General features: G+C 47.4%; 4 protein-coding genes, 2 long non-coding RNA genes and 1 other non-coding gene across 26 annotated transcripts in view; 4 read left to right on the top strand and 3 right to left on the bottom strand.

The window, feature by feature from the left end:
* The window catches only part of Cnnm4 (cyclin M4), a 37,180-nt gene extending 36,601 nt beyond the window's left edge, over positions 1-579 (bottom strand). Inside the window, exon 1 of the mRNA NM_033570.2 lies at positions 1-579. This exon is cut by the window's left edge and continues 910 nt beyond it. Within this exon, the coding sequence (NP_291048.2) occupies positions 1-483 (483 nt within the window). The 5' untranslated portion in view covers positions 484-579.
* Gm33454 (predicted gene, 33454) lies at positions 407-8,964 on the top strand. Its single transcript, NR_168706.1, has 3 exons — positions 407-714; positions 3,642-3,817; positions 6,568-8,964. It is a non-coding gene; the product is annotated as a predicted gene, 33454 (long non-coding RNA).
* A 338-nt stretch (positions 8,965-9,302) lies between these two features.
* On the bottom strand, positions 9,303-10,198 carry Gm33401. Its single transcript, XR_373316.2, has 3 exons — positions 10,046-10,198; positions 9,790-9,854; positions 9,303-9,529 (listed from the first exon to the last, which is right to left on the bottom strand). It is a non-coding gene; the product is annotated as a predicted gene, 33401 (long non-coding RNA).
* Positions 10,199-26,904: 16,706 nt separating this feature from the next.
* On the top strand, positions 26,905-53,276 carry Lman2l (lectin, mannose-binding 2-like). Of its 6 annotated transcripts, none has more exons than XM_017319753.2 (9): positions 26,905-27,126; positions 28,567-28,656; positions 32,450-32,567; positions 33,344-33,426; positions 42,721-42,753; positions 43,715-43,876; positions 43,960-44,074; positions 47,219-47,338; positions 47,673-53,276. In XM_017319753.2, the coding sequence occupies exons 3-9, from the start codon at positions 32,558-32,560 to the stop codon at positions 47,813-47,815; spliced, it is 666 nt and encodes a 221-aa protein (XP_017175242.1). In that variant the 5' UTR covers positions 26,905-27,126; positions 28,567-28,656; positions 32,450-32,557; the 3' UTR covers positions 47,816-53,276. The 6 variants fall into 6 exon arrangements, with proteins under 6 accessions (XP_017175242.1, NP_001297446.1, XP_006495917.1 ...); NM_001310517.1 differs by having other exon boundaries at positions 28,567-28,685; positions 47,673-48,990; XM_006495854.4 differs by lacking the exon at positions 28,567-28,656.
* Fer1l5 (fer-1-like 5 (C. elegans)) lies at positions 50,066-99,993 on the bottom strand. 8 transcript variants are annotated; one of them, NM_001277076.2, is made up of 53 exons: positions 99,801-99,986; positions 98,438-98,490; positions 97,569-97,660; positions 96,896-97,004; positions 95,393-95,447; positions 94,212-94,321; positions 93,661-93,789; positions 92,636-92,698; positions 91,762-91,812; positions 89,361-89,391; positions 86,976-87,091; positions 86,618-86,738; positions 86,033-86,085; positions 84,927-84,995; positions 83,547-83,590; positions 83,377-83,459; positions 83,191-83,285; positions 81,520-81,648; positions 79,696-79,873; positions 70,698-70,822; positions 69,579-69,679; positions 68,782-68,959; positions 68,549-68,704; positions 67,294-67,422; positions 65,504-65,667; positions 65,133-65,247; positions 64,191-64,293; positions 63,506-63,681; positions 63,233-63,403; positions 62,902-63,034; positions 62,719-62,796; positions 61,133-61,314; positions 60,786-60,947; positions 60,510-60,614; positions 59,473-59,619; positions 59,235-59,397; positions 59,061-59,086; positions 57,350-57,400; positions 57,139-57,243; positions 56,466-56,585; positions 55,548-55,709; positions 55,212-55,303; positions 54,641-54,811; positions 54,304-54,452; positions 53,935-54,074; positions 52,408-52,496; positions 52,102-52,197; positions 51,793-51,934; positions 51,480-51,579; positions 51,213-51,403; positions 50,940-51,049; positions 50,548-50,695; positions 50,066-50,437 (listed from the first exon to the last, which is right to left on the bottom strand). In NM_001277076.2, exons 1-53 carry the CDS (start codon positions 99,883-99,885, stop codon positions 50,267-50,269), a joined length of 6,117 nt encoding a protein of 2,038 aa, NP_001264005.1. In that variant the 5' UTR covers positions 99,886-99,986; the 3' UTR covers positions 50,066-50,266. The 8 variants fall into 8 exon arrangements, with proteins under 8 accessions (NP_001264005.1, XP_030108982.1, XP_030109073.1 ...); XM_030253122.1 differs by lacking the exon at positions 67,294-67,422 and having other exon boundaries at positions 50,069-52,496; positions 99,801-99,993; XM_006495604.2 differs by lacking the exons at positions 50,066-50,437; positions 50,548-50,695; positions 50,940-51,049; ... (11 more) ...; positions 57,139-57,243; positions 59,235-59,397 and having other exon boundaries at positions 57,349-57,400; positions 99,801-99,993.
* Positions 99,994-102,982: 2,989 nt separating this feature from the next.
* On the top strand, positions 102,983-136,446 carry Kansl3 (KAT8 regulatory NSL complex subunit 3). 8 transcript variants are annotated; one of them, XM_006495902.3, is made up of 22 exons: positions 102,983-103,071; positions 104,142-104,407; positions 106,524-106,694; positions 113,716-113,806; positions 113,951-114,136; positions 117,396-117,527; positions 117,962-118,078; positions 118,303-118,404; positions 118,511-118,582; positions 120,176-120,250; positions 120,386-120,543; positions 122,711-122,774; positions 123,158-123,358; positions 123,495-123,651; positions 124,882-124,959; positions 126,147-126,338; positions 126,710-126,791; positions 127,130-127,260; positions 127,997-128,106; positions 128,281-128,503; positions 128,792-128,925; positions 130,967-134,180. In XM_006495902.3, exons 2-22 carry the CDS (start codon positions 104,193-104,195, stop codon positions 130,979-130,981), a joined length of 2,706 nt encoding a protein of 901 aa, XP_006495965.1. In that variant the 5' UTR covers positions 102,983-103,071; positions 104,142-104,192; the 3' UTR covers positions 130,982-134,180. The 8 variants fall into 8 exon arrangements, with proteins under 8 accessions (XP_006495965.1, NP_001297442.1, NP_766240.1 ...); NM_001310513.1 differs by lacking the exon at positions 130,967-134,180 and adding an exon at positions 134,525-136,446 and having other exon boundaries at positions 102,995-103,071; XM_017320240.2 differs by lacking the exon at positions 130,967-134,180 and adding an exon at positions 134,525-136,446 and having other exon boundaries at positions 103,001-103,071; positions 106,544-106,694.
* On the top strand, positions 123,418-123,494 carry Mir6898 (microRNA 6898). Its single transcript, NR_105863.1, has one exon. It is a non-coding gene; the product is annotated as a microRNA 6898 (primary transcript).
* Positions 136,447-140,113: the final 3,667 nt, after the last annotated feature.

Here is a 140,113-nt window from a genome sequence, read left to right as displayed (position 1 = left end):
CGTCCATCTGGTCCAGGGCCCGTCGGCCCGGGGCCGGGTGCACAGCGCGTACAGCTTCATGTTCTCGCTCCTCCGCAGGAACTTGGTAATCACCACTAGCATCCCCGACGTGTTCCCGCGGCTCACGTTGACCAGCCGCTGGACCACTAAGTCCTTGGTGAGCTCCAGGCAGTTGGTGGAGTTGTGGACCGCCTCGGCGTCGTCCACCTCGGTGAAGGAGATCAGGTTGCTGGAGATATCGCCCAGGCTGTGGCCATAGAGCCTCAAGTTCACCGTGCTGCCCTCGGACACGAAGATGATGCCATCCGGGTTCATCCCGCACGACTTGTTGCAGCTCGCTAGCCTCATGCCTAGGATCACGCTCTGCTGGGGGCTGCTCTGGCCGCTGGCCGCCCGCGTCCATAGCAGCAGCAGCGCAGCCAGGAGGAGGCGCCCTCGGGCCGGCCAGCCGTCCCGCCGCCCGCCCCCGCCCCCCGGCGCCATGTTGCTCCGGCCCCGCCGCTGCCCGCGCCCCGCCGCGCGCCTCACTCGGCGCCTCCGCTCCTGCCCTCCTGCCGCTCCGCTGCCGCCGCGCCAACTGCCCCAGCCGAGGACCTGACGTCAGACCGCGCCCCGCCCGCCCCGCCCCGCCGCCCCACGCCCCTTATTTGCATGCGATGTCCCGCCCCTACCCACGGCTCGCGCGCCCGGCTTAAGGAGGTCTGCGCCCTTAAGGTAGAACGGCGCGGGGCGAGCGCGGGAGCCCGCAGCGGGGGTGCGCCCAGCCAAGCTTCCGCGCGGCACCGGGCTTCTCCCGCGCTCCTCCTTAGGGAGCCCGGCTCCCAAGCCCCACGCGCTCGGTTGCTTCCGGGTCCCCTGCACTCTGTCGCTCCGTTCTGGGGCGGGTGGTGCTTCTCCGCGGGCACAGCGAGAAAAATGCATTTCCTGGTTTAGAAAAAGAAAAGGGAACCTGAGGGTTCAGGCTGGCGTTACAGCCTCCTTACTTCTGGGATTTTCGTTGACCTTGACCCAATGCCAGAAATAGGTTGTCACTGCCCCCGAAGTCCCCCAGCCCACTCCTCGGTTCTGTCTAGACCCCTAAGGTGCTGAGGGACCAGGCTCTGACCTAGGTTTTTCACCTGTCATTTCTATTTAGGGATGAGTTTTCATTGAACATGTACTCTTGTTTCATACTCTAACGATACGGCAATGAACAAGCCAAAATTCTTGCACATCTTTAGTTTACAGCCTATCATCAGAAAAATGGCAGTAAACAAGACAAGCCATACGGGGGCAGGAGGGGGAGCGCAATAAGCAAGTAAACACACACAGGAACACTAAGTGTTTTACTTCTTACAGATGCAAATTTTGAACCTAGGCACAAAATCCTAGGCCTTTCAGATCTTCACCGTTAATCCTAGTCCCTGTCTGTAAATGGCGGTAAGAATGACTGGTTTTTTTTTTTTTGTTTTGTTTTTGTTTTTTGTTTTTTGTTTGTTTTTTTTTTTTTTTTTTTTTGAGACAAGGTCTTACATAGCCCGATATGGCTTTGAACTCTTCAAATCTGAGGCTGACCTTGAACTCCCGATCCTATGTCCATTACCTCCCAAGTGCAGGGTTTACAGATATGCACCACCATGCCTGGATTGATTTTATTGTTTAGTTATGGTTTTAGTTTTTAATTTGACGGCAGGAAGAGTGATAACACAGCATCACCTGGCTAAGCACGTGAGAACAACTGGCTTACACACCGAATATGACATAACAACTCTCTGTGAATAGTCTTTGCCTGTGTAGTAATAGTTGTTGCTGCCTGCTCTTTCAGGACCATACCCTTAACCCCAAATTGTGGTGACTGGCCAGCTGAGGCAGCTGCTTGTGGAAATGAACTGAGGGGTGGGGCTGCTGTTCTAGCCTTGAGATCACTGCTTCCTGGTCAGCCCCACTTGGATGTCATCCGGCAGCTATGAACTCAGTGTGTGGGGATGACCACAGCTATCCACCCACAGCTGTCCACCCTGTGAAGGGCAGGACACGGATGACAAACATCCTTACCTCAGTTGCAAGAGCTATACTAAGCACAAGGCCTGGGTTGACCCCTGGGTCTCCCAGCAGGGCTTCTCCTGGCCCTAGAGACACAGTCCTTCTCTATGTCTCTGTACAAACCCCTGTGTTTATTTTTACTTTGGTACACAGCCTGCCAATTAAGGCAACAATCAATACCAGCAGCAAAAATCCAAACATAATGGAACACTCATGCAGTGTTGTGGGGGAGGCTGGGTAGCAGAGGCTGACTTAATGCTCTGGCATTGTGCTGGTGGGTTCTGTAAACAGCCAGCTGGAGGAAGTTCCTTGTGAGGAGGTGCCTCACCTTACACACACACACACACACACACACACACACACACACACACACACAGAGTGAGGCCAGAAGACCAGCTTTTTAGTGAACAGTACCCTCAGGAGTTGGGCAATTGCCCCCTCCCTGTCTTTGACAACCCAGAAGAGCCGCCCGGATTGTTTGACAGCAACCCCAGGTCCCTGGAAGCGCCTATCAGGCCTCATCATCATTCCAGAGGCTATTTTCATTTTGCCCTTTTCGGGTCTGTATTTACTCGTGCTCTATAGGTAGGCACTCAATCTAAGCGACAGAAGCCAACAAAGGAAAGAAAAATAAGTGTTTGAGCCACTTGGCTTGGAAGTCGAAGGGAAGGAGCAGGGAGAGAAAAGCAAGACAGAACAATGGTTGCTAGATAGGAACAGAAACGGGGTCTGTTAAAGTCAAGTTAACTCACAGTTGGATTCCCAAAGGAGAATAAGAATAGACTCCTTGAAGTAAGTGAAATTCAGGGCTGGAGAGATGGCTCAGTGGTTAAGAGCATCTGTTGCTCTTGCAGGAGACCCACAGGAGACAAGCTCAGTTTTCAGCACCCACATGGTGACTTATAACAGTCTGTAACTCCAGTTCCAGAGGATCCAATACCTTCTGTCCTCTGAGGGAACCGGATACACACATGCTATGCATACACACATGCTATGCATACACACATGCTATGCATAAACACATGCGGACAAAACCTTCATACACATAGGTAAACAATAGTTAATAAACAGTGGTAATGGTAATGTAAGAGGTATTGGAGGACGTCAGACTTGTGGCTCAGGGGCTGTGGTTGTCATCCTGCCCCTCTAGGTAGGGTATCTATCTGCCATACTTTCTCATTAAGTAATATTAAGAAAGAATCTAGGCAACCTGGATGGGCACACAGCTCACAGCAGCTAGGCTGTGCGAACAGAGAAACGTCCGTTTTGGAGGACAGGGAAAGGCACCAGTCTTCTCTCTCTCTCTCTCTCTCTCTCTCTCTCTCTCTCTCTCTGTGCCAAGTCCTTACTCATCTGAGTTGCCTCCTTTTGCAAGTAAGGGGTCTGAGTAAAGGTTCTCTTTAGGTGATGAGTGATTGACACTCTCCAGTCATGAGGTCCTTGGTCCTGAATGGCCCTGTCTGAGTGTAGTACAGGGCAGTATGTCTACCTCTCCCACTGTCTTCTTAAGAGGGTTCACTCCTTGTCTTGTCCCTGGTACCATGTTAATACTGGGGTCTGAATCGGCAAACGAGGATCTAACTCTTCCAAGCTAGGTTCTTAGTCTCTTCACCTTCTAGGTTCCCAAGATGGAGGAGCTGTGGGCAAAGAAGCAGCCTTTCTGTTCATGCCCAGAGCCTAAGCCCTGCCCTGAACCCACACTGGAAGTCTGTTGGGGCTTGTGTGGGCCCTGGAGTGGATAGTCTGGCTGTGGACTGTGGATGCATTTATCAGGGGATGGTGCAAGCCATCATCGGTATGTATAGCCCAGCCTGTGCACTTAGCCCTCACATAAGCCTACATATGTTATTTGGACATGTCCAAGCCATTTGCATTGTCCCACGAGGACAGGGAGAAGTGAATCTTCTTCCCTGTACAGGAGTACAAAAATAGGCCAAAAATTAGCCAGCTCAAGTCCCAACTCAAAGCATCCCAGCAAGGGTGGGCGTGGGGACCTCATTGTAGAAAATGTCAAGAGTAAAGTAAATGATGCTAAAACATCAGGTGGGAGGGGCCAGACCGAGGAGTGTCTCAGGCAGGAATGCCAAGCCTCAATTGGGTAAGTAGGCTTCAAAGGTCCCTGGGGCACCTGGCGTGGTACTCTCCTTGGGAGCGGAACCACAGAAAGATGGACGCCCCTGTGTTGGTCAGAGTTTTGCAGCAGTACTGGAGGATGTCGCCTGCCGAAGGCCCATGAGGCCTTGGGTTCTGTGTGCCGTGTGCGATGATGTTCAGGTCTTCGCAGGTTATAGCAAGAATTCAATAGATGTGTTTGGTGACCACATGAGACAAATGCTTTTTTGAGAGAACACGCCCTTACTCCTTGCTTGGGGCGGGGGGGGGGAGACTCTATTTGTATATACAGTCAAAGTATTTTGACCACATCTACTCCCCCTGGACCTCTAACCTACAACTTCATCCCCCGCCCCTTTCCTAAGCCACTGAGTCTGATTGGTGCTGCTCATACAGAGTGTGGGGCGGAGCTCCATGGGCAGGCAACCAGAGGCTGCACTCACAAAGAGCATTTACTGTTGCTTCCCTGCCAGCCAGCTATCAATAGCTTCTCATCTAGGGCTGGAGGATTTTAGGAGCCTGTCCCTCTATCTATTCTGAAAACTTGATTGGCTCCATCTAGGGCGGTGACCACAACCACTCTTAGTTGCTCTTAGTTCTTGTGAGTGTAGTGGCCATGGCTTGCCCAGAAAACAGCTCTGCTCTCTGCCCTCCGCTCTTCATTCCTTTTCTGGCCACTGCTCTTCTGAGATGTCCTCTGAACCTTGATGGTGCTTATGGAGGAGAGAGGTGTTAGTATAGATGTCCGATTCAGGGCCAAACATTCAGATATGCTCACTGTCAGCATTTTGACTACTTAGGTCCCCTTGCAAAAAGAAGCATCTCCAACCAAAGGGGAGAGCAGCACAAATCCATGACTATACATATAAATATTTAAAAGGCAGTTTGGCAACATGGTCATTTAGCAAAACAATAATAGCAGGTTCCTCCCCAGATGCCTTCATTTACTTTTTTTTTTTTTCTTTTTAAAATCACTGTGTGTCTCCATCGACCCCTGGCCACACAGATCTCCCTTTTCTCCAGAGCGAGATCCATAGAATGATGGGGAAGGAGAGAGAAGCTGAGAGAAAGGTCATGTAGGACTGAACAAGATCCCATCTGGGCACTTTGGCCTCTGTGGGGAAGAGAGAAAGGAAGCCAGAGGCAGTGATGCTGGGTAGAGGTAAACTGGAACAGTCTTCACAGAACAAAGGGGTCAGAACTTGGAAGTCTTAGAAAATCAGGAAGAAGGCCGGGCGTGGTGGCGCACGCCTTTAATCCCAGCACTTGGGAGGCAGAGGCAGGCAAATTTCTGAGTTCGAGGCCAGCGTGGTCTACAGAGTGAGTTCCAGGACAGCCAGGACTATATAGAGAAATCCTGTCTCGAAAAACCAAAAAGAAGAAGAAGAAGAAGAAGAAGAAGAAGAAGAAGAAGAAGAAGAAGAAGAAGAAGAAGATGAAGAAACAAAGAAAGAAAGGAAGGAAGGAAGAAAATCAGGAAGAGAGAAGACTACCTACTATTCAGTATCCAGGAGACCCCCAAATTCTGCTTGTCCAGAACCCCTGTGAAGGGCACCAGGTTACGTGGATCCAAGGGTCTCCACAGACCCCAGCTGGGATTCATCACTTCCCACTTCTGTCCCCAACCACATACACACTGGAATACCCACTGTTCCCAAGTCTGGCTACCCAAGCAAGACTGTTTTCTTCTGCCTCTGAAAACACACAAAGATTGTCTGTCTGTCCCTTTCTTTTGATTCTTTGGGCTAGAGATCAAAGCTAAAGTCTTTTACTTGTGTGGCAGATGTGTTCTAGCATTGAGCTACATCCCTAGCTCTGTATACGCCCTTGAAGCAAGTCCTAGGTAAGACTGTGATCTAATTGTCACCTGTCCAACAGGTTGTCTTTTTATTTGTTTGTGGCAGGGTCTTGCTGTGTTGTAATCCAGGCTGGCCTTGAACTCAGTGTCCTCCCTATTAAGCTCTTGAGAGCTGGCATTGCAGGCATGTGCCAACACACCCACCTCTTCAAGGTGAACACACAGGGCTTCGTACACATAAAGAAATGCTCTACCACTGAGCTATGTCCCTAGCCCTGACCTTTTTGTATTGTAAGGGATTAGCTAGGGATCACTAGAGAAAACGGAAGACCAAGATAACAAATGGTAAATATTTACAAAGGAGTACAAGCAAAGTGCCTGGGATCACTGGCTCCTAGCACCTGACTACCGTCTGACCCTTTCCCGAATTTGAAGCAGGTCAATGGGTTAACTCACTCCTGGCACTGGCAAGTCTGTTTCCCACTATCTGTTTGTCTGTCTTACCTCATGCTTCTTATCCCAAATAATTAGCAGACAGGGCCAGCCTTACCTGAAAAGTATAGCAGAAAATACAAAGGATGTCACCTTGTAGGGCCTCCTGATCAGCGATCAGTAATCTCTCTTTCGGTTTACAGGAAGCAGAACGTCTGAATGACCCGGGACCCCGAGATTCTAGGATGTAGAAGAGCATGGAATCACTGCAAGGCAGCCAGTGCTGCAGTTTCATAATGGATTGCTTTGCCTAGCATATGCCAGGCCCTGGGTTCAATCTCCAGCATGGTGAAAAAGAAAGAAAATTGTCAAGAGAAGTATTATGAAGATGTGTGGTCCTTCCAGTGCTACCTGGCTTTGGCTAAAATTAAATAGAAAGAAACTCCACAAACTCTCATGCTTTTGCAACCCTTTGGCAAGGCAGAGGCAGGGTCTCTCAAACAAGCACACTATAGCCAGCTTCCTCTGGGGGATCGATCCCCTGTTTCTACCTTTTGAGTCTGGAATTACTACATTTATTGGATGCTCACCATACATGAGGCATCTCCTTAGTCTTTTAAAAAGACTTTTAAGTTGGTCATGGTGATGTGTGGGGTAAAAATGGCGTCCTGCATCCGCTCGGGGCGAGGGCCAATAGGCGAGGTGGACGTGGGAAGTTTGACTGCGCCAACCCCAGGCTGCCACATGAATGTGAGAAGCCAAGGAATCCCACACTGAGGGCGAGGAAGGCGCAGTCTGGTGTCCCTGCGGAAGTTGGGCTCCAACTCTCGGGCACCACAGATACCTCTGGGGGCAACAGAAGAGCCAGTTCTGGGGTCCCTGGGTCTGCTCGGAGGCCAGGGACAACAGGTTCTTGCTCTCGGACATCCCAGATGCCGCTGTATGTCGAGGAAGAACTGAGAACGGGTTGGATGCTGGCAGTTGTGCCTGCAGCGCAGAGAGGTCTCCTGGTGGGAGGTTACATGTGTGGCTCATTAGCGGAAGACCTGCTCCATTGCTCCAGCACAGCCGGTCCAGATGAGCAGAGATGGTCCATGGTTTTAAGGCGTTTATTGTAGAAAGGCAGAGAGGGGGAGAGAATAGGGAGGTAGAGGCTGGCCATGGCCACGTGGAGGGGTTGGGAGCGGGAAGGGAAGGTGGAGAGAGGGGGAATAAGGGAGCAAGAGAGTAAGAGGTAAGAGAGTAAGGAGGGGGCAAGCAGCTCCTTTTATAGTGGGCTGGGGCTACCTGGCTGTTGCCAGGTAACTGTGGGGGTGGAGTCCTGACAGAATACCAGGACCTTGGGGCATTGCCTACATGACTGATGTCCACACACCTTTCTGCAGGGGGCTGGGGGAGGCTGTAGTTGTGACAGGAGCCAGGGACCCAGGAGGCATGGCCAAACTCCTATGGTCCCCATGAAGGCGGAACTCACCACCCACCAGGTCTCTGGGGTTCCAGGCCTATGCTTGACCAGGACCAGGCTGGTATGGCAGTGTACATGGTTAATCCTGGCACTCATCAGACAGAAGCAGGTAGATCTCTGAGTTGAGGTCAGCCTGGTGTCTATGTTATATACGGGAGTTTCAAGCCAAACAAGAACTAAATAGTTACACCTGGGAGCTGGCCATGGTTGCAAGAATTGTCTGTGAGCAGGGCGTGGTGGCACACGCCTTTAATCCCAGCACTCGGGAGGCAGAGGCAGGCGGATTTCTGAGTTCGAGGCCATCCTGGTCTACAAAGTGAGTTCCAAGACAGCCAGGGCTATACAGAGAAACCCTGTCTCGAAAACCAAAAAAAAAAGAGTTGCCTGTGAACCAGCCCCAAGGGTGTGAGAGCAGCCATTGCCAGCTTCAGCTCTGAGTGAGCTAGCAGGGCAGAACTGGAGAGCTCACCCTGGTGGTGTGGGTTCGGGAGAGCCAGCAGGCTGACCAGCTCGGCCACCACCCAGGCCCAGATCCACGGCTTTGATTTGGCCCAGCCCAACATCTATTTACCCCAGCTATGAACTGCTGAGGTTTGGGGAGGGTTTGGGACTGCAGATCCAAAGCTACAGGACCTCCATGACACAGGGCAACAACAGGACATCCAAGAGGGGTCCCAGCGAGGATCAAGTATTAATAGTGTAGCAGAAGCCAGAGGTCTCGAAGCAGCCCAATGATGCATTGCAATGGACACATGCAAGTAAAGAAGTATGGACAAAAGGGTGCACTGTGGGACACACTGTGACACACCACAGCTTCCACAAGGAGATTTTTTTTCTTTTGGGAGGTTTGCAAGGGTGGGGGTGGATAGGAAGGGATGGGGAGATGAGTGGGATTGGGGTACATGATGTGAAATTCACGAAGAACCAATAAAAAGTTAAAATAAAAACATAGGGGGCAGAAGAGATGGCCCAGTGGTTAAGAGTGTGTACCGCTGTTACAGAGAACAAGAGTTGGGTTCCCAGGACCCACGATGGTTGCTAATAATTGCCTGTCACTCCAGCTCCAGGGAATCTCATGTTCTTTTTTGGGCTTCACATACATACATAATTAAATAAAAAGTCTTAAAAAAACTAACTTAACTTTGTGTTGATATGTGTATGCTATGTATGTGTGCTGTGTGTCTATGGTATGTGTGTGCTGTGTGTGTATATGTGTATGTGTATATATGTGTGTATGTGTGTATATGTGTGTGGTATGTATGTGTGTGTTATATGTGTTTGTATATGTGTGTGTGTGTGTGCTGTGGACATACTGTGTGTATATGTGAATATATATATATATATGTGTGTGTGTGTGTGTGTGTGTATAGGTGTATATGTGTGTGTGTGTATGTGTGTGTATATGTGTGTGCATATATATGTGTATAGGTGTATATGTGTGCATATGTGTGTGTATGGTATACATGTTTGCTATGTGTGTATATGTGTGTGTGTGTGGTCTGTGTGTATATGTTACATGTGTACTTTGATTTTCCTGTCGCTCTGTTTCTTGAGTGACAGGCTTCATTACCTAACAGAAGAATCCCACTTCTCAGGTTCCACGCTGGAGTCAGGAAAGGGCTGTACGGAACACAAAAGCTCGGAGCTCCTTAGCTGTTGAGCTGGAGCAGTGGTTCACCTCCCAGGGTCTTTTCTTCTCCCTTTGGATGGGAACCAAGAGCCTCAGAAAGGGCTAAATGAGCCAGCAGCCCCAAGTCACTTCCCAGACCAGGACTTCAGTGTGGCATTTCATTTGTGTATTCAGTCAGGCATTTTCATATGTTTTACTGCATTTTAAAACTGAAAAACAGAATTTTCCTGAAGCAAGGACAAAAAGCATGAAGTATATAACGTACAGACTGCTTGCCCCCACCCCCACCCCCCCAGGCAGCTCCTCTTCCGGTTAGTGTTTCTCCACTACCTGCCTTCTTCGATTTCTTCTCAACTCTGGGACAGAGACCATTTTTCACTCGATTGAGAGAGCCTCTAAGATGAAGCAAAACAAAACAAAATAAAAAAGAAGCACAAAACACTGTTTAGCAACATGTCCAGGTCTAGTAGGTAGAGATACACACGGGACACAAGACAGAGACAGGGAAAGGCCAGGGTGACAGCTGTTGGGGTGCTGAGGTGGGGCACAAGCCAGATGATGAGGACAAGGGGGTCAAACCACTCACAGAACCACTCCTGGTGTTCAGAAGCCGCTAGAGATCACCACTTTCAGCACAGCTGGTCACCATGCCAACTGGTCCCAGCACTGTCCTTATGACAGCTTAGGCGTCTGTAGAGTGGGTTGGACCTCCTCTAAAGAGGCAGCAGTGCCAGTGCCAGAGACTAGGGCAGGGGAGGAGGAAGTGTTCAGTCAGTGGCTTTAGATATAAAACTACAAGACTGTTTCCTGAGACTATATTTAACTCCTTGCTCTCTCTCTGTTTCTCTCTCTGTCTCTCTCTCTGTCTCTGTCTCTCTCTTTGTGTGTGTGTGAGCACTTGCAAGTATACTGGAGTCAGGAAAGCTAGTGTCCTCTAAGCCCCTAGAGCTGGAGTTTGAGGCAGCTGTAAGCCAACAGATGTGGTGCTGGACCTAACTCAGGCCCTCTGCTTGAGCTGCACGTGCTCTAACCGCTGAGCCATCTCTCCAGCCCGCATTGCATTTTTAAAGATTTACTTATTTTATGTGTATGCGTTTTGCCTGCATGTACATATGCTGAACCACTTGCAAGCCTGGGGTCCACGGAGGTAACAGGAGGGTTTTAGATCCCTTGAAACTGGAGTCATAAATGGTTGTGAGCCACTTTGTGGGTGCTGGCAACTGAGCCCAGGTCCTATGCAAGAGCAGCAAGTGTTCTTATCCACCGAGCCAGCTCTCTGGCCCTGGTATTTTATTTCCTAAGAGAGAGAAGGAGAGAGAGAAAAACATCTGATTCTGACCTAGACAAATTGGTTTTTTTTCTTCCTGTTCTATTCTGTTTCATTTTACTTGGTTTCTCTATGTAGCCTTGGCTGTCCTGGAACTCACTGAGTAGATTAAGCTGGCCTTCAACTCAGAGATCCACCTGCCCCTGTCTCCCAGGTGTTAGGATTAAAGGTGTATGCAACAACCACCGGGCTTAAATTGATTTCCTGACCAACCTACAACAAACACAATACTGGTCTCACATGTTGCTGTAAGCATCCTATCGGAACTGCCCTTGGAGGGTTAGAATCTTCTATTAGTTCTTCTTCATTAGTGGTCACACTCATGGTGTGCAGGATCGTTCTTGTGCCACCTTTGACACAATCGAGAGTCATCTTAGAGAAGGGAACCTCAATTGAGAAAATGCCCCTGAAAGATCCAGCTGTAGGGCATTTTCTTAATTAGTGATTGATGTAAGAGGGTCCTGCTCATCATGCATGGTGATCCTGGGTTCTATAGGAAAGCAGGCCGAGCAAGCCATGAGGAGCAAGCCAGTAAGCAGCATCCCTCCATGGCTTCTGCAGCAGCAACTGCCTCTAGGCTCCTGCCTGGCTTGAATTCCTATCCTGACTTCCTTTGATGATGATTTGTGATGTGGAAGTATAAGCCATTTGAACCCTTTCCTCCCCAGGTACCTTTTGGTCATGGTGTTTCACCACAGTAATAGTAACCCTGAGATGCACAGCAACGCCACAATCCACATGTGGCAATCTATCACCTTGGGCAAATCAATAAGGCAAGTTCTGATTGTGTCCCTGCCCCACTCAGAAATCAGAACATGAGATCTTCAGTCCCAGGTGTCCAGATTTCAAGTTTATCTAAATGCTTGCCACCACAAAAGCTCCTTGGAGAGCCTGCAGTGAGTGGCTGGGATTGCTGAGCCTATAGGGCTTTTACACTAGAGCATTGAATTAGATCCACTTTCTATCCTAATTGAAATTCTTGGCTGTACAGTCCTTCCTGGGGCTATGGTTTGGGTGCGTCTCCTTGAATTCATGTGCTGGCAATTCAATCCTCAAAGTCTTGTGTCGGTGCCGCCTGGGAGTGGAGACTTGGAGAACGAATTTGGATTAGGTAAAGTCACTAGAAGGAGGGCATCATGGCTTGGCAAGAAGAAGAGAGGACCTGGCTGTCTACCACGTTGTGATGCAGCACACAGTTTCCACAGTCTCTTGGCTTTTGCAGACACCAGAACCATGAGTCCAGTGAACCTGTCTTCCTTGTAAATTAACCGGTCTCAAGGGTTTTGCTATAGGAACAAGTGAGCCAAGGTTTTAGTCAGTGTGTGTGTATGTGTGTGTGTGTGTGTGTGTGTGTGTGGTGTTGCGTGGAAAGGAACATAGACTCCCCCTCCCTGCCTCTTTTCCAGGCCCTAAAGTCTCCAGTTTGGGGATCTTTTAGGGACAGGAAGAGAAGGTGAGTAATTATTTATTTTTACTTATCTTCCACCATGTAACTCTTCTCCCTCACTCCACTTTTTAGCTGTCACTGCTTCGGTAGAAAAACTTGTGTCCAGATTTTGGGTTATTGTTTCCCTTGCTGTCTTGGGACAAGATCTTACTATGTAGTCCTGACAGGCCTGGAACTCACTATGTAACCCAGGCTGGCCTTGAATTTGGGATCATCCTCTGCTTCCTGAGTGCTGGGATCACAGGTGGGCCCAGGCTGGGCAGATCATGGATTCTTCAAATGCAGTTATTTACATTTGTGTGCATATAAGCCTATGCCAGGCATGGTGCATATATAGAAGTCAAAGGACAAGTTGCTAGAGTCAGTTCTCTCCTTCCGCCATGTGGGTCTTAAGGATGGAAATCAGGTCAGCAGGCTTGGTGGCTGTCTTAGGGTTTTACAGCTGTGAACAGACACCATGACTAAGGCAACTCTTATAAGGACAACATTTGATTGGGGCTGGCTTACAGGTTCAGAGGTTCAGTCCATTATCATCAAGGAAGGAACATGAGAGCCTCCAGGCAGACATAGTACAGGAGGAGCTGAGAGTTCTACATTTTCATTTGAAGGCTGCTAGCAGAATACTGGCTTCCATGCAGCTAAGATGAGGGTCTTAAAGCCTATACCCACAGGGACACACCTACTCCAACAAGATCACACCTACTTCAACAAGACCACACCCACTCCAACAAGGCCACACCTCCTACTAGTGCCACTCCAAGCACATATATACAAATCACCACAGTGGCAAACATTTTTTGCCTACTCGGCCATCTTGCCAGCCTTGAACATGGATTGGTATTGTGGCAGGCTCAGCTCAGTCCTGTCACATGCCTACTGCCAACTTTGCCTTTCAGTGACTCTTGCGTTGTACAGGGATTTTCTTGGAGTGGAAATGCTCCTCCCTTGCAGGATGAGGGAGGCTCATTAAGACTCAGGAACTGAACTAAAATTCCAAGTCTCAAGATGCCCTGGAATGGGGCTGGCGAGATGGCTCAGTGGGTAAGAGCACTGACTGTTCTTCTGAAGGTCCTGAGTTCAAATCCCAGCAACCACTATGGGTGGCTCAAAACCACCTGTAGTGAGATCTGACGCTCTCTTCTGGTTTGTCTGAAAACATCTAAAGTGTACTTATTTATAATAATAATTACATCTTTGTTCTGCCTGAGCAAGCAGGACCGATCTGAGCGGGATTGACTGGAGCGATCAGAGGTCCTAAATTCAATTCCCAACAACCACTTGAAGGCTCACAACCATCTGCAATCTATACAGCTACAGTGTACTCATACACATAAAATATATAAATAAATCAGCTACAGTGTGCTCATATACATAAAATTTAAAAAAAAGATGTCCTGAAACAGGATTCCCAAAGACCTTCCCCAAGGTTTTGATGCAAGAGTGCCAGTTGCCAGGGAGAGGAGACTCTCTGCACCCTGCTGAGCTGCCTGCTTTTGCAAGCCTTGAGGGAGAAAATAAGGATGCAGCCTCTCTGAGTTATCACCCTTGCTGGAGTGGGCTTCTCAGGGATGACACTGCCTCCACGGCATCTGTGCTTCTACAAATGATCCATCACCCATCTCCTCATAAGTACACCCTGCAAACCCACTGGCTCTCAGAGCTAGGTTTGGATGGATCGCTTCTTTGGTTTGTGACCAGTGCTCTATCTGGAATGAACAGACAGATGCTGGTTCCTGTTTACCCAGGAAAAGCCGTATAACGTGTTGGCACGCAAGCATCCTTTTTGGACTAGTCTCCCTATGGTTACAGTATAGACCATCCATCACCAACCTCCCTCTTTACTCCAAGTCTTTCTCCACTTCCCATCCTCCTGCTATGGTGGTACCAGGGTAGAGCAGAGCGTTAAGTTCTCTGCCTAAGGAGGGAGTCTATGGTGGCAGGAAGCTCTCTCTCTCTCTCTCTCTCTCTCTCTCTCTTTCTCTCTCTCTTTCTTGGATCATCCCACCACTTGACTGTGAGAAGTATGTTAGTTATTTTTTGCTACATAACATATCCCCTCCCTGCCCCCCTCCAAGCTGAGTGGCTCAAAACAGTAAACATTTACTAAGCCATAATTCCCAAGCCACAGGAATTAAGGACTCGTTTATCTGGGTGGTTCTGGCTCACACGCTGTACTCTGTGTTGTCTGGGACTGCAGTCATCTGAATGCTTGATCAGGAGCTGAGAAATCCACTCCCCAGTTCCTATCCGTGGCCATTGGCAGGGGGCTGTAGGTTTGTGTTATCTGGGGCTACTCACAGCATGGTAACCGGCTTTCCCCAGAATAAGTAAATCAAGGAAGTGGGGGGAGGGGCCTGGACGAGGTGCATTTTTGTGACCTCGACTTACAAAGCTACAAACCACCTCTTATTTCCTGTGAAATTCCTAGTCTATTGGTCATACAGGCAGACTCTGATATTCCATATAAAGACTGTAAATCTGAAAACAGCCATGAGGAGTCTGGCTCTCACGGGACTTACCCTTTACTGAATGCCATGGTTTAAGTCTTTCTGTTTGACTGATTGGGTTTCCGCTTACTTTTCTGAGACAGGGTCTCCCTAAGCTGGGCTATCCGGAAACTCACTATGTAGGCCAGACTGCCCTCAAACTCACAGGGATCCTCCTGCCTCTGCTTTCCGAATGCTGGGACTAAAGGCAGGCCAACACCACCTCTGGGCTCACATTTTGAATTTGGTGGTACCATTGTAACGGCTCTGGGGCCTTTACGAGGTGGAACCTGCCTGGTGGCAGTCAGTCACGAAGGCCGGCCTTTGAAGAAGGTTCTATCAGACTCTGGTTCCAGCTTCCTGTCTGCACCCTGCGCATAGCAGCCAGCCCACATTTCTGCTGCGGTGCCTTCCCCATCATGATGGACAGAGACAGATCCTTCCTCCATTAAACTGTCAGATACTCTGCCACAGCAATGGAAAAGTAACCAAGGACCAACCCTCCTGGGAGTCTTCCCCCTGGGATTCTAGTAGCTTCCTTTTAAAGGCTGGAAACGTGGCTTTACTAGACCAACTGTTCTCTGCTTAGGGGCTCAATAGACAGAGAAGCCTAGAACCACCAGTACTCCCCCTGGTAGTGTCTCCTTTGTCTTCTTTCTGTGCTGAGGACTGAATCTAGAGGACTGCATCACAGGGAAGCAGCCTAGCACCTTGCTAGTCCAGTTCTTTTCTTACGTAAAAAATTTGTTGTTGTTGTTGTTGTTGTATGTATGTTGTATGTATGTTGTTGTATGTATGATGTATGTCTATGGTGTCTGTGCACACATATATGTAGTGGGGGGTGGGGCAGAAGAGGACACTAGCTGTCCTGCTTTATCTCCCCCTGCCTTACTTCTTGAGACAGGGTCTTTCACTGTACCTAGCTAGCTAGGCTGACAACCAGCAGGCCCCAGTAAGCAGTCCTCCAATGTCCACTCCTCCACAGCACCAGGTTACAGGCATGCACGGCCACTGATGGCTTTTAATAGAGATGCTGGAAGTTTTAAGTTAGGTCCTCATGTTTGTATAGCAAGCACTCTTACCTACTGAGACATCTCCCCAACCTTCATCATCATCATCACCACCACCACCATCATCTTGAGATAGGGTCTCTTCAGCTGGGAACCCCCTATGTAGCTAGGGGCTGGTCTCCAATTCATAACCATTCTACCTCAGCCTTCCAAGTGCTGAGACTCCAAATCCCCACCACCACCATGTGTACTACCACACTCAGCTCTTCCCATAGTTCTCCTTCTATAGGACAACTCTATTTTTCCAGTTGCCATAGCAAAATCTCCTGGGCTTATGCTTCCCTGTTCTCTTCCTATCACATCTCTGTCTGTCTCGTCAACAAACCACACTGGCTATCCATTGAAAGTCCGGTCATCACATCCCATCCCAGGACCTTTGGAGGACACCGAAATCCACGGATGTGTATTCTCCTAGATCCTCTCCTCACCCTTCTCTTCTCTGAAGCTCTGGTATCAAACAGAGCCTCCTGCATGCTACAAAAGTATCCCACTATTGAGTCAATGTGTCCAACCCCCTCCTCACTGACCATAAAGCATCTCTGAAATATTTGACATCTAACATGGTGTCAATTCTGTGTTAACAGCTGTATATGGGATGGTCACAAGATAAGTCTGTACACACGTAGTTCAGATGCTATGTATATATTTACCCATATTAAGGATTGCATCTAGTGCCTCCTACCTACCAAGCAAGTGCTCCTCCATTGAACTCTAACCCCAGGGCCACCCTGCCCATCTTACCCCTTTTTACTAGCCCAGATTGGTTTGAAATTGCCTGCTGGTGGCCCAGGCAAACCTTGAACTTGCAACCATCCTGTCTTAGCAAATGGGATTACAGGTCTGTGCCGCCATGGCCAGATGCAGGAAATTTTTTTATTCTAAATTTTATTTTATGTGTGTGGCTGTTTTGCCGGCGTGTGTCATGTGCACCAGAAAGGCCAGAAGGAGGTGTTAAAACCCCTGAAACTAGAGTTGCTGACCGTTGTGAGCAGCCTTGCAAGTGTTGGGAATAGAACCTGGTTCCCTTGAAAAGCAGACTCTGTGTGTGTGTGTGTGTGTGTATTCATGTGTGTATGTGTGTGCACATATATGTATATATATATATATATATATGTGTGTGTGTGTGTGTGTGTGTGTGTATGTGTGTGCATATGTGTATGCACATGTGTGTGTCTGGGTATGTGCATGTACCATGGCACATGCACAGAAATTAGAGGACAACCTTTGGACTCAGCTCTTTCCTTTCACCGTGTGGGTCTTGGGGCTCAAGCTCGGGTGTGTAGGCGAGGTGGTGAGCACCTTATCCTGCCCCTTAGAAGAAAAGTTTTAAACTATTTTTACCAGGTGTGGTAGTTCAGGCCTATAATCCCCGCACTCAGAAATCTGAGGCAATAGGATTGTGTGGGTAAGTCCATCCTGGGGTACACAGTGAGACCTTAAGGAGCTAGCCTGGGACACAGTGAGACTTTACAGGGCTAGCCTGTGATATAAAACAGACCATCTGTGTAAAGTCCAGACACCTGGGGCTGATAATATAGCTTTGGTAGAATTCTTGCTTAGTCTGCATGAGTCCCTTGGTTCACTCTACAGTGCCACAATAAATAAATGGATAAACAAACAAAGAAGTATATAAAATCCAGCCAGTGGGTTGGAGAGGTGGCTCTGTGTTAAGGACACTTGCTGCTTTTGCAGGGGGCTTGAGTTCAGTTCTTAGGACCCACCTGGTGGTTTGTAACTGTCTCTAATTTTGGTTCCAGGGGACCTGGCTCCCTCTTCTGGCCTCCACAGGCACTGCACACACATGCTGCTCTCACACGCAGGCAAAACACATAAAATAAATAAAAGCCAACTAGATTTCACTACTTGTCTATCATCACCTGCCCAGCCACCTCCGTTTCTCCTTCAGATTGCCACCTGTCTCCCATCTGGCCTCTCTGCTTCCATCCGGTTCCCCTACAATCTTTTTTTTTTTTTTTTTAAATCCACATCCAGAGTGATCCTTTAAAAACAACTTAGATCAGTTTCCTCTGATCAAAATCTCTGATCGGAAGCTCTCTATTTCTTTTGAAGTCATAGCCAAAGACTTGGCACTGACCTACAGTTTGTGGTTTGGTGTGAAGCCTGTTCCGGGGAGACAAGAGTTCTTAGCAGAGGAGTGATGGTTCTTAGGGAGGGGTGTGATAGAACCTAAAACTTTGGAAGAATATTGTTGACAGGCTGTTAGGTGAGTGTGAGAGGGAGACATCCAGCTGATGGCAAGATGGCTCCGTGAATAAAGATGATTGCTGCCATGCCTAACAGCCTGAGTTCAATCCTGAGGATCTACATGGAAGAAGGAGAACAGATTGTCACAAGTTGGTCTTGACCACACACACACACACACACACACACCATGACACACATATGGCACCCAATAAGTAAATAAGTGTAATAAAGATTTTACAAGACGCTGTATTGTGATGCATGCCTGTAAACTCAGCACTTGGGAGACAGGCCAGATGATTAAGGGCTTGAAGTTAGCTTTGACCACATAACAACACTGTCTAAAAAAACCAAAGATATGTCTGCATGCATACAAACAAACACACACATATGCGTGCATGTGTGTGTGTGTGTGTGTGTGTGTGTGTGTGTATGTATGTGTATCCCATGTACAGGATATTAATATTGATTAACAGTGTTTTTAAAGCCACGTATGATCTGGGCATGATGCTGTAACCCCTGCAGTCAGGAGGCAGAAGCAGGGGAATCTATGGGTTCAAGGCCAGCCTAGTCTACAAAGCATGATCCAGGCCAGCTAGGGCTTCATCATAAGACTTTCTTTCATAAAACCAAACCCAACCATAGGAAACCAAAGTCCTGCTTATCAAGTTTTGTGCCTGAGGCACTCAGCCTTCTCTCCATAACTCACATCAGTGTGGATGGTAATTCTGTGATGTGAAGTCTTTGTGATATACTCATTTTGAAAAATTAGGCGCCAAAAACCTTAAATACCTTGCTGAAGGCCAGCACAGCACAGGGCTGAGATCCAAACCTGGTCATCCCCAGCATTCCAAGGAGTCATTTGCACCAAGAAAGGTTGAAACTAAAGGACGTATACATTTTCAAGATAGAAGATAGAAATCTTTATCTAAGAAACAGCTATGGGTTAGGGATACAACTCAGTGGTAGGCTGTGGGTTTAGCAAGGCAACCACCCTTGGCACAAAACAACAATAAAGAAGATACTGGGAGCCAGGTGCTGGTGGCTCATGCCCTTAATCCCAGTACTTGGGAGGCAGAGGCAGACAGATCTACAGAGTGAGTTCCAGGACAGCCAGGGCTACACAGAGAAACCCTGTCTCAAACAACAAACAAACAAACAAACAAATAAACAAAGCAAGCTTCCAGGGGTGTTCCTTATGTAAGTCTGGCACTAAGGCAGAAGGATAGGTTTGAGGGCAGCCTGGACTACCTAGTGAGATAGTTGTGTGTGTGTGTGTGTGTGTGTGTGTGTGTGTGTGTGTATGTGTGTGTGTGTTTTATTCTGTTGTGAAATAGGAGCTTACTGTGTAGGTCTCTCCTTTTCCCTCTCCCTCTCCCTCTCCCTCTCCCTCTCCCTCTCCCTCTCCCTCTCCACCCCCATGTGTCTGTGTGCCTCTCTCTGAGTGCATATGTATGTACGCATGTATGTATGTCCATTTGTCTCTGTGTTTGTTTCTCTCTCTCTGTGTATGAATGTGCTTACAGAGGTCAAAATTTTGTTTGTTTTGAGATAGTCTTATTATGTAGCACTGGCTGACCTGAAACTTACTATGTAGACCAGGCTGGCCTTGAGCCTACTACTCCTTAATGCTAGGATTACAGGTATCCACCACCATGATGAGCCTAGTCTTCAATTTTCAGTCTAAAGGATTTGGACCTAGGTTAGCATCCAGGGTTCCAGGCTGGTTTCCTAGACGTGATCATGGCTTCCACTTGTCCCAAAGAGTCTGCTTTCTTTTGTCAGTCCTGTGTGTGTGTGTGTGTGTGTGTGTGTGTGTGTGTGTGTGTGTAATAGCAAAGCTGGCCTTCCACATAGGGAAATTCCCCCTGCATGCTGCAATTATAGGTATGTGGTACCCTATTTGGGTCTCCCAAGTTCTTTCTTTTAAAAGAACCAGAGTCACTTTCCCAGAATACATTTCACAAGTGTGTAGGGCCATGTGTGGTAGCACAGGTCTGGAATCCTAGCACTAAGGATGCTAAGGCTGTAGGATTTCAAGTTCAGGAATGAGCAGCTCAAGCTGGAGTGTAGGCTTAGATTTCTTTCAAACCTACTTTAATAAGTGTCCTCAAACCATTCAACCCCCCATTTAGCACATTGTGCAAAAAAAGGGAGAAAAGTGGTAAACAAGACCTATTTAGAAGTAGTTCTTTGGGGGAGATTACAATCTCCGTTTGTCAGAATATCAGTGGTCCAGTTTAGTATTGTCAGGATACCAACCATCCAGTTCAAAAGTGTCACCAAACACAAAACAGCAATGGCGGCACTCTCCAACAGAACTCCCCAGACCTCTGTTGAATGGGCTCAGCAGGAGTGACCAGGCTCAGCCAGAATGCTAGTTCTCTGCCATGCCTCTCTGACTGAAGCGAAGATTGGGGAAGACTCGAGAGCCATGAAGAGCTGCGGAGCTATCACGCACCCCATCCTTGTCTGTCGAGCCCTACTTATACTCTCTGCAAACAGCAAGTGCCCTCCCATGGGTCTTGCCTCAGCCAAACACCATGTGAGTCTGCATCACACGACACAACCAGAAACGGCTACTTCACTGGACACCCACCCAGGCCACAGGTTGAGACCCTTAAAACCAACTCCCAATGATCTGTGGCTTATCCATAGATTAGAGCAGCTCTTATCAGCCATCTGAAAAGCGTCTATTTGCAGTAGATGGTAATCAACACAGAGACTCATAACTGGCCAAGATGTGGAGAGATGAAAAGACTTCAGAATGATCAGTCCTACATGGAACGCATGTACCACACACAGTTCTCTACTGGAGGCTGAGGCATCATCTCAGAAGATGGGGTGGGTGGGAAGTAGGTAAGAGCAGAGCCAGAATCAGTGATGGCTACAATGGACAGTGTTTTCTAGGGACAGCAGAACAGCTGTGACTATGAACTCACAGCAGTTAATAGCCACGTGAACGAATCCAGTGCAAGCTAGAGCCAAACCAAATCTCAGTGGGGAGAAGGGAGGTAGACAGACATGAGGCCTTACCCCTAGCTGGGTATCCATCAGGAACTGACCCTGGTGGGAGGGTAGCAAAATTTCTCTCAATTAATTTAAATATTAATACAACAAGAAGTCTGTGATTGGACAGGGAAAAGGGAGGCCGAGCTAAGAGTTTTCAGAGCCAGAGAGAGAGGACAGAGGAAGAAGGAAGATGGAGGAAGAGCAAGATGATCCAGATTCTGAGTAGCTTTAAATAGTCACAGGTAGCTATGACTATCTTATAAAGGATGGATAATTACAGGACAATTTGTCTTATCTCAGTGGGCAGTTTATATCAATATCAATTGGCTTTGAGTTCATTGTGTGGGCATTTTGTGGGGTGAGAATTTACTGATATAAATCTGACTTATAAATTCCAAGCCTCTAGAGTTTTGATTTTACCAAGTTACTGGGATTTGGGACTACTGACCACAGGGGGTGGATGGCTGGGAAGGCGAGCAGAATCTGCCGTGATAGAACTGCAATCAATCGGTTGCTGCTGGGCAAGCCTAGAGACAGAGTTGGTGAGACCACCGGGGCAGTGAGTAGCTGGGCAAGACCACTGGGGCAGTGAGTATAGCTCAGGACAGTACCACTTTATTAATATTTCCCGCATCAGGAGAGGGAGAGTCAGTTTTTCAAGAAAACTGTCCCGGCTAGGTTGACCATGCTTGTGTGGAAGGTCACACATCTCTGCATATATGGGGGCACCTCAAACAGCACATAATGTGGGAAAGAGAGAGACAAGGTTGGTTGGGCAGAAAAGGGAAGTGGATCTAGAAGGAACTGGAGCTGTTGGATATGGTCAACATTCATTGAATGAGATTCTCAAAGAAATAATTTTTAAAAAAAGAAAAATAAGTTTAAAAAGAAAATAAAAGAGTTAGTAGGCTAGCCATAACAAAATCTCATGTAGCTATAAATTTAATCAAATTCTACTTTTTAAAAAAAGATTTCTTTATTTTATTTATGTAACTACACTGAGGCTGTCTTCAGACACACCAGAAGAGGGCATCAGAACCCATTGCAGATGGTTGTGAGCCACCATGTGATTGCTGGGAATTGAACTCAGGACCATCTAGAAGAGCAGTCAGTGCTCTTGACCACTGAGCCATCTCTCCAGGCCCCAAGTCCTCCCTTTAATGGTGGTTCTTAAACACTTTAACTTCCCTGCTAGCCCACCACTACCCAACAAAGGCATGAAAAAAGAAAGGATACAGGGGAAGTGGACCTGTTTAGAAAGGTTCTTTGAAGCAACTCCTGTCTGTGTTCAGTTCACAGGTCAGCAATGGCAGCTCGATCCACTCGCAAACACTTCATGGATACACCAGCAGTCCAGTTTGGTAGAGTCAGGATAGCAGCAGTGGTGGCACGACTTAGCAGAGACAGCCAGGCTGAGTCAGCAGGGACCAGGAGGAAAGCCAGAAGTTCTCAGGTGTGCCTCTCTCAGGGAAGTGAAGATCAGCAGGACCCACAAGCTAGCTAGCTAGCTCTACCAGCAAGCCAAGCTCAGCCTCCATCACTGTCCATAGGTTTTTTTTTTTATACACAATCAATATCACTTGTCCTCCACGGGTCTTTGCCCCAGCAATGGGTCTGTCTCAGCTGACACCATTCTGCCAGTCAGCCTGAATCCACAGAAGTGGCAAGAAACTGCAGCACACCACTGTAAGATTTTTGGTGTGTTTCTCTCTAGGGAGTCCAGACAAATGTAGCTCAACTACCCAATGTAAGGCAGACCAATACATGCATCATTAGAATCCTTCATCATGTGTCCTTTCATGTGCTGGCTTTAGCAGAACATTTTTTTTTCTTATGTCTGCTTCAGTTAAACATTCCTTTATGAGTCTGCATTAGCCTTTCACCTGTGTCCACTTCAGCTAAATGTTCTTTCACGTATTTGCCCCAGCAAAACACCATTCAACCAACTTTTCAAAGAACCCTTAAGTTTCAACTTCACGTACCCTTATAGAAGTCTCTGAAATCTCACATACTCTCTATGTGTAGATACATAAAGTCTTTATCTCATGCTTTCAGCAATACAGCTTGTGGTAATCTTCTTACATCCATCTTACCCACCGAGAACAAGAAAGATGAAATACATTTCTTGAGTGCATACAGCAGAGCTCTGTCTCAGAGAGAGAGAGAGAGAGAACTGGAGAGAGAGAGAGAACTGGAGAGATGGCTCAATAGTTAAAAGTGCTTGTTGTTTGTTCTTTCCAGATGACCTTGGTTCAATTCTCAGGACCTGAATGGTGGATCACACAACTACATCCAGGAAAACACCCATACACATAAAATAAATAAGCCTTTTTTTAATTATTATTTTTTTATTTATTTTATGTACGTGAGTACACTGTCGATATCTTCAGACACACCAGAAGAGGGCATTGGATCCCCGTTACAGATGGTTGTGAGTTACCATGTGGTTGCTGGGAATTGAACTCAGGATCTCTGGAAGAGCAGTCAGTGCTCTTAACCGCGGAGTCATCTCTCCAGCCCTAAATAAATCTTTAAGAACTTTCTGGGCATAATGACACATGCCTGTAATCCTGGCAGTCAAGAGGATGAAGGCAGAGGGTGTCTCAAATTGAGGCCAGCCTTGGCTACAAGTTAACTTCTAAGACCCTGTCCCATAATTTTTTCTAATTAAAAAAGAAAAACTAACTAAGAGTCAGGTGTGGTGGTATATACCTATAATCCCTCAACTAGAGGTGAAAGGAGAGCTGGATTCCAGGCCAACTTGGGCTGTGTTGCAAAACTGTCCCTGGTAGGGATGAGCTACATCCTTACATTTATTTATTTATTTATTTATTTATTTACTTACTTACTTATTTCTTTATAGACAGTTCTGACTGTCCTGAAACTCAGTATACAGACCCAGATGTCTATCTGTATACCTGAACCATGCTGTCCCAGAACTCAGAGATCTGCCTACCTCTGCCTCCTTAGTGCTGACTGGTTGGTACACACCTTTGAACTCAGCACAAAGGAGGCAGAGGTAGGCAGATCACTGTGAGGATGTAGCTTAGTGGTAGAGGACTTGTCTAGCATGCACAAGGCCCTGGATTCAGTTTTCAGCACACACACACACACACACACACACACACACACACACACACACGATGGAGAGGAGAATGAAGATGATGAGGAAGAGAAAGGGAGAGGAAGGATTGTTGCTCAATGTTAGAGAATTTGTCAAACATGCTTGAGACTCTGCACTAGTTAAACAAACAAACAAACAAACAAACAAACAAACCAGAAGAAAACCACCACCCAGGGTTCATGACTTCATTGCTTCATTGAGTCAAAGACAAACTCATAGAAATCAAAGTCCTGATGACCACATCGAATATCTGTGGTGGCTTCATGAAGAGGCCCAGTAATTCCACCTTGCCCGTCCATCTGTCTTGTTCCTTCATCAGTTTACAGTAAGCAACAAACATTCATGTTACTTTGCCTGTGATGTATGGTGTACTTAGACATGGAGAGCTGGAGCCAGGTCTCGTGGTTCACACATAGAATCCCAGCACCTGGGAGGCTGAGGCAGGAGGATTAGGAGACCCACTTAGGCTACACGGTGAGTTCACTGCCAGCCAGGGCTACACGAGACCCTATGAAAGGAGAGGGGGGTAGGGAGCATAGGTTGGTGATATAGTCCTTGCCTGACATGCTTGAAATCCTTGATTTGATTTCCCTATATGACAAAACAATGAAGAAATAGACAGGGCTGGGGATGTAGCCTGATGGCAGAACATTTCCCTAGCATGTGCAAGGTTTGGGTTTAACCCTTAGCAGCACAAGGAATGGGGGAAAACCAAGGTAGAGGGGCTAGCCAAACAACAGATAAAAGTCTTCAAAGGTTACATTTTATTATTTAAGCACAACAAAAACAATCTACTTAACAGAGAAATATAGTGGAAATAACTCTTTAAAGCCAATAGAATCCTTACTCTGTACTGGTGACAGGGGTTGGGGGTGTGGAAGTGGGTGGGGTTTGGTATACGAAATAAATAAGAAAGGCCTGTGAGCTGCATTCCTGGATAGGAGAACATGCTTAATATGTTAGTTGAGTTATGTAATTCCGGTGACACCCATTTTAATGGACATGTGTACAGACTGATCTGATCGGTTCCTATGGGGTTTGGGTGGCCAAACTAGGGTGACTGGAAGTTACTCTATGGCCACTGTGGGTCCTAAATGGTTTTGTGGTAAGTGAATGGCAAAGAGATTAACTGCAGTTCCTAAAGTCTTGTCACCATTTATCTGTCTCGAGATAGGGTTGTAAAAGATCGGTAGCTTTGTCAGCTTTCAAGAGTTGATCTTCTCTGAGGCAAGCTCACATCTTGTTTCTCTGTAAAATTTACTCATGTTTGGAAGAGAGTTAGCTTTGACTGTGTCTATTGGGAAGATGTAGACACAAGTCTGATAAGTCCATTGTAGCTATCTATGGACCAGAGTCAGAGCTCAGCAATGCACACACGGTCGGGTCTGAGTGGGGTCGAGGGAGGCCTCCAGGAGGAAGTAGGTAAGAGGAAGCTAGTTTTCTGAAAGAAGTGAGCAATCAGGCAGGAAGCTGGAACTTGGTGAAATATGAACTCTGGGGTGTAGTACAACCAATTTAAGTTTATCCCTGACCAGCTTACAAGTAAGTGAGACTCAGACTATGGTTATTTTATTTGGCTTTGACAGTTTCTAGGGGTAACCCCTAATCTACTCTTCTAACTGCTGGCCTGGCTACCTCCCCAGTGGTACAGCCTAAGTACTTGGCTGCTTCTTCTGGCCATGGACTCATAGTCCATCTCGTCTCCTGGAGGCTTCCTCCCCTTCTTTCGTTCTTCCTCTTCTCCCCTGGTTTCTCTTCCTTCTGCTCTCTTCTCCACCCTCAACTAAGTAACTTAAAACCCACCTACCTCTAATCCCTCCCTCCAGTAATTGGCTGTAGTCAATTCTATTTAACCAATCATTTTAAATCAAGGAACAAGGTTTGCACAATAAAAGCATGTAACCCTGAAAATTCACACAGAATTTAGCATACACTTAATTTCTATAAATATCATCATGTGATGTTGGTTGATTGTGCTCGTCAACCCAGCATGTAACCCAGGCTGCCCTTTACACATTTTACAGTTTGCCAGATGTTTGTTTCTTTGGTTTGGTTTGCCTGTTTGAGACAGTTTGCCAGATGTTTGTTTCTTTGGTTTGGTTTGCCTGTTTGAGACAAGGTTTCTCTGTGTAGCCTTGGCTATTCTAGAACTTGCTCTGTAGACCAGGCTTGCCTCAAACTCAGAGATCCAAATACCGTTGCCTCCAAGCATTGGGATACAATCCGTGCACCACCACCACCCTGGAACCAGTCGTTTCATTCTAATGAATTACTTAGGTCACTCCCTAACTCACTGTGTTGACTTTGAACTCCTCACCTTCCTGCCTCAGTCTCCAGAGTGCTGGGATGACCTAATGCCTTCCCACATCGTAAGTCAAGTTCTTTACCAACACAGCTAGTCTTCAGTTCCTTCCACTCATTTTAGTCACGGATTTGTCTATTTTTCTTTTTACTTCTATGCCCTCTTGGCTGTTAGCTTGGCGGCCAGGTAGGTACAAATGGCAGTGACAATCGGGAAAAAAAAATGTTTTATCGCTTTAAATTTACTATAGAATGCAGAAACAAACTAAGAATCTCTATTACTAGCAGGCCTGGTGAAGCCTGGGACAAAAGCAGAGAAGGGAGTCTGGACATTCGGCAACGCCCCTTGCCTGGGTTGGCAAGGCAACTGCTACTAGTCAGCCAATCGGTGGGATACTCACCTGCGGGGGAGGGAACTCTCCAGGAGCCAATGGGAGATCGGGCCGATGGTTCCGCAGGCCAATGGGTTGGGCCACGGGGCGGGCTTTTTGATGAAGGGCCGGCGGTGGGAAAGATGGCGGCGGCTTCGAGACCCTCCTGGTGGCAGCGGTGGCGGCGGCGCGCGTGGGCTCGGGACGGGGCCAAGCTTTTGCTCTTTCTCCTTCTGTTGGGGTCTGGGCCGGGGCCGCGGCATGTCAGGGCGGGTCAAGCGGTGGAGTACTTGAAACGGGAGCACTCGCTGTCGAAGCCCTACCAGGGTGAGGCGCCCGGGGCGAGGTGGTCGTGCAGGGAGGGCTTGGGGACCGAGTCGGGACTGAGCTCGAGGACGCAGTCCCCGGCGGGAGGGGGCGCCCCGAGGATCTCCGCTCCTTTGAAGAGCCACAGGTCCGAAGGACAAGGGTCCGCCCCCCACCCCCGCCCCTTTCCGAGCGCTAGAAGTTTCTAGTAGGTCTAGGTAGGGCTCTCAGCTGTCACTAGTGTCAGGCTCGAAGGAAGAGGTGTTTGGAGTTGGACAGAAATATGAGGAGAGAGAACTGAGATAAATGAGGGATGGTTGAGGACCATTAGCGATGAGCCGGTGTCGGGATAGAGTGGTGGCTGCTCTGGATAGAAAGCAAGAACCCGGGTAGAACTCGGTCGGACTGAGGAAGGAGAGGGGGAAAAAAGTCTGTTTGCTGGTTAGAACACCTGCTCCTTCCTTCCCAGGCCGCGAGCCCTGATGATGAAAGAGGCTGGTTAGCATTGCTCTCTTCAGGGATTTCTAGATCTCTAAGCACAGCTCAGTGTCAGAAAATTGACACAGGTGTCTACAAAGAAGAGAAATTAATGCTGTTAGAGCTTAATACAAGTTTGTTTTTCTCGCAGAGCTGTGGATAGGGGGTGCAGGAAACACAAATTTAAACTGCAGAAAGCAGTTTGAATTTTTGTTACTAAGATGTCATTTCTGTTACTAAGATGTCATTATTTTACTGGTTGGTTGTAGTACCTCCTTAGTGTTGGTCCCTGCTGATACTATGGGTTAGTCTGGTTTTTCACCCTGGGGGTACTTATACTTAGTCTAAGGGATTTGGGGATAATCAGCTACACTTGAAAGATTGATTTTATTTTATTTTTTAAATTTTATTTATTTATTTATTTATTTATTTATTTTGTTTTTCGAGACAGGGTTTCTCTGTGTAGCCTTGGCTGTCCTGGAACTCACTCTGTAGACCAGGCTGGCCTCGAACTCAGAAATCCGCTTGCCTCTGCCTCCCAAATGCTGGGATTAAAGGTGTGTGCCATCACTGCCCGGCCTGAAAGATTGATTTTAAAAGAATATGTTTAAGCTCATAGGCTTTTGAGAATATATCTCTTTTAATATAAATGACAAAATTTTTGTCCTTTCATAGTGCTAAAGTTCACCCACACATACAGATCTCAACTACTGTTACTGTGCCATGTGTAAATGACAGCTCTGTGGTGGGTTGGATTCTTCAGCTGAAGAATTTAGCTGAAGGAAGTTTGGTGAGATGTCAGGTACCTGTGGTCCAGGAGCCTGAGACAGAATATTGAGACTCACATTCAAAAAGAAAAAGAAAAACATTAATTCATGTATTCATTAATAATACTAAAGGAAAAATAATGGCTCCAGTCTTTGTAGGATCTGGCTTTGTGAACCAATTGATGAAGACTATGGGCTGATTCTCCCCTCCCCATAGGTGTGGGAACAAGCAGTTCTTCGCTATGGAACCTGATGGGCAACGCCATGGTGATGACACAGTACATCCGCCTCACTCCAGATATGCAAAGTAAACAGGGTGCCTTGTGGAACCGGGTGGTAAGAGGCTTCCTGTGTTAGGACCCTCAGTGTCCTAAAAATGCTCAGAGTGACTTTGACATGACTTCGTTGTACTGTCTTTTCCCAGTGTTCATCTTCTAAAGATAGTAAAAGTCTTTAGAGAGCTGGAGAGATGGCTCAGTAGTTAAGAGCACTGTCTGCTCTTCCAGAGGACCTGAGTTCAATTCCCAGTACCCACATGGCAGTTCACAACTGTCTATAACTCAGGCATTCAGCTCCCTCACACAACACACATGCAGGCAGAACACCAATGCACATAAAGTTAAAAATAAATACATCATTAAAAAGAAACTAAAAGTCTTTAGTTTATAGATAATGGTGAACTTCATAATACAGGAGTCAGATATTTCTCTATTGCCCTGTTAGAACAAATAACTCATTTTCTCACTAACTTAGAGCAATTCATTTTCTCTGTAACCTGACATACCACACTTTGGGATTTAGTAGCTTAAGTCTTATTTAATTACTTTGTTAAACAGAAAACTTTTGGCTTTTTGCTGTTATTGTATGTTTGTTTCTTTAGCATGTAACCCAGGTTGTCCTTGAACCTGATACTAGCCCAGGCTACCCCCAAACCTAAGATCCTTCTGCCTCAACCTCTGTACTCTGGATATGGTGCTGTGTATCTGTAGTTCAAATTACTTGGGGGGAGGGAGTAAGGTAGAGGAACCAGTTAAGCCCAGAAATTGAGTCGCAGCCTGGGCAACATGTGGGGCAGTGTTGCTTGATACTTATGTAAATATAACAAAACTCCCAGAAGTGTGTTTATCCCAGACGTAATCCTAGTGGCCTCTCTGTGTCAGTCAAGAGTTTGTTTCTGCTTCAGTATGAAAGTCACTTTGAGCCATTATAGACATTTTGCTTGTCCTCTGGACCCCCTCTAGCTACCTCTTTTTCCTGGAGGTGTGGTGGCAGGAGAGAGCACCTGGGGCTGCTGCGCTGTGGCCGTGCACAGCCAGGTCACCGTCAGGGATGACTTTGGCATCCTTGGTGTTTGGACTCCTTACACCTTCATGGTTTTTCTCATTAGCTGTAGATGCTCCAAGCGGATCTCATAGGAGAGAACTGTTTCTATCCACGTGTTGTAAAGGAGCAGAGGGGCGGGAGCCATCTACACAGGCCGACCTCGAAACCTAGGCTGTAGTACTGAGCCCCGTGTGGGTCGTGGTAGAAGATGTAAGAATCAGTTGATGCACCGATCTAAGTTCAGCTTGAAGAGCCCTGGGCAGATCTCCTGTAATACCTGCTTGACTGACTTACCCATCTGAGTTGTCAGAATATAGCCAGACAGTGGGCATGAAAAGACTTTGTGTAAAGTTTGCTACGGTGGGTATGGAAATAGAGGCTGTTCTCAGACCTGCTCTCAGTTTCACCGATGGGTTCTTGTGGGTTATTGAATTATACAAGGCTTAATACCTTAATATAAGAGTCTCTGGCACCTATATTCTCAACAGAATGAACCAAGGAACTATTTTAAGATACATAGTTTGAGCAAGTGGCTCTCAGGTGTGACTGTCCACTAGAGCTAATGTGTGGGTTCTACCCCAGGATGTTGATTTAATTAGAGTAGGGCACAATTTGGTCATTGGGTTTCCTCTTTTCTTTTCCTTTCTTTCTCTTTCTTTCTTTCTTGGGAGCAATTTGGTCATCATATTTTCCTTTCTTTTTTTTGTTCTTGGTTCTTTTGCAACAGGCTTTCTTCCTGTAGCCATGGCTGTCCTAGAACTCGTTCTGTAGAGACCAGGCTGGCCTTAAATTTAGAGATCTGCCTGCCCCTGCCTCCCTAGTGCTGATATTAAACACGTGAGCCATCCCCACCGATTCAGCTACTGGGATTTCAAACATGCATCGAAGTTTCAGAGCCACTCTTAAAAATCACCATGATCAAAACTGCATTGTGATACCCAAGGCCAAGAATTAGCTACAGCTACCTGCTTATTCATCGTGGGCTTCTCTGGTCCTGCCCTTTTTGCAGGGCCATTGTACTACCTGCTGGCTACAGGACAGCTTTCTGCTTGTCCTGAAAGCTAAATGTCACAGCAGAGAGATAACTCAACAGAGAAGACAGAATAGAGCAGATTGTTGGAGACACCAGGGCTCCCTGCAGAGTAGGAACGCATCCACCCCCTCACTGTGGCTCTGTACTCCTAACACTAGTTCTTTTGGATGATGGCCCAGAAATTAAAAACGAAAAACCGAACATGATGAAGCACTGTGTTGCTCAAGGCCCAGAACAATCTACTTGGAAAGCCTTTGGCAGAACCCAGCCAAACCCAGCTGAACCCTTCCCTTCTTTCTTCACAGCAGATTTTAACTAGAAGTCTCCCGAGACCAAATACTGCACTCAACCTGGTTTCTCCTGGAGACATGACAGCTGTGTCTCGCACTTAGCCAGCCTCACCCCGCATCCCTTTCTTTCTTCCTTCCTTCCTTCCTTCCTTCCTTCCTTTCTTTCTTTCTTTCTTTCTTTCTTTCTTTTGTTGTTGTTTTTTTTTTTGGTTTTGTTTTTTTGTTTTTCGAGACAGGGTTTCTCTGTGTAGCCTTGGCTGTCCTGGAACTCACTTTGTAGACCAGGCTGGCCTCGAACTCAGAAATCCACCTGCCTCTGCCTCCCGAGTGCTGGGACTGAAGGCGTGCGCCTCCACTCCCGGCCCCCGCCTCCCTTTTTATGAGGTTTTGGCACACAATTACAAAACTCAGAAGGAGATAGCATCTGCCTCTGGCACATTTATGCTTCCTAGCCATGGGCACAAAGGTTTGGGGGACGGTAACTTAACTCTACTATCTGTTCTCTTGGGAACTCAGGCTTGCCCCTCAGCTTGGCTGAATTCCAGCTTTAGCTAATTAGAGCTCTTCAATAACATCTTCTAATTATCCCTGGAAACCTCTGTGTGGGACTTAGCTTTTTTTTATTTTTTATTTTTTTAAGTGAATGAGGTTTTGACTTTTCTTGGAAGCCCCACTTTTTAGAGTCTTTTTGTTAGAAGAATAACTTTTTTAAAACTTTATTTATTTATTTATCCATTTATTATATGTAAGTACTCTGTAGCTGTCTTCAGACAGCTAGAAGAGGTCGTCAGATCTCATTACGGATGGTTGTGAGCCACCATGTGGTTGCTGGGATTTGAACTCAGGACCTTTGGAAGAGCAGTCAGTGCTCTTAACTGTTGAGCCATCTTTCCAGCCCTCAGAAGAATAATTTTAAGTTGTAAACAAGTATTAAGTCAATCTTCTTTATCCAGTTGCGCTTCTAGGTAGATGGAGGATCATGGCAAATTTCTGTGACTTTTCCAGCTTTAGTGTACTCTCCTGTTTCTGCTGGAAGATGTGAAGATAGCCACGTGGTTTGTCCGTCTCTTATACAGAGTTCCTTAAACAGTCTATTTAGGTTTTTGTTGTTGTTGTTTTAAAGATTTGTTTATTTATATGAGTACATTGTAGCTGTCTTCAGATACACCAATAGAGGGCATTGGATCCCATTACAGATAGTTGTGAGCCACCATGTGGTTGCTGGGAATTAAACTCAGGACTTCTGGAAGAGCAGTCAGTGCTCTTAACCGCTGAGCCATCTCTCCAGCCTGTCTGTTTAGTTTTTTGACAGAAGTACTTTCCAAGTCTTATATTTCATTTTAACTTGTAGTCTGTTAGCAAAGCTGTTTTCCGAGTCTGTAGATGGCTTGTGAGGGCTTTATGGGTGCCTGGTTTCATGCTCCTGTCTTACGCCGTTGTCTTCCTCACCTTAGCCATGTTTCCTGAAAGACTGGGAACTGCAGGTGCACTTCAAGATTCACGGCCAAGGGAAGAAGAATCTGCACGGAGACGGCTTGGCAATCTGGTACACAAAGGACCGAATGCAGCCAGGTATTAGGGATCCTGGGTTGCTTCTACATGGGTGTAGCAGGCCTGTTTATTCCTGTGCCCTCTTTTTGGGACGGGCCCTTCCTTCTAGTTTTCCCTCTCCCTTGATGCCTGTGAATGAATATTAACCTACTGTAGAATGGGGTCTGAGTCCTAAGCAGTCTGAACTTAGCTCATCCTCAGATGAGTCCTTGCTTGTTGGTTCCTCCTGTGTTTTCCTGTGAAGCCTGGCCACTGACTGACTGAATGCACTCTCTCCTGAATACTGGAGGCTGGTGTGCTAGTTTCTTCTGATACACACTTACGATCTCAGCATGCACGAGCCAAGAGAGACTTCTCTTGTTGTTCTTGCTGCTGTTGGAGCTGGTGCTCCAAATGGATGGCAGGCTGAACCTGATTTGACCTGGTCTCTTGCAACAAGAAGTAGAACTTGGGAATTCAGTTCTCTCTTGGGGGCATAATCGTCACCAAGTGTTTGTGAAGCAGAATTCTGTAGGTAGGGGAGCCTTAGCAACCCGTTTGAAATAGGGTGTTACTATAGTACAAACAAGGTTACAGTGGCCTTCCCTCTTTTCCTGCCTTTAGCAGCAAACTTCTACAGCTGTTCATGGGCCCGGGTGTAGGTCATACACTTTGCTGGGTGCTTTTATGTGTGTGTGCTCATCTTCAGAAATACCTGGTGCCATTTGAATATCACCCTGTCCTCTGCCATGAAAGATCTCTCCTTTTGTCCATTCTTGGCTGTATGTCGTTGTTCATCATCTGTTCTCTCTCTCTAGGGCCTGTGTTTGGAAACATGGACAAATTTGTGGGGCTGGGAGTGTTTGTAGACACCTATCCCAATGAGGAGAAGCAGCACGAGGTAATGGCGAGTGTCAGAGCTTAGGGCAGCTGTACTGATCACAGCTCTCCCCCAGGAGCAGAGCAGAGGAGAGAGCGGGAGAGACAGGGAAGGTCCATTGTTGACTTCAAAAGATAGTGCCCTCGGCAGCTCTCTTCTCTTCTCTGTCTCTGTCTCTGTCTCTGTCTCTCTGTCTCTCTTTCTCTCTCTCTCTTTCTCTCTCTCTCTCTCTCTTTTTCTTTCTTTTCCTGGAGGGAACTGCCTGTGATCCCAGCAGTCATTAAGGAATAGCTGTTAGTCACACTAGGTGCTCTCCTATAGTGCCAGCAGGGTTCTCATTCATTTCTATAAGGCAGCTTCTGGAATTGAGGCCAAAGCAAGAGGAAAGATGGGTGCTCCAGACTTTAACCATCACTGTGGACTCTCTCCTGCCACTTGCCCTCCGTTTCCAGCATCTTTATCTTCTCTGGCAGCAGTTTTCATCACTTACAAGAAAGGGTTAAGTAAATAGAAGTTGATGAGACTGCTGCACTTATTTATAATAATAAGGTCTCGCTATGTAACCCAAGCTGGCCTGGAGTTACCTGAGATCTTTATCCTCAGCTTTCTGAGTCCTGGGATTACAAATGGGGCCACCATACCTGACTCAGATCTAAGCATCTTGGTGGAACCTAGTGTCTGGACTGTGCAGAGACATTAAGTACCTCTGAGGGTTCTTCAGGACTTGCTTATACTGGCCCAGGACTGTATCCTTCTGTGGCACTGCTGTGAGACGGTAGAGAACTGCTGACAAGCTGTTCATGGATCCCCTTCAGAAGGCAGGGTTGGGAGTGGGGATGGAGAGTACTTACTCCCCCCAAAGATGTACCAAGAACACATGTAAAACGTGGCGGTGACTATGGTGTGTACCACACTCAGGTGTAACGGTCAGAAGTTCCCAAGGTCACTTTAGAGGAGCTGGAAAGGGAGACCTGGGTTAGATGACTAACCTTCTGTTGTGGGTCAGTTAGAACTGTGTTTCCATTTCCTCTCGGCTCCTTGTTGTTCCAGGCCCATCAAACCCTTGCTAGATGCAAGACCAGCATCATCTCTGTGCTCTGTAGAATGGAGATTGCTGGAGACTCCGGGACTCTTTAGAGGATACAGTAGACCCATCTGTCCTTGAAGGGACAGCAGTAGTGGTGGCTGCAGAGCTTTCCTCCAGAGCAAGACATTTACATTGAGGTTTGCAAGATAAGGAGCCAGTGGTCCATGATGAGGGAGAGCGTGTACTAAGGCATTCTGGGAGGGGACAGTGAGGATAAGGAAGTAGAGAGCTTCAGATAGAAAGGCAGGCAGGCTCTGCACCGCATGAGCTTCACTGTTTCTGTTCCTTCTCTTCCCTCTTAGGCACACTAGTCACAGTGAGTCTATGTGCCCCAGTGGTTGTTAGTTGGGCTGTTAGGCCATTCACAGTGTTACTCCTCTTTCCCTGTGAATGAACAGAGTAGAGAAGCTGTGGTGTTCAAGGTAGCAGTGTTTGTCGGGTCTCCCTGTCCTGAAGCTCACCATCGTGGTGCTAGACCTCCAGCCATCCACTGCTTTCCTGCCCATTGATTTCTTTCTTGAGAGAAGAGAGGTGTTTTCATATGTGTGATTTCAGTTCTTTGAGCTTCTGTTCAGTCCAGAGAATGTAGAAAATTGTCGTCTTCTCCATACCCAACCAACTGGGGCTGTCTCAGAGGATAAAATCAAATGTATGTTCTCAGTGGTGTGGTTTACTTTGCTTACTCACACAAGGGTGCAGGCATTGGTCCAAGTTTATTATTTACTTGTAGCACTCTTTGTTGCAACTGTTACCATCCTTGCCCTATGAGTAAGACTCTGAAGAGCAGAAGAAAGTCTGCAGAACTTACTTGGTCACATAGGTCATAGATCTGACTCCAGAATCTCTGCCTCTGCGATTTTGGCTTCTTAGATTTGGTAACAAAAGCAGAAATGACAAAAAGAAGCACAGGGAAACTGGTCTTCACCGAAGGAGGAACCTGGGGCTGGAGGGACGGCTCAGCGGTTAGAAGCACCAGGCCTTCTTGTAGAGCTTCAGTTCCCAGTACCCACATGGTGGCTCATAACTGTCCATAACTCTACTTCTGACTTCTCCGTGCCCTCTTCTGACATCTGTTGGTGTGCATGTGCTGCACAGACATGCATGCAGGAAAAACACACAGACACCGAAAATAAATGTCCTTTTTTCTTTTTTGGTTTTTCAAGACAGGGTTTCTATGTGTAGCCCTGGCTGTCCTGGAACTTGCTTTTTAGATTGTGTTGGCTTCCAACTCAGAGATCTGCCTGCCTCTGCCTCTCAAGCGCTGAGATTAAAGGCGTGCACCACTGTGCTCAGCTCTCAAAATAGTTTTTAAAAGTAATAACTTATGTGCTTCAAAGCACACTGTCAGGAGTAGGGCTGGTGGTGTAGCTCAGAAGAGTATTTGCCATATGCGTGCAAGACCCTGGATTCAGGCCCCAGCACTGAGAGCATACCTAGAAAGTGGAATCACCTGTAGGATGGAGGAAAATAAGTGCAAATCTTACTAGAGAGCCATTGCTGGAATATATAAAGAACTGTCATACAAAGAACTACTACAACTTAATAAAAAGACAAGCTAATAAAATAATAGGCAAATGATCTGAGTAGATTTTATCTGAAGAAGATAAATGGATGGCCAGTAAACATGAACTGATGCCCTCCGTCATCAACTTAGAGAGACACAGATGAGACCACAGTAAGATCCCCACAGCCACCAGAATTTGAGTGCAGAGATGTGGGCGTCATTTGGAACCTACAGATACTTGTGGGGATGTAAAATGATACAGCTGGAAAGCGGGCTAAAGATAGAGATTCTCTAATCTGGTGAATCCCCTTGCGTGTGTGTAGCCAAGAGAAATAATAGTATCTACGAAAAGGCTTGTGCACAGATGGTCATAGCAGTCAAAACGCTGATAACACCTTGTGTCCATCAGCTGGAATATTCGGTGATAAAATAAGTATTGCTATGGGTCACAAGAGTCTTGCATATCATGTGAGCTCTTTCCTGTGAAATATGGTCAGATCTACAGAGACAAGGTAGAGAGAGTTGTCCAGAGCTGGGGCTCTCAAGTAGGAAGGGTGAGAGTGACTGCCAGTGGGCATGGAGTTATGGAGTGGTTAAAAATGTTCTGACGTTATGATAATCATCACCTTAATTAGCACTTACCTGAACCCACTATGGGTGGGTCAAGTGTTCCATGGATGATGTCTCTGTGTCACTGTTGATTTAGATGTGGTTGAAAGATGAGTCCATAGCCCTTTGACCCGAGGAACCCATCCAACTGAAGATCATATTTCTTTCTCCTGTGAACCCAGATGTCGGTGAACACTTCAGAGAACTTGGTAGCACCCTTGGAGCACAGATGTCTTTGTTCAGTTGAAACCAGAGTCTAGTGGCAAGAGACTTCCTGGAATGACAACACAGAAGAGCAAAGCTGTTGGCAGGCTGGGCTGTCTTTTTGTCTGTGACGTGTTTGAGCCTCACACATGGGAGGGAGAGGCAGCCAGGAGTGAGATTAGCAGCTCCCCAGTCTGCCTTGATCAGGCTAGCCTGGATATCGTAGTCTAGGTAGTCCCCATATTTTTACATATATATATGTATACACACACACACACACACATATATATACATATACACACACACACATACACACATATATATATTCTCCTCCTTTTAACTGGAAGAAAATGAACACTAATGTCTTCAAAACACATTTCAAGCTGAGGAAATAGTGATACAACTCATGCCCAGAAAGTGGAGAACTCAGTCCCTAACACCTCCCCACCTAACCCCCACCCCCCACACTAATAATACCACAGACCTGCAAGCACACACGTATGCATACCTTGGGTTCCCTTAGTCCTTCTCTTGATAAACTAATTTTACTTGGTCTTTTTTGACCCATGGAATCTCCCCTGCTCCTCTCTCTTTTTTTTTTTTTTTGAGACAGGGTTTCTCCGTGCAGCCCTGGCTGTCCTGGAATTTGCTCTGTAGACCAGGCTGGCCTCTAACGTAGAGATCCATCTGCCTCTGCCTTCTGAGGCTTGTGCTACCACCATCTATGGAAATCTTTTTCAAAGGAACTCTGACTTCTTAAGTTTTCATGTTTTAACGCTTAGATGTGACACCTTTTTTTTTTTAAAGTTTCTTAGATGATGATGCTCAAGTATATAAGCATTGTTTAGGGGCCTGGAAGTACCCCTTTTTCCACAGCCTTTGAGGAGCTGAGAGCTGAGGTCAGAGTCACCTTGTAGGAGGCCAATGGGGTTTGGTGCTGACAGAGTCGTGTGTCTTAGCTTTATTGCCTGCTCTGAGGAGTATAGATTCTGCTTAGATACTCGGGTTTCCTTTCTGTTCCTGCATGAAAGACTAGCTGAAGAGCATTGTAGGGCCAGTGGCATTGAGGACTCATGTGCACAGCTCAAGAGGAGGCTGCCTCCTAGCAGCACCTAGTAGAGAAGTCATTTGTTCTGTTGCTACAGAAAATCCAGAGCGGGGAAGAAGGCAAATCTGTATAGGCATCTTTTTACAAATGAAAAGGTCGCATCATATAGCAGCTGTCTAAAGACATAGTTATGAAGCTGGGAGTTTAAGATCTGATGGATGTCAGATCCAGATAAATCATTATTTTGATAAAAGTTTCAAATTTATAGATTGTTAATCTGTTAGAGAGTTCTAGAATATACCCTACTGATACTACCCAGGCTGGTATCAAACTTCTGGTCCTAGGTATTGTTCCTGCCTCAGCCTCTTGAGTAGCTGGGATTATAGTCATGTACCACTTTGCCCCCAGCCTGTGTCCTTTATATGCCCCGGGCATGCACACACTTGCTCACACGTGAGCATTTTCTTCTCAACTAGCTAAGAGTAATTGTTGAACTTTGCCTCCTTAACCCCAAATGCACTGTGTTTTTCCTAAAACAGCAAGAACTATTCCTAGCATAATGGTCAAAAAACAGAGGAGTTAAAAATGCTGAGCTCACTGCTACTAGTCTTCAGCTCCACGTGGGTATCCTTAATGCTCCTTGATGTGCTTTTAGCAGAAGAAAACCCAAGGAACATACATTCTCTCTCTCTCACTTATTTTGTGTATGGGGTAGAGTGCATGCATGTAGAGGTCAGAGGACAACTTGCTAGAGTTGGTTCTCTCCTTCCACCCTCTGGGTCCCAGGGCTCAAACTGGTTGTCAGGCTTGGCAGCAAGGCCCTTTCCCCATTGAGCCATCTCGCTGCCCTCTCTTAGTCTTTAATTTGGAGCCACTTTGCAGTCTGTCTTTGTGCTTTAGAGTTCCTGCTTAGGTATGCTCTTTACATACCTGACTTTTCCTTTAAAAAAAAGTATGCTTTAAACTTCGGCTTATTTAAAATAGGCAGGGTCTTACTTTGTATCCTGGTCTGTAACTGTAGCAGTCCTGGGAGCATAGGTATCCACTATACTTGCTGAGACTTCCTTTATGATGACAGATAGACTGGTCATACACTGTGACTCAGTCAGGGCTCTGGAGCGAACCACTTGGTCTCAGACCTTAAGTACATTCCTGAATACCAGTGTTTTCTCTCATGAGATTTCTTGCCTGTGAAGTGAGGACACTGGCTCACAGGTGGCTCGACTGTTAAAGGTACCTGTCACCAAGTGAGTTTGATCTCCAGGACCCAAAAGGTGAAAGGAGAGAACCGGCTCCCTCAAGCTGTCCCCTGACCTCTCCCTGCTAAATAAGTAAACGAAGTGAGTTAGCAAGGAAGATGGTGGTGCTGGCTCGCAGGCCTGAGAGCACTGAAGGCATGTCCCCTTAATGACTGCTGCTACTTACCCCCTAGGTGGATGCCAGCGTGGCAGTAGCTGCTGTGCGGCTCCTCTTCCCACCCCTTTCTTCACATCTAGCGTTAGGCACAGCTTGGCAGTTTGTAGCAGGCTTAGGTTGGGAATCACTGCCCCAGAAGAGGGGCTCCCTTGTGCTAGTTGGTGAACTCAGGAGCGCTGGGACAAGAGGGATTCCCGGCCAAGATTCTGAACAGAGAAGTGACTTTTCCCAGGTGCTAAGTGTAGTCAAGTGTGTTTTATTTTAGGAAGTTATATAGTTCTTAACCTTTTGGTGTTACGGTATTAAAAATGACCTTTTCATTGTATTTTAATATATTTAAAATGCATTTAAAAAAAAAAAAAAGGAACAGATTGCACCTATTAATTCCCAAATGTTTCTAGACATTTTTCTGGTCTGTGTCAGCCAAGGAAATTATTCTCCTGAATCATGCATGTTTGGCTTTGAACAATATATAATGTAAAAATTCATTAATGCAGCTATTAATTGACTGGATTTTTGTTGACGTCCTCCTGAATGCCAGTCATGGTGCCAAGTGGTCCACCCTTCTCATCTACCCATAGTTAATCCCGTGAACTCTACACCTCACTCACGTATCCCAATAAGGATATGACGTAGAGGTCGCACAGCGCGAAGGCATGCAGCTGCAGGTAGTGTAGGATGATGAGGACGCAGCCTCGGCTTCCAGAGACCCTCTGTGCTCCTGTCTGTTAGGCATCAACCCATCAAACCTGTAGAATTTTAAAATCCACAACTCCAGAAGTTCATGAGAATCTTTTTTGGTGGGAGAGACAGGGTGCTGATGCTAGGCCGGAGTTTACTATGTAACCAAGTATCGCAAGGATGGCTGTGGACTTACAGGCATGTGCAGTCATGCTGTTTTTGTTTTTGTTTTTGTTTTTGTTTTTTGAGACAGGATTTCTCTGTATGGCCCTGACTGTCCTGGAACTCACTTTTTAGACCAGGCTGGCTCCGAACTCAGAAATCTGCCTGCCTCTGCCTCCTAAGTGCTGGGATTAAAGGCGTGCGCCACCATACCCGACCATGCTCAGTTTTATGTGGAGCTGAGCATCTAACCCAAGGCCATGTGCATGCCAGGCAAGCATCCTACCATGTAAGTTACACTCCAGCTCCCTTACCACCATATATATCTATCTTCTTTCTTTCTCTCTCTCTCTCTCTCTCTCTCTCTCTCTCTCTCTCTCTCTGAGGCCAAGTGAAAGAAGTTGATTTAGTAAGAAAAGGGAGGAAACACCCAAGAGTGGGAGGGGTCCATGGAAGAATTCTGAGTATCTTGTTAATGAGTGAATGTTGCTGAGGGTCATTTAAAAAACTATGGCTTCAGCTTGGTGGTGCACGCCTTTAATCCCAGCACTCGGGAGGCAGAGGCAGGCGGATTTCTGAGTTCGAGGCCAGCCTGGTCTACGAAGTGAGTTCCAGGACAGCCAGGGCTACACAGAGAAACCCTGTCTCAAAAAAACAAAACAAAACAAAACAAAACAGAACAAAAACTATGGCTCCAGTGGTGCAAGGTTTGGAAACTTTTTACAGGCGGGAATTCCTTATTTTGGGGGCTCTGAATTGGGAATGAAATGCCCACCTTGCCGTAGTGTTAGTTGATGAAGCCACAGATGGTAGGTTCTGGTGTTTAATTCTGATGGCATGTCTCAGTCTTCCTGGGGCTGAAGATGTAGCTCAGTCAGAGTGTTTCCATAGCACACAGGAAACCCCAGATTTGACCCCTAGCATGTCATGGACCTGGTAGTGGCAGAAACTTCCCAGCACTGGGGAAGTGCAGTAGAGAAACTCAGTCATCCTGGGATACACAGAGTCTGGTGACAGCCAGGTCTACATAAATGTCTCAGAAAAACAAAACCAAGGATGAACCCCTGAGCCCCATTCTAGATTGTTGGGAAATTCCGTGACTGGGGTATGCTTATGTACACAGATGAAAGGCTTCTCCAGGGTGACTTGGGCTGAGCTTTCCCCATGGCTTTGGCTGGGTGATTAGATGTCTCACTAGCCTTAGGAAGAGTTGGGTACCCTTGCCTAAGGATTGCTGTCCCAGGCATTCTAAAATTCTAAGTGAATTTTGTGATTAGAAGTGATAAATAAAGCAAATCTGGGGTCATCAGAGCACCTTAGGGCATTTTTTTAATCCCTTCCTTTCCTTAATTGTTCACTGAAGTTACAAGCTTTCTCAGAATTCATTTCTGAGAATTACTTAATAACACGCTGGCAATTACCTTGTCCTAAATGGCAGTTGCATAAGGGTAATGTTATGGTGGCTTAATCATCCGCTGATGGACTACATACTCCTCTGGGTCCCATCGCAGCACATACGTTATGCTGGGGTTCACAACATCTGGGGGCTCCCTACCTCAGTACCCTGGTCCCTGAGGCTGATGTGCTCTGCCTTGCCTCGCACCAGTCTCTCCTTACATCAGACTGTGTGCTGGACTCCCTCTGACTGCCTGGGCCCTGCCCTGAGCACAGTCCTCTCACCGTCTGCTAGCGCCTCCTTTTTCACCAGAGCAGTTAGCTGGACCCCAGCATTTCACACAGTCCTGACTCAGCACGGTTGGCTTTCCTAAGGAGGAGAGGGCTGCATGCTTTGGGACCCTCCCCCTTAGGATCTGGGCTGAACTGAGCGTGTGGCTTCCTCTCAGAGTTGAGAGCTGTGGAGATTTGCTGAGGCAAAGCTGAAGTGCCTCAAGCCCAATGACTTTCTAATCTTGTGCTGCCGCGCTCCCACGGAGCTTCACCCTGCCCCCATGTTGTAGGTCAGTGACAACAGTTATTTGGGATCTATGTCCATGAGGCTCAATTAGAGGGCAAATGATCCCTTTGGATTAGAGTTAATTTTATGGTCTCATACAGTAGGGTTTTTTGTCTTCTGGGCAAGAGCTGTATCCTGAGACCTGAGCAGTATAAGACATCTCAAACTTGGAAGAGTTCATTTTTTTGTTGTTTTTGTTTTTGTTTGGTCTCTTTTTCCCCTGTGCTATAGACATACAGTGGTCTAGGAGACTTAACCCAGCTGTGTTTGGGTAGTGCAAGATGGTTTGTTTCACAAAGCTGCTAAAAACCCCAGGTCTCTTCCATGGGGTAGAGAAGAGAGGCCTTTGAAGTAGGCTCCTTTGAGAGTCTGATAGCCAGACAGTCTCACAGTGGTGGTGTGCGGCACCTGCAGGCACTTTGCATATACTGTGAGAGCTTCAAGAGCTTGCTGGGAGCCCTTTGTGGACCTTAAATTTCTTTTTTTTTTTTTTTTTTTTTGGACCTTAAATTTCTGTTTGAGGATTTTAGTTGCTAACTCATCCGACACAGCAGGGTCCTAGCTCTCTCCCAAGGCTGTCTCTTTCTGACTTGGTCTCCTGTGTTCTGTGTCCTGTCTTGTTTTTGTAATAACCCACTGGACCCGCTCAGGCCCAGAAGAGGCGCTATTCTCCAGGAGTCCAGGTATCAGTCGGTCAGCTCTTGACCCGCCATGCTCGTCCCTTAGTCTCACCATCCACCTGACATTTCTTGCTGCTTAGAGTCTGTTGTCTCAGGAGTTCCGAGTCTCTGGTCTTGACTGCATTTCCACCTTGCATGTTGACTGTCTGGAACAGTGTGGAGCTTGTCCAAGGAGCGCATGCCTCGTCTTCCCTCCCCTTCATCACTCTGCCCCTCTGCAGTGACTTGCACTGGGATCATTCTGGAATGGCTAGCTCACCAGTTTTGAGGAGGAGTTTGCTTGTATAGCTCCACTGGAGAGAAGGCAACTAAGTAGTGGGAACCCAAGTAGGTGACGTGGGACCTTGCTCTCTCACTGTTGGTGCCCGTGGGGGCGTTACGTGTGGGTGGGCTGAAAGTCTTGACTAGGAACAGTGGTTGTGGCTAGAGAAGCCCCCAGAGCCTGTCCCAGCAGTGCTTTCTGGATTCATTTAGTATCAAATACTGGTAGGATTTTAGGGTCAGAAAGGAGCTATCCAGACTGGAAGGAATCCCTGACCACTCAAAACAGGTATTTTTGAGAATGCCTGCTGTGTGCCAAACACTTCACTTGGGCAGAGGATAGAGCTGAAGTGGAGACCTGGGAGATGGTTTTCCTTTTCAAGCGGCAGCTGGAGAGAAAGGTGCCTATCCACGAGGAGGAGACGCTTGGTGTGCAGTACCAAACAGTGATTGCTGGGAGGAGTGGAGTGACCCCCAGCCTCTTGCAGGGCCACTTCAGGTCTACCCTGGGTCTGCAGAGTTCCTAACATCCAGTGTGGAGCCCATGCTCCCTGAGTCCATGCCCCCGTGCATGCTCATCTGTATGTGAGTCCTGCTGGGGTGGGCTGCTTGAGATGAGGCAGGGGGCTCAGTTCCTCTCACTGTGGTGCAGACATGGCTGAGAGTCTTCCTTCCTGTCTGTTTTTCCCTCCCTGTGTTCCAGCGGGTATTCCCCTACATCTCAGCCATGGTGAACAACGGCTCCCTCAGCTATGATCACGAGCGGGATGGGCGGCCTACAGAGCTGGGTGGCTGCACAGCCATTGTCCGAAATATCCGTTATGACACCTTCCTCGTGATTCGCTATGTCAAGAGGCATCTGACGGTGAGTCCTGTCTTAGAGCAGCTGGTGGTCTGCACTGCCTCTGCTCCTGTGGCCTGACTTTGATACTCTTTGTCTTATTCCAGATAATGATGGATATTGATGGCAAACATGAGTGGAGGGACTGCATTGAGATGCCCGGGGTCCGGCTCCCCCGGGGCTATTACTTCGGCACTTCCTCCATTACTGGGGATCTCTCTGGTACTGTACTGCTCCTTCTCTCTGTGCCTCAGTTGACCCCTTTGGTCAGGACCCCAGGCTTAGTGAGGCCCCCTCAAAGGACAGCTAGATAGCTATGGGAAGCCACTCAGATGGTTTCAGAATGTTGCACATTCTTGTCTAGATCTGTAAAAGTTCCAATCCAGGCTCCTTTGGGACAGTTGCAGCCAGGAGCTACCTAAGCATTGAGTGTGTGTGCCTTGTCTGGGCAGCTCTTCTGGCCTGTGCCTCTTGCCTGTACTTACTGCTGTGCCCCACCATCCCCTCCTAACCAACCCCAGTCTCTCTCCCTCTTTGTTCAGACATTTGAATGAAGCTTGCGGACAAGTTTGCTAACCATCTGCCTCCTCCTGAGCTGCACTTGGTACTGTAAATGTCTACTGTGCCATCTGCATGCTGTAGAGAGCCTTGCCCGGGCTCTCTTCTGACCAGCAGCGTCTGCCTCCTGTGCACAGTGCGCTGTCTCTGCCTTTCTTTGACCGGTCTGCAGTTCATCTCATCAGCACTGGGGTTCCTACCTTCCTTGGTTGACATGCCAATGCCATACTTAGTTTTGGCCTGGGCAGCCAATTCTTAAAAATATCTATAAACTTCTAACCTATAGAAGTATATAGTTTTATTGTCATTAATGTTGACTTTTTGTTTGTTGGTTTCTTTGCATCTTGGTTTTGAGACAGTCTTGCTTTGTACCCAGACCTGACCTAGTGATGTGGCCTGCCTCAACCTTGTCCTTGCTGGAATTATAGGCGTATACCACCACATCCAGCATAATTGCTTTTTTTTTTCCTTTAAATTCAAGGACTTGTTGCTCTCATCTGTTCCAGGCTCTGATGTCCTCACACTGTAGAACATTGCCTAGGGTTAGTTCTGAAAGAAGGAAGGACAAAGGCAAGAGGAAGGAAAAGGTGGAGGCCAAGGCAGGCGGGTCTCTGAGTTTGAGGCCAGCATGGTCTATATAATGAGTTCCAGGACAGCCTGGGCTATATAGACCTGCCTAAAGGAAGGAAAAAAAAGAGAGATGAGCTGAGTACCTAACAGTTCCAGGCCAGAGTGAACTACGGGGTGACACCTGTCTCAAAAAAGAAATGAAGGAAAGAAAGGGAAGGTCAGTTTTCTGCATAGCTTCTTTGATGTTTTGTTTCTTTGCTTTACTTTGTTTTGTGATAGGGTATATGTAGCCCAGGCTGGCCTAGAACTTGCTGTGTAGCCAAGGCTAGCATTGAACCTCAGGTTCTTTCTGCCTCGGCCTCCCACATGCTGAGATTACATGCATGATACTATGCCTGGCCTGCCCTTGCTTTTTATCCTGTCCTGTAGTTTAACCTTAGTTCCAACAGCACAAACATTTTCAAGACAAAGGTGAAGTGAAGACTGTAGCAGAACACGGAGCTGTGGATGTGCCCTGATAACAAAAATCAGAAATCTAGGCCTCTGCAAACAGCTAGCCTCGAAGGAAATAAGTCCGTCCCCGCCGAAGGGAGCAGAGCTTCATCAAGAGTTAGCCGATTCTACATCTGTGGCAAGAAGCTTTGCAAGCCTATAAGTCAGAAAAGCCCGAAGGCCATTCAGTCTCAGCACTCAGGAGACGGGGCGGGGGATCTGTGAGTTCTAGAACAACAAGGGCTACATAAGAAGACCCCGTCTCAAACAAAAGTTTAAAAAGCCCAAACCCAACTGAACAAGAACATAAACTTTAAAAAAGAGAAATTGGGCAGAGTGACTCTTGCCTATAATTCCAGCATTAACAAGACAGACTAGAAAGTCACAGGTTTGAGGCCAGCAGTCTGTGCTACCTAGTGAGAACCTGCCTCATAAAACCAATTAAAGAAGGAGAGACGTAGGCCTGGATATGGTACCCAGCACATGGAATGCCAGTACTCAGAAGGTTGGAGCAGGAGGATCATCAGTTCAAAGCCAACCTGTGCTGCACTGTAAAACTGTGTGTTACATATTTGTACTTACACACTAGAGGACGAGAACTCGGGATCTCCTGTCTAGTAGCATTGGGAAGATCAGCTCAGAATTCCAGGGAGCTACAAAGACATAGAGTGGGGAAGCACAGCATCTTCCGTGCATGTCGTCTCGGCCTGACTGACCACGATCCATTAACCAGATGCTATGTACATGTGTGTGTACGTGCACATGTGTGCTCATGCTCTACCATGAGGAAGCTGCAGTGTGCTGTATCCCCTCTCACTACTAAAAGATCTTAATGTGTGATAGGGGTTTAATTATCTCTCAGTTTCTAAGGTTTTAGATGTTTATTTGCAAACATGTTGTATGTACATGTGTGTGCAGGTGCCTGCATAGGTCAGAAGAGGATGTCAAATCCCCTGGAGAGTGAGCTACAGATGTTTCCGAGTCATGTGATATATGCTGGGAACTGAACTCTGGTCCTCAGCAAACGTTCTTAACCACTGAGCCATCTATCTCCCTAGCTCTAATTATTTTCAGTATTACATAAGTAATGCATAGTTACCAGTAAAATACATAGAGTATATCCAATTCCTTATTCTTTTAGATGAGAAAAGTACGAAGCTTTAATGAAAGTTTGGTTTTTGCTGCTGCTGCTGCTGCTTTTGAGATTGCTGTATCACCTTGGCTGGCCTGAGTCTGGCCTGTGTTTAAGTTAGCCTTGAATTTATACCAGTTTTCCTGTCTCTGTCGCTCAAGTGCTAGAATTACAGGCATGTGCCACCACACTTGGCTTTTTTCTTTTTCAATTAAGTGCTGATATCTCAGGCATGCACCATCACAGGGTCTCACGTGACACTTGCACCGACATATGTCATTTCCTTAGCTCATACTCACTGTCCCTGTCCCCTGTCTCCTTGCTGTCCTGCAGCTCTTCCCTCCCCCGGATTGTCCTCCCTTTGCATTTTTTGTCTTGTGTACTTAAGTCTGCATTCCGCATAGGAGAGAAAGCATGCTGTATTTGTGCCCCCACTACCACGCCTTGCTTCCACCTCCTTTCTCCTGTTAGTCTCCATGCTCCCCTGAAAAGTCGTCTTCCTGTCACTGCTGTCAGTCAAGAGAGAGGCTTGTATCAGAGGCTTGAAGCAAGATGCAAACTCCAGAAGCCCTTGTTGAGGGCAATGGAGTAATCCTCCGTTCTCCCTCCTTTAGATAACCATGATGTCATTTCCCTCAAGTTGTTTGAGCTGACTGGAGTGAGGACCCCAGAAGAAGAAAAGCTACATCGAGATGTATTCCTGCCCTCGGTGGACAATCTGAAGCTGCCAGAGAGTGAGTGTGGGATTCTGAGAAATGGCCCGTGCTTAGAGAGGAGGTTGCAGTGTCCGTGGAGTCTGGGGTGACTGGTACCCGCAGCTCTCAGGCCCTTCTGAGCTCCTGTGAGGCACAAGGAATGCCTGTACTACCTTCCCATCTGTCCTGTTACAGGCAAAGCATCAGCAACAGCAGGCGGGCGGCTGCTTCATTTTTTAATAGAGCCACCTAGAATGGGGGAGGTCGGGGATCTGGTTCCTCAGAAGTGGGTGTCAGAGACTGGGGCCTGGACACCCTGTTGGCCCACTGTAGGGTAGGCTCTGTATTCCTCACTGTTGTTTTACTTCCTCAGTGACAGTGCCACCAACGCCCCTGAGTGGCCTGGCTCTCTTCCTTATTGTCTTCTTCTCCTTGGTGTTTTCCGTATTTGCCATTGTCATCGGGATCATACTCTACAACAAATGGCAAGACCAGAGCCGGAAACGCTTCTACTGAGCCCGCTGCCATCAGTCCCTCTACGGTGTTTACCATAAGGTGTGGGTCTGAGCATACAGCCTAGCGAGTCGGCCCATTGTTCAGGGACTGTGTTCTGTCACTGGAGATTTGAATGCTAGGAGCCTGCATCCTCATGGTCATCCACGGGAACATCTCACTGGCCCAGGATACCACCACAGGGCCGAGCAGCTGTGGCATGCCTTTCCCTGGAGTCCTTCCATTTCCGAGTACAGAGACATGGAGAAATACCTGCTGTGATGCCTAAATTACACAATTGGGCAGATAGCCTAAGTGTGGACTGGACACAGTAGGCCTTCCATTGCATTTTAGAATTCCCAAATAGGAAACCAGAACCGGTACACTCTGGAGACCCACTTACTGGTCTTTGCTTTGCCCATGCCTCTTTCTACTTCAGGAGCTCCTTGGCAATCTGGATGGAGACTTCTCCCTCACCCGCCTGTCTCCCTCCACTCACCGTCCTCTTTATATGCATCCTTAGCTAGGAAAGAAGTTTGCCGCTCTCATTAGCTGGACCTGGGGCTTCCTGCAGCCTCTCATTGCTTCAGCCTCTTCTCTGCTGGGTGGATCCTGTTTCTGACTGTGGCTGTGTCTTCTGCTTTCCTCATCAAAGGAAACCTTCAGGCCTTTGGATGGTTTGGCTAAAAGTTGTTACAACTCAAGAGAAGCTTGGAGGAGTTGACAGATGCTGTGAGGTTAACTCTGGAATCATCCAGGTCCAGGTGTGCCTCAGAGAGCAGTGTTGGCTGCGTCTGGACCTGCTGGAGCCTGCTTAGTCGCATGTGTTGTGTTTGTCCTGATTCTGCTCTGAGTGTTGGAAGTGATAAGCAGCTTTCTTCTTACTCCCTGGACTTGGACATGGCCCCAAGATGCTTGGCCTCTTACTAAGAAGAAACAGTTGGTAATCTGTTACACATCTCTGAGAGTGAAAGCCCTTCATCCTCTGTGCCTGGAAAAGTTGTGGTCCTGGAGCAGCAGCACAGCTTGAGTGCCCTTGTGTGTCACCTATTACACTGCCTTATTCCACAAGGGCCACATGCTGCTCACCTATCTTCTCTGTGGTTAAATTGGTCACAGGCTAGTCTCCCTGGAGGGCCTGGCACAGTTCTCTGTAGCCCGAGGAAAAGGCTTCATAAAGTAGCTGATGGAACCACTCATGAGTTCTGGCTCAGTGGCCTTCTTGTAGTGTGGGCTTGGTTGGGGGCTCCAGCCTTTTTCCTGAGCCTCAGGTGTGTCTGCTGTCATCCTGCCCCTCCTGGATGGTTGGGAAAACCCTCACCCATCCCTTACCCCATCCGTCCATAGACGAGGAGGAAGGTCACCCTAGCTGCAGGTGAGAGTTCATCTCAGCCCCCTGTCTATGGGAGTCTGTGTTGTCCTTACGCAGGAGAAAAAAAGATGGGGTGCAGGAAGCCTTACACCTTCCCTCAGTAGCATAACAGCTTAAGGGGAACCAGGGAACAAGCTGGAATATAGGTTGGCTCTAGTATTAGGAGTGCTGAAAAGTAATCGTAGTTTTGTCTGCTTTGAGTTTATCTCAAAGGTAGATTGAGTGGGTCCCATGGTAGAGGATCTAAGTGGTCTGTTGAGATGACTCTCACTGCCACGGGACTGAAAGGATTTGCCCACAGGAAGAGTGAGAGAGTGAGTCAGGTTAGCCTAACTCCTGCTCATGAGCACCTTGATGCTTTGAAAGAGACCAGAAGAGAGGCTCTGCAGTCCTCATGTAGCCTGGGAACTAGTCTTTTCCCTTTTGAAAAATGTGTACAAGAAAGCCACCCATGCACACACCTTTAATCCCAGCACTCAGAGGCAAAGGCCAGTGGGTCTCTGAGTTCAAGGCCAGCCTGGTCTATGGAGCAAGTTCCAGGACAGACAGAACTATACAGAGAAACCCTATCTTGAAAAATTGAAAACAAAAAACCAAGCCAATTAAAAACAAACCCTACCCATCCAGCATCCTGCATCCTGCCCCAGCTCTGGTTTTATTATTGTTGCAGAAGCAAATGTTTTCCATGCTGAGTAAGGCTGGAGGTGGTGCCTGTCCTGGTGCGGCTCTTGTGCCCTCACACTTGAGTGGAAGCTGTGGCCTCGATGTATGGCACACGGTTACCCTTCCCCTGCCAAGGACTAGATAGGGTGATTAAATATGGCATCGCTTCCCAAGTCTCACAGAGATGCCATTTTCAGCCTTTCACATTGTCTTCCATCCCAACCCCCAAGTCTTAGGTTGGCTCTGTTAGAAAAATGAATTTATTTCAATAGAAAATTACAGCTCTGCTCTTCTTGTCAGAAGTGATCTCTAAACATGTATGAGTCAGAGTGTGCACAGCTTCTTTGATGTGCCCTAGAAGACTCAAACAAGATCTGCCAGGAAGCCCGAGGCACAGGGTACTTGGCAGGTGGGAGAAAGGAAGGCCAGATCACGGAGCCTCATGGAGCTGGAGCCTCTGGGAAGACATGGCTTGCGTGATATGTTGAGCCCTCCATGGTGAGAATGGAAGAGTTGATATTGCTGGTGTTCACCGTACCGATGAGATTGACTATTTTAATGGGAGAAGACAGCCGGAGTTGAGGTTTGATCCAGTTCATAGCGAAATAGCTCTAGAGAAAAGAGACATCAGAGTAGTCTAAAGTAGCAACTTAAATGTGCTCTGAGAGCTAATGCAAGAGTGGCCAGTGCCATTGTCCCTTCCCCATGGGTTAGCACTCACCGGAGCAGAATAGACGAAGTTGAGCAGTATAAACCCTATAACCAGTGTCACCACTAAGCATATGATTTTGGAGCGGTAGCGTTTGCAGACAGCATAGCAGAAGTTTTTAATAGGTGACTGGTACCACAGTAAGAAGGAATCATTTCGCCTGCCCGTGACAGGGACAGAGAGCAAGAGCAATCTTCAGGTCAAGATCCAGAGCAAAGGGCTTCCCTTTTTTTGACAGGTTGGGAGTCCCTTACACTCAACCTCAGGTCTTATTTTCTGATGTCAACTAAACCAGGTAGGAGGAAGTAGCTGTCCCTCTCCACACAGAGGCCCACCAGCCACCACCACCCTGTACCAAGTAGGAAAAAGCTGGGCTTTGCACCACCGCCCTCCAGGGCCCTTACTCAGGAGGATGAAGCATAGGGAACTGGTTGGGTTCGGACTGGCCTCGGCCGGCTGGCCTGATTAGAGCTTCTCTCTCTGATAGCATCTCAAGAGTCATCTTGACTTTACCCTAGGAATACCAAAGGACAGAGCAGGGGCTGCCGTGTCAGACAGAGGGCAAGGTCGTCTCAGGACCACTTCCCTACCACCACAAAGGAAAAGAGGTTTGGCTGCAGCCCCCCAGAAGTTTGCTAGAGAGGTCCTATTCACTAAACACATTCCCCAGCCCCTACCGACAAACGCCACTTGTCACCATCTAGGACCTGACAAGGCCACCATCCAGTTACATTGGTCTTCTTAAAGAGAGAGATACGCTTCTGTGGGGTGAAAGGCCATTTGGAGTCAGTCTCCATCATCTTGAGGGAACATTGCTTGATGTTCTGAGCCGGAAGGGGCATGTCTGATAAATCCAGCTCCAAGACCCCTGAGGCCAGAGAAAGGCTGTTGTCAGCAAAAGGAGTTCCTCATCCCATGTCACAAACCCTACATCAGGACCTCACCTAAGAAGTCATCTGGGGAAAAGAAGTCATTGTCCCAAATCTGGATCATGAGCCGGGCTGGAAACTTCGTTGATGTGGGATCCAGGCTCCATATGTAGTCCTGGAGGATAGCAGAAGGCTGTTAGTGGCCTGCTGCTTGGATATTTTTCTCAGATACCTACTTGTCCTCTAGTGACAGACTATCAAGGAAGAAGAGTTCTGCCTGAGGACATGACCTAACATCCTGGAACAGCTTGCAGGTCTCTGAAAGGAGGGGGTAATCTCTTGGAGCCTAGGCCTCTTTCCCTCTTTCTCCTCCCCACCCCTTCCTTACCTTCTGACTTTGGACACATGCACGCTCCGTTGTCAGATAGTCCATGGTAAAGATGAACCTCCAGTTGAAGGTGGCCTCCCCAGTCAAGGAGTGGTAGTGGACATCTGTCTTCTGAGTATCCTCCTCTAGCCCAAAGAGCCACCTGGGGACAGAGTCCTTTTACCTTGGGTTCCTGTGTGTGGTCCTCATCCCCCAGACAGGCGCAAGTGGTGATGGAGGTGTTCCCCTTAGGACTAGGAGGCTCTAGCAGGGTAACAGAACCAGGGAGCTAGGTGGCCCTCTGGAGCCCTCCTCCCCTGCCTGCCTTACCCTTTCACGTAGATATCGCTCATTTTCTCTTTACTGAAGGTCTCTTGGACCAGGTCCACTTCAGCTGTGCTCCAGATGATACAACGCAGTTGGTACCTGCAGCCACTGTGCTCTGAGGCTAGGGTGAGAACCCACCCCACAGCCACAAACAGCCTTGCCTGCCCACAGAGCCTGGACTTGGGCAATAAAGCTCGTTCTAATCTCAATTGAGAGTTTCTACTCCCTGGGCTTGTAGGCAGCGGCACCCTGCACCCCGGGGGCTGAGCTGGAGCTCCACGCTCAGGAGCTGAGCTTTAGCGTACTCACCGTTTAGGCTTCCTGGGGCTGATGTTGACTTGCGGCCCAGGAGGCCCCAGCATCTTGGGGAAGATATCCACCCACATTTGTATTTTTCCCTAGAGTCAGAATGGATTTGCTGGTTGGGGGTTGCTGGTCTCTTTGGACTTGGATGGCATGAGGATGTGACACATAGGTTGGACTACCACCCAGGGGCAGGGCTTAGAGGTGACAAGTGACAAGTGTCACCTCCTGGGAGGTGACAGTGACCACCTGCCAGCTCCTTTAACTTTTGCCTGGGAAGGCAAGTGAGTAGGGATGAAGGATCTGGCTCAGAGAGTCCAAGTGGCCATTGAGCTCTCACTTATGGCTGGGTAGGGGGCGAGGAGGTCGTGCTAGATGGCCTGTTGGTAGGATCCATGCTGGGGCTGGGCCTCTTGTACTCACAGCATGGAAGCCCTAAGTAAGAGGAAACTAGATAGGAAGGTCCTATGTGTTGTGTGGCCACAGCCTAAGGATATTAAGCCAGCCACAAAGTAGTTGAGAGATACAGACAGACAGACAGACAGACAGGCAATATGAGAATTAGTGGTGTAAATGGTAAAAGGAGGAAGGGAAAGGGTGGCTGTGATGGTTTGTAAATGCTCGGCCCAGAGAATGGCACTATTAGGAGGTGTGGCCTTGTTGGAGTAGGTGTGTCACTGTGGGAGTGGGCTTTAAGACCCTTGTCCTAGCTACCTAGAAGTCAGTCTTCCACTAGCAGCCTTCAGATGAAGATGTAGAACTCTCAGCTCCTCCTGCACTATGCCTGCCTGGATGCTGCCCTGCTCCCACCTGGATGATAATGGACTGAACCTCTGACCCTGTAAGCCAGCTCCAATTAAATGTTGTCCTTTATAAGACTTGCCTTGGTCATGGTGTCTGCTCACAGCAGTAAGACTCTAAGACAGTGACACCCCCAGCCTTGGGAAACAGGTAAATAAATATGTTCTGCCGGTCAAACCACCTGACCTTTGATTTTTCGAAGTTGACCCGTTTGAGAACGTCAGTTTAACAAGGATGGTTATTTTAAATTTTTCTCAGCAGAAGACTTCATGAATATGAAAAATTTATAGATGATGAAGCCATCTTGATAGTTGGACAGTGAGGGATAATTAAGATGCTCTTGAGGGGAGGCCCTGTGTCCCCAGGTTCCTTGCCATAGAAAAGAGAGCGTGCAGTTAAGTGGCCAGAACTGTGGTTTGTGTATCTGTGCCCTCTGATCTATGATACCACCTTCCTACACCCAGGAGAGCAAAACAGTGGCACTGTTGGTTTTCTAGGACAGCCGAGGGCTTCCCACAACGTTGTGAGGCCCATCCAGGTGTGAAGTTCTTACCACTGGAGCATCTTTCCTACTAACATGCAAAATGTATTTGCCTCCTGTCTGTGTATGTAAGTGAGCCGTTTGCCTGCCCTCGCCTCTCACTGTGGACTGTGTCCTGGGTGGATGGATACCCACATCTCCTGGTCCAGTCCAGTTCATAGGAGGCAGGAACAGCCTTTCCAGTCACATACCTGGTCAATACCAGGCTGGCTGTTACTGTGCAGTGTGCGAGTCTCTACATGCTCAGGAACCAGTCCCTGGGTGTTCAGGATGTACAGTGCCAGGCGCTCCTTCTTAGGCCCCAAATGCTTGTAGGTAGGGGGTGCGGACTCTGGATTTGAAATAGGATCATGAAGTCATTAGCATTCCCATCTGAGCACCTTTCCCAGCCCTGCCAGAATGCTTGGCTACAGTCTCCTTCTATGAAAAGAAAGGGGAAAATTGGAAAGACGCTACCCAAGGGCAAATTCTCCTCACCTGCCCTCCTCTCTCCCTCTGCCCAGGTCCTTACTGGTTCCCTGAGGCTACACCTGTGCTGTCTGGAAGTGTGCTGGGCTCACCAAAGCTCTGCAACTTGAACGTTTCCCCATTGTAGTAAAGTGAATCTCCCTCAAGGTCAAATACAGGTGGAGGCAGCCCTTTCTGTTTGGCATATCGGTACAGAAGGTAGCTCGGGGTCATCTGATCCCTCCACTTAAAGGGCCCTGACCTGTGGGAGTATGCAAGAGGAACAGAAGGGAAGGAACAGGTCCTTCCCACCTGGGTCGAGCTGCAGGTGAGGGAGCTGGAAGCGTGGGCAGAGAGGCAGGTCTAGCCCAGTTCCCAGCTATGTCTCCGGAAGCCGTGGGCTCACACCTCCCCTCACCCAGCTTGCTTGCTGAGTGGGTCCACACTCACTTGCAGTAGGATTTAGAGAGCCCACAACGGGCCCCAAAGCCAGACAGAAGTCGGTTCTCAAGGTCAATGACAGTACTTCCAATCTCATCATCAGCAGTAATGAGGTCAAAGTCAAACAGCTGGATCTCCAGGTCCTTCTCCAGCGGGATGTTACAGGTGAGCTCATACATCCTAGAGAAAAGGCATTGCAAAATGGCTGTGGACACGGACTCTCTGTCTCACTGGTGGGCTGGCGTCTCAGCCTGAGTGTCCCTACTCCAGCTCTTCCTTCCTTCCCAGTGAATGTGGCCTTTGTCCACCCAGCATCTCGTTTCCCTGAATCCTTTAACATGGCTGAAAGTTAACTTCAAAGTAAGATGGCCGGGCTATGGAGGCCTGAGTGAGCGTCTTTCTTTTGGGAAAAGGCGGCGGCGGTGGATCATCCACTTATCGAGCCCCTGAGATCCGGTGAGATGCTGCTTACAGGGACCTTGGAGGCTCTGAAGGAATGACTCTGCCTGCTGGAGCTGCCCTCCAGTACAGCCTGGAGGACTAGAAAGAAGGCTGTGGGTGACTGGGGACGGTGGCTCACATGCCAAAGATGGGATCCAGAGTGTTGGGGTAGTATGAGTCCCGGCTGCCAAGCTTTGTCTGTCCCAGTTTCAGGATCACATAAGGGTCACACTGGGAAGGAAGGAAGGAAGAGGAGAATCAGTCAGAGTTGGCCAGAGAGGGTGGGGGCATGGGAGCAGGGAGGTTATGGACCCACGGGGGTGCCTGTGTGGGTGTAAACAGCCTGAGACGCTGCATCACCATGACTTGGGCATGTGGTAAGGGCCACTGGTGACAGATGGGACCTTTTTTTGTTTTTTGTCTTTTTTTGGGGGGGGGGCTGTGGTTTTTGTTTGTTTGTTTGTTTGTTTTTTACCAGGCCATTGTAGTCCTGTGGCTGCAGGTTGATGGCTCGTATCAGGTACACCCGTACCAAACACATCTGAGGGAAGTCCTCTATCTCGGGCCAAGCCGAGAACTGACGTGGGGGTTTAGGGGCCTCTGGGTCCTCCGGAAAGGGGTAGATGCGGAAGAGGCCCTGGGGGTGAGAAGGTGTTGGTAGTGCACTAGCCTAACTTTGTAAAAATGTCCCCCAACCCCAGCTGCCTGGGTATAACTGGGGGGGGGGGGTTGGGCTAAGGGTGAGCAGCAGGAGTCTTCAGGCAGGGACCATTGAGTTTAAAGGGGGGCATTGGGCAAAGCACTCAAAGCTACTTGGTGTTCCAGACTATGCTGATGTCAACTCTGCACACCCATCCCTTCAAATTTGAACATGTTTGTGTCTTTAGGGGACCAGCATGAGCCAGAGCTGGGAGTCTGAAGGTCTTGCCTTTCCCAGTCCCTGCCTGCATAGACCCATCCATGTTGCCATCCCTGCCTGCATAGACCCATCCGTGTTGCCATCCCTGCCTGCATAGACCCATCCGTGTTGCCATCCCTGCCTGCATAGACCCATCCATGTTGCCGTCCCTGCCTGCATAGACCGATCCGTGTTGCCATCCCTGCCTGCATAGACCCATCTGTGTTGCCGTCCCTGCCTGCATAGACCCATCTGTGTTGCCGTCCCTGCCTGCATAGACCCACCCATGTTGCTGTCCCTGCCTGCATAGACCCATCCATGTTGCTGTCCCTGCCTGCATAGACCCATCTGTGTTGCTGCTGTACTTCTGGAGCTGTTTCTCAGGCTCCTGCTCATCATCCTCAGGGGTGTGCAGAGCCAGGGCTTTTATTAGAGACTTTGGGGACAAACAGATGGGCTACAGAGGGACAGGCAGCCAAACTAGCGTAGACACACCTTGAATTCCCCTACCACGGGACTGTCCACCTTGGGCTTCTCTTGGTAAAGTTTGAAGGTCTGGCAAAAGTCCTGCAGGCCCTTGAAGGTCAGAACGGCCTCCAACTCACAGTCATATACCTGTAGGGGTGTATGCAGGACCTGGGCTGCTGAGGAACCATTTGGGGAATCAAGAGATGAAGAGACTACCAGAAGCCAAGCCTTTCCCTGAGAGTTTGCCCTGTCAGCAGCCCTACTGTCTGCTTCAGATGGAGCAGTTCTTAAAAGGGTGCCTGGTATTCTTAGGGGACAATGTAGAAAGTCTCCCTTCTTTGGTGACAGATGGGCTACAGAGAGACAGGTAGCCAAGCTGGTATAGACACACCTTGAATAATTCCCCTACCACAGGGCTGTCCACCTTGAGCTTCTCCTGGTAAAGTTGGAAGGTCTGGGTGAGAGCTTGTCTCACAGGGTTCCTGCTCTAAGCTGAATGTGGTTGGTATATGGCTGCAGTTCTAGCACTCAGGAGGTAGAGGCAGGAGGCTCAGGAGCTCAAGGTCATCTACACCTACCAAGAAAGCTGGAGACCTGCTTACGCTCCACAGGGTCTTATTTCAGACAAGGCAAAACCAAAGCGTTCTGCCATTTGGTGGTCCCCTGACAAATTCTACCCCTTTCCCAGTACCCTCCAAACCTTTAGGGTGTGGTAGCTTTTGTGGTTGTAGTTCAAGGACTTGTCTGCATCTCCTGTGGCCCAGAATAGCTTGCTCCACCAGTCCACCTCCTCTTCATAGACCTCCTAACGGAGAAGAAGCCTTTGTTGGCTCTCAGGCAGGGCTAGAGCCCACCCACCTCCCTGAACTGATTGGGGTTGTCCCTGCTTCCTGGGTCTGAGTCTGCTTTACCTCGTCTTTGCTGGAATCGAACCAGAACTTCTTGTAGACAAAGTCTAGGAACTGAAAAGTAAGGAAGGTTAGAGAAGAATGGGAGCAGCGTGCTGAGCAGGCTCATCCTGACCCCATGGCCTTTACATAGGCTTTTCAGTTCAGATAGGATGGGAGGGGTGAAGGAGAGGGACTGTGCTTCCTAGCGTTCCTTGTCCATCCGTATGGACAGGACTCAAAAGTGAACCTCACACTCTATCTGAACCTGAGGAGGCAGAATCTTTGTGTGTGTGTGTGTGTGTGTGTGTGTGTGTGTGTGTGTGAGAGAGAGAGAGAGAGAGAGAGAGAGAGAGAGAGAGAGAGAGAGAGACTCACCATGTGCCTAGGCTGTGATCCTCCTGCCTCAGCCTCTCCAGTGCTGGGATTACAGGCCTAACTACTATGGCCCTCCCAGCAAAATCAACCTTCCCTCCCTTCTGTATCTTGTGCTAGGAATGGGACTCAGGGTCTGTTCATGCTAGGCAAACAACCTGTCACTCAAGGTACATCTCTAGCCCTTGTCATTTTGAGACAGTGTCTTGCTTATGTAGGTCAGTCTATCTTGGACCTGCAAGCTTGCTGTTCCATCTTTCTGAGTGCTGGGATTATAAGCATGTAGCTATGCCTGGCAGCATCTGCTTGCGATGAAGGCATTTAGGGACTGTACTAAAATGTGTTGCTCTTGCCTGAGAGCTTTAATCATGATGCATTGGGGTAGAGGGACTTGGGACAAAATCTTAATGACTGGCAACCATATCGGGATCCTTCAGGAGCCAGGGCCTCAGGTAAGGAGGTCTTAGTCCACACAGTGCTTGTGTGTTAGTTTTCTTGGTGCTGTGATCAAATACCTGACAAGAAGCAATTCACTGGAAGAAGGGATTATCCTGGCTCATAGCTTAGGACATCATGGTGAGGAGGAGATGGGCCGGGGGCTGAGATAGCTGGTCTCGTTGCATGTGGATTTGGGAAGCAGTGACGAGAACCATTGCTCAGCTCTCTCCTTTTGATTTCACGTAGGGCTCCAACCCACAGGATGCTGCTGCCCAGATTCACTGTGGGTCCTCACCTCCATTACCCCCATCTAGATAACCCTCTTGTCTCCTGGGTGATTTTAGATTATCAAGTTGACAGTCACTGTTAGCCACCACAGACTTCGGAGCATGAGAGTCTAAATTCTTGAGTCTTTGTAAAAATGGCAGTATAGGTTAACAATCCCGGTGCTGGAGAGGTGAAGATAGAAGAGTCCCTTGGGCTGGCTGGCCAGCCTAGCTTGATTAGCAATTTCTAGGCAAGAAACCCTTGTTTCAAAAAGCAAGGCACACACACACACACACACACCACATGTATCCCCCATACACACAGAAGAATACACAATAATAAACAAAAGCAGAGGTGAGCTGGATGAATACCTGTAATCCCAGCAGCTGGGAGGAGGCAAGAAGATTGGGAGTTCAAGGTCATTCTCTACTACAGAGCAAGTTCAAGACCAGCCATGTATACAAGTGACCCTGTCTCAGAGCTGCCTCCTAGCACCGCCCCCTCAGGTGAGTCTCACATGCAGACTTGACGGAGGACCAAGCCCTTAGCCTTCTCCTGAATAGTTAAGCCTCCTCATAGGAATGTTTAATAGACACAGGGACAAGGTCGTTCACGTAAAAGGTATGGAAGAAGGTAGCCTGGGACTCTTACTCACAGTATCAGGCTTCTTCACAGACAGAGCTGTGGAGAGAACATAGTCATGAGGCTCAGAAAGGGAGAAGCCAAGGCAGAGGGGCGCAAACCCCGCAGAGGAGCCAGGGTCCCACCCTACGCCTATTGAGGGCTTCCTGGAGAAGAGAAGAGACAAGGCCAGGTGAAAGAGCCCTACTTGGCAGCTTTACAGTTGTGTAGTTCAGAGACCACGGGTCACAGAAATAGGGCTGGAGGAAGTCGATGTTGGCCTGACCGACCACAATCTGCTGGCCATATTCCTGGTTGTCCACCACTTTCACCACCAGGGGCTGTGCATGGGTCTCCTCCAGAGGCATGAACTACAAGCCCAAAGAGGGGCACGTGAGGCCCCTCAAGAGGAGGAGACTGTCCAGCCCCTGCCCAGGGCCTCTTACCACCGTGAAGAAGAAGGTGGACGTAGGGAAGTTGGGGTTCTCCTGGAAGTTGCTGATGGGTTCTGTCTTCAGGGACTCACCCCCACATTCCAGCAGGAGCTGGGGGTAACGCACCTTCGTCATGTTCCGAAGGCCCCAGGCCATGATCTGTCAGAACCAGGGCAAGGGGCAGACAACACCTTAGTCAGGGTGTGTGTGTGTATGTATGTAGGGGAGTGGGGGAGAATCAAACTGGCCTGGAAGTGCCATGCAGCAGGAAGCATGCCAAGGTTAGGAATGAGGCAGTGTCAGACTAGAATCTGAAGCTTCCCCAGGCCGCTCTGCCCTGTGAGGTCAGGCTGGTTCTCAAGACCTGGCCTCCGAGCTGGTGAGTGGCAGGCAAACCTGCTCACGGCTGGCTTGCTGGCTCCAGACAGTTCTCAGACTTTGAGGTCCTGAGGCTGGCTGCCTCTCGAGCCCATAGAAGCAGATGGAGCTCAGAGTTTTCAGAGTCCATATCTCCATTTAACTTACTGCTGACTTGTGTCCCACACAGCTCCATGACCAACCAGGGACCTGGCCCACTGGAATTTCTCTCTCAACCGATAAAGGAATTTCTATACTCTTCACAAGACCCTTCTTGGGGACTGAATGGGGATCAACCACACTGTCTGGTCTTAAGGAGTCACTAGTTCCTGGACTACTTGACCGTTATCTGCCAATTGGAACAGGGCACAGAATAACCAATGTGGAGACTTCCATTTGGCCTCAAGCAGGGATGGGTTAAATTGTGGTCTGTTACTTCATCTCTGATTACTCTGTCTGCAGTCTGTCATCTCTGAGCCTCCATTTCTTCCCCAGGAAGTCAGTCCCTGATACACAGTACAAGATGGTCCCAGTTCTCCTGCTTGCTGCCTGCCTTGCCATATTGTCTAAGCCTCTGCCCTGGATTCTCTTCTCAGAATCTTAGGCTTCAAACTTTGGGCCAGGTTGTCAGAAAAATCTCCCCAGGAGCTGCAAGCTGCTCTCCCTGCCCACCTCTCCCCATCCGCACACACCTCAATGGCCATCATTTTCATGGTAGGCTGAATGTTCTTGGGCAACAAGTAAATCCCATCCTTACAGGGGATGCTTAGGATAGGCGGGTGTAGCTCTTTCAGCTTCTGGAGGGCAGAAGAGGGAAAGCGGAACATGAGGCCCCGAGGGCTGGTGCCATTGCTCCTACCCCCACCCAACATGTTGCAGAATAGAACCCATGGGTTGGAGGAGGAGGTGACTTAAGGGGGAGGTTGGCTAGGTTGACAGCATGGAATCCATCCTGAGCCCATCTGTACCTGTGTCTCTAGGATCAGCTCACAGGATGCCAAGATCTCACCCTCTTCCTCTCCCAACTCTCTTACAAGGGGGTGCCATCTCAGCGGGGTAAAGACCCAGTCTTGGAGGCCCAGCCAGACGACTGGGGGCCACATGCTCCGTCCCCACAAGATCTTGTTTCCCTAGAAGTGAAGGGAGTTCATAGAATGTAGGCAACCAACCAGGCTACCAGCATGGACTTCTGAGGGGGGTGCAGTTATATGTATGCATGGCCTCTGAACACCAGCCTCACTAGATACTCCAACACTTCTATCCTGAAGCAAGGCTGAGGGGTAGGTCGTCTTCCCTTAAGCCCAGTCCACTGTACCCGTGAGTCATGTTGCCACAGTTCCAGCACCACAAGTGGGGGGTTCTCTCTGGTATCTTTGGGGTCTTCAAACAGCAGAAGGTGCTGGAAGATGATCGACTGGGACCAGGTCGGAGCTGCAGAGCTTCGCAGGGTCTGGGTGCACAAGCTGTGGTTCAGGAAGACCACTTGGATGAAAGGCTCTAATTCATGGAGGGAGGGCAGGATGTCACAGCTCCAAACTGCCAAATGAGGTTCTCCTCTGCTCTGCAGGGGCAGCCGTTAGACCGAGGAGACCCAGGACAGGCAGCCCCCGCAGCTGTGAGCCCTTCTAGAATGCAGGCACTGCAGATCCTGTGCATGCCCCACAGAATAGGGGAAGAACCTTTGCTTCCATCCATGGGAATGCCGTGCCCCCTGCAGTTACAGCCTGGCTTTCACAGAGACCGAGGAGGTCTAGGGATAAGCTTTCTCCTTACTGACCATCCATAGCAGCAGTGACTGTCCTTTGATATAGCTGGTGATGCTCAATGGACACAGATCTCCACAAACATCCTGGATCCCTGTCAGCCATTGCTTATCTTCTATAAACAATGCCATTAACAGGACACAGGAGGAGTAATCTGCTTGCCTCCTAAATGGTTCTGTGGTTCTTCCTTACTTGGGACCTCCTTTCTTTCCCTCATCTACAAAGCCTCAAGTGATGCGGTTCCCCAGCATGTCTGTCTGTCTGTCTGCCTTTTTATTGTGTGTGCATTTGTATTTTGCCTGCATATGTCTGTGGGAAGGTATTGGATCCCCTAGTACTGGAGTTACAGACCGTTGTGAGCGGCCATTTCAGTGCTGAGAATTGAACCCAGGGCCTCTGGAAGAGCAACCAGTGCTCTTAACCACGGAACTCTCTCTCTCTAGCTCAGCGTATCGCTCTCCTTCACATCCCACACTTCACCCTTCTTCTGGTCTCTGCCAGACAAGTTCCTCCCTCTTGTAGGCCTACTAAGTGGTCCCAGCTAAGGGACTGAGTTCCCTAACTCCCCCCTCCAACTTTCACAGTATTGAGGTCATGTCTGGGTTCGTAGTCTTTGTTTGGGGGGGGTCTTTCCCCCCAAACAGTCATTTGTGCTGGCTGGTGTTACTTCAGTTTGACACAAGCTAGAGTGAGTGGAGAGGAGAGAGCCTCAATGAGAGAGACATTGCCTACATAAGACCAGGCTGTAGACAAGCTTGTTGGCCATTTGTTTAATTAGTGATTGATGGGGGAAGGTCAAACCTATTGTGGGTGCTGCCATCCCTGGGCTGGTGGTCCTGGGTTCTAGCCAGTAAGCAACACTTTTCTATGACCTCTGTATCAGCTCTTGCCTCTAGGTTCCTGGCCTGTCTGAGTTCCTGCCCTCATGGCTTTTGATGATGAGCTGTTATATGGAAAGTGTGAAAGAAATTAACCCTTTCCTTTCCAAGTTGCTTTTGGTCATGGTGTTTCATCCCAGAGCAACCCTAACTAAGACACGTTTCCATCTTTGCCACATGCTCATCACAGTCTTATGTGGGTATGTCACCAGGCCCTGGGGAATAGCAGGCAGGGCTGAATGGTAAAGGGGCATTCCTACCCTGAAAGGTCAGGATCTGGTTGTACATCAGATTCCGGGCCTGGTAGATATAGCAGAAGAGCTGGTAGTAGTGAGGCTCTGGGTAAAGAGAAGTCTCATTCGGTACCTGTCCCCAGCCTCCTCAGACGCTCCTCCCTCCTCCAATAGAGGAGGAGACTCAGTAGCCGCCCAGGCCAGGCTTACTGTTGAGGATGTAGTAAATGAAAGGCGTGGTGGGGATCCGGGGATCCTCTGGGGTGTGCCTCAAGTCCTTCCAGGGTTGCCACGACCTCGTCTTCTCCATCTCCTTCCTAGGTTGGTCTTTCTGCTCCACTGCCTGTGGCCAGAAAGGGGCCCCAAGTAAGTTCTCCGGCCTTCCGGACTCCTCTCCAGGCCCTAGCCATCCACAACCCCTTTACGGATGGCCCCTGCCAAACCTGAAGGGGTGGGGCCCGGTCAGCCAGGGTCAGAGATGCGTGTTCCTGATCTCCTTGGATATGGAGTCATAAATGTCACCCAATCCGGGAAGCCTTACCAAGGATCCCTCCAGGAGGAATATGGAAGCTACACCCCTGTCCTTGTTGGGCGCCAGCTGTCGGTGCCAGCAGCGGCGACGGAAGCGGCTTGTGGGCTGAGGGTCCAGGTGAAACCTGGAGTCGAACGTGCCATACTCCCAGCCTTCCTTTCCTTCCTCAGAGAGGTCTTGCTGCAGGGAAGAACGCAGGGTCTCAGAATCACGCTCCTGTCCCTGCTTCGCAAGTCACCCCTGCCTGTGTCCCAACCAGGACCCTCGCCCCAAATGTCTTACCATCTGCAGGAAGGAGAGGGTCTCCTGCTCCTGACTCCGCTCCTGGCCCAGCTCCTTGTGGTTTCGAAAGCGCACGCGCACCCACCGTCGCCGGCGGCATGAGTGGTAAGTCTTTTCCACCGAGTTCCAGATCTGGGGCAGGCCGGAAGGTGGGATCCCCACGCCATACTCCCAGCCTGCAGGAGCAGCATCGTGACTTCTGAGTCCACTTGAACCTGCAGACTTGGGGAGCTTTGACAGGCCTGAGAAAAGGGCCCTAGAAAGACAGGTCCTGGGGACAGAGGAGTCCTCATGTCCAGGAAAATGTGCTCAGATTCTATGATATAGACTGCCTGGGGCCAGCTGCAGCAATTGTTTGTGTCTAGGGCCCAGGCCTCAAGATTTTCAATCCACTGCTCTGTCCCCAGAGCCACTTTGAGTAAACTGGGGCTCTACAACTAAATCCATGTTCACATGCATTCACCCACCAGGTTTGCTCTGGGTCAGGCCTTGGGGGTGCCTGCTGCATCTCAACACTAGGGTCTATATCTGTGGAATAGATAGACTCTCTTCCCTAGAGTCTGGGAACGCCAGAAATTCAGACACATCCTGCCTGAGGGCTTGGCCACTCAGAGGCTTCTAGAAGAACCAGACTTAAATGCTTCAGGGTCCCAGGCCTTCATGGCTGACTTGTCGGGAGACTGACCTTCACTGTCGACTGCGTGGTTGAGCTTCACAATCCAATTCTTCTTAAAGTGCCAGCCTTGGGGACACTTCACGTTCTCCAGGGCTTCCACAGGCTGTCCATTCTGTAGGGATGTTGAGGATGGAGGAGGGACACGTGAGCTAGATGAAACTTGCTTTCGCTCATTTCCACACACAGGCCTATCATTGACTCTCCAGGCCAGAAAATCTTGCTCCTTCTGTGGCCACCATGGCTCTGTCCTTGTTGCATTGAGGGTTGGTTTGACTTGCATGGTTCTACTCAGTGCAGTGATCTGCAACCTCCATTAAAATGAAACAACATTCGAAGGCTAGTTCCTATATCATGGTACCATCTTTCCTGTGCTCAAGAGTGATTGAGAGGACAGAATATTTCTGTCGTGATAAAGTCTGCGTGTGAGCGCGTGTGCATGTGGAGGTGGGTGCTGGGTGCACACACATGCTCGTGCATGTGGGAGTTGGTCAGAAGCCCATCCACCTTAGTTTTTGAGAAATTGTCTTCTACTGGGATCTGGGGCTCTGCCAGTTAAGTTAAGCTGTCTGACCAGCAAGCCCTAGGGGTCCTACCTATGTCTGCCTCTCCGCTGCTAGGATAAGTATATACCACCATGCCTGTCTTTCTATGTGGATGCAACTCAGGTTCAAACTCCTGGGTTCAAGCGCCCTAGCCTTCTGCCTATCTCCCAGAGCAGTAGCATGACAGGCAGGCACCACAGTGCCTAGTTCTTTCTGTCATCCTACTTAAGCTCACCATCCTTGAAGACAACCCCTTCATTGGTGCTGAAAAACTTATCTGGGAGTCCCACGGCTTATCTAGACCAGAGCTCAGACGTAGCTCTTGCTGCTAAGCCATCCCAATTGCTGAGTCTTCCCATCTGGTCCTTGCCTTGCCCCGTGTACCCTATGGCAGGATGGGGATGCTTACCACGTCCGTGTTGGGGATAGCTGCAGGCACCCAGGCACCTGTGGCGTTGCGAAGCTGGTTCTCATACACCTCTTCCAGCACCTGGCTCTTGTTGATGTCTATGTCCAGGAGGAGTCTGGGCAGCAGTGATACCCCAAGTTCCCAGGGCTGTCTGAACTCCCAGGGTCAGCTCTGCTAACTAAACACCCCTATGTGACATCCCATCTCCCTTGAGCAAAGCCGAGCCTAGCATACAGACAGGGTATTGGGCAGGGCTGATGGTCTATGTATTCCCACGCACAGCGACCAAAACACTGGCTTGGGGCCCATTCTAAGTTCCCGCTGACTAGCCCATGTAGGTGAGACATGGTCAGGGCTTGAACCCTCCTTACCTCCTCTGAGGCTCTACTACCCAGTCGTCCTTCCAATGCCATCCCGGGGGAGCCTTGAAGTCTGTCTTGGGGAGAGCCTTGCGTCCCATGACATCGGAGAAGTTGGGGCAGTGGTATAGCCCTTGTTGTCCCCAGTCATCTCTGGTCTTGGCCTGATTCTCATACTGGGGGAGGGGAATGCCAGTCAATGCCACCAACCTCCCAGCATTGGGGATGTTGAGACTCTTGATCCCCAACCTTTAGAAATGTAGTAGCCAGGTCAGATGGTGCCATATCTCTACTGAATCTAGGAGACTGAGGCTCAGCAGTCAACACTCTCCGGTACTGCTCAAGTATCAGATAAGTTTACCTGCATCTTCAATGTGACCTGCCTACTCCCTAGTCACTGCAGACATGAGAGATCCATTCCTGCTACACGCATCCTTCTGTGCTACCCAGATCTTTTCTTCTACAGCTTCCCTCCATACCCTCTACCTCTGCCTTAGGCGGGACTGGTTAGACACAGCTATCCCTTCCCAACCTCAGACAATTAGTTCCAGAATGTCCCTGTGTACCACAACCTATGCTCTAGTCCCTTACGTTTTAAAATGGCCTAGCATCTGTGTATAACATACACTTTAAGTCACTTGTACACGGTATAAGACCTAATCCAATGTCAGCACTATGTCAGCAGCTGTTCTAGAGTATTGTTAAGGTCACAATGACAAGGAAATAGGTATATTCATGTTTGGTATATGTGGTGGTTTGAATATGCTTGGCCCAGCAACTGGCACTATTTGGAGGTATGCCCTTGTTAGAGTACGTGTAGCCTTGTTGGAGTAAGTGTGTCACTGTGGGTGTGGGCTTTGAGACCCGCATCCTAGATGTCTGGAAGCCAGTCTTCTCCAAGAGAGCTTCAGATGAAGATGTAGAACTCTCAGCTCTGCCTGTACCATGCCTGCCTGGATGCTGCTATGCTCCTGCCTTGATGATAATGGACTGAACCTCTGAACTTGTAAGCCAGCCCCAGTTAAACATCCTTATAAGAGCTGCCTAGGTTATGGTATCTGTTCACAGCAGTAAAACTCTGAGACAGTATAGATGCGGCCATCACAGGCTTAACTGTATTTTTAAGCCATGGCTGGTTCAGTAATATAGACACTGTGGACATAGGGAGCTGACTGTGCTATGATATATTATCAACGCATGCAACTTAAAAACAAAACAATGTTTTAAATGCATTTTTTGTGTGTGAAATAGCTCTAGTTGGCCTGGTACTTCTCATGTAGCCCAGGCCAATCATGAACTCCTGCCTAAACCTCCAAGTGCTGAGAATACATACAGATACCAACCAACTATAAAAAAATAAACCCCAAAAACAAAAACAAACAAAACAACAACAACAACCCCTTATAATTCCATAACTTAAAAGGCCTGTGTTGTGGAATCCTGTCTTTCAGACATGACACAACTACTGTTGTCCTGAAATCTGGTCAGCTGTGACTACCTATGGGAAACTAGCAAGAATGCAGGCTGTTACTTTTTGGAAAATACATGAGCAGCTTACAAGGCTCATGGCCATCTCTCCTCCCTGTGTGTGTGTGTGTGTGTGTGTGTGTGTGTGTGTGTGTGTGTGTGTGTGTGTGTGTACAGGATACCCTTTGTCACATTTGGGTCTGATATATTGTCTCTCTACCCTCCCTTCCTGAACTGCATGTCCCATTGCTCTTCCTGCTCTTCCCTGCCTTGTCTCTGATTTGGCTCCTTTTCCCCCTGCCCCCCCCCCATTACCCCGATATCTGTCCACTCACCGTCTCTGCATACACCACCATGGAGCCCTGCTGGAGCAGCTTCAGATTCTTGCTGTATTTGACATTGCCAAGCCACATACAGACCCGGAGGGAGGCTGGGAATGTGTCCTGTCCTTCACCTTCTGGGTACTGAGCCAGAGGCAGATCAGTCCCATGGGGGTGCCATAGGAGGTAGTGTCACTCCCCAGTCCCCGGGGGAGACAGGGGTGTGGGTGAGGGAGAGGCTGAGGGAAGGGCTACGAGTTGCTTTGCCGGAATGGGCCACATCCACCCTTCTGACCAAGTCCTGGGAGCAGGGGCCCTCACATCAAACTGTGTGCTGGAGTCAGGAGTGCAATAGGACAAAGCTCTGTGCTGATTGCCAGCACTGAAAGGTGACTGAGTTCTGCCCTGGTGGTCATAGAGGGAGACATCAGGCAAAGAGAAAAGGGAGGGCTGCCCAAGGTGAGTGAGGCTGCCTGGGAAGCCCAAGGAAGGTGACGATGGTAGCTTTGGTGACACTAGCTACCATCTACTGCCTACAGCTTCGTCACCATGCTCCAGCACTTTGCTAAGTACCCCAGGCCTCATACCCCAGTGAGGGTGTCACCAAGCCCATGGGCCTTAGGAACACGCTGAGGCCAGGATTCATTCAGGCCCTGGACAAAGACAGGGCCTTTGCATGATGGTAGAAAGAACAGAGAGCGGGCATATTTGGGATCTGGGAGGCCCAGGGTGGCTTGTTTGTTGAAGACTGATACAGGTGTCTATGGCAGGCCAGGCATGCTGGATTTTCCCTGAGAAGCAATAGGAGCCATGAAGGGGCTATGAGGACCCTTGTCCTCTCCAAGAGAGAAGGGGGATCCATCAGGCTTGTGTTATAGCTTGCTTCTGATCTGAGGAGCCAGTATAAAATCTTACACTCATAGAATGTTCTGGAAGTCACCCAGTTGTGGTTTGCAGGAGAGATGACAAAGTATTGGACCAAGTATAGGCATGGGAGTGGTGAAGGGGGTGGGGGATTTGAGGAGCACTTACCACAGATGTGGGCTAGGCAGTAGCTCACATGCAGAAAAGTGTAGCCCCCTCCCTACCTCTGGGGACTGTGTGAGCTCAGTTCTACTTAATACAGAAGCAGGGAAAGAACACGTGGACCATATCCTCAGGGGCTCTGGGTGGGCATGGGGTCCCCACAATGGCTTTCTTGGAATCCCAGGGGTTCTGTCTGGGGTATTTGGGAACCACGTCTTCCCTGGAAGACACCCCTTTCCCCCACCTGTAAGAGGATGTTCTGAATCTTCCCACAGAACTTGCCAGAGCTCAGGGGTCCTGCTGGGGAGAACAGGACAGTGTGGGCAGGAACCCGAGCATAGGCCACTCGCTGCTGCCTGGACATCAACCAGATCAGCACATCTGGGAGGCTCTCCTGGGGCTGCCAAGATGGGAGAGCATCAGGACCTGGGGGCCGGTTCTGGGCCTCCCTGTCCAGCCAGTGTAGCCAGTGCCTACCTCAGGGATCACAGCGTTGAGACGGTGCAACCACTCCTTGGCCGTGCCCACCATGTTCACCGGCTTGGCTTCCTTGGCCATTTGTGCTAGTTGCTGCAGAAGCTGGCTGCGAAGCTGCCATTTATTCCTGTCCAAGCTGTTAGCTCTGGGCTGATCAGTCATACAAGGCAGAGGGCGCCTGTAGCCAGGACAGGTTAGGAAGAAGATATGTGTACTGTGGTCCTGCTGCAGGCCAATATTCCCTTTCTAGTCTGTAGCTTCTACCAGATCCGTGGCTGTCCTGACCTGGGGGGGAGAGATGCTTAGCTTTCTCCCTAGGAAGCTAGCTTACCATGGGCCTGACTTAGGCTCTCACTCTGCCCCGTTCCCCTCTTGAAGCCCTGTAGTGTGCTAGGTTGTGGGTAGATGTTTTGCAAGGAAGAGGCTAACCAAACCATTGGGGGTGTGGAGGCCTGGCACAGAGAGGCTTCCCAGTGAGCTTGAAACAGCTCGCTGGATATGATGAACAATGGCAAGAGGTGAGGTGTGATAATGGTGTGGGTTGTTCTAGGCAGTGGAGATCTGCCTGTGTGCTACGGACATGGAACACGGCCATGGAGCCACGTTCTGAACTGGAGTTCAGGGATATTCTACATGGGCAGGGAAGGCAGCTGTGTGTGGGTTCTAGCTGGGGGAGATCTGGGGAGTGTTCCTGTGGGGTAAGAGTCCATTGGGTGCTACGCAGAGCCTCCAGTTTCTAGTTTGAGGCTCACCCAGCTCAGCCTAAGCCAGCCCCAGCCAGGGTACTCAGTTCCTACCGGCAGTCCTCCTGCAGCTCCTTCAGCAGTTTCTCCCACTGTTGGAGCAGAGCTGGATCCCTGGGATTCCGTATGGATTTCAGGATGTCCAGGTTGGTTTTCTGCCCATTGAGAGAAAGGGAGAGAACTGGCCTCAGCCTGGAGCTCTCTGGGAGAACTGACAGGCCTGTAACCTGGTGACTTCAATTCCAGACTGCGGTGCACCCTAGCAAATGTAGGACACCCTTTCTTCCCTACTTCTTGTACCCAACAGAGGAAATGGGTGGTAGGAGATGTGCAGATGCCCATCTGTAAACAGGAAGATATGCTCTTTGACAAGAACCATCGTGTTGACAGTCTCCACCAAAGTGGCTGTCTGGGTTAAGGTGGCAGCAGTCATTGTCGTCCTGGCAATACCTGCAATGATGGTCCCAATGATTGTAGCTGTAATACTAAAATCCTTCTTCCCCTGGTGTAGGGGTTGTAACGTGTGGGGCAATACTAAGAGGCTGTCTGATCTATCATGTATAGCCACTTATGTATGATGGGAGAAATTGTCATACTAATACTTATTTTGTTTAAGTGTCTCACACAGTATATTTCCAGGCAAAGCTCCATAAACAAGGTGACCCTACCTAGCCTCTCTGATTTTCGTGGTACTTCTATGGCCCTAGTTCCTCTCATGACTTCAAAACTGGCACATCACTGTGACTTTATACATATTATTAGCTTTGTGCTTCCATCCTCAAAACTGCCTATGAATTTTTCAAAACCCTACTGCCCTGTCACCTCCTAATTGTTCTCTTTACCCTCTCAATCCCCGTCTCTCTGATCCTAAATCTCTTGGTTCCTGTATTTCCATGGCAACCTAATTGCACTGCACAGTAACTGCATCTCTGCATTTCCATGGCAACCCTAGTTGCACTGAATAGTAACTGTATCTCTAATTTCTGCAGCCAGTGAGAACAAAATTTGTTTATTCATTGTCGTGTCTTCGGTGTCCAGTGCTGTATCTGGCACACTTCTCAATGATGTGGGATCCCAATGCTGTATACAAGTGAGGGGCGTGACTGGCTTCCTAGTACTGTGATGTACATTCCTTGGCCTCCCATCTACCCCAGCTCTCTCCTGCACTCTTACCAGGCGATCCCGGGTGATGTGGAGGAGGTTGAGGCAGTTCATTCGGAAGCCAACATCCTCCCAGTTGGAGGTCACAGCCACCACAGGCTTCGTGTTGTACCAGGGCACATAATGGTAGGTAGTGCCTAAGTCACAGAGACACAGGATGGAGGGGGTGGGATATCTGAGGAACCAATAGAGGGTTCTAATCACTGTCTCCTCCTAAAGGATTGTTCTGGTGTGATCTTGGTTCTCAAGGATCTGCTAACCATGTCAAGTGGGCCTTCAAGCCCAAGCCCGGAGTGGGCAGTTGTACATGGCTGGTTCCCCCGGGTATACACTGTGTTCAGAGTATCGTGTGGCTTTTCAAAGCCCTGGGTTTACAGGTAGAAAATCAGGTTGGTGCTGATGTTTGTGCTGGGAAGAAGCCAAGATAGCCTGCAGAATGCTTTTTCTGCAATTCCCTGCTGTGTTGGCCTCAAAGAAACAAAAATCAAAAGTGTTCAAAATGTCTAAGCATCAGAAAACCTGGTAGGCCAATACTCTAACCTTGAAAAAGTTGAGCATCTTTTGTAACTTCTGGACATGGAAATATGACAGAAAGCTGGGACCTACCCAGTGAGGACAGTTTAACAGGACACCCTATCTCCTGTTTATCCTGAACAATACATTGAGGTTCTAACCCTGCTGCCTCAATATACCATCTAATGTGGAAATGGGATCACGGATGATATAATTAGTTGACATGAGGTCATTCATTGAGGGGCAAGATGGGTCCTTAAACCAATGTGGCTGGGAGGCAGACAGAAAGATAGTGTCCCTGTGAAGACCCTGGATTATCAGGAGAAATCAAGGGATTGCTACAGGAGAATAGAATGACTTATCTGCCAGATGAAGAACACCAAGGATTGCCCTTAGCATCCTCTCAGAGAACCAACTCTGACTTCCTCACCTCCAGCTTCCACCTTCCTATTATCTCCTTGTTATTATTGTTTTGTTTTTGAGACAGGGTTTCTCTGTGAAAACCTGACTGTCTTGGAACTCACTCTGTAGACTAGGCTGTCCTCAAACACAGAGAACTGTTGTCTGCCTCTGCTTCCTGACTGCTAGGATTAAAAGTGTGCGCCACCATAGCCTCCTATTGTCTTAGTTTAAACTTTTAAAAATAACATTCTTGGTTTTTTTTCTTGTGTTTGCGTGGTTTGTGTATATGAGTGCAGGCCTTCGCATGTGTGAAGGTGAAGGTTGGAGGACCACTCTCAGGAGTCAGCTCTCTTCTTCCACCATGTAGGGGCTGGGATTTGATCTCAGATCATCAGGCTTTCACAATGATCACTTCTGCCCACCGAGCCGTCTCCCCACTCCAGAGTCGCCCTTTTAAGCCACCCAGTTTCTTGGGCAAGGTAATGTCATACCTAGAATGAAATGTGGATACCCCCAAAACCTCTGCTCTCAGGGTCGGGATGAATAAGAGATGGCCCATCACCCACAAGGGGACAGTGAGAACACTTGCTTGTCTCTACTATGGCTCTAGGTGGAGGGGACACATAACTTAGCATCCTGAGACATGCTATTGCTGAAGTCTGAAGGATGCCAAAGGAGCGGGTTAGAACTGGCTCCTTGGCAGTGGCCAGGTCCCTGGAGTAAGGAGCAGGCAGATTTCCCTGGAGAATGAAATTTGAGCCAGACCTCAAAGAATTCCCACAACATGGAGAGAAAATTAGCAGTTTAAAAACAACACTCACGTTCCCTAACCCAGCAATTCCAGCTCTGCTGTAAATACCCTACAGGGAAGCGAATACAGCCCGACTAGGGGTTGTGCAGAGAAGGCTTGCATAGCAGCTGTAACTGGAATGGGCAGAGGTTGGAAAAGGCTGAAGTGCCATCCGCTATAGAAGAGATAAACAAGTTATGGTAATCGGCCATCCCTTAGGTCTGCTGAGGAACTGGTTTAAGATACCCCGTGTTACCAAAACTCAGACGATCAAGTCCCTTATATAAAACACATAGCGTTTGCATAGGATCTACCCTCATGTCCCCTCTATTCGTATAATCTACAGAGTATTTATTATTACCTCAAGTGAGGCAGAGTCTATGCAAATAGCTACTACTCTGCTATAGGGCATTCTTTAGAGGACAGTGACAAGAAGAACATGTTCAGCATAGATGCAGGGGTGTGTGTGTGTGTGTGTGTGTGTGTGTGTGTGTGTGTGTGTGTGTGTGTGTTATGTGCAAGTGTGGTCTATGTAGAGTAAGTCTGAGAATGATGCTTGTTACACAGTATGGGGAGATCAGAGGATTGTGTCAAACGTGACTGTCGAATGCCTTCTTTTACTTTCTGCCTGTTCTTTTGAGGCAAGGACTCTCCTAAAACCTGGAGTTTGGTCTTGTTAATTATTTTATTGTGTTTGTCTCTGTATCACATTTGTGTCTGATTCATGCAGGGGCCAGAAGAGAGCATCTAGTCCCCTGAAATTGAAGTTATAGATGGTTGTGAGCCACCATGTGGGTGCTGGGAATCTAACCCAAGGTCCTCAGGAAGACAGAACATCCAATGCTCTTAACTACTGAGCCATCTCTTCAGCCCCCTGGAGCTCAGATTACTTGGCTGGGTGGCAACCAACATGGCCCAACGATCCTTCTGTCTCCACTCCAACCTGGTTATAGGCTTCTTACAGGGGAACTATAATATGAATTCCAATCCTGAGGCTTGCACAGCAAGCCCCCCCCAAATGCCGAACCATCTCTCCAGTTCTTGTTTTGGTACTTTTCAATTTCTTTGTCTCAGGTAATACTTCTTATGTATACATTATATTTATACATCGTATGCATACATTGTAATATTTCTCATGTATACATTGCTGGTTCTATCTATCTATCTGTCTGTCTGTCTGTCTATCTATCTATCTATCTATCTATCTATCTATCTATCCATCCATCCATCCATCCATCTTCAATCTACAGAATCTCTCTATGTATCCCTGGCTGTCCCCAAACTCTCTATGTAGACTAGGTTGGACGCAAACAATTCACCTGAATTGTCTGCCTCTGGAGTGCTGGGACCAAAGGCCTGCACTACCATACCTGGTTCGTTTTAGTATTTTTGATGCCTGGTTAGTTAAATCTGGCTGTCCATGCTTACACATGGCTGACTATATTCACACAATGGCATACTAAGTACATAGAAGTGCAAGTAAGAAAGCTACAGCCATATCCAAGTGTATGTTGTTCTGTGGCTACATTTCACAAACTGATGAAGAAGGCAGAGCTTTTCAAAAAGAATATGGGTGATGGTGACACATGTTCTTTAATATAGAAGGATGATATGGGACTTAGGAGTGCAGTGGCCCTCGGTGGATAGCAGTAAGAGGCACGGGCTTCTGGGATGTCCGTGTCCCACTTTGCCATCTGAGTGCTATTGTTTGGTGTGTTTGCCCCAGGATTAGTCACTGAGCTGTGTGCCTTGGTTTGTGTGGTTTTCCATGAGTATGTTATTCTTGAATCAAATCTTTACTTAAAAAAATTGAAAAATCGTGCAGCTCTGCTGAGCAGGATAGTGGAGGAAGTCACGCTGTCCTTCCGTCCCAGGGGGTATGGCTGGTGTTGAGCCTGTGCCGACTATGAGTCGTTATTAATTGTAAAAATATACTTTGCCATTAGTATCATGTGCACAGAGAAAAACAGTGAGGACAAAAAGGGCAAAGCCAGCATAGCATGTGTGATGTGTAGTGCGTATGGCGCAGTGAGGGTGGTGCCTCGCATGCGGCGGTAGAATGTGACGCTGAGAAGAACAAGTAGGAGAAAGGAGGCACTGGTGGGCCAGTAGGAAAGATCTAGAAGTTTCCAGGTGTAACCTGGAGAGAGCCCAGTATGAAAGATATGGACAAGAGACTTAAAAATAGGAGGAGTGGGGGGTGGGTGGAGGGATGTAGAGTGGGCTATAAAAGAGCAGATTACTTCCAGAAGGAAACAGAAGAGAAAACTAGAAAGAATGATTCCCCTTTAAAATGTCAGGGATGGCTGGGAGACACCCGTTTTCGACTCAGGGCTTCATAATCAATAAAGAGGTCCACGACTTAGGTTCTGAGTAGGAGCCCAGGATCCAAGATAGCGACTTTCTTCTTCCATTCTTGGAGAACTTCCAAATGCAACAAGGCAGAAAATAAGTCCTTTTCCAGCAAGCAGAGAGACAGGGATAACCTATAGACTCAAAATATACACGAGGACTGCCAAAAGCAACCCTGCTTCCACGGAAGCACTGAGGAGCAAAGACAGCAGAAAGCAGGGGCCACAGCAGGAAACAAGGCTTGCTGAGAGGAGCTTGCTGAGAGGAGGCTGAAGATTGACCTCAGAAATCCACTCCCCGAGGAAACAAGGATGAAATGCGAGCTCAGCAAACAGCCAAGAGAAAACAAAAACAATGGAGAAAGACAACTCTGGGAAGCCCCAAAGTGACATTTAAACCTTGTAGACAATTCACTGAGGCACAAAAACTTCTCAAGTGACCAAAATGAAATGAAAATACAAAATCAAAAAGTGAGTGGGGGTGGGGAGGGGGGGCTGTGTGAGGAGGGGTCTGGGAGGAGGGGGGCTGTGATCGGGATGGAAAGTGAATAAACACAAGTAAATTAGGGGGCTGGAGAGATGGTTCAGCGGCTAAGAACACTGACTGCTCTTCCAGAGGTCCTGAGTTCAATTCCCACCAACCACATGGTGGCTCACAACCATCTGTAATGGGACCTGATGCCCTCTTCTGGTGTGTCTGAGGACAGCAACAGTGTACTCACATACATGAAATAAATAAATAAATAAATCTTAAAAAAATAAGTAAATTAATGGGGTAAAGGGGACCAGGGAGAAAATGATAACTAGAAGACAACCAAGAGGGAACTGGGAACCCCATCTATGAGAGCCCCAGTAGAAAGTAAAGCTCAGAAGAGTTCTTTATCTTAGAACATAAAGTCAGTCAGTTAGGGGAAGGATGGCGCTGTTAACAAACAGCAGGTGAACACCACAAAATATGCGGATTGATTCAAAGTGAGTCATAGAACTAAATACACAACCTGTCCCATAACATTTTTGAAGGAAAAAAAGTAAGAGAAAAAATTTCATATCCTAAGATAAGGCCAAGTTCTTGAGATATGACACCATGGGGGGAAATTTGTATTTGACCTAACTTTGAAAAATTGGTACTTCAAAAGATAAAGAGGGGGGCCGGGAGGTGGTGGAGCACGCCTTTAATCTCAGCACTTGGGAGGCAGAGGCAGGTAGATTTTTGTGAGGTTCGAGGCTAGCCAGGACTACACAGAGAAAGCCTGTCTCCAAAACTAACAAAAACCCAAAACATACAAACAGACAGACAATGGGGGCTTGGGGGATGGCCCTGCTCTTCCTGGCTCCATTCCATGTCCCCATGTCAGATGGCTCTCAACAGCCAGAAGCTCCTACTACAGGGGACCTGATGCTCCCTTCTAAATTCATAGTCACTTGAACCCATAGACACAGTCACATTAAAAAAGACAAAACGAAACAAAACAAAACACCCTCCAAAAACCTTAAAAGGGGGAGGAGATAGAATAGACATTTTAGAAAGAGACTACATCACATGGCTAATTGATCTTTATAGGTAAGGTGCCAAAGTAATTCAATGCAGAAATCAAATGTTTCTTAGCAAATAATGTTGAGTTGGCTGTCTATATAGAAACAACGAATTTCAACCCCTCCCTCACACAACACATAAAAACTAAGTCAGGACCGGTGGTAAGGATGCTTTGCACCAAGCCTAACGATTGAGTGATTGAGTTCAGATTCTGGATAGTGAAGGGGAGAACCAATTCCCCAAAGCTGTCCTCTGCTCTCCACACACATGCGTGCAGACTGTGGCACACTGCCCTTCCTCCCCCCTTGCAGTGTGCCATCCTGGCACCTGGCTTAGGCAGGAGGATCTTGAGTTCAAGGTCATCCCCCCCTTCACTAAAGAAAGACAGGTGGGGCTGGGGTGTAGCGTCTAGGAGTGAACCAACTCCACCTACCATTCAAGAAGCCCTAGGTTTGGCCATCAGTGTCACATAAAGCGGGTCTTATGGCACATGAATGTGAATCTAGCAGTTAGAAAGTAAAGTAAGATCAGAAGATGGCCTAGTCGGCCATCAGTGGAAAGAGAGGCCCATTGGTCGTGCAAACTTTATATGGCTCAGTACAGGGGGAAGTGGGAGTGGGTGGGTGGGGGAGTGGGTGGGGGAGTGTGTGGGGGACTTTTGGGATAGCATTGGAAATGTAAATGAAATAAACACCCAATAAAATAGAAGAAGAAGAAGAAGAAGAAGAAGAAGAAGAAGAAGAAGAAGAAGAAGAAGAAGAAGAAGAAGAAGAAAGAAGGAGAAGGAGAAGGAGAAGGAGAAGGAGAAGGAGAAGGAGAAGGAGAAGGAGAAGGAGAAGGAGAAGGAGAAGGAGAAGGAGAAGGAGAAGGAGAAGGAGAAGAAGAAGAAGAAGAAGAAGAAGAAGAAGAAGAAGAAGAAGAAGAAGAAGAAGAAGAAGAAGAAGAAGAAGAAAGTAGAGTAAAGAAGATCAGAAATTCAAGGCCATTCTCAGTTACATCGTGAGTTTGGGGCCAGCCTGGGCTACTAGAGACCTGTCTGTCTCAAACAACAAAACAGAAAGGGAGTGGCTAATCTATATTTTAAAGTGAGTGATAAGCACACGATGCACAGATCTGACAAAAGATTTAATGTATAAACCAAGAAGAAAGATACAGCCAAGTGAGTATATCCTGGAGGAGATGGAGGGGGATAGGGTAAGATGATGTATAAACACAGATACCCAACCTTCGTTTATGATGAGAAAGAGCACGTTACGCTCATGTGAAATTGTTTTTCACATCCAATAGCATGGCAAAATCAAATCCCTGGCAGCATCAAGTACTGGTGAGAACAGAGAGCAAAACGAATTCTCATCCCATGCTGTTGGGAGTGTAATTTGGTATAATCGCTTCTGCTCTGAGACTCCCTCCCACCCCACCCCTAGGTATATAATTTAGAGGAACCCCCGTCCTTGTGACCAGGAGACATGTATGAGAATGCTTACAATGAAGTTATTATACCAACCAGCTTATCTATATACACTATATAATTTGTGGTCTGATCACACAGTGGGATGCATTCAGGAATGGAAATAAAATGTAGCTACCCAGGGTCAAGCCATGCTGGGCATAAGGCATAAGGCAGGTATACGTGTATGGATGGAGTCCTGTCACATATGTCACATGCAACAGCAGAAGAGCATGCTGCTCCTGGGTTCCACATACAGAGGATCAAAGCAAAAAAGAAAGCCAAAGGTTGATGAGCCTAAGAGAAGGGGTCGTGGTTATTTCTTGACCTTTTAAGGCTCTGGCTGCCATCTACATATTAACCAGATGATAAATTTGTGAGATGTCACTTTACCCTTCCATAAGCCACACACATGCACCTTTGGATACTTTTTGCATACAGATTTCTCACTATAAAAACAGCAGAACTTGCCGGGCAGTGGTGGCACACATCTTTAATCCCGGCACTTGGGAGGCAGAGGCAGGCAGATTTCTGAGTTTGAGGCCAGCCTGGTCTACAGAGTGAGTTCCAGGACAGCCAGGGCTACACAGAGAAACTCTGTCTCAAAAAACCAAAACCAACCAACCAACCAAACAAACAAACAAACAAAATAAGCCAAAAAAATAGCAGAACTTACTTTGTTAAATGGAAGAAGCCAGCTGGTCAGAAAGGACCATATGTCAGACTCGGAAAATGTATGGAGACTTAAAGTAGATTAGTGGCTGTCTACAGCCATGGAGGTGAGAGAGCTAGGAGGAGGGCTAATGGGCCTAGGGTTTCTTTGGGGAGAGAGGAAAGCAGTCTAAAACGGGCTGTGGTGATGGTTGCATAACTGTGAAAATCCTAAAATCCATGCGATTGTATGCTTTGAAAGGGCAAATTATATGTTATGGGAGTTATATCTCAACAGAGCTTTTATTTAACAGTGTAGGTAGGGAAGTGGGGCCCACAGAAAGCATCCTGACGTGTGCTGAGATGGTGAAGCTGGCAAAGGGGAGGGGAAACTAGTCAAGAGCTTTCGAATGTTAACATGAACCCACATCACCTGGGGGCCCCAACAGTGTGCTGGGCTCTATTTGTAGATTCTTTTGCTATTTATAGGTCTGGAGTGGGGTTTAAATCTGCCTTTTTAACATGCTGATGCTGTTGGCCCAGGGACTATAGTGAACAGATAAGGTTTCTGATTAGTTCACAATGGATGAGGGGATGGGTGGATGGGTGGATGGATGAATGGGGTGTCTGGGAGAGTAGACAGCTGAAAGTTGAATGGCTCAATACACGGATTGGGGCCTGGAAAGATGGCTCCCTGGATAAGGGCTTGCTGCACACCTATGCAGACCCGAGTTCTAATACCATGTGTGTGAAAAGCAGGTTGTGGCCGTGTGGGGCTGTAGTGCCCATGGTGCAGACAGGAGGCCTCACCCCAGGTCCCATAAGAGACAGAGTGAGATGGACTGACAGAACAGGACATTCAACATCCTCCTTTGGCCTCTGAATGCACACATAAGCTCATACACGGACACAGACACCACATGCAGAAATAAGCTAAGCAGAGCAGTGGGTGAAGAGCAGAGAGACCAGTAGATAATCGGATGGCTGGTGGCTTTCTGTTCTTGAGGTCACCACCCCCTAGCTATGAACGGTTTGGCAGGTGACTTCACCACCCTGAATGGTGTCACCAAGTGACCAGATGTGTTCATGCCTGTCAATCTAGTACTTTGCAGCCTGAGGCAGGGGGACCATGAGATTAAGGCCAGCCTGGACTGCATAATGATACCCTACTTAAAAACAACTGAGAATATTCAAGAATGTTCTATGAGTCAATTCCCTTGGGAGAGTCACACATACACACACACACACACACACACACACACACACACACACACACACACACACGTGGACTGTCCCAGTTTCTGCTTGAATCTGACAGTTACCGTCGTATATCACCGGGCTGTACTGTGTGGTGGACACAAGAGGCTTGTAGTTTGGATCCGTCTTGTTTCCATAGTGGCCCATGCTGACCTCGAATTGAATCAGGTCCTTAAATTTGGGCATCATGGTACAGGAGAGAAAGATGACGCACAGCCCATACTTTTGGCGGTAATATTGCATCTAAAACAATAACCACAAACATGGGCATCTTCAGTACATACAGGATGAGTAAAGCTATCCTGATAGGCAGGGGACAGAGTACCCTGGTTTTTTCCTAAAGTGTTCTGTACGTCACTTAGTGATGAAATAGACCATTACTGAAATTGTGCACTGGTTGATCATGGGCAGCTGCTCCCAGGATCTCCTTCACCTGCTCCACTCCACCCAGCTAGTTGGTCCCCTTCCTTTCTGAAGCTGTGCAGGAGGGTCTCCTTTGTGGTTAGGTTTGGCTCTGAGTTGAGAGAAGTAGAGTCCCCCCCCCCACACACACACAAACACACACACAGACACACATACAAACATACAGACATACACACAGGAGCCCTGTTCTTGGTGACAGTCAAGTCACAGTCACCCTTCCTTATCCAAAAAGACTGCCCCTTTCCACTACTGCCTCATAACTGTCCCTAATTATGTCTGTTTCTGCCATGCCATCCACTACCCACAATAGCTGCTCATTTCTATTGCTAGCATTGCCCTGTCTCCTCCCTCCCCTGCCTCCCCTCCTTTCCCCTTCTCCCATTCTTCTCTTCTCTCCCTCCCCTTTCTTTCTTCTTTCTCTTCTTTCTTCCTTTTCTTCCTTCCTTCCTTCCTTCCTTCCTTCCTTCCTTCCTTTCTTTCTTTCTTTCTTTCTTTCTTTCTTTCTTTCTTTCTTTCTTTCTTTCTTTCTCTCTTTTGCTTTTTAAAGACAGTTTCTTTGTGTAGTCCAGGTTGGCATTGAGTTTATGACGGTCTCTTGCTTCAGCCTTCTGAGTGTCAGGATTACAGACATGAGCTACCACAGCCACCAGCTCGCTCTCTCTCTCTCTCTCTCTCTCTCTCTCTCTCTCTCTCTCTCTCTCGATGTCTGTCTGTCTGTCTGTGTGTGTCTGGGTCTCCCTGTCTCTGCTCTCCTCTGTCTCCTCCTCCTCTCTCTGTTTCTGTCTCTCTTAAACTCACACACACATACACACACACAAACACACACACAATCTCTGCTTTCTTTTCCTCCCCTCCCCTCCTGGCTGTGGTGCCATATTAGGGTCCATCTTTGGCTCTTGGTTCTGTCCAGTCCATCTACTCTTCCAGGACCATTGTTTCCAAGACCACAGATTCAGTGGTGATGTGCTTATCACTGCCTATGTGGCTAGCAGGTTCCAGGCTGAGCTATGTGTATGTTTCACAAGCTCACACTAGAGATAGGATCTGCCACCTTCCATATTCCTTTCTTTATAAAGGAAGCCCATCTTGGTGGCAGACACTGTTGACCCCACCGTCTCTCAAGACTGAAAATGGGCACAAGCTTGCAGGAGTCAGCGTCACTTTTGTTTTCTGTCTGACAGGGAGGGGTCTCTGGACACTTTCTCTGAGTTTACAGGGTCCCTGACCACTAGGGATTTGTTTCCACATGAAACCCCTGGAAGACGCTTGGGGAATACTCCAGTAGACTGACCAAACATCCTTATATTCCCAGCAGATTGGTGACCAATGTCTCTTGCAGTGTCAGAAATGCCCCCCCCCCCCACACACACACAGAGAGAGAGAGAGAGAGAGAGAGAGAGAGAGTAGATATCTGGGGGATGCAGAGAAACCCTTCTTTTCCTAGGTTGCTTGTCTCCTGTGATTACCTCCACCTGGGTCACTTCCTGAGACAGGTCCTTCATTACCGAGTCTTGCTGAGACTTGATCTTGGTGACTATCTCCACAAAGATTCGGCCACGGTAAGCTAAACCATGCTGGACAGCATCCATGATGCACTGGAGCAACAGAGAGAAAGGGCTGATCAAAAAAAGAGTGAACAGATCACCCTGGAGCCCACACAGCAAAGGTAAGACTATGTAGGGACAGCCTGCTTGGGGATGGCTCCACCCACAGCCCTGCTAAAGAATTCCAGGATGCCTCAACGCAGAAAAGTGCCCCTCTTGTTTAGGAGTTCATTCTGCCGGCTAACCTGGAGGAACTTGAACTATACAAATGTTCGGAGCTTGGAGGGGGTGGTTCCCAACCAGGCCAGTCAATGTATGTTCTGCCTCTGTGTTGAAAGTAATCCAGATATCTACTGTGTGTGTGTGAGGGGGGCATTTCTGACACTACAAGAGACATTGGTCACCAATCTGTTAGGAATATAAGAATGCTTAGTCAGGGGCTGGAGAGATGGCTCAGCGGTTAAGAGCACTGACTGCTCTTCCAGAGGTCCTGAGTTCAATTCCCAGCAACAACGTGGTGGCTCACAACCATCTGTAATGGGATCTGATGCTCTCTTCTGGTGTGTCTAAAGACAGCAACAGTGTACTCACAAACATGAAATAAATAAATAAATCTTTAAAAAAAAAAAAAAAGAATGCTTAGTCTACTGGAGTATTCCCCCAAGAGTCTCCCAGGGGTTTCATGTGGAGCCAAATCCCTAGTAGTCAGGCACCCTGTAAACTCAGAGACAGTGTCCAGAGACCCCTGTCAGACAGGTCCAAGAAGATCACAGAAGCCCAGAAAAGACCAACTAGGGGGATCACCTGGCCTTATGGGCAAATTCCCTGCAAGGGTTGACTGGTGGGAGACAAAGGCTGAGGAGCCAGGGAGTGACATAGAAGACAAGACAAAGCTTGTGACAACTCAGGGCTCCTCTCACAAACTCCCTTCCAGCCTTATTAAGCAGCCCTACACGCTTTCTTCTATTTATCTTATTTTATGTATGTGTTGAGGGAGTGGGGTGTGCCATGGCATGAGTTGGGTCAGAGGACAGCTGCTCAGAGTTGGTTCTGTCCTTTCACCGTATGGGTTCCAATATCGGACACAGGTCACAGGTGTGGTGGCAGGAAGCATCTTTACTGGTTGAGCCATATTGCCAGCCTCCCTCCACCCCCGCCCTTTTAAAGGTAAGACACTGCTGTGTAGTCCAGCTGGCTTCAGACTCTTCTGATCTTCCCGAATCAGACCTCTTGCATGCTCTTGTTTAAGCCAATTTGAGTTGGGTTTCCAGCACTAATCAGCAATCTTGAACAACCCTGTATTTTTTTTTTAACCTGGTGTGCTTTTCCTATTTGTGGGAAACCCACCAAAGTTTTCATCTTCAGTGTTCCTTAACGACTAGCTAAAGCATCCCTTTTATCCTTTTCTGGTACCATGGATTAGGACTCTTGTGTTCATGGCTATTTATATACCCATACCCACCCTCTTCTGGAAGGAGGAAGTCAGAGGCCAGGCAGAGTCCTCCCTGGACATTTCTAATCCCCTGGTGCTTCACTCACAGTCAACCTAACCTCTACTGCCCCACATCCCGCAAGCTGACAGGACAAACTTACAGTGCCTTCCTCTGAGGTCCTGAAAGGGGGCTTCTTGCCCCCACGGAGAGTCAGGAAGCTGGGGCCAAAGCAGGGCAGGAAGCCAGAGTACATCCCTGGAAGGAGATAGAGTGAACTCAGGGGCTTGGTTGGGAGAGATGCGAAAGGAGGGGGCCCAGGGAGGGAGGGGTCCCAGGATTTGCTTGCCTTGGATCTCCTCGCCGGTGGACGAGATCTGGCTGAGGCACAAGCTGGCTGACCCAATCTCATCCTGACATTTGTATTTGGAGCTGGGAAACACACTGCAGGCTGAGCCCCAGCCCGGCTCTGCCTCTTCCTCCCCAGAGCATGGATCTGCCTCTAGCCCGTTTACTCACCAGTCCATGACTCTGAATTTGATGTAGCTAGAGAGGCAGGGTAGCTGCAAGGGAAGACAGGTGGCATTGGGGTGAAGGTACACTAGTGTGGCGTGGTCCTCAGGACCTTGCAAGCAGTTGGGAGGGTCTGCCTCAATCACACACAAGCCAAATTTATCACTGTTTTTGGCTCCCAAGCTTCCCACATATGGGGGCTGCTGGCAAGGCCCTGGAATGGTATAACATCGTGTTGTGTTCATTTGGTTTGTATGATTTATTTTGTGTAGATGAGTGTTTGCCTGTGTCTGCATAAGTACACCATGTGTATGTCTGATGAAGGCATTAGATGCCCCAGAACTGAAGTTACAGGCTGTTGTGAGCCTCCACATAGATATTTGAAGTTGAAATTAGGTCCTCTGCAATAGGGACAAGAGTTCTCGACAACCGAGCCATCTATCCAGACCCTGTCTTATATTTTTGATATTAATATGGACCCCAGTTTGTTGAAATTTCAGGGCTGGGGCTGTTGAGATGGCTCAGTGGGTAAAAGGGGATTGGTGTGCAAGCCCAATGACCTGAGCTCAACCTCTTGGAAGAGACAGCTCCTTCAAGCTGAAATTTGACCTCCACACCTGTACCCTTGGCACATGCATTTCCCCACACATGTACAATATCATGGGTATCCTGGGATCTGAACCCAGGTCCTCGGTAAGAGCAGCACATGCTCTTTTTATTCATTAATTTATTCACTTTACATCCCGATGGTGGTCTGCCTTCTTCCTCCCCTCCCAGTCCCACCCTCCCACCTCTCTTTTTCCCCTCCCCTCTCCCCCAGGTAACAACCCACTCTGGCACATCAAGTCTCATCAGACTAAGTGCATCCTTTCTCACAGAGGTCAGACAAGGTAGCCTAGCTAGGAGAAAGGGATCCAAAGGCAGGCAACAGAGTCTGAGTCAGAGATAGCCTCCATCCCCAGTTGTTGGGGGACCCACATGAAGACCAAGCTGCACATCTGTTCCACGTGTGTATGGGACCTAGGTGTAGTCTGTACATGATCTTTGGTTGGTAGTTCAGTCTCTAGGATCTCTGTGGGACTAGGTTAGTTGACTCTGTAGGTCTTATGGTGTCCTTGACCATTAAATCATCTCTGCAGTTTGTCTGTGATTTCTTCGTGTGGGTGAAAGTATACATCTAATCTCTAGAATTCGGTTGTATGGCCTTTTACTGTTCTCTACTGGACTGAGTATCTTATCCTGGGCTTCCCTTTGTTTTGCTATATTGTGGGTTTCCTCTTTTGCTGTGCTCAGTTCACCCTAACTTCCATCCACACCAACACTAACACCAGACTGTCCCTTTTGAATGCAACGAACAGGAGGGAGGGCATGATGGAGTAGCCATACCTGAATCTGGAAGGTGAGGATTTGGTTCCATATTGGGTTGTCGGACGGGTTCTGTGGTTTTGTCCTGAGCTGAGAACATCCCGAGGCTTAGTCAGTGCTAGCAGGAGCTACTGGCCCTCCCTTCCCACCTCCTTGTCCAGTCCACTTCCTGCAGTGCCTAGATGGATGGGCCGATTCTTAACCCTTGGCCTAAAGTTACCCTCAGACAATAATTCCGCAAGAGCCCCAGCTCCATTCCCTTCATTATCTTAAAACGTTTGCCTCCATACCTTTTTAAAGCAGTGTTGGGGGCTGAAAACCCTCAGTTTTGCACATGCTAGGAATGTGTAGTTTATTTTTGTTTTATGTGTTTTTGGGGGGTGTTCTTTTCCCTACTTACTTATGGATGTTTTACCCAATTGTGTGTCTGTGCATCCCATGATGCCTGGTGCCAGAGGAGGTCAGGAAAGGGTGTTAGTACTCCTCTAGAACTGTAGTTACAGATGGTTGTGAGTCACCACACTGATGCTGGTAATGAACCTAAGTCCTCTAGAAGAGCAGCCAGTACGCTTGACTTCCAAGCCAGCCCTAACTTTGTTTTGCTTTGAGGCAGGGTTTCACTAAGTAGCCCTGACTGGCCTAGAACTCAGTACTGACCAGGCTCTGGCTTGGCATTGGCAGTGATCTTCCCACCTCCCAGCTAGCACTGCCAACTCTTTTACATGAGGCATATAAAAAGGTTTTGTTAGATCAGTTCCAATAGAAAAAAATGGCCAAAAAAAAACCATGGCTGGTGTCAGTAGCAGCTCCTCCCCCCTCCCCCCTTTAAAACTGAGGCACGTCTCATATAGTCGAGGCTAGCCTCTAATTCCTGGTCCTCCTGCCTCTTCCTCCAAAGCGCTGGGGTTATAGGTGTATACTATATATCATATGTCTAGCATACATTCTATTTGTATTGTATTTTATTGAGATGGGGTATCACTATGTAGCCCTGGCTGACCTGGAACTCATTATATGTAGACCAGGCTGGCCTCGGACTAGGGTTCTGCTCTTTCCCCTCTTTCTTCCTATACATTGTTTTTCCTAGGTGCCACTTTCTCTAGATCTCAGACCCTTTCTGTACCTACCTTGTCCCCAATCAGCTCCACCTCCAACACAGGAGTGGCTGACTTGTGGGTGCCTAGAACAGGAGATAAAAGGACTTCTGAGACAGACACATCTATTTTTATGGAGGGGTCAGGAAAACGAAATGGGGGGGGTCTGAACAATTTTTAATCTGCCACCACCTCCCACTTTTAGCTTGGTTTCCATTTTACACAATAGTTCCAGGGTATGTACATGTCGTGTGTGTGTGTGTGTGTGTGTGTGTGTGTGTGTGTGTACATGTGTGTGTGTGTGTGTGTACATGTGTGTGTGTGTGTGTGTACATGTGTGCATACGGGATGTCTTAGAAAGCCCAAGACTGCTTCTAGACACCAAGACCAAGTCAATGGCTTGGAGCCTTGAAAATGTATCTTGGAAACTATATGCCAGGCGGTGGTGGCACACGACTTTATTTATCAACACTTGGGAGACAGAGGCAAGCAGATCTCTGAGTTAGAAGCCAGCCTGGTCTACAAAGCAAGTTTCAGGACAACCCAGACTACAAAGAGAAACCCTGTTGCAGAGAGCCGTGGAGTTTCCCCCTCCTCTCCCTTCCCACAGGCTCTAACCGAAATGGAGATCCTCTGCACAGTAGATGAAGAACTGCAAGTAAGCCAGACTGACTGGAACTTCTTTTGACTTGAAGATCTGGACCCGGGTGTTTTGCTCATAGGGCAGCTTTTGATCTACCTGCAGATGCCAGAGAAGTGGACAGGGTCAGGCTCAGAGGCAGGGAGGGCTCAGCCAAGTTCACCCACTATTGACTTTCCCGACTTTCCATGTGATGCAGGGAGAGCGGACAACCCTTTATGGCACACCGAACAAAGGTGGTATAGGCCAATGGCCACTTGGAAGGCTCAGAGGTCCCCAGGGAGGCAGCCACATAAGCTATATTACTGGGGATTGAGAAGAAGGTGGCAGCCTCACCAGCGCCTGATCCCCTACACCGAGGGCACAGATGGTGACTTTCAAGTAGCCTCTGACTCCACTGGTGGTCTTATTTCGCTGACAGAGGCCTAACCATTTCCTCAGGAGTGTGTGACCTGGGGAGGCAGAGCCAATGTGAGACCCTCCAGTCTGTTTGTCTCTCTCTCTCTCCCCACCTCTCTCTCTCTCCTGAAATAGCCTTTGTTTCCAGGGAAAACAGGGCAAGTGGTGTCTCACATGCACCAGCTCTCACCCAGTGGTAGAGAAGGACAGAAGTCCCCTCTACTACACAAGGATGGTACGCTAACAAGGCTGCTAGTACCTCTGGGAAAGGAGAGTCCTCTTTCCACCCTGGCCTGATGCCAGACATACGGAGGCAAACATCTCTCCACCCCCAGATCCAGTGTCAACCTGGAATGTATGTGATGGCCGGATCACAGTAGAATTCCCCACTATGGTCTCAATCTCTTGTAGACTAGTGGGTACCAGAGCTAGGATGGACAGGATGCAGGAGAAGAGAGGAAGGATGTTAGTGGGCACAGGATGCAGTGGGATAGGAAGGGATGGGAATGGGATCTCTACAGCAAAGTAATGGTGGGTGACAGTAATTGTGTGTTTCAACATGAGAGCGAGGATATTGAACATTCTCAATACAAAGAGATGAGAGCAAGTGGGAGGCCAGCCTAGATATATATGAGATCTTGTCTCAAAAAAAAAAAAAAAAAAAAAAAAAAACCAAACCCAAAACCAGAGAGGGCTCGGCCTTAAACAAGACATCCCACTCCTCTCATGTTCTCTTGAAAGGTCAAAAGATCTTGCGGAAGACAGGCAGGAAGGGACCGAGGATAGGGAGGCGGGCTGAGAACGCCATCCACCGGGCACAATGCAACCATTATGATCGTGACCTCACAGCGGTGGTGGAGGTTACCAGCTCTGAGCCTGCCGAAGGCTGGCCCTAGTAACAGTCAGTCACAGATGGAGGAGGAGCTCATGGCTCCCTATCTGTCACTGCTGAACTACTGGCTGTTGATACACTTTAGGACATGTGGAGTCACTGTCTTTAGTTGAATATCTACCATTGAGCCCACCAGGCTCCAACGGGTAACTCTAAACCCATGGTCACACAGATGGCCCTGGTTAAACTCAGTGGATCACACACGCACGCACACACACACACACACACACACACACACACACACACACACACACACACACATGTAAATATGAGAAATGTTTATAGGGACATGTACTGGATGGTTTTGTGTCAACTTGACACAAGCTAGAGACAGCATAGAGAAAGGAGCTTCAGTTGAGGAAATGCCTCCATGAGATCCAGCTGTAAGGCATTTTCTGTTAGTGATTAGTGGGGAAGGGCCCAGCCTATTTTGAGTGGTGGCATCCCTGGGCTGGTGGTCCTGGGTTCTATAAGAAAGCAGAGTGAGCAAACCAGTAAGCAGCACCCCTCCATGACCTCTACCAGCCTCAGCTCCTGCCTCCAGCTTCCTGCCTTGTGTGAGTTCCTGTCCTGACTTCCTTGAATAATGAACAGTGATGTGGGAATGTAAGCCAAAGAAACCTTTTCCTCCCCAACTTGCTTTTTGGGAATGGTGTTTCATTGAAGCAATAGAAACCTTAGCTAAGACAGTGTGGGATAGGGGTAGAAAAGGGTGGGAGAGAGATAAGAAGGTTGGGTTGAGAAAATACTCAGCAAGCGTGTGTGTGTGTGTGTGTGTGTGTGTGTGTGTGTGTGTGTGTGTAAAAATGCCAAAAACCACATTTAATTAGCTTATATCTATCTATCTATCTATCTATTAACATTATCTATATTAGAATAATATGCTTAAAAAGAGCACAGTATGGGGCATGTGCCCATGATCCTAGGACTTGGAGTCTGGTTCATGCATTCCAGGCTAGCCAGCTTCAAGAAAAACAACAGCCGGGTGTTGGTAGAGCATGCCTTTAATCCCAGCACTCAAGAGGCAGAGGCAGGTGGATTTCTGAATTCGAGGCCAGCCTGGTCTACAGAGTGAGTGCCAGGACAGCCAGGGCTACACAGAGAAACCCTGTCTCGAAAACAAAACAAAACAAAAAACAACAAAAAAAGAAAAACAACAAAGCTGTTACTGGCTTTAGAAATTAGAACTATAACTTAAGAGGTCAATACAAACTGAGCATTTGACTTCCCCCTCCCCAGGTGTTGAACCATTCAGGGAAAGATGCTATTAGTACAGGTCATGATGAAACACACCACAAAGTAAGTAACTATTTCCAAGCAGGCAGCTACTTTGTGATATCTTCTCCCTATGTAGTGGCGATTCTGAGGGATTTTTTAACTCTTAGTCTTTTTCCCAGAAGGCTCAAATGTTTGCATTATCTGTCACCTACCTGGGGAATGGTAGATAAACCCAATGTCTGTCTGAAAAAGAGTAAAATGAAGATTAGCTTGGGTTGATTTCTGTTCTTGTTTTTGTTTTCAGATGCGTTTTCACTGTTCAGCTCTGGCTGTCATGGATCGTACAACATTGACCAGGCTGGCTTTGAACTCACAAGAGATCCTCCTCCCAGTGCTGGGATTAAAGGCATTAGCACCATGCCCAGTGAGCTTGGATCTTAAATGTCCTCCTAAAGCACCATGCAGTAAAGGCTTGGTCCCCACCCTGGCCATGTGGGGATGGGAGAACCATAGAAGCAGAGGCCAAGAGGGAGGGTTGTGGGTCTCTGGTCAGCACCGTTTTGAAGGAGATCTGGGGAAACCTATTGTTCTGTTTACATGTCTTCCCTTTCCTCAGCTGGTCTCTTTTTTAATATATGTGCCACCACAGGCCCAAAGAGACATTAATTAACATCTACAACCAGGAGCCAAAATAAGCCCTTTCTCATCCTATGCTGAATTTTACTGGTATCTGGTCTAGCAAGGGAAAGTTGTTCGGCACAAGCCAAAACCAAGATTTGCAATTCTACCTCATCCAGTGGCCACACTAGAGCAATGCTTAAGTGTCAATTTAGTCTGAACTCTGTAGAAAAAAATGGAAGGACCATTGTCCCCGATATCGAGGAGGCTACTAAGTTTGAAAGATGCCCCAAAGGCTTAACAGCTAGTTAGAGGAAGCCTGTGCTGGAAATATCCATACACTTAACTCTTCCCTTTCCCTGGGTAGGGAAGGGAAGCGCTATGCTAGGGATGAGGATGATTGAAAGAGACTATAGGTGGCTTCCTTTTTCCTCCTGGGAGAGGGCATTAGCCTAGGCCTGAGGGAGATGCTACAGGAGAAGTGGCAATGTGAATAGGCCAGTGCCCAGGCTCCACAGATCAACAGCAAGACTGCATAATAGGCCTGCTTTCAAACTCACTCACTGGCTTGTATCAGATAAGCAAAAACTTCTTACACACACACACACACACTCACAAAAGTATAAGCTAGATTAGAGCACTTTCCCAGCTTACACACTTACACAATGCACTGAGTTCAGACCCTAGCAACACACACACACACACACACCACATACACACAAACACATACAGATAACACAGAGATACACACACAGATACACACAAACCAACACACACAGATAACACACAGAGATACACAGAGACACATCACATACACATATACGTGCCCACAGACACACACACATACCACACACACAGATATACACACACACACACACACACACACACACATTGTACAACCTATACAAACCCAGATACATGGAACTTTACTAAAATGGCTTTCCCCCATCCCCTTTCCGTAGTGTGGGAGACTGAACCAGGATACTGTGCTATATCCGCACAAAGTTCTAGACTTCATCAAAACAGGAACTTGTGATTTTTGATCATGGATACACATCATCTAGATGTAAAAATAGAAGCACTGGACTGGCAAGATGGCTCAGCACGTTAAAGTCTGGCTGTGTGAGTCTGAATCCTGAGTTTCACCCCTGATCTAATGATAGAAAGAACCAACCTCCAAAAAAGTGTCCTCTTACTACAATATGACTTTTAGATTGTGGCACATGCATACATGCACACATGCACACACACACACACACACACACACACACACACACACACACTCACACAGAGAAAAAATAAATTACATAAAAATAAAAATTCTGGGGACTTGAGAGATGACTTAGTTGGTAAGTACTTACTAAACAAACAAGGGCCCCTGGCTTAATCCTTAGAGCCTATATAAAAGCTAGTGCATGCAAGCATACATACACACAAACATACACACACACACACACAAAGTGAAAATAAATAAAACTTTTCATCTTTAAAAATAAAAACATTAAAATTAAATGCAAATACTAAGTTGGGCATGGTGGCTCATGTCTGTCATTGCAGCAATTGGGAAGCTGAGGCAGGAAGATGGCCGTGAGATCGAGGCTAGCCTGAACTACATAGTGAGTTCTTGACCACTTTGGACTATGCCACAGAATCTTCCCCCCCTCCCCGCCCCCCAATCTGTCCTCAAAGGCATCAATCTCTTTCTGGAGTTCTTCAGCACTTAGGGTGACCTTCTTGGACCCATGAATGGGAGCTGAGACTTGTCCAGTGTCTATAGCACATGACGGTGGGTACCAATCCTTATCTGAACCTGACACACTCTAACCCTCTCGATGCTACCTCAGGCTTTGCACAGTGTTATGGTAGTTGCTATTGCTGTTAGCATCCTACAGCTGAGATCCACACGTGGATCTGTGTGAAATGCCAAGTCCTTTTCCCTGGACGGGATCCTGGAGCCCAGAAGTTTCCCCAGCCTCCTCCTCCATCAGGGCTCACTTGGAATCTCCCAATCTCTGCTTTAGATCTTGATGCTGCAGAGTCCACGACCTGTGGAGAGTTTCCAGAAAGATCTTATCATTCACAATGCCAATTACCCCTACCCTCTGTGGAAGCAAGGATATATCTGGGGGTCGGGCTGTCATGTAGCTGAGGCTGGCCTGAAACTCACTGTGTAGCCAATAATGACCTTGGACTTCTGACACTCCTGCCCCACCTCTGGAGCTCTGGGGTTCCGGGTGTTAGGCCACCCCCACCCACCCCCACCTCACTGAGCTTCCTAATGGCCAGCACTTGCATGTCATTTTTCTTAGGTAGTTCTCAGAGGAGCCTTGTGAGGTTCATATTTTTAAATTTAATGTCATTGATGAAGATATTGATCAGAAAGATCAATTCACTTGTCCCAAAGTAAGCTGTTGTAATCTACTCTTTTTAGTACATATTGTTCTGGTTGTTTCCACTGTGTTATGTGCCCAAGAACACGGAAATGGCCTTTCAGGGTGGGAGGAAGCTTCCCCCTCAGCCCTGTGCTGGACACCCACCCAGAAGGCACTGGACGAATATATAGTCACCATTGTCACTGGCTCCCTCTTGTTGGGGAATGGGGTATGTCACTCTGGTGACAAGAGAATTTGGCTTCCATGTTCACCCAAGCATGTAGCTCGGGCCTCTGCCAGTTGGCAATCTCTAATAACACTGGTTGAATGAATGAACAAATGGATGAAGTGTTTGGACCACAAAGGGGAATGAAAGTGTTGGAGATGGCTGCCTTGGAGACAGGCAGACACGTGACTCCAACTCAAGAGTGTTCTATGATACTGAGGTAGGACAAGAAAATGGTCCTGTTTAACTGGAAACCAGTTTGACCCCTTACCTCGATTGAGATGTTCTCCTCAAAGAACTTTGCAGGAACCTCGTGGAAATTCTGGAAGAATATCTGGAGCAGAGAGAATGGGGGCTGGGTAGACAGTTTCTTCCACTACTTTATCCAAGGACCTACTACACTTGAAGCTTTGGGATAAAATGCTTCCTCTACCGCCAGCCCCTCCCCTCTCCCTCACTACACGCCCACTTCAGTGACTCTCTGCTTATGATCACCCACAGACCCCTCAGAACCAGAGGTTTCCTAGGCTCCCAGGGGGTGTTCTGCCCAAGGCCTCTCTAGAGAACCTAGCCGTTCAGAACCAGCCCACTCTTCCACAGTAGCCATTTGAGCCTTGTGTCCCTTCTGGATTGCCCCGCCAGTCCGCTCCACCCTTCTCTCTTCGTCAGCTAGAACCTCCTTTCCCTTGTCACTCCCAGACTTAAGTCCTCCATGGCTGTCAGGAGCTATCCGTGGTGGGACCCCTAATCTGCACTGCACACTCCCAGACACACCCTTCAGCTACAGTTTGGCATAAAAAGAAAAAAAAATCAAATCTGCTCCTTGCTTCCAAGACTTTGAATTATCTCTCTGTCCTTTTTATCTTCTGGTAAGTTCTTTATAGTTTTCGTAGCCTTTCCTAAGCCCTCTCCACTGTCCCAGGACCTGGTCTTCATTCATCTAGTCACCTGCACCTTCTGTTTTCCTGACACCATGCTACTGGGGCTCAGCAGTGAAGAAATGTGCGTGAACTGGGGTTGCTTTCCATAGCCCCGCTAACAGTGCTCCCCAGACCTGTCTGCCCCCCACCCCCGCAATTGTTTGTGGGTTCACATGCTGTGTTGCCATCAGACCACTAGCAGAATTAACCCATCCTATTTGTCCAACCCTGAGCATAATTTTTGATGTGTAGTCGGTGCTTGATAAACGCTTGTAGCTTACAGACAGTCCACTTGGGAAGCAAGCTTGCCAGCTGCTTCCGGGGAATGCCGGGCTCCTGGCTGGCTCCCCTGCCCTACGTGGCTTGTTCAGCCTACCTCATTGAAGAAAGGATTGTTTCCCATCTTGATCCGAGTGAGATGCTGCTGATCTGCAATGTTTACCTTTACTACAGGTTTGATGTTGTTGCCCAGGAGCTGTCGGGCTTCAAACACCTTCACCCGGACCTACAGAGGGGACACCCAATAGATCTGATCATGGGAGTGTGGATTTCCCTCCTCCAAAGGGGACTCTTCTCTCAAAAGCAAACCTTTCAAGGTAACAACACTCCAGGTACTACAGATAAAGATCCTATGGGGGAAGGCTGGAGGGAGCTGAATGTTAAGGAGCACGCTTGGGTGATCAAGGGTCTGATCAGCTGCCATAAGGACCCAACCCCCCCACCCCCTCAGATTTATTTATTTTATGTATGTGACTACACTGCTGCTGTCTTCAGACACACCTGAAGAGGCCATCGGACCCCGTTGTGAGCCACCATGTGGTTGCTGGGAATTGAACTACTCAGGACCTCTGGAAGAGCAGTCAGTGCTCTTAACCTCTGAGCCTCTGAGCCATCTCTCCAGCCCTCCCCTCCCTTCTAGTCTCTCACCTGAAAGTGTTGAGGCTTGGAAGCCAGAGCCCTGTGCATGGGGAGGCCAGAGACCATTAGTTTCTTCTGGGTCACCTCATTTACAGTTGAGCCCAGGAGCTCCTCATTGCCTATGGAAAAAGTCCAGGGTGGACAGTTTAGAAGGCTTTTAAGCCTTTCCCCCTTTCAATCACTGTGTCCTCCATGACCTACTCCTGATAAAAATCTGACCCTGATAGAGCACATGTCTCTCCCTGAACAAGCTCATGGGGCCCTCATTCTCAATAGTAAGGGATCCTTGGACCCTGCCCTTCTTACGTGGGGGCTCTTGGAAATGGCCACCCTTATGTCTTTCTGGCCCTACTAAGAGAAGCCTTATGTCCAGAGATGAGAACTAAAGATGGAGAAATGGGCGGCATTGCTGGCTGGTTTTGGTCCACTTAACACAAACCTAGAGTTATCTGGGAAGTGAGATTGTCCCCATCAGATTGCCTATAAGCAAGTCTGTGAGGAAATTTCCCTTAACAATTGCTGTAGGAGGGCCCAGCCCACTATGTTGGTTTCACCCATGGGCAGGTGGTCCTGGGCTGTATAAGAAAGTGAGTTAAGCATTCATGGAGAGCAAGGCAGTAAGCAGCACTCCTCCATGGACTGCGCTTCAGTTTCTGCCTCTAAGGCTCCCATCCTGAGCTCCTATCCTGACTTCTCTTTATGGTGGACTGTGGAAATTAACCTTTTCTTCCTCAACTTGCTTTTGGTTGTAGCGTTTATAGAAATCAAACTAGAACAGTGGCATTAGCCAGATGGAATTTGATGTGACCATTAGGTCTATAAAACTTCCAGGGAGCTGGGCAGTGGTGGCACACGCCTTTAATCCCAGCACTTGGGAGGCAGAGGCAGGCGGATTTCTGAGTTCGAGGCCAGCCTGGTCCACAGAGTGAGTTCCAGGACAGCCAGGGCTATATAGAGAAACCCTGTCTTGAAAACAAACAAACAAACAAAACAAAACAAAAACCCAACTTCCAGGGACCCTGGTCATAGTCTTTTGGTAGGCCTTAAGAATTGGGTCTCACCAGGAAAGGGGATAACATTTGAAATGTAAATAAAGAAAATATCTAATACAAAATAAAAAAGAATTGGGTTTCAAAGGTCCCAAAGAACCCATTCAGATATGCTTGGTAATGCCCTAGAAAAAGACATACCTGTCATCTCAGTATCCTGGTCGTATATTTGGGCCACATGTAGGGTGACAGTACACTGCAAAGCAAAGGGAGGGGCTTGGAAGCCAGATCTTGAAATCCTTAATAAGCTATAGCACCAGCCTTTCTAGTCTGGCTGGATTCATGACCCCTCTTGCATGTGTGTGAATGCATGTGTGTGTGTGTGTGTGTGTGTGTGTGTGTGTGTGTGTGTGTGTGTGTATACGTGTGTTTGCAGCCACAGACTGGTAAAGAGATAGTAATGGGTTGCAATGAAGGGGGCTTGGAAGATAAATGAACTATAATGATATCAATGGCAGAGGACCCAAGAGGCTGCAGAGAAGAGGGAAACATGACTCAGGGCCAGTCCTGAACCATGGTTCTAACTAGGGTGATCACCCATGGCAATTTCAATGTCTCCTGATCTAGGAAAACTTCTATTGCTACCTCTTAACTGATATCCTTCCTTCAAAAACTCCTTACCGACCCACCTATCTCCAGACTATTCCTCAGGATTGCCCACTGAATACCCGCTACCTCTTTAAATGACTAGAAACAAGTCTTAGCAGCACACACCACAAGCCCTTTTGCCTCTGGCTCCTGTTTTGTCTACACTTCACATTGTACCAATAGCACCGGCAGCCTGCCCTCCCTAAACTAAACCTGCCTTTCCTCCATGCCCTTCTGCAGGGGGACCTGCCTCTCTGGATGAGTAGACAAACTCATGTCCTTCTGAGAGACTGGATATACGCATGGGTTGTGACTACACTGCATATAACAGGATTCTCTCTGTGGCCACTAGTTCAGAAGCCCAATCTGTCATCTACAGAAAGCAGTCCAGGAGGCCAGCCTGCCCTATGCTACACTCTAGGAAGTCAGTCTGTCATCTCTAATAACAAGCCAAGGAGCCAAACAGTGACTGTCAGCGCCCAATGGCCAGGATTCGATAAACAGCGAGATGGCAGATGATCCAACTTCTACTTATTTATGTTGTGTAAGATGAGGGGGACATGTTTGTGTCAAGGAGCAAGTGTGGAGCTCAGAGGACAGCTTTGGGAGTCACTATCCTCCTGCTTCCATGTGGGGCCTGGGGTTGAACTAAGGTTTTTAGGCTTCTATCTCATAGGTCCAACCAGGAAAAGCCAAATATGAATTTCAAACCAATCGCTTGGGTGAGCCTGACTTTGGTTTCCCCAAAGCAGCAGCCTTCAATCGGGGCCCTCTGAAGCCTTCCCTTTTCTTCCCTTTTCTCTCACAAAGCTTTCCCATTCCTCCCTGCCTGCCAACAGTCAGTCTGGAATCCCAGTGCCTAGCACCGGGACTGACTCCTGGGGCGATGGAAGAGTGGATGAGAGATGGATGGTGTGATAACAGCAGTGTGACAGGCCCTTCCAGGGTACAAGGGACTCCTTTGTGGTCGAGCACTTGGGTCCTCCTGGAGCGAGAAGCTCAGCTATACCAGCAGCCCATGCTCCTCCTGCCTCGGCTGCCTGGTGCCTGACTCACGTTAGTGGGCTTCATGGAATGGTTGAGCAGGATCAGGTCCCTCACAAACATGACTTCTTTCGGTCTTTGTGCCAGCCGCTTGAGCGGTACAGTGGCCAGGCCAATGAACCTGAGGGAGGCAAGGGGTAGGTGTGAGATTCCCAGGCAGGACAGAGGGCTCCTCCTGGGTCCCAGGCTGTGTCCTGGGGATGATCCCCCACCACCACACACAACCGGAAGAATCCAGGTGAGCAGAGCATCCACTGGAGACCGGTGGGGGTAGGGTCTCCCCACATTCTATGGGAAGCTCCTTAGGAAATCCCAAGAAAACGACATCATTGGATCGAGGATGGACCAACCAGACTCTACGTGCTGGAAAAGCCCTACAGTGTACCGGGCATTCACTCCTAAGGGAATGTTAATCTGGGATGGATAGGAGAGTTGGGTTTCAACCGGAGGCTAGGATCAGGCCAACATTCAAGAACTGAAGCTTCAAATCAGAGCTGCTGCTGGCATCCAAGTGTGCATTCTCGGCCATCCTCATCGCTTGGTTCCCCTTTAATACCACCCTCCAGTTTTCCTTGACTGTGTGCAAGGGGTTCTGGCTCTTCGTCTGAATTAGTTATGGGTTAGCAGTTGCTCCGCTGTGGCTTTGGGATGTGAGCCGGGCTCTTCCTGCCTCTTTCTGCCTTACCTTTCTTTCTTTTTAGAAACCGAGTCCTGAAGTATGACTTTCAGGAAGGAGTCATTTTCCAGTGGCTGATTCCAGAGGTGCCAGATTAGGGTCTGTGAGGGGCAGAAAGAAATCAGTATTTTCTGTTGCTACTTTCCTTCATTTTGAAATTGGGTGTTTTGAGACAGAGCCTTATTATGTATCCTGGATGGCCTTGGAACTCACTAGGTAGGCCAGGTTAGATTGGAGCTCAGCAGTCTTCCTACCTCAGTCGCAAGAGTGCTGAGATTAAGAGTGTGGGACACCAAGCTGGGCGACATCTTACCTCCTCAATCCTCATCCACCCTTCTGGGAAGTGAGGGCAGATCTGGGGATGGGCTGGACCTCAGGAGTCTCTGCTGTGTCTACTTTCCTAAGGAGACTACACTGACTTCCTTGTTCACTTGTGGGCTCTCCCACGTGTGTTCCTGTCTACACTGACTTCCTTGTTCACTTGTGGGCTCTCCCACGTGTGTTCCTGTGCTGAAGCCTCCTGGACATGTTAGAAGTGGAGTGACTGTCTCGTGAGACAATGTGAGTGACCAAGAGAAGAGAGGACGCTGCACAAGGAGCCTTGGCTCTGCCTCGGGATTCTAGGATTCATCAAATGGCGTCAGTGGATTAGTGCATGGGCCATGATGTGGTGCGTCCCCAGAGGCAAGAGGGAGAGAGATCAAGAACAGCTGTGGGCTTTTGCAGCCCTTTCAGATCAGAGGCTAACCTAGGCTAAGTTGCCTCAGTCTTAAGAAACTTGGGTGAGAGACTCCCTAGGCACCAGGTTAGTGCCTGGCCCTGCCCCTTTGCTCTTGGAGGTGTTCATTCCTCTTCCAGGATGGCCACGGAGTGTCTACCTCATTCCATATGGGGTCATGTCCTTCCTCCACTCGAGTTCTTTTCATCATATCTGCAAAGACACCAAGGGGCTGGGATGAGTTGGGGGAAGTATGCCGGTGTCTGGGTTTGAATGGGGTCAACAGAGGTGGAGTGGGTACCCCAGAAGTCAAGTCAGCTGGCAGCTGTAACTTAGCATCTGTGCATTCTTTCTCAGGTAGTTCAAATTTATCCCTCTGTGGGATAGATAACCCTATTGTTCTTTTTTTTCCATTAATTAATTAATTAATTAATTAACTTTTCATCTTGATTGCAGCCCCCTCCTCCCCTCCCAGTCCCACCCTCATAAACCACTTCCCCCATTAAGCCCCTTTCCCTACTACCCCTCCCCTTCTCCTCAGAAAAGGGGAAGCCTCTCTTGGGTACCACCTGCCCTGACACATCAAGTTGCAGCAGGACTAAGTGCATCCTTCCCCACTGAGGCCAGATAAGGCAGTCCAGCTAGGAGAAGGGAATCTGAAGGCAGGCATCTGAGTCAGAGAGAGCCCCCACTTCAATTGTTAGGGGACCTACATGAAGATGAAGCAGCATATCTGCCACAAAACCTTCTACCCAAAAATGTGTCCTTCCTACTAGACGTGAGGGATAAAGGCAGAGCAGAGATTGAGGGAATGCCCTACCAATGCCTGGCTTAACTTGAGACCCGTGCCATGGGAGAGAGCCAACCCCTGGAACTATTAATGCTCCTCTGCTATGCTTGCATATAGGAGCCTAGCACAACTATCTTCTGAGAGGCTTCATCCAGAAGCTGACAGAAACAGACAAAGAGACCTAAAGCCAAGCATTAGAAGGAGCTTGGGGAATGTTGTAGAAGAGTTGGGGAAGGATTGAGGGAGAGAACAGGTCAAGGACACCACAAGAGAACCTACAGAGTCAAGTACCTGGGCCCAGATGGCTCACAGAGACTGAACTAACCAACCAAAGAGCACATGTGGACTGGACCAAGGCCCCCTACACTTACATAGCAGGCAACTCTATTTTTATTTCCCTTTCTTTCCTAGCACATAGTATCCTGAGTCTCAAAGCCATGTGGGACTGTGATTCATTTTGGCCAATGGAGTGTAGGAATGATATTTGCTTTATTCAATGAGTCATCTTGCCTGCCCTTAAGTATTTTTGACTCTGAGTTCCCAGATGCAGGGTCCACAGATACAGAGGGCCAGCAACACTGCCTTTGTTTCAGTGGACTTGATTTTCTCATTCCCAAGATGCTAGGTGCTTGGTAACGGGTTTTGAAACAAACAATCTCCCCAGGACATCATTCATGTAGTGGAATTGACCTTTTGATGCCGAACAGGTAGCCTTTTGGAACTGGGTTCTCACCTCTGAAGTAGACAGTTACGAAAGCTTTGGGTGTGGTGCTGAGGGGAGGGTTAATCGAAGCGGACTCCACAACAACCCTCAGCATCTTGGACGCTTGTTCCCGCTCCTCCTTCCCTGCACAGGGCCACCTCTTGCTCCTTGGAGCTCCTCCGTCCCAGGTTCACAGGGTGAGTGGAGCTTAGCAACAAGAGGAACATCACAGAGATAAGAGGTTCTTGGTTCCAAAGAGAATCTCTGGGAGGTGAAGGACGCATGACAGAGTGTAGATAAGACAAGTGGCTTGAGGCCCACACAGACAATCGACCTCCCTGCTTTGAGGACTCCTCCTTCCTTTTCTTCTGTTACTGACCTTTTGAGTTCAAAGTCAGGCACAGAATTCTCTTCTGTCTGGAATGAATTACTGGCAAAATCATGCAATTTAGATGAGAAAATACAAGAAGTGAGACCATCAAGATCTATATACAGGAAAATCCATGATGCCTCACGGGAGGGGGAGGGCTTTCTTTTTTCTTTTTAAGATTTATTTATTTTATGTATATGAGTACACTGTGGCTGTCTTCAGACACACCAGCAGAGGGCATCGGATCCCATTACAAATGGCTGTGAGCCACCATGTGGTTGCTGGGAATTGAACTTAGGACCTCTGGAAGAACAGTCAGTTCTCTTAACCCCTGAACCATCTCTAACCCAAGGGGAGGTCTTTCTAATGGAAAAGTAAAACATTTGGCCTCTTTTTTCCTTTGATTTTTTTTTTTTTTAATTTGGGGGACAGGGTTTCACATAGCCCAGGTTGGCTCTGACTTACTGTTGTATAGCTGAGGCTGTTCTTGAATTCCTAATCCTTCTGCCTCTGAGGGGATAGGTAGTTTGATTTTATAGTAATTAATGCTAAGAAAGCTACTTCATATAAAGACAGGCTATAAAATGGCAGAAGTGTTCTCAGAAATGATTGGGCAGTATGCCCTGATACCAAGCTAAAATTCACTTAACGATTGTTTTAGGAAGCCCAAGTCAGCCATTCAAAATGCAATTTCTAAGACTAGGCATTCTGTCACAATCCAAAGAAATGCTACTTTGACACATGCTGAAAGATAGGAAAATATTAAGAGCCTTTGTTTTTGTAATAAAACTATCAGGTTTCTGTAAGAGCAGAAAACTTTGTGTCTACAGCAAAAACACTGCAATTGATAACATACAGTAGTCTAAAATCTGAGCCAAGGGGTTTCGAAAGATTTGTTGGCACTCTAGCTAGCTAAATGGCACGAGCCGTGCGAAAGTGCATGTTGTGTGCTCAGAACCAAGGCTGCAGTGACATTGTGGATGTGAGTCATGAACTGCCAGTTACACCCCTTGAATTAATTTTCAGTCGTTGTACACTTAGAAACATTTTGTAGCTTAATTTTCCCGACCCCTCTACCTTATTTAAGCCTAAATGGGATGGCAACTGAGTGTTTAAAACAGTGTTCTATGGTGGTGCAGGCCTATAATCCGGACACTTGAAAAGAAGAGGGGCAGAAGAGTCAGAAGTTCAAGGGCAACCAGGAAGTGGTGGGCATGCGCAGAAGACGGATCTCTGTGTTTGAGGCTAGCCTGGCCAACAGAGCTTGTTCCAGGACAGCAGGGCTCCATAGAGAAACTCTGTCTCAAAACACAAAACAAAAACAAAAACAAAACAAAAACAACCAACCAAACAAAATCAAAACCCAAATCGAACCAAACCATCAACCAAATTCAAGGTCTTCCCTGGCTGCATAGCTAGAATGAGCCTAGCCTGAGATACATGGGACCCTGTCTCTCCATCCCCTCCATAAATGAAAAAACAACCAATAACACTGAGTTCTAAGACCGGGAGGTGGGGGTCGCTCATAGTAATTGCCATCAAGAAATCAATGGAGCTCTTGACAGGTGGCAGAAATAATTGACTGCATTCCCCTGGCAACCTGGTGAATCAGGGTTTAGGCATTTGCACATTTCAAAGTTGAGAAAAAGGCTGAGCCAAGCAGTTAAAAGTCGAACCTTAAATTCATTGTTTTTAATAGCTGAGTAGTACTCCACTGTGTAAATGTACCACATTTTCTGTATCCATTCCTCTGTTGAGGGACATCCGGGTTCTTTCCAACTTCTGGCTATTATAAATAAGGCTGCTATGAACATAGTGGAGCATGTGTTCTTATTACCAGTTGGAACATCTGGATACATGCCCAGGAGAGGTATTGCTGGATTCTCTGGTAGTACTATGTCCAATTTTCTGAGGAACCACCAGACTGATTTCCAGAGTGGTTGTACAAGCTTGCAATCCCACCAGCAATGGAGGAGTGTTCCTCTTTCTCCACATCCTTGCAAGTATCTGCTGTCACCTGAATTTTTAATCTTAGCCATTCTGATGGTGTGAGGTGGAATCTCAGGGTTGTTTTGATTTGCATTTCCCTGATGATTAAGGATGTTGAACATTTTTTCAGGTGCTTCTCAGCCATTTGGTATTCCTCAGTTGAGAATTCTTTGTTTAGCTCTGAGCCCCATTTTTAATGGGGTTATTTGGTTTTCTTTAGTCCATGTTTTTGAGTTCTTTATATATATTGGATATTAGTCCCCTATCTGATTTAGGATTGGTAAAGATCCTTTTAAATACCTAATTAAAAAAACCTGGGGGAAAAAAAAATTGAACCTTACATCTGTCCTCTGCCTCATCTTCCACCTCATCCTAGTCTGAGCTGTACCAGTTTCTTATTAAACTCCGCAGAGCCCTAGAATTGTATCCCAACATTCTGCAAAGCTTTCCCTCCCTCTCTTCATCTCCCCATCTCTCTGGTTTGCTTTGAGGTCTTGAGACAGGGTGTCATGGTGTAGCTCAGGTTGTTCTGGAACTCACCTCGATCCTCCTGTCTCAGCCTCCAGAGAGTGCTAGGATTATAAACCCCGATGGGCTGAAATAAACCCCACCCGCACACTGCAAATTGAACCCAGCTCTGTAACAGGGAAGGGGACACCGAGCGCTGGGGTGGTCTGAACTATCTTGCTCTTTGTCCTCACTTTTCCCACAGAAAACGCAGAGGGAGAACGTCTCTGCCCCGGGAGTCGCGCGCGCTTTCCGCGTTCCCCACAGGTTAGCCAGGTCCCGGGCGCGGATCCGCTCCGGGCTTTGCCGCTCGCCGCCGCGCGGTTCCGGGAGAGCGATCTGCTTCCGCGTTTTCCTCAGAGCCCAAGGCGCCGGGAGGTAAGGCGCACGCGCATTGGGGTCCGGCTCGGGCGAGCGCGCGGCCGACAACTGCGGGTGAGACGCGGTTTTGCCCCGGCGCGGGTGGTGGCCCGTGGGGTTCCAGGCGTTGGGCGGCGGGCTCGGAGAAGCCCTCGGGGCTCCGCGGGCATGAGGGGTCGGGGGCTGAAGCCGCGGGCCAGGCCGGGCCGGCCGGGCGGGGCGCGGGAGGCAGACGCGGCGCTGGGGCGGCCGAGGCGCGAGGCCGAGGAGGGCCCCGGGAGGGGAGGTGGGGCCGGGCGGCTCCTCCTCGCCGGGAACTCGGGATGACCTTGGCCGAGTCGTCCGGGCTCCGGGGCCGCCGCCCGGGTGGGCCGTTTTGAGGTTCTGCGGTTCCGTGGCGGGAACCTCTCAGAGGAGCGGGCCGTTTGCTGGGCGCCTCGCCGAGGGAGGGCGAAGGAGGAGAGGCCTTCTGAGGGCCCGGCCGGGCTGAGGGCGGGCTCTAGTTTTTCTCTTCCCAAAACTCCGGAGTACCATGAGGTTGATGCAAACCTTTGGTGGAGCGTGACCCTAGGAGAGTCCCCTTGACCTCAGCCCAAAGCAATGAAGCTTGGAGGCCCGCGGTGCCCGCCTGTTGTGCTGGGGCCACCCGAGCAGACCAGCCCTGCCCACGTCCTGTTTAGGGGACGAAAAGTAGGGACCTTTAGCTTTTGATGAATTCATGTTTGTGATCCCTCTGGTTTGCAAAAACCTTTACCACCCAGGAAGAAAATTGCCCAGCAAATTTAGGTTTTTGTTTTTGAGATGGGATCTCAATATATTGCTCTGGCTGTCCTGGAACCCACTCTGTAGACTAGGCTGCCCTTGAACTCCCGGAGATCCGTCTGCTTCCGCCTCCCCAGTGCTGGGATTAAAGGCGTGCGTCACCACGCCTTGGCAATTGCAAAGGTCATGTTTTTGTGAACTGTGGAGTCTTGTCAGTTTACAGTTATAAAATTGTGTATGGCACCGTTCTGTTTGGTGGCGGTGTGGGAGGACACATAGATGTGCATAATCAAAGATCGAATGCTGAGCATAAAGACATGTTTTGATAGTGAAAGTTGGGAGAAATGGAAGCTATTGAATTCACAAGCCCCCTTTCACTGCAGGTGACTAGCATGCAGATATTCACACCCTGACTTGGCTGCTTGACTACTGACATGGCCCACCGGGGTGGGGAGAGGGACTTCCAGACTTCAGCTCGGCGGATGGGTACCTCCCTGCTCTTCCAGCTTTCAGTGCATGAGCGGGAACTGGACCTCGTTTTCCTGGATCATAGCTATGCAAAACCGTGGAGTGCCCACCCAGATGCCAGTAGTGCCCGCCCCACCCGCATGCTCTTTGTAACCCCCCGTCGGCAGCAGGAGAATACTATGTGAGTTTGAGAATACCATGTGAGTTTGGGTTTCCTTCTTAAGGAAGTGATGCGTGGCGGGGCTTAGATGTTCTTAGGAGTGATTGGGGCTGCAGGGTGAATGGAGAGCTTGGATGAGCAGCATCAGAACGGCAGGGCAAAGTTGGACACCTACACAGACATTGCCAAACATGAGTTAGGAAAGGGAGATGCGCAAAGGAAAACAGCCTAGCTTGCTTAGTTCCCAGTAACTAGATAATTCCTTCTTCCCTTTACTGCAGCATCTAGTTTGTTTGGCAGTGGCTACAATCTATCATTGAGTCTCTGGCTTCAGTGCACAGATTGGGAGACAGTTCCCAAAACATTGCTTTCAATTCTTACCTCCTTACAAAAAGCCACCTGTGGGTTAATCTAAACCCTTCCTAAGTAAGTCTCTTTATCTTTCCAGCCACCCTATGTCAGGGGGCAAGAACATTTCAAAAATGTACTCTCTGATAAATGATTTGATTATATTTGACCTAACTAATTAATTTTGAACCTTCTGACTTCACTCGTATCAGGATTTGTTGAGACACTCTTTTTCTGATCATTACAAATTTTAAGATAGGAGATTTTGTGTTTGTTTTGACTTCATGTTTAATCTTTCCTCAAGCACAGGTTATTTTTGTTTTGTTTTGGTGGGAGTTGAGATCTTGTATTTGGGTTCTATACACACACACACACACACACACACACACCCCTCTCTCTCTCTCCAGACAGTAAGTAGTATGAACTCTGATCTTCCTGCCTGCACCTCTCAGGTGCTCGGATTATAGATCTGTGTTACCTCCATCACTTGGGTCTTACTGTGTACCCCTGGCTGGCTTTGAGCTTGCTGTGTAGTTCAGGTTGGCAGCCTCCCTACGTTCCGATTGCAGTCATTGCTGTGGCTTAGAGTAATAGTTTGCTTATTTAAGATAGGGTTTCTCTATGTAGCCCTGGCCATCCTGGCACTCTCTATGTAGATCAGGCTGGCTCACAGATCTGTCTGCTTCAGCCTCCCAAGTGCAGACCTGTAATACCTCCCAGCTCAGAGGAGTTTTTCTTTCCTAATGATAGTAACAGGTTTTTGGCTTTCAGTTTCCTCATCGTCCATGAGCCGTGACTTTAGGGGAACATTCTAGCATAATCCTGATCCTTCTGGCCTGGGGATAACTGAAAACCGCCTTTAAGTAGAATTTGAATTTTTTTTTTTTAACTATATAAAACTTCCTGCTTTGTGTTTGTATCTTAATGACTCTTTTATTTTTGATGAGAATCAGTGATTTAGGAACCAAATTACTGTATTGGAAAATTTATTTTATTTTTAATTGTGTTTATGAGTGTGGTATGTTCATCGAATACCAGTGTCCTCAGAGGTTAGAGGCATCAGATCTCCCTGGAGCTAGAATTAGACAGTTGTGTCACCCACCCCACGTGGGTGCTAGGAATCAAACTTGGGTCTTCTGCAAGAGCATCAAATGCTCTTAACTGCTGAGCCATCTTTCCAGCCCTTAGGAACTGAATTTTTAAATTGTTTTATTTTTATATAGCTGCATTTTTAAAAGACTTTGGAGCCAAGTGTGGTAGCTCATGCCTATCATCCCAGCACTTGGTGAGGCTGAGGCAAGAGCAGAGTCAAGAGGTTAAGGCTAGGAGCTGGAGAGAGATGTGTCAGCAGTTAAGATCATACACTGCTCCTGTAGAGGACCCAAATCCAGCTCACAGCACCCATGTCAGATGTCTCTGGCCTCTGTGGACACTGGAGCTCACATGTGCATACCCACATATATGCATTTAAAATCTTAAACTGTAACGGCTGAGTTCAAGGCTAGCCTGGGCAACATAGTTCCAGGCCAGGATGAAACTTTAAGAAAAAAACAAAAAAAAAACAAAAAAAACAAAGCCACAGAAAGTGTAATGACCTTGCCTTTCCCAGGCACACAGCAGGGAGAGGAGAGAGCTAGATGAGAGGATGTAATGACTGTGGATATGAAAATCATTTAAAGCTAATCATGTTTATTAGACATGTCTTAAACCTTGGCAACCAGCTGATGGTTAAGCATCTGTGTTGTGTGAAGTGTGTGTGGCTTGGTCCTATTTCCTCACCTGTTTACAGTGAGTCAGACGTTCCAATAGATGTGGAGACGGTCACGGCAACTCCTGTTCCACTTTATGACAATCAGAAGGCAAGAAGTGTGATGAACGAGTGTGAACGGCACGTGATCTTCGCCAGGACAGATGCAGATGCTCCTCCTCCGCCAGAAGACTGGGAAGAACATGTCAACAGGTAGGCCAGTCCGGGATAGATTGGCCAGTTTGCAGCTAATGTTAGTACTTGGTAATTCTGTAGTATCATTGTCATTGAAATGTTGACTAGAGCTCATCTCATTTCGCTTACGGCCATGCAGTGGGGATGTCTCCGCTCACTGTCCTAATTCTAGCACACTGACCAGCATACACAGTGGCAGATGTCTACAGTTGCAGCGCCGTGGAAGGCCTAGGCAGGAGGAGGACTTGAACTTACGATGAGTGTGGTCAGCTCTTTTTACAGCAAGGAGTGGTTGGGGATGTTGCACAGTGGTAAAGCTTTTTCCTGGCATGCGTGAGGCCCCAACACCACAAAACTGAAATAATTCAGAGCCACCCAAACTCCCTAAAAAACTAAACTTATGTTTGCATTGATATGATATGGTATGATCTACAATTAAGGTAATAAATGTTTTGGAGTCGTATGTAAAGTCAATAGCTTGCTTGAATTGCTTTAAAGTATAGTTTTGCAAGGTTCAAGGTATAGCTCCATGACAGAACTTAATTTTCAAAAATGATGAGAGGGACTAGAGAGATGGTTCAGGGGGGGGATGCTTCTGGCCTTCTTGGGCACCTGTATGCACATACCTACACATGTACACACACACACACACACACACACACATATACACACATAATAATAATAATAATAATAATAATAATAATAATAATAATGATGATGATGATGATGATGATAATAAACAACTTTTAAAAATGTGGGAAACAGGGCCTGAAGAGATGGCTCAGTTGTTAAGGGAACTGGCTGCTCTTTGAGAGGACCCGATTAAATTCCCAGTACCCACATGGCAGCTCAGACTTGTCTGTGACTCCAGTTTATACATTATAGGGCTTCTGACAAGCTAACACAGACATCCATGCAGGCAAAACACCAATGAACAAAAGATAAAAATGATATATCAAAAAAACATGAAGGATAAATGTATGAGAATTGAAGTACTTTTTAAAATTAGTTAACCCTTGGTTATGATTGAGAGGTCTGGGAGCTAGTCATTAGACTTAATAGTACATTACAATGCCTTCCTTTAGTCACTCCTTTTAAAAGATACATTTTATATTACTGTATGTATATCTGTGATAGTATGCCAGTGTATGCCACATGTGTGTCTTGGAAGCCAGAAAAGGTTGTTGGACCCTCTGGATCTGCAGGCACTTGTGAGTTACCTGATGTGGATGCTGGGTACTGACTCTAGTCCTCTTGAGAGCAGCAAGCGCTCACAATTGTTGAACTGTCTTTACCCCCTTGATTGATTTCTTTTTGAGACAGGGTCTCTGGTGTAACATAGGCCCACCTCACACTCCCTATTAGCTAGGGTTGACCTTGAACTCGTAATCCTTGTGCTGGGATTATAGGTGTGTGTCACTCCCGTGCCTTTCTTTTATTTATTTTTATACATTGTTTTACTGTTAGAGCCAAGGTTTGTGCCATCATGCATGGTCACTAGTTTGTTAATTTATAAGGAGAGATAAAACCACAAGGCAGAAGAGACACTGGAGTGCTTGGCCAGAGTGTCCGCTCCCAGTAGAGAATCCAGAGAAGCCTTTTTGTTCCATTGGGGTGGGTGAGTAGAGTGTCTACAGAAGAAAGATGAGCAAACCGAGTAGACTAGGGTGCCTTCACCTGTGGTCTCTAGAGTGAGCCCTCATCCTTCTGTTAGGCCCACTGCACACTGATTTGCAGTAGCAGCCCTTCAGCTATCTCTTTGGGTAGGTCATGATTGCAGATAGCTGATTCCAGTATTTGTTAGCATAATACTATCTTAACTTAAGAGGTCGGTGGTGCTGGGCGGTGGTGGCGCACGCCTTTAATCCCAGTACTTGGAAGGCAGAGACAGGCAGATTTCTGGGTTCGAGGCCAGCCTGGTCTACAAAGTGAGTTCTGGGACAGCCAAGGCTATACAGAGAAACCCTGTCTCGAAAAACAAAACAAAACAAAACAAAACAAAAACAAGAGGTCGGTGGTGTTGTATAGCTTGTTTGGAAGTTGCCTCTGCTGTGATTCCAATCTTCTTATTGCCCTCTTTCCCTTGATTGCTATATTGCTGCTTCCTTTCTTTCTGCATATGGCATGTAACATTACAGGTTTCCACACTGAGAATATGGACGCCTCTATAGGACAGCTCCCTAGAATCTAGATATTTATCTTTAGAGAGACTACTGAGTGGCTTGTATCTTTAGAGTAAGAAACTTCCATTCTTTGTTAGAGCTCTTTCCCTTGCCTCTACTACTCAGTAGAACCTCGTTCGTTCTGTGTGTAGGAAACAAAATCAGTTAACACCACCCAATCCTAGTCTTCTCCAATGAGAGTGGGTATGAAATGGTTTCTGCCCCCTGGATCCTGAGATTAAAATGTGCCACCACCGCCAGCCAGATGATGTTTAAAACATCTAATATTTTAGTTTGAAAACAATCTAGTATTGAAAAGTAGGCTGTCTTATCTTAGAAATGAGAACTTTAGAATTGCAACCAAAAGCCTTCCCAGTGTCCTTTTCTGAATTATTATTTTTTTTTTTTTTTGGTTTTTTGAGACAGGGTTTCTCTGTGTAACTCTGGCTGTCCTGGAACTCACTTTGTAGACCAGGCTGGCCTCGAACTCAGAAATCCGCCTGCCTCTGCCTCCCAAGTACTGGGATTAAAGGTGTGCGCCACCACGCCCGGCTCCTTTTCTGAATTTTGTATATAACTGTATACTATTCTGTGAGTGTGTACACAGACACACACACATATATACTCTATATATACACATACTCTATAGTAAAGAAGTTAGCTGGCTGGATGTACATACACACATATGTTATATGACTGCTGGCTGGATGTATATACACACATGTTATATGACTATATACTATTATATATATCAGGTTGAATGTTTGATATTTCAAGTCTAAGAGCTTTGAGTTGTTTTCTTTCATTCCTTACCTCTTGCCCATTTTCTTTTTGCCTTTTTAATTCTTTACTTTCTTAATTGTGTGACTTAATTAAGCTTTTCTGATATCTTTTGTCATATCCTATTTGACTTTCACTTAAAACTTTCCTATAGGCTGGGCATGGTGTGTACACCTTGATTTCCAGTGGGTGGGAGGCAGAGTCAGTAGGATTTCTGAGTTTGAAGCCATCCTGGTCTACCTAGTAAGTTCCAGCCAGGGCTATTTAGAGAGACATTGTGTCACAAAAACTAAAATAAAGAAAAATAAGATTTAAAAGATTCCATTAGACAGGGGTAGTGAGATGGCCTTTGGCAGAACAGAAGCCTGGTCCGAGGCTGATGGCCTGAACTCAGTTGCTGGCGCCCATGTACGGGACAAGGAGAAAAGCCACTCCACAAACTTGACCTCATAAGTGCCATGGCATGTGGCATGTGCCCCCTCCTGAATACATCACATGCTCCCCATTCACGCACACACAGTTTTTAAAAAATATTTTTTCTTTTAAATCTGGGGTCGGAGAGATGGTTCAGCAGTTAAGAGTCTTGCCAGATTTCTGTTTCCAGTATTCCTGTGGTGGTTTACAACCACTCTAACCCTGTTTCAGGGGACTGAGTGCCCTTTTCTGGTCTCTGGGTATCAGACATGCACATACATACATAAAAGCAAAAACATTCATACACATAAAATGAAATCTTTTAGATTCTTTTTGACATTTTTGCATTGAATCAGTCTCCCTTGGAACAGAGTCAGGAAATTAATAATTACCTTTGAAAATACTAGGTTTGCTGGCTTTGTGGGATATGTCTGTAATCCTAGCCTTTGGAAAATAGAGATAGGAGGATCCAAATTTGAGGCCAGTGTGGGTTACATGGTGAGACCTTGTCTCTTCAGAAAGAAAAAAGGAAAAAAAGAGTCAGGCTTTCTAGGGCCAGTGTGCTCTTTTGCTTTCTTCAACTAGGCCGAGCCTGAGGTCAGCGTATATCATTCCAATGATAGACCAAGGAAGACAAAAGATTGATGTCACCGATGAAATAAGAAAATGTGTTTCTGCAGTTGTGAAAAGTAAACAGAGTCAGGCCCGAGGGGCGGGGCTGTTGACTCTCACAGTTCCCATCAGCTCCTAAATGATATCTTTAGCATGCTCTTTATCTTAATATTGGGTTAGATCTTTCCCCCTGCCCGTTTAATTTTTTAGCCTCCCACAAAGCTGACAATGCATAGAACACGTCTCCGTTCTTGGGTCACTTAGTTGTGCACAGCAACAACCCTAAGAATTCTTTCCTGAGCTTTTAGATGCAAAATTTATGGCTTTCAAATTTAATTTCATGTGTTGTTGCAGTCGATTCTAAGTAGATTTTTTAAAACGGATGTAAATTTTAATTATAAGATGAGAGTATGAACAGAACATTTAAAATCTCAATCATATCATTGCAAGAGACAGATCCATCCTTAAAGTTATTTTATGAAAAACTTAAGTCAGACAGTTTGTTCATTATGGGAGTTAAATCATGCCTCTTGGTTAGGCTTTTCCTGGACCGTGTAAATTGCATGGTAGGTGGAGATTTTTTATTTTACACAGAGAAAGGGAGTTTCTAGTAAATATTAGCTTGTTCCTGGGGAACCAGGTAGTTGAACAGAGTAAATTAAAAGGGTAATTTGTCCTTCATCTGTGTATTCACTGGGCCATGATACCAGTAGTTATAGACCTGTAGAAGTCTCTTGTTGAGTAAGGTCAGGTGTGATGGAAAAGTTGCTCATCTTCTGTGAGATAAGAGGTAGAGACTGTTGACACTGTTTGGAGCAGCTTCTCTGCAGCTTGGTCATGGTGTGTTCTTGTTGCTTAGTGTGTGGGAACGGGATGGACTGAGCTGTTCCGAACACTTAGATTGTGTGTGCAATCATTGTTCATTCAGCAGTGTTCTAACTCCTCAGTGTATGTCAGGCACTTGTTGCATGTACTGGGGATATAGCACTAAAACACAACCTTAAAAATCTTGGCTTTCTTGGCTTTTGCATTCTAACAAAGGGAGTCAAGCACATAGAATGGCTAGAATATGAGGTGCAGAAGTAGTTGAAAAATGGAGCTAGAGACTCCCAGGGTGGGCTAAGAGAGATTAAGGAAGCCTCAGTAGAAGGTGGTATTTAACAGTGGTGTGAAGGAAAGGAAAGACGGCATTACTGTGTCTGTTCAGGGAGTGAATGAGAAGGGTCCAGGTTAGGGCTGTACTTGGTGCACGCGGGTCTATGTAGGAGAATGGAGGTGTTGATCAGGGATAGAAGAGCACAGGGAACTAAACTGAGTGACAGTCGTTAGATGATGAGACTTGGGAGATCCAGGTCCATAAGGCTTGGTACAGAACTGTAACTTTTTATTTTTTAACATTTTTATTTGTTTGTGTGTGTGTGTTTCGAATGTACATGTGTATTTAAGCGTATATGTGGATTGTACAGCTGTGCTCACTTGTTTATACAGGTGGAGGCCTGAGATTATCTGATATTTTGCTGTAACCTCTATTTTTTGATATAGACTCTCACTGAACCTAGAGCTTGCTGGTTGATTAGGTGGGCTGAGGAGCAAACCCCTGAGATCCTTCTTTCTCTGCCCACCCCTCCACCCAGCACTGAGTTACAGATCCGTGTCCCCATACCCAGCTTTTATATGGGTGGTAGGGATACACCCCAGGTCCTGGTGCTCGCACAGCAGTAACCACTTTACCCATGGTGCCATCTCACCAGCCCATAAATGTAATTCTATTACTAGTTGGTGGGAATTTTGTTTTTTGTTTTGTTTTTTTCTTGAGATAGGTTTTTTTTTTTTTGTTTTTTTCCTGTGTAATAATCTTGTGGTGTCCTGGGAGTCACTGTCCAGGGAGTCACTGCAGACCAGCTGGTTTTGAACTCACTGAGATCTGCTTATGCCTGCATCTGTGTGCTAGGATTAAAGGCATGTACTACCATGTTTGGATTGTTAGGATGGACGGACAGACTCACTCTCTCTCTCTCATACACACACACTCTCTCTCTCTTTTTCTCTCTCTGTCTTTCCTTTTTTAAAAATATTTTATTTTTTTCTTTTATGTATGTGAGTACACTGTAGCTGTTTTCAGACACCAGAAGTGTGCATCAGATCCCATTAGAGATGGTTGTGAGCCACCATGTAGTTGCTGGGAATTGAATTCAGGACTTCTGGAAGAACAGTCAGTGTTCTTAACCACTGAGCCATCTCTCCAGCCCTTGTTAGGAGTTTCTTGATTAGAGAAAGAGTAAACAGTTTAAATATCTTCTGTTGCCTTTCTCCTCCTGCCTCTTAAGATTACTAGTCATAGCTGTGATGTCAGGATTACTGAGTTGTTGGAAGTGAGGTGGAGGGCTCTGCTATGTTGGCAGTGAAGTGGGGCTGAGAACAGTAGAATAAACTTGTAATTGCAGTTTACAGCCGGGCTTAGAAGCTGTCAGTAAGGAAGACAGATGTTTGTATGTCTTGATGTGCTAGGATAAGAAAATATTAATATTATTTCACTAATTTTGTTACAAAAAAAGGGCAAAAACCATGGAAGAGGAATTGTATTGGGGACAATGTTGAGGCAATGGAGAAATGTTACAATTCTGTTACATCTTTGCTCTTCAAACTGATTCAAACCTTACATTCAAATGCACGCTGATCAACTGTTGTGGCATGTGTTGTAATCCCAGCACTATGGAGGCCGAGGCAGGAGAAGAGTTTAGAGTTTGAGTACAGTTTGAAGTGAGACCGTACTGGAAATAAATAGAACTGAAACTTGTCTTTTGTTACAAATGTGATTATTTTAGCCACCAGATAAATAAATAGCTTTTGAGCACTGAAAAAAAAGCTCCATGATTTGTTGTGACTTGCGGTGTATGGTAAGGTGATTCATTGGCGGAATTGGGACCAAAAGCTAGAGTTCATGCTTTAGCTTAGTGGCCTTAGACTTTTTGTAATGAGAACAAAAATATGACAGTATCTCTTTATATGGTGGACATACATGGGAAATGTCCTCAGGGTTGCATTTTAATTCCTCAGAGTTTCTGTTATAGGACTGGCTGGACAGTGGCTCAGAATAAGCTATTTAACAAGATCCTCAAAGCCCTGCAGTCTGACCGGCTTGCACGATTGGCCAATGAAGGGGTAAGACATTGGAAGTCTGTCTATAGTTGACTCTCTTAGTTTTGGCCTCGGGGGTTGTTGTGTCCTGTGTGCTCTCTCCCCTCAGCCCCCAGCTTGCTCACGGAGCGTAACTCTTGTTTTATTCTTTTTGTGAACACCTTTCAGGCTTGCAATGAGCCTGTGCTGCGTCGCGTGGCTGTGGACAAGTGTGCAAGGAGGGTGCGGCAGGCGCTGGCAAGTGTCAGCTGGGACACCAAGCTGACCCAGTGGCTGCACACCACCCTCGTGGAGACCCTGAGCCTGCCCATGCTGGCTGCTTACTTGGATGCCCTGCAGACACTGAAAGGGAAGGTAAGACTGTGCTTGGTTTGCCCGAGTGGCAGCAGCCAGGGTTTGCTGTGAGTTCAGAGGGTTTGCACAAGGCCCTGTGACTAGGTCAGCACAGAAGCTAACAATTTGGCTATTATAATGGAAAAGGGGATCATTTTCCCTTCTATTTGGTATAAATTTCTTCAGTCGTGCCATTTTTTTGGATAAAGTGTGGTATCTGAAAACCAGGATACATAATTTCCCTCTATAGCCTTGTAGTTCTTACCTTGAGTCATCGCTGACTTGAACTGTGGTGGAAGAGACGAGGCTGAGCAGAGGAGGACCAAGGGTACCTTCTGAGTTAACTCTCCTCATGAAGAGATGGACTGTAGGCTGAGTATGGTGCTACACACCTTTAACCACAGAACTGTACAGGCAGAGGCAGGTGGCTCTCCATCACTTGGAGCTTGGTCTACACTGCAAGTTCATTGTAGGGCTTGAGTTAGTGAATGAGGTGGAGTTCTTGACACATAAGCCAGCATATGGGAGGGAAGTCCACAGCCCACACACAGTAGCCACCGAGGATTATGTAAGTGGCCCTCATAGGGGTTTGAGGAGTGTGTGCTTTGTTCCAGCACAAGCTGGTCTTGATTCTGAATTCAGTTTTTCACTTTCCTTTTCTTTTCCTTGGTGCTAGTGGGGTGGAGCCCAGGTCCTTATATCTGCTCTGTCATATGTTCACAGAGTTACGTCCTCAGAACTTCTAGTTTCATTGTTTCTTAATCGTAATTTTTTTTGAAGTTAGAAAATGCTGTGTTTATGAGAAAGCTGAAGAAAACTGGTTGTGTGCCAGTATAAAAGAGAACTTAGAGCTAGATACAACGGTTAATGTGTGGTAGGATCTTTGACCTCAGTTTTTTCTTTAGCTAATATTTACCTTGCATGGGAGGGAGCAACAAGAAGTTTATCTGGTGGACAGTGTGCTATGGGGGAGAGTGCTGGTAGTCCCCAGGGTAATGGTAGCTCTGCCACACTTGCCATGACCAGGATTTAGAAGTAATTCCCTTGCTTGAAGAGACAAGGCTGCAGCTACTTTTGTGTAAGTTACTGTGAATGAGGTGATCGATATTTTGAGCATGATAGACCCCTTTCGTGCACTCTTTAAGTGTGCACAGCTAGTGCTACCTGGATATACTGCTGGAGTCCAGTGTGGGCTAGCTGAAGTGGCATGGCTGTGCCTGGTACACTAGCCAGTAAGCACATTGAATGTAAGGTACTTTCTGCCCTAGGCTGTGCTCTCTCTCTATTGGTAGCTCCTCTATTACCAGACTTACAGCTGTTAGTGAGCATGGGTTGTTTTGCTTTAAAATACGTGCTAGGCTTTACACGCACCTGGCTGCTCTTTTCCCTCCTAGCAGAGAAGGGACAGCAATCTCAGGGTCTTCTTTTTTTTGTTGAGACAGAAGCATACAGGGCTGAAAAGGCCATAAAGCTTAGGTGGAAGTCAGTAACTAATGGCTTTTTCATGTTGACAGTGAGCCTCAGGGCTTTTCAGTTTCCTACGTAGACTACTGCCTGAGAAGGATGTATAAGTAACCTCAGTGATTAAAGGGAGTTATAAAGAAAGGCCAGTTGTGGGTGGTGAGCCTTTGTCACTGCGTACTCCTTCTTCCTTGCTGGAATCTGGTATTTAAGTCTACTTGGGTCTGGAATAAACCCCACAACATGTGCTTGCTTTTTGTTGTTTTGAGAGTAGGTCTCCCTGGGTAACCCTGTCTGGCCTAGAACTAGCTTTGTAGACCAGACAGCCTTGAACTTTGTTTAATTCTCCAACCTCTGCTCCCCAAACTCTGGGATTGTGGGAATGGGCTACCATACCAGCCTGAGCTACTATACCAAGCCTGGGCTACTATACCCAGCTGTGCCTTTGGCTTATAGCTCATACCTCATCTCACGGTAGAGTCCTGCCTCTCCTAGGCCTGCGTCACCTTATAAATTGGTGCTTCAGATGCGACTTCTTGCTCACTTTCCCTGCTCTGTTGGATGGCACTATCACCAGTTAGTGCTTTCTGTGTCATTGTCTTCGTCCCCCCCGTCCCCGTCCCCGTCCCCCCCCCCTCCCGCAATGGCTTTAGCACTGCACATCCCTCCCCACCACCCCTAACTTGGTTTGTCTTTCTCACCCTTTGAGAGAAAATCCCTCTGCAGGATTAGCTTGGTGCTTTGTAAGGCACTGAGTGCATTGAGGCAGTCTAGATGTGCACAGTCTCACGCACAGCTCCTCTCGGTGTCTCTTCTCCCTTTGTTGTTTACTTACTTACTTTTTTGAGACAGGGTTTTCCTTTTCTGGCCTTGAATTAGATACCCTCCTGCTTCAGCTTCCTGAGTGCTGGACCCAGATTTCAAATCTTCTTAAACTTACTTATCTGAAGCATATTTACATGAAGGACAGAAGAGGGATTTCAAGTAACATACCACATTGTCCATTTTATTTTAGTTATTTTGTGTGCTAGAGATTAAACCCAGGGCTTTGCAAATCCTAGATAAGAGCTACTCCCCGCTTCAAATCAGTCTTTCTGACTCTGCATGTTTTTCTCCCTCTCTCTCTCCCCCTCTCCCTCCCATGCTCCTCCCTCTCCCTTTGCCTTTGGAGTTTTATGCCTGCCTCACACCATATTCTCTTGTCTGAGAAAACCTATCACACTTAAAACCTTTCCTTTCTTCCTTGAGATTGTTTTGACTTCTCTGTGGGTATTGTGGAATTTATGAAGATAATTCTTCGCAGTATAAGCATCAGCATGTCTGAAACCTATATTTATATATTGGTGAGGTCACTTTTTTGGGGAATAGTTAGTTAAAAACAGGATATGATATAAAGCAAAATATACATAATATAGTAGGATATATTTGGGGGGAACAATAACAGGGTTCATTATGCATGTCTCATCTTGAAGACTATTTGTCTGTTGAAGCAGGGTCTTTTATATCCCGTGCTCTGCAGTGTTCCACCCCACAACCACCATAGCTGAGGTTGGTTTCTGTGTCTTCGGATGTGAGAAAGTACCTGAAGTACAGTCATGAGGGAAAAGGATGGCAGAACGAACCCCACCAGATTGCCTTCCAGAGGATCAGCGCTGCTTTGCTTCCACAGGAGTGCACTCTCTGGCTGTGGACTCATTTGTGATTTGTGGCTGTGCTTAAGAGCTAGGAGCGCAGTGGGATTCTTCATGCAGCTGGTTGCAGCTGAAGGGAAGGTTTCTCACTCCACACTGGAAACGTCTTTGTTCTTCCTTCTTCGTAGATCCCAACTTTGATAGATCGGATGCTTGTGTCGTCCAACACCAAAACTGGGGCTGCAGGAGCGGAGGCCTTGTCCCTTCTCCTCAAGAGGCCCTGGGACCCTGCTGTTGGTGTGCTTTCACATAACAAACCAGTAAGTTGGCTGTTCAGCCTTGGCTTAACATCAGCAGCCTTTAAGTGCATATAGAATGTTCAGGCTGAGCCTTTAGAGGCTTGGCAAGAGGTGATAAGTGGCTTAACTTTTCTTATTATTAGCTTGGGTTCTTTGTTTTTAAAGTGTGTGTGCACTCGCGTGTGAGTGCAGATGCTCCTGTGCTCGTGGAGGTCAGAAGAGGGTTCGCATTCCCTAGGCGAGTTACAGGCCTTTGTGAGCCACTTGATACGGGTGCTGAGAACTGCTGTCAGCTTCCCTGGAAGAACAGTGTGTGCTCTTAGCGGCTTGAGCCGTCCCTCTAGTCATAAGCAAAGGACCCGTGCTTGGTGCAGGAAGAGTTTGCTACAGTTGCTGCGGGCTTGTAGATGAGCACGCCTCACTCAGTGGTTCTGGACGGGATTCTGTCTCCTCAGAGCAAGCTCCCTGGTTCTCCTTTGATTCTCATCGTCTCCTCTGGTCCCTCCAGCTCTGTGTTCCCTGCCTCACGCCGCCACCGCTTCTGGCAGTCTCAGCTCTCCTGCTTAGGCAAGGTAATTGTAAGGGCAAGAGGAATTCTGGGTAGGAATGTGTACAGTCTTGGAGGATTAAAGAGAAGAGTGTGGGGGAGGGGTTGAGTTTGTTAAACACAAATGTGGTTCATTCCCCTAACTCTGATTTTGGCATTAAGTGTCACATGTCTAAGGGATTTGGATATCAAGCAGAATCGAGATTTGAATCTTGGCACTCCTGGCATGGATGCTCTTTCTCCCTTTAGGTCATCCCTGTAGCGACCCATCTACTGAACAATGGCAGTGGGGTAGGAGTTCTGCAGTGCCTCGAACACATGATTGGGGCCGTGAGAAGCAAAGTGCTAGAGGTGAGAATGCCTGGGTTTAGTTGGCTGAGATGTACCCTGTGTGTGATTGTTCTGTGCCAGGGAGTCTCCCATCTTACCTACTGTCTTTTTTTCTCTTGCCACAAAGATTCACAGCCATTTCCCACACAAACCCATCATCCTGATTGGATGGAATACGGGAGCTTTGGTGGCCTGTCATGTAAGTAGTTTCTGACGTATTTGGAGGTTACTGAAAACCTGAAGGTGGTTCTGGGAACCTTTCTTACTCTGAGATCTTCCTTGTCTGTCTTAGTAGTAGGTACTCTGCATGGGAAGCTACTGCATTTACACTGTGGAGGACAGTCTTAGTTTTGGATAACATTACAGAAACGTTACAATAGGAAGGAGAGAGCAGTAGGTAAACTCGTTGATCTCTTCACCCAGCTTTTTCAGGGATGAGCTCATAGTCAGGCTTGCTTGTTCTATTCCTGCCCACTTTCTCTGTGCTCTGGATTATTTTGCTGAAACCTCCAAAGTGTAATGGCACATGCTTGTAATGTCAGCTCTGGGGCCTGAGGCCTGAAGGTTGCCATGAGTTTTGGGCTACCTTGAACTATATATAAGTTTAGGCTACTCCAAACTTTTTTTTTGGTTTTGGTTTTGGTTTTTTGAGACATGGTTCCTCTGTGTAGCCCTGGCTGTCCTGGAACTCACTCTGTAGACCAGGCTGGCCTCGAACTCAGAAATCCGCCTGCCTCTGCCTCCCGAGTGCTGGGATTAAAGGCGTGCACCACCACTGCCCACCAGCTTTACTCCAAACTTCTTTATATATATATATATATATATATATATATAATTACGTATTTTCCTCAATTACATTTCCAATGCTATCCCAAAAGTCCCCCATGTACTCCAAACTTCTTAAGAGAAGAAAACTAAACAATCTTAAAAGTTTCAAATCTGTGTTTCATTTATATATGACAGAGCATGTATCTGGGGGGGGGGGGTCCTTTTCCCCCCAGACTTAAATACATACTATGGTCTCTCCTTAACATTTCTTCTTCTTCTTTTTTTTTTTTTTTTTAAAGATTTATTCTGCTTAACATTTCAAATAGACACAAATTAGTTTTGAATTTGATGTTGACTTCATGTTTGAAGAGTCCCAGTTCTTCCAACCAGTGTAGTCAAGTATGGTGTAGAGTAGTGAAAACAAGCATCTGCTACCCTCTGCATGCCTGCACACCCACACGCCCGCGCAGGACAGACTCTCAGGCCCACACGCCTTGAGAAGCCTCAGCTGTGTGGGAGTGTCCCTTAAAACTGCTGATGAGAGATTTCTTCTTTTAAGGGACAGTGTTGGCATTTGTGTTTTTTCTGTGTTTGGGGTATCTCTGTGTGTTCTAGAGATGGAGCCAGGGCCTTGCACATATGAGATAAGTGTGCTACTCTGTCTTTCCTATATCTCCCAGCCTGGTAACATTTGTGTTCTTTTGATTATATTTGTTCTCAATAACAAAGTCATAAGTAAGGGGGGTTCTAGTCTAGATTGTCTAGCAGGACTAAAGTATGACAGCTCCCATCAGACTCAGGTGTGTATGAAGGTCCTATCAGGGTTCCAGTTCTCTAGGTGGTGACTGCCTGTGCTCTGTACTCTTAATCATGTATGGCTGACAAAACTGAAGGCTAGAACAAGCAAGAAAAGCTGGGACTGACTGGTGGCTCTGGGCTACCCAGGCCCACTTGCATTCTGGGGAGGCTGGGGTGTAGTGAATTTACTTATCCTAAAGCTGAATGATGCCTTTATTATGTACAGGTGTCTGTGATGGAGTACGTCACTGCTGTTGTCTGCCTTGGGTTTCCTCTGCTTACTGTGGATGGACCCAGGGGGGTAAGAGGGAGATGAAACTGCTTGGTCTTTGGCAGTGGGAGTGGGGGGCAGCAGGAATGTGGAACAGTGGAGTGCATGCTGCATCGGCATTAGTTGAGGGCCAACTGCTTACATCTAAACTCCTGCCTCTTCCAGGATGTGGACGATCCCCTCCTGGACATGAAGACTCCAGTCCTCTTCGTCATTGGTCAGAATTCTCTACAGTGTCACCCTGAAGCCATGGAGGACTTCCGGGAAAAGATTCGAGCAGAAAATAGCTTGGTGGTGGTTGGGGGAGCTGATGATAATCTCAGGTGGGTCCATCTCCCGAAGGACGAGAGGGAACGTATTGAAATGTTAGAGAATGTTTATCCGTGGCCGAATAAAGACAGACCAGTATGGCTGAAGGAACAATTAAACTTGCATCCTATAATCCCAAAATGTATTCAGGAGGCTAAAGCAATAGCTAGCTGGCCCTTGAACCTATTTCAAAAAACTACAGCACTAGTACAAGAAATCTGAAATCTCCTCTATCCCTCACCTAGACAAAATATAATCAAAATGTCGATTTGATAGTATTGTCTAATCTAAATAACAAACCTAGATTTCATCAGTATCTCCCAAGAGAGGAGAGGAACAGAGAGAGGGAGAAGGGGAGGGAGGTTGGAGAGAAAGTGAGCCCCTTTCTCCCTCTCTTTCTTATTTGTTTTGAGGCAGGATTTCATGTAGCCCAGACTGTACTCATATTTACAATGTAGCTGAGAATGGCCTTGAGGAGGATCTTTCTGCCCTTAGCCTCCTGAGTCTCCATGCCTAGTCTTCAGTGTTTGTTTTCTGGAACCTTGACATGGTTGAAGATGGCTGATCAGTTATAAAATATCGATAGTTCTTTTACATGTTTTTCTCTGATCTATTGAAGATGTTTAGTTTTGTCAGGAATGCCACAAAGGTGACATTGCTTCTCAGTGTATTCTGTCAGAGGATACATGATTCAATTTATCTTGTTACTACTGATAATAACGTTGATCATACAGTTGGGATAGCTACTGTGGGGTTCTCCACTATGAAATTACTGTTTCCCCTTTGTAATTAGGAGTCATCTTGTGGGGAGGTTATACTTTGAGATTGTAATCAGACTTTTCCTGGGGTAGGCATTTTAAAAAATTTCATTCCTTGAGGACCAGTATGAACATAGATTTACTTGTGTTAAGCCTGACTTTGTTGATACATTATAAAGTATCAACAAAGCCAGATTTTGGGAGGGATTTAAGGTAAGGTGTCTTGTGACTTTGGTCATCAAGACAGCCATTCATTAAATCTTAGGAAACATCTTTAGTTGCAGAAATTATAATAGAATCTCTCTATGTAGCTCTGGCTATTTTGGAACTATCGTTATGTAGACCAGGCTAGTCTGGAACTCACAGATCCACCTGCCTCTGCTCTGAGTTAATGCTAGAATTAATGGTGTGCACTGGTCCGTCAGGAGGAAAGATTTTGAGACTCTTGTCTTTGACATCAAACTTTTCATTACATACACTTTACATTTTTTATTTTATTTCTTTTTAATTTTTTAATTTTGTTGTCCTGGCTGTCTTATAACTATGTAGTGTAGACCAGACTGGCCTCAAATTTACTGCCTCTGCTTCCTGAGTGCTGAAATTAAAGGTGTATGCCACCTTACCTGATTAAAAATTTTTGTTTCAAATTTTTGAGTTACATTTTTTTAAAAAAAGCAAAGTCAGTTTTTTTAAGACTTATTTATTATATGTAAGTACACTGTAACTGGCTTCAGACACACCAGAAGAGGCTATTGGATCTCGTTATGGATGGTTATGAGCCACCATGTGGTTGCTGGGATTTGAACTCGGGACCTTTGAAAGAGCAGTTGGTGCTCTTATCCACTGAGCCATCTCACCAGCCTCCTTGAGTTACATTTTTATTACTGGTTTTGTGTGCCGGTGTCCCCATGCCCTGACACTTTATGAAGGTCAGAGGATAATGTGCAGGAGTTAGTTCTCTTTTAAACCATGTAGGTCCTGAGCAACTCACATTGGAAGATCAATACGAACATAGGTAGTATTTGTATTAAATGCCATTTATTTTGGAGGGCTGGTATAGTTTCAGTAATATTGCTCTCCATTGTAAAACTTATGGGTCTGATTTTCTGTTTTCCAGGAGCATCAGTCAGAAATCAGGTTTTTGTTGCTTTTAGATAGGGTCTTACTCTGTAGGTAAAAAAAATTTTTACAGCTCTCCTTTCTCTCTCTCCTTCTCCCTCTCCTCCCTCCCCCGCTCCATGTGTGTGAGAGAGAGTGTGTGTGTGTGTGTGTGTGTGTGTGTGTGTGTGTGTGTGTGTGTGTGTGTGAGACAACTCTCAAGGTCAGGTCCCTTCCACTCTAGGCTGCAGAGTTTGCACTCAGTCGTCATGCTCTCTCTGCTTGGTCATTTCACTGCTCTCACTGTTTCTTTTTTGCTTCTTAGAATAAGCAAAGCAAAGAAGAAATCAGAGGGCCTGACTCAGAGCATGGTGGACAGATGTATTCAGGTAAACAGTTTGCTCTCCTTTTTGTTGCTAGGTTTTGTCTTACTGGCAGCAGCCTTTCTCACTCTGGACCATGAAGGGTTTCCAGTAGGCTGTGTGGTAGACCTAAGTCACAGTCAAAGAAAGGAGAGCAGGGAAGGACAAAGCAAAGAGGTGAACTGAGATATGGGTGGGCACTCAACAGAGTGGGGCATGGAGTATGCCCAGAGCTTTTGCACAGGCACCTGCTGGTCTTCCCCAGGTATCGCAGCTAAGCTTGGCCTGTATGTGGCCTTGGGAGTGGAAAGAACCATCATGGGAGAATAGAGTTCTGTTTATCTTGGTGCTATCTAGGAGGGTCCTGTTCTCCAGGGGAGGACTAAGGCCTTTGCTCCTTTTCACACTAGGATGAGATTGTAGACTTCCTGACTGGAGTGCTCACTCGTGCTGAGGGTCATGTGGGCTCTGAGCCTCGGGATCAGGATGCTGAGAAGAAGAAGAAACCCCGGGACTTGACCCGAAGAGACCTGGCCTTTGAAATTCCTGAGCGAGGCAGTCGTCCTGCTTCCCCAGCTGCCAGGCTCCCCACATCCCCCTCAGGCTCAGAGGTAGTGTGTGCAGGGAGAGGCGCCTTTACTGAGGTCTTCCTTTGTGGGAATGTCTGGGAATCCCTGTAAGGGGAGATGCAGGGAGCCATGCCGAATGATGCTTGGATTCAAGTCTCTTTGTACCTTCTCTACCCAGGATCTCTCCAGTGTGTCCAGCAGCCCCACCTCTAGCCCTAAGACCAAAGTGACCACAGTGACCTCTACCCAGAAATCAAGTCAGATTGGGACCTCCCAGCTGCTGAAAAGACATGTGCAGAGGACAGAAGCTGTGCTGACCCACAGACAAGCCCAAGGTACAGATGGTCTCCTGGCCCAGCAGCCCCAGTGGGGCTCCGTCTCCTGCAGCTAGTGTCATGTGGAGTTGGGAAGTATCAGCTCTGCAGCTTTTTCAGGGCAGCTTGAGAGGCTCCCATACTGCTTCTAGGTAAACTCAGGTTGAAACGAGTCCCAAGGCTATGTGGTAATAGGCATTTTGTCATAGTCACCGTGTTCTGGTGTGCTGGAGACGTTGAGCTTATAAGCTAACCGTGTGTGTAGTAGCCTGGCGTTTTTTCTAATTTCTAATTGAAGAAGCCGTGTATTTTGCCAACCATTCCTGGAGTCAGAGGGCTTTCCAAATGATAAGCACGTGGTGACTGATTTTACTCCTCAGAATAGGCTAGCTCACCTTGTCCTTTTGGTTTGGTCTTGAAGAGTTAAAGAGTTCCATGATGCGACATTTACAGATTTGGTCAGTGTTCTGCCATTAAGCTTCAGATAAGACTGGGGAACATCACTATCGTTGAAATCAGGGTTTGGAGGGATCCAAGGGTTGTGTGAGTAAGGAGCTGTAGAAAAGAAAGAATTCAGTGAGTAAAGAAAGAAGCATCGGTGGCTCTGTCCCTAATGTCTGTCTGTCCCACTCCCCTCCATCCCAACATGGTCCTCTGCTCACCACCCCTTTTACTTTTAATGAGGCCAAAGGCTCCATTACTTAAACTAAGGCTTCTTATGAAGTGCCACTAACAAGTATGAGTGGGTGGGTGAAGGCAACAAAAGAGGCTGGGTACCTGGGATCTGTGTACATGCTCTGTAAGTGGTACTTGGGACTAGTGGAATTTCCTTAGAATTTAGTGAAGGCAGAGCCAGCAGGTTGCTGTATCTCTGGGTAGCATGATTAGTGGAGAAATGTAAGGTGGTCTGGAAGGCTGAATGGTGAGCTGGGTTTAAGATGGGAGCCATGAGTGTCAGTAGGATAGCAGCATCCATACAACCATGCTTAGGCAGAGCTGATGGGTGGGTGGGGAACAGTAGTTAACAGAACTCTCACTGCCTGCTGACCCCTCTGTTTGGAGGTGACTTGCCCTAGCTTGTTGAGGCTTGGCAACAGCCTCGTGTGACAATTACACAGCAAAGTCAGGTTCCAGATCTGTGTGGTTCCCTTAGAAAGAATGGTTGACGGTTTTCATCTTTTCCTTGTTCCCGCTCTGTTCCTCCATTCTCTAGCTGGCTGTGATTCTATAATTCTTTCTGATTCATTCCAGCACAGTTTGCTGCTTTTCTGAAACAAAACATGCTGGTGAGGAAAGCTTTTCCTCCTGGCACCTCCTCCTGTCTCTTTGGTGAGTATTGCTTTCACCTGCTCGCCTAGGCTTACTGCTCTCCTCCCTGCCTCTCAGTGTTCCCTGCTCTCCACTGGTTTTTTCTCTTCCTTTCTCTCTGTCTCCCAGCTCCTTGTACTAGCTCCCTTGCTTATGTTCTCCCTATTGGTTTCTCATGGTGGCATTTCTTGCTTTCTCACTTTTTTCTGCCACGCTCCTTGGCTCTGAGTCTCCCTTGTATGCTTGTATGCCTGTGGCCTGCTTGCCTTCATGTGAGCCTGCATTTTCCTTGTCTGTTTTCTCCCTGCCTTGGTTGTTTCCATCCTGATTGCTGCAAGTACAAGAGAGCTGCTTAGAGCACTCCTCTGTCTTAGGCTGGTACATTCATCCCTAAGCAGCCCTTGATTCCCTCACTGTAGCCCCACGCCAGCAACCCCAATGTTCATTGGCCTGCTGTCTTGCTCACTACAAAAGAGACTTCTGAGGTTACAGAGCAGGAAACTGAGAAAGTCTAAAGGTTATCAAGCCTAGGGAGGCAAGGGACGTTTGCCTTTATACATAGTGATCTGTTTGAGTTAATGGAAGTTCATATCCGTAGACCTGGTTGGGACATGGGCCACTTTTGTCTTATTTGGGCAGCAGCTGAAATGCTACCTCACCTAGTAGTTCCTGAGAGCCAGCAACTCCTGGTAGCAGTCTGTCTGCCTTACCACCATTTGACAAGCAAAGCCCTCAGCCTCAAGTACCTAATGCATGATGGAGGCTGCGGAAGCCCTGGGAAAACTCCCTTGTGCAGAGGATTAGGTGGCCTGCCTGTGGATGTTCCTTATAGGCTGTTTACTGTCCCCAGCTATGGGACAGCTTGGGAGAAGGTGTATAACAGGGAAATGACCAGCTTCTTCGAGTCTGGAAAGTGCAGAGAAAACTGTTTACTTAGTTCTCTGATGGGGTTGGTTCTGCTAGATGATGTCAGCATGCCTTTTATCCTTTGTTTGGTTCCCAACAGCTCAAGGCCCCTTGTCTCCCTACTCCAGGGCAACTGAGATAGGCTGAGTTATCTCTGAGATATTCCAAGTCAGGTCCCCAATGGGTGGGACAACCTGTACCTGTGTCCCTTTTCCTGTGCAACTTCCACATGTCTCTTCTGGATGGCTTGGCTTGTGGTATTTATAAGTTATAGAAGATCTTACCTCAGCTCTGTTTCTTAGTTCCCATTTCATCAGAATCAGTGGAGGACATAGAGAAAGAAGAGCTTCGGGTCCAGCTTAAGAGGCACCATTCTTCCAGTCCTCTTCCTGGAGCAAAGCCTTCCAAGCGACCAAAGATCAAAGTGTCCCTGATCTCCCAAGGGGACACAGTTGGAGGACCTTGCACTCTTTCTCAAGGTGGAACACCTGAAGGTGAGTCTTTTGTGCTGTCTTTGATAAAGGCTGATCAGCGTTCCCAGGCTTGGCAGGCAACCCAGCCTCTGTCAGTCAATGGTCACCTGGAACAGAGATGGTCTGAGGTCACACATGGTGGAAAGTGGTAGTCACCTGTCTCAAGAAGGGAGACAATATCAGAGTACTTGTGGGGCCATTTAGAACATTATACACTTTGTCCATTTGGGGTTTTAATTAAGGTAATAGACAGCTTAAAAAATGGAAGGAAGGAAGAGAAGAACCCCAGCTGTCCCTGAATAGCATAGCTGTTCTTTTTCATTTTCCATCTTAAATTCAGCCTTGGTTTAGGGGCAAGTTAGGACTGAACTTTGGTCTTGGTTATTCTGCAGCTGCCGGAGGGAAGCCCATCACCATGACCCTGGGAGCTTCAGCAGGAGCCAAGGAACTCACTGGACTTCTCACTACAGCCAAGTGAGTCTGTCTGCCTTTGCTCTCCTAGTCTTCCTCCTGTTCACTCAACTTCTGCTTCGTTTGGTCTTCAGGGAAGTTGAGATATTCTAGAGTCAGTTGTAGGCATGTGACTTTTTTCTGATTGGGAGCTTTCTTTCTGACAGAGCATCCACTGACTTTACCCAGGACTTGAGTTCTTTCATTTAGGCCTGGCTTTTAGAAGGATAGAGGTGGGGCTTAGGAACTGAAACAGAAACCAAAGATTCTTCCTTGCCTGACGGACGGACTTCACTCGGGATACCCCTTGTGGCTGTGGGCTGCTGCTCTTTGGATAACAGGGCTCCTTCCTTTATTTCCAGGTCAAGTTCTTCTGAAGGTGGAGGTACAGCCAGCACAACCCCATCTGTGGCTTCCAGCAGTGCCACACCTAATGCTATCCACACGCTGCAGAGCCGCTTGGTGGCCACTTCTCCAGGCAGCTCCCTTCCAGGTATCTTGTCTTGGATCTGCTGCTGCAGGGGGTGGTCTTAGACCAGTTCTGGAACTGGAGCGAGAAAGAGTAGCTCTGCTCTCCCAGTGGTAGCAGAAGCTAACGGGAACTGGAATTAGCTTGTCTTTACTGTCTGTAGGGGCTGTGTCCTTTACTGTGAGGATAGACAGTTGCCTGTGTTGTTTCTTCTTTTTCATACCTCCAACTAGATAAAGCTGGAGGTGGTGCTGAACTGAACTTCAGCAAAGTGAGATGTGTTTTACCTCTTTGATATCTACTTTTTCTGAGCCTAGCCTGCCTGGAAGGGCTGATTGCCGGTACCATGGGTTAGGACATTGCTGAATTACCTCTCCCTTAAGATTTTACTTTCAGGTTGTTGGACTATATGTAATGTGGTCAGGTATCAGAATCCACTTGCTTTATTCTTTCTTTTCTGTAGAAGTAATTGAATTTGTGTTTCTGAAAAGTGAGATTCAAGCTCTCCGTTTTTCTGTACAAAGTGCAGGACTGCTGGCTTAGAACAGGTTGGAAAAGTAAATCCAAGGCAGTGTCTGGCATAGCACCTGTCCTTGTGTAGTAACTTCTGTGTGTGCTGGGAAGGCTTTCCTGGTATCTTTCTGAGGGCAGGGTAGTGCTTAAGGGCAAGCTTAGGTTGTTGTAGGATGAAAGTGCTATAGGCTGCTTGTGGGTAATACCCGGGACTGATGTCTGCTGCATCTGCCATGTCCTCTCCTAGGGACCGCTTCAGCCAGCAGCCTCCTCCAGGGCCTCAGCTTCAGCTTACAGGATATTAGCAGCAAGACCTCTGGCCTCCCAGGAAGTCCCTCCCCAGGGCCAGCCCCACAGGTATATCATCTGCTGTACTGGGTAGTGTGGGATAAGAACTTCTTATGGGAGGGATAATATAAAGATAATAAAAATCCTGGAAGAGTACCTTGCTTGCCATGTGCTGAGTGGGCTCTGCAGGCTCTGGTGTTATTGTTGGGTGGTAACTTCTAATCATCTGCTTGTGTCCAATAGGCCACCAGTGTGAAATTGCCAACCCCCATGCAGAGTCTGGGTGCCATCACCACAGGCACGAGCACCATTGTCCGTACCATCCCTGTGGCCACCACTCTCTCCTCCTTGGGTGCCACTCCTGGTGGGAAGCCCACTGCCATCCACCAGCTGCTGACCAATGGGAGCCTCGCTAAGTTGGCAAGCAGCCTACCTGGCTTGGCTCAGATTTCCAACCAAGCATCAGGTAAGTGCCATGAAAATGATGGGGACTTCCAGTTCTGGGTATTTCCAGGTCTTAGATAGGCAAGGTGAACTTTCCTTGATTCTTGGATTCAGCTCTGTGGAACCTGCCCTCAGAAAGGTCTAGAGAACACAGACTGGAGCCCTTCAAATTTACTGACAGCGTAGACCTACCTGCCCAGGAAGAAAGCCAAGATGCTGTTTTGGGAAGAAACTGTTACCTGAAAGTAGAGGCTAGAAATCAGTACCCTGTCTTCCTAACTTTCTCTCTGTCTGTCTGTCTCTTACTTAGGCTTAAAGGTCCCCACCACCATTACTCTGACGCTGCGTGGCCAGCCAAGCAGAATTACCACGCTAAGCCCTATGGGGTCAGGGGCAACGCCGTCCGAGGAGCCCAACTCCCAGATGCTACCATCTAGTTCACAGGTGAGTTGGCCTGGGCAGACCCAGGAAGTGAGCAGGTTCCAGTCCTAGGTAAATGTGGGGCTGGCCACAGTGTTGACCACACCTGCCATTGCGCTGAACTTGTTGGCAGACCAGATTCACATTTGGACTCTGAGTTTCTAGCCTTGTCACTTTGAGCAAGGCAGGACCTCTTTGATTTTCCTTCTCTGTAAAACTGTCTGTTGTGAGGATTGAGATGGTGAAGCTCCAAGGGCATCCGTGACTGGGTAGAATGTTTCTGAGTATTTCTCTCTTCTTCCCTTTCTCCTCCCTTTCTTGGTTTCATCATTCAGACCTTATCAGTAGAGGCTGACTCTTGGACCATGTCTTCATTGCTATCTTTAGGGTTACCCAGGAAGTAGCAGTCGATTCCTCTTAGCGATTCACCTTGCTTTCTTATACCCCCAGGACCACCTGCCCAGGAGCGGCAGTGCTTCTGGTGAGCTGAGCCCTCCCCCGTCAGTGCTCTGCTGGTTACACATATGCAGTGTGATTATGGAAGCCCTTTGTCAGTTACGGTTCCTCTTTCCAGATAACTCTAGCTGTGTCAAGTTAGGGAAAAACAGCAACAAAAAAACCCTAGATCATAGGTGGGGATTAGAGGACGACTTTTTAGAGTTGGATCTTGGTCACTTCAATGTGAGTTTTTACATACAGTAAAACAAACACTGGTTTTATGTTAATCCTTTTTCTGTTACGTGGTTTCTTATGCTTTATCCTGGTCAGTAGATTGCCTTTATTTTATTATTCTTATTTTTTGTGTATGAGTTTTGTCTGCATATGTATGTGTGCATTCCTGGGACCTTCAGAGGTCTGAAGAGGGCTCCACATCCTTTGGAATTGGAGTTAATAAGAACAATTGTAAGCTGCCATGTTGGTGCCAGGTACCAAATTATGACCCTTTGCAGGAACTGCAAGTGCTTTTAAATACTGAGCCATCTCATCCACCTTTGCATATTATATTTTTTGAGAGGATCAGGCCCAGGCTGGTCCTGAATTTAATATGTAACTAAGGATTGCCTTGAACTCCTGGTCCTCGTTTCTGCACCTCCTGAATTCTCCAGTTACAGGTACATGTGTGTCACTTCCTCCAGTTCCTTGTATAATACTTAGGATTTAACCCAGCGTCCCATGCGGACTAGGCAAACACTGCCTGCCAGAGCTCTAGTCCAAGCCATTTTATCTTTTTTTTTTTTTTTTTTTTTTTTTGGTTTTTCGAGACAGGGTTTCTCTGTATAGTCCTGGCTGTCCTGGAACTCACTTTGTAGACCATGCTGGCCTCGAACTCAGAAATCCGCCTGCCTCTGCCTCCCGAGTGCTGGGATTAAAGGCGTGCGCCACCATGCCCAGCCCATTTTAGCTTTCTATTCAACATTTGGCTTTTAACTTCTATTTCTGGATCTTGTATGGTGTGTGTCTGTCTGTCTGTGGTGTATGTCTGTGTGTAACTTGTGTGCTAGTGCCAGAGCTTAGCATTGGGGTTATCTTTCTCATTCACTTCTCCACTGTAGTTTTGGAGACAGGATCTCTCAGTGACTCTGGAACTTGTCGTGTCTGCTAGGGTTGGGCAGACCTCAGGCCTCCAGGAGTGCAGGTGCTCACCGTAAGTGTTGTATGAGCAGGAACCTGAAGTCAGGCCCTCAGGCCGACTCAGTGCTTAGCCTACCGTGCCATCTCCCCAGTTCCCGTTTTGATTTATTTTTTAAGACAGGGTCTTGCTGAATTGCTCAGGTTTGCCTCAAGGCTGTGATCATTCTACTTCAGCCTCCCAAATAGCTAGAATTATATGCATACAGCTAAAAATTTTTCTTTTGAGATAGGGTCTCATTGTATATAGCTCTGGCTGGTCTGGAGTTTGATAATGTAAACCAGGCTGGCCTCAAACTGACTGAGATTACCCACATCTGCTAGAATATGCCCAGCCATCTTTGTTTGTTTGTTTGTTTGTTGTTTACAAGTTTCCCTTTAGAAGGGCAGCATAGACTGCCCTACATTTGACTCTTCATTTCTGTCTTCTGGGCAGCGTTTGACTATGTAGAAGACTCGAGCCTCAGCCTTGCAAGTCCTGGGACCACAGGTGTGCACACCATGCCCAGCTCTAGTTTATTTACCTTTTCACCCATTGAAGTAAATGGTGAATCTGTTTATCCTTAAAAAACATTTGAAGTTCTCTGCTTTAGTATTCCATGTAACTCTACACATGTGAGTCTGTCGTATGACCTTGTTCCTTCTCTTTCTACACTAGCCTTCTGTTGTCTGACAGTGCAGGTGCCTAGCCCTCTTAGAATCATCGGCATGAGATGATTGAACATCAACAGTTCTTTTTTAGTGAAAATGATTCATTAAATAGCCTTCCTGATATTCTGCTGTCTGAATTCCAGATTCAGGGGGTGGGGGGTATTGTTGCTTTGTTTTCAGCATATCCTGTTGGATTCTTGTTGTTTGTTTCGGTTTATTTCTTTGAGATGGGTCTTGTTGTGTAACCCTGGGTGCCTTACACTTTTGATCCTTTTGGCTTAGCCTTTCAAATGCCAGGACTGCATTATTTTCCATCAGTTTTATCCTGTTTTGTCTGAGATGGTTCACTCTGTGTTGTTCAGACTGGCCTCAGATGTCTCCCAGGTGCCAGTGTAATTCCAGAGTCACAGATGCACGCTGCCGTCTCCCCTTCTTGTTCTTTCCTGCAACCCTCGTTACTTTCATTATGTGTACAAAGGGCACAAGGCCTTTGTACAGGAGAACAGGCTGGAAACAGAAGCGTCTGCTGGTTAAGGGGTGCTTATCCTTTCCATTTGCTTCTGTTTCACTTGGAATTTCAGGCTCCACTTACTAGTATTAGACTGTAGGTTTCTCTTTGTTTTTGCTTTCACCTCGTGTGTGTGTGTGTGTGTGTGTGTGTGTGTGTGTGTGTGTGTATGTGTGTGTTTATTTAGTGTTGTTAACTAGTTTTGTAAAAGATAATTTTGGTCCTTGTAGAATACAATAGGAAGAGTTTTGTTTTTTGATGTACACTACAGCAGACAGTACAGAAGTTCTTCTGCTCCTTCATGCTTTGATGGACCTGAACATCAGGGCCTGTTCTGAGACTGTCTTTACCTTTGCTGGTGTCACATTGATGTGCAACTAGAATGCAGATTGCTGCTTTTCTCTAAAGAAGACATCCACCTCACTGGATGAAAGCTGGGTTTTCCTCATTGGCTTTAACCCAGATTAGTTTTCATGTGAATAAAATGGGTACATTATTGCTAGGCGGGGTCCACTGTGGTCCTTCTCCAACAGGAAAGGGGCAGTTAGGACACTGAGGGTTATCAAGTCCATGTTTCCAGTTTTACCTCTGTTCACCTGGCCTAACAGTGAGATTTTAAAAGGAAGAACTCTGTGCTTGAAGTTAGGCTTGGTTTTCAGCTAGTAGCTGTGTGCTCCTGGGCAAATCACTTGAGTTCTTGAGGTTTGGGCCTTCTTATCTAGCGTGGTGTAGAATTGACTTAAGTAGGTAGGGTTTCTATTGCTGTGATAAAATACCAGAAACAGAGTCTGGCAGAAACCTTAGGGGATGCTGCTTGCTGGCTGGCTCTCATTCCTTGCTCAGCTAGGGTCCAGCCCAGGGGTCGCATTATGCTCAGTGAGCTTGGCTCTCCCACAGTCAAGAAGATACACCACAGGCCAGTCTAGGGGTGGGGAGGGCATTTCCTCAATTGAGGTTCTCTCAAAATTAGTCTTATCTTGTGTCAAGTTAACATAAAACTAACCAGCTAAACCAAGGACCTTAGAAACACAAATGCTTAAATGATGAAAAACCAAACTACCCACATTTGATATTTTTGAGGCTGTTGGAAATGTGAATACTCAGTGGATACTTGTTGATAAAAGACACTGTTTGCTTTCTGTTGAGACGTGCCCATAAGAATATAGTTCAGACCAGACCCTATTTTAGCATTCTGCAGGTTCCTAAGTACTGGGGTTACATATACTTGTCCTTGTGCCTAGCATTTGTTAAACTCTTTATATGTGACAGTGATATTTTACCTAATTTTTGTTTTGTTGTTTGAGAAAGGGTCTTACTATGTAAACTCCTGGCTGGCCTGGAGCTCACTTTGTAGAGCAGACTAGCCTTAAACTCAGAGACGAACCTCTGCCTTTTTTTTTTTTTAATTTAAACATGAGTACACTGTGCTGTCTTTAGACACATCAGATCCCATTATAGATGGTTGTGAGCCATCATGTGGTTGCTGGGAATTGAACTCAGGACCTCTGGAAAAGCAGTCAATACTCTTAACTGCTGAGCCACCTCTCCAGCCTACAGACCTGTGCTGGAATTAAAGAAAGCAACTATCATGACCAGCTCATCTAATGAAAAATCGGTTCTTTTGGGGTGGGCATGGTCAGGTGCTTGCCTAGCATGCGTGAAGCCCTAAATACACCAAATGAGTCAGGCAGGATGGTGAATGCCTGTAATAGCGGCGTCCAGGACCTGGATTAGCTGATCTAGACCAATGGGAACCTGACTTAAGAAGTAGTCGTTGTCTCCTCCTCTTCTTCCTCCTCCTTTTCCTCTTCTTCCTCCTCCTCCTCTTCCTCCATTTCCTTATTTTATGATTCTTAGATAGTACTGGTGCATGGTACCAACTAATTTTTGTTAGATCCATAAAATGCTTCCTTGATAGGCTTGAGCTATTGTTTGTCCTGACAGATAAGGGCTGCAGATAAGGAAGAAGGCTATGTTGTACCCTACATTCCCAGTCTCTGTGTCCTTCTGATCACACTGGTGGTAGCCGCCTGGGGGGGTGAGGGGGTCCTAGTCTAGTTGTTGCCATGGCAGTGTGCCACACTACAGCTTTGCAGGAGTCCCTGCTCAATTACACTCACTTAGATCAGGACAGTGACCTCCTGTGTGCACCCCTGTCCTGGGGCTCTGTATGCAAGTAGGAAGTGGATCCTTCATCAAACCCTTTATCTTTCCCTCCCATGCTCTTAGTCTTCTTCACTGTGTTCTTGGGGTTTCTATCCGTGTGACATGTAGAAACACAGTAGCCTAGCCGAGTAGATGCCATCTGTCCACCTGTGCCCTCTTCCAGGCTGCAAGGCTCAACATCCAAAATTCCCATGACCTAAAGATGATACTGTCATAACAGTTGTGGACGTTTATTTCCCTTTCAGTTTGTCTAGTGTTGTACTTGTTTCCTATTCTCTGTGTTCCTTTCCTGTCCTTGGGTGTGATAAATACAACCAAGAGCTGATGTTTGTGGTTGAGCGTGAATTATACTGTTGATGCTTTATGCAGGTTATCTTACTTAATTCCTGCAGTATTCCTGGGAAGCAGGTGCTGTCATTTGTGTCCCAGGTGAGAGGGAAGCTCACAGAGCCTCTGCGCTAGTGAGTCCTTACCCCAAGTTGTACCCCAGTGGGCCTGACTGTAGAATCCAAGTTCTCTTACATGAATAACACCAGAGCAGAGCAGAGCAGAGCGTCTTATTTCCTATTGATCATTACATTGGCTTGCATTCTTGGGAGTGGGATGATTGGGTCAGAGGAGGGGTCTAGTCTGGCTAAACTTTGACCCCTTTTCACCCTTCTGCCACAGCGCCTGCCTCCAGCACCCTGAGTATGCCAGCAAAATGTCCTTACCAGGTTGGTGAAAACTGCCTCAAGGTGAACCGTGTGGTCCTGCTGAGCCGGCTGAGTATCTGAAGACATCCTTAAGACAGCCATTTTCAGCTCTCTACTAGCTGTCTTTGGGGCTGGGCCTCTGGCTTGAGAAAACATTAGGCCAGGTGATGTAAGGCCAGCAAGTTGGTTCCTGGGATCCCCAGGTCTGGCATAGTTGGATAGTTGGCATTTCTACCCCAACACTGATGTAGTTTGACCCCAGTGTCAGTATAGAACGGCTCACTGCAGTTTCATGATGAAGGCAGGAAGAAGTGGGCTGTCAGCTGCCAGCCCTTAGCTGCTCTAAGATGTGGGGAATGGTGGTTACCATGTGATGGCTGGCCCCTTCCTCTTCCTCACAACATTTTGTGCAATCGCCTGTAGAAGAGAGCCTGTAGGTCCAAAAAGAGGGGTGGACGGCAAAGGAAGTAGTTGGCAAGGCACACCCAAGGGCCCTATGCTGCTGGCAGCTCGGGCTTGGAGCTCTGCATGACACTTGAGGGCCTAAGAAGAGCTAGAGAAATGGAATTTACCAAGTCAGGGAAACCGCAAATCCCCGAGAGTCTTGTGTGCTGCCTGGCAATGAAGCAATTGACCAGCTACCATGCTATCTCTGCTGTTGTAGGAAGCTTGGGGCACTAGGACAGGGAAGGCTGTGCTTCAAAGTTTGTCTCCTTTCTTAGAACTCTGCCTTTCTGCTTAGAAGTGGAAAGGTTGTTGACTACTGTGTGAGGCTCTGGGGCCAGCCTGAGTCTTGTAGACCGTGGTCCTGGTGATGTGGGCACTGACGATGGAGCAGAGCCTCTCATTCCCTGTGACACTGCAGATGGAGCTGATGTTCAGAGCCGGCTCCTTTCCCTTTCATACTTAGAAAGTTTCTGTTAAGATGAGAAATAAAGCAACGCAAGTGTGATTTTGGTCACGGGGCCATATACAGCTACACCAAAGCCCTCTCACCTATAGTCTGAGTGGACACAGTGTGGAGGAGCCTCAGGCAAGTCAGGTCAGAGACGTGTGATAGGACGAGAGAGGTCTCCAGTCTCCACACCTCGCCTTGGCTGTGGAGTTGCACTCAGTGGTTCACAGAGTGGAGCTGTATTCTGAAATTCAGAAGGCATTCAGAGAATTTGAGAAGGTATGAAATCTGGATGAGGCGCGCCTAGCGCTGGGGCCTTGATAGCTTCATAGGTCAGAGCATATAACCACCAAAAGAGAGGATAAGACTGGGAGTGTCTGTGAAACCTTTAGGGATTAAGTTGGCAGAGGACCCTGAACAACCCTTTGTGACTTAGGAGAACAACTTGAGCAACACTGGAGGGCTGCTCCTGAAAGATGCTGCCCCTGTGTTCTGGAACCAAAGAAAACCTGTATCCTGCTTTGGTGGTTTATCTGTGTGCATCCCATGGGTGACTTCTGAGGCATGGCTTACATACCTTGAAGAACTGCAAAACTGAGGAGGGGGAGCTGCAGCACACTGATTGTCACCTTTGAGGGACTGACCAACGAGGAGGTGACTGGAGTCTGTAGACCATGTTCCTCGGGTCCCATCTCAAACCACAGCAGTTGGAATGTGGAGAGACACTTCACCCCACCCACCTCGTGGCAGACTTGAGGGTGTAGCCTCAGAAGGTAGTACTCTTATGAGTATGTGGAAGGGTCAGGAAGGCTTTACATTCTCTTTCAGGCAACAGAGGGCTTGTAAATGCCCAGTGGAAGAGGTCACTGAGGAGCAAAGACAGCAACCTTTGGTTGTATCACTATAATAATTTGGGTTGGATGAATTCATAGAAGTGAGCCAGAGCAATGTTTCTGATCTTACGTTAGCAAAAAGAATAAAATACAAAACATTGAACTTTGCGTTGCTTCAGCTTGTTTTCATTTGGTTCTGCATGCTTTGGGAATTGCCTCCAGCCAGACTTTAGATGGAGTGATGGGTGGTGCCTAAGGTCATCCGGGGCTCTGAGGCCTGGGCACTGTATACAGGCCTAAAATTCACTGTGCAGCTAAACTGGCCTTAACTCCCAGTTCTTCTGCTTCTGCGTACTGAGCCGTGGGATTACAGGCATATACCTCCACCCCATCTTTCACTCCCTTTATAGGTGGGGAAGAGGTTCTGGCTGATGTCCGTTCTGGGTTCTGAAATGGAAGACCAGAAATGGAGACTAGCCTAGGAAGTGAAGAGAATGTGACCCTTTTCAGTTTTCCCATCAGGCCAAGAGTGATTGACTTTGCTTGAGTAGAGTTCCCACTAGGCCCATTGGGAGATAGGGGGGGAGGGGTGGGATCTCTTGCTGTTTGTCCTAACAAAGGTGAATTTGCACCTTTGACTCTAAGATAAGTACTTAAAGGTTGGTAAGTGGGGCAGTGGAGGCACACGCCTTTAATCCCAGCACTTGGGAGGCAGAGGCAGGCGGATTTCTGAGTTTGAGGCCAGCCTGGTCTAAAAAGTGAGTTCCAGGACAGCCAGGGCTATGCAGAGAAACCCTGACTCCAAAAAAAAAAAAAAAAAAAAGGTTGGTAAGTGAATTCTAACCTTAAGGTTACTTTTGTTTCTGTAGCAAGAGGGACCTCCTCCTCCACCCCCTTTGATCCTTAGGTACTTCTGGTCTTCCCAGGACAGACATCAGCCCACAGCTCTTTGTCACCTATAAAGGGAGAGACAGTTGAATGTGCCAGTAAATACCTGGAACCCCAGCATTCAGGAGGCAGAAGCAGTGGTCAGCTTAGCTACACAGAGAATCTAAGGCCTGCCTTGGCATTAGATCTCTGGTGGAGACAGTTAAGATGGAACGTGGTGCTGTGGCTCAGCGGGTAAGAGCAGTGACTGCTCTTCCAAAGGTCCTGAGTTCAAATCCCAGCAACCACATGTTTGTTTACAACCACCCATAATATAATAATAAACAAATCTTTGGGCCGGAGTGAGCAGGGTTGCCCGGAGCGAGCAGAGGTCCTAAAAATTCAATTCCCAACAACCATATGAAAGCTCACAGCTACCTGTTCAGCTACAGTGTACTCATATATATAAGTCTTAAAAGATGGAACAAGTCTTTGTTCCCTTTTATCTTTTCTAAGCATGTGTTTAGGACTGGTAGTTGGAAGAGGCAGAGACTCGTTGACTTCCTTAAGTGGGACTCATCAGCTCCTTGTTTTGAAAAGGTTCTTGCTCAGCCCAGACTGGCACAGAACTTATATAACTTCCTGCCTTCTGTATGCTCTTAACTGCTGAGCCGTCTCTCCAGCCCCTCAGAATTAGATTTTTTTTTCCTGTTGTCATAGGACTGTCTAGTATGGATTCCTTGATGGATCTCCATCTAGCAGTTCAAAATCCAAAAACAACTCCATTGACCTGAGCCCATTTAGGAGCTAGCTCTTACTGCATCCAGTCGCCTAATCCAGTTCCTACTGAGCCCTTCTGCTGTGTGGTAGTGTAAGCCGGGCATGGTGGTGCACACCTTTAATCCCAGCACTCGGGAGGCAGAGGCAGTCGGATTTCTGAGTTCGAGGCCAGCCTGGTCTACAAAGTGAGTTCCAGGACAGCCAGGGCTATACAGAGAAACCCTGTCTCGAAAAACCAAAAAAAAAAAAAAAAAAAAAAACCTTGTGTACCCTCACCAGCTTTCCCCCATGGCTTTCTTTTCACCTAACTAGTACACCAAATGAGAAAATTGAGGGCTAGAGAGATGACTCAGGGTAAAAGTGCTAGTTCACCAGCCTGATGACCCAAGTTTGCTTCCCCAGAGCCCACATAAAAAGCTGGATTGGTTACATTGGTAACCTCAGCACTCCTACTGGGGAGGAAGGTAGAAGGTGGAAACGAGTGCCTGCAGGCTTGTGGGCTAGCTAGCCTGCGTTGATAGCGCAGCCGCAGAGACAAGAGACCCTGCCTCAACAAGGTCAGACGCAAGAGCCGGCTCCTGTAGCTGCCCTCTGACCTCCACTGCGCCATGACATGTAGTGCACATACAGGCTTTTTTTTTTTTTTTTTTTTTGAATGTTGGTTCATTATGTGTGTGGTTCCTGCGACCACAGTCAAGACACAACTGTTCTCTGGGAACAGAGTTCTTGCCCTACCCCTTGATAATCACTGCCCATCTTAGCCCTTAGCAAGCACTAATCCCTGTGCTCTCTAAATAGAATAATACACAAATAGAACTGTACAGTACATGACCTTTGAGATTTTCTTTTTGCCTCCCTCAGTGTAATTCCTTTGATGCCTGTCCAAGCCTTGTGACAGTGTAATACAGCTCATCTCTTCTATTGCTGAGGCGTGTCCATAGTTGGGGTTTGCCTCGCTTAAGCATTAGCCTGTTGACAGACCCTCTTTTTCTTTCAGTTTGTGACCAGAGCATGCATTTTATGGTTGATCATTGAAGTCTTCAAGATGAACTGCATGCTGCAGCAGCAGCTGTCCCCTTGGGGTCAGCTGTGGTGCCTTCACAGACTCCATGACGCCTTATTTGTCCCAGTGTCCTGCTTCTTAGCTTTGACACACCATTTACACTTCTTGAGCCATGGCAGGAGCACACTGCATGTTATTCCTGTGCTTTCTATAACAGGACATTCGCTCCATCATCTTGTTTCTGCCTCTGGGGCCAGCGAACTTGATGCCTTTAGCTGCAGCGGGTGATTGTATGCAAGTTTTTAGGTGAACATCCAGAAGTATGCCGACTGGGCCTTGTGGTAAAGTGTTAGTAACTGTTATAAGAAGCTGTCTTAGCTGTTTTCTAGGGTAGCCATGGCATTTTATACTCTCAGCAGTGGCATGTGAGAGATACCTGCCCTCCAGTCTCCTCACAACTACGTGATGTCAGTCTAACAGCACATGGACGATGGCTCATTCGGTCTTCCATGTTTACTGAGTGAGAGTTGTTTATGGTCTGAGATGTGGTCCACTTTGCCCTATGTTCTATGGACACTTAAGGGATGCCTATTCTGATGCTGTCAGGTTCTATGGAGGTCAGTAAGATTCTATTCACAGTCATATTCTTGAGTACCTGGTGGTCAGCCATACTTTTCTGCCGGGGTGGTGTTGGAATCACCAGCTACAATCTCTTCAGCTTTTTAAAAGTTTTACTCACAGGTTTTACATTTCTGTGATTTGGTGCAAACACACTTTGGATTATTTTTTCCCCTGGGTTGGCCTGTTTTTCATTATGTAAGGTTCCTGTGTGTGGCTGTTAGCTTTTATCCCAAAGTCTGTCTTAGTTTTTCTTTCTCTGGCTTGTATCTCTCTCAGCCCCACACCCTTTTCTTGAGACAGCCCAGGACCTGTACACACTGAGGTGCACTCAGCCCCTCTCTGTTTAAATTTACCAATATGATTATATGAGACGTGAATGTCTAGTGGAGCGACTATGTTCAGCATGTGATTTTCCCACTTTCAATTGGTGGCTGCAGACTATTCCCATTACATATAATTACAGATCTGTCAGGGCTTTCGTCTGCCATCCAGTTCCTGTTTTCTGTTGTGTTGTTTGTTTTCTTTTCTCCTGCCGTTGAACTTTTTTTCTTATAGAATGCAGTT

This window comes from Mus musculus, chromosome 1 (genome assembly GCF_000001635.26).
Source record: "Mus musculus strain C57BL/6J chromosome 1, GRCm38.p6 C57BL/6J".
NCBI lineage: Eukaryota > Metazoa > Chordata > Mammalia > Rodentia > Muridae > Mus > Mus musculus.
Note: the sequence above shows the minus strand (reverse complement) of the source record. Positions and strands in the feature narration are given on the sequence as shown.

Excerpts from the sequence above, each read along its gene's own strand:
- Lman2l (NM_001310517.1), top strand. The coding sequence starts at position 26,943 with ATGGCGGCGGCTTCGAGACCCTCCTGGTGGCAGCGGTGGCGGCGGCGC. Across the intron at positions 43,877-43,959 it reads ATGTCAAGAGGCATCTGACG|ATAATGATGGATATTGATGG; the intron begins GTGAGTCCTGTC and ends GTCTTATTCCAG. Across the intron at positions 44,075-47,218 it reads CATTACTGGGGATCTCTCTG|ATAACCATGATGTCATTTCC; the intron begins GTACTGTACTGC and ends TCCCTCCTTTAG.
- Fer1l5 (NM_001277076.2), bottom strand. The coding sequence starts at position 99,885 with ATGCTGAGGGTTGTTGTGGAGTCCGCTTCGATTAACCCTCCCCTCAGC. Across the intron at positions 91,813-92,635 it reads AGGAGAACATCTCAATCGAG|GTCGTGGACTCTGCAGCATC; the intron begins GTAAGGGGTCAA and ends AACTCTCCACAG. Across the intron at positions 84,996-86,032 it reads TGGAGCTGATTGGGGACAAG|CTCAGGACAAAACCACAGAA; the intron begins GTAGGTACAGAA and ends GGATGTTCTCAG.
- Kansl3 (NM_001310513.1), top strand. The coding sequence starts at position 104,193 with ATGGCCCACCGGGGTGGGGAGAGGGACTTCCAGACTTCAGCTCGGCGG. Across the intron at positions 104,408-106,523 it reads CGGCAGCAGGAGAATACTAT|TGAGTCAGACGTTCCAATAG; the intron begins GTGAGTTTGAGA and ends ACCTGTTTACAG. Across the intron at positions 126,792-127,129 it reads GGACTTCTCACTACAGCCAA|GTCAAGTTCTTCTGAAGGTG; the intron begins GTGAGTCTGTCT and ends CTTTATTTCCAG.